Genomic DNA, 121,896 nt, shown 5'->3' on the forward strand with positions numbered 1-121,896 from the left:
TTTTTTTTTCTAAATGTCTGCTGTGAGTTGAACTGTGTCCCCGAGAAAGATACATTGATGTCCTCACCCCAAGCGAGGTGAATCAAACCTCCTGTGGAAATAGTGTCTTTGCAGATGCGAGTTCAGATGAGGCTCTGCGGGGCAGGGGACATCCAGTGTCCATAAGAGAAGAGAGACAGAGACAGGCTCACAGAGACACACATGAGAAGACCAGACACACAAAAGGTCATGTGACAGAGGCCGAGCTTGGAGTGATGCAGCTGTAAGCCAAGGACCCAAGGCCTGCTGGCCACCATCCAAAGCCGGGAGAGCGGGCGCAGCTCTGCCTACACCTTGATTTTGGACTTCTGGCCTCCAGAACTATGAGGACAGATCTCTGTTGTTTTAAGCCAGGCCATTCGTGATACTTTGTTATGGCAGCCACAGGAAACTAATACAATGTCTTAAATGTTTATATTCCCTAGAGCCAGCACATAGAGGGCATTCTGCATATTGGTTGAATGAATGAACAAAGGAACAGATGAGTGAGGACCAGCACAGAGCTGGGGCAGGCAGTGGGGTGAGTAATGCAGCAGGTGTGTGCCCACTTGCCAGAGGGGGGTGCAGTGGCTCATGTCCCCGAGTATGCACACCCTACCTTTGGCTCTGGAAAAGCCACCACATGGGGAATATGTCCTAGCCATCCAGGAACTCCGTTTTCCCAAGAAAGCAGAAACCAGGACTTCTTGTGAAAGCTCCCAAGTTCTTAAATGTTGACTCACAGAAAAAAATAAGTGGATGAATGAATGGATACGGCACCTCTGGTGGCATCTGCAGTGTCCAACTCAGCCCTGGGCAGGACGCACAGTGACTGACTGATGGAAACCAGTGGCAAAGGGGACTCGTCTTCCGCCCTGGGATCCGGCCTCCTCTCAGACGTATCTAAAAGAGCATCAGAGCCACTGAGATCCCACTAAAGGAAAAGCAGCCAACTTTCTGGAACCCGGACATGCCAAGGAGGATGATTAGGCTCTGCGCAGTGGGAAAAGCCCTAAAGCTGACGGCAGGATGCTTGACCTCAACCCCGAGATAAACCCTCTCTCTGAGTTTCAGTTTTCCCATCCACGAGAGGAGGGGGACAATACGCACAGGTGTGTCACTTCCCTGAGGTTAGGATGCCAACGAGAGAAGGCGCGTGACAGGCCTTTGGCCCAGTGCAGCGTCGTCAGGACCAGTGTTGTAATTCTGAGGTACGCGGCCAGTATAATGCAGCGTGTCCGGTCATCAGGCCCGTAACCTCAGTCAGGCCTGGGTCCGGCCACTGCGACGCGGTCACTGGGCCATCTATTTTCTTCGTCTTTACTTATTTTCATTCACGGACAGACTGCCTGAATTAGGACACCTGGAATATCTCAAAAGCAAGCTCCGGAAACGGTGGTGAGGGGAAGAGGCAGCTAGGTTCCAAAGTCACGCAGTCCCCTGGCTTTAGGGCAAAGTGCGGTCCCAGGAATCTATTAGAAACCTCACCTCAGGGCTCCACACAGACCTTGAGTCACCTCTGCGGAGGCAATCGGTGTTCCCATGAGCCCTCCAGGGTTCCGCCAGTCACCCTCACCTGAGAACCGCCGGCTGGGGAAATCAGGCCGCGCACAGATAGGCAGGATAGGCGTCCCCAAAGAGATACAGAGCCCAGAACGTAGCCGTAGATACTTGTACTGGAAAGCTCTACCTTGATGGCAAGTCTGCCCGAAGTGGCCGCTGACTCGGCTGAGGACACAGCCGTGCTTCCTGCTGGTGCTGCTCTCGTGCTCCATTACAGCCACGGTCCGTCGGGGCTCAGTGAGCTCAGGGGCTGGTATGTGGACACCTTCTGGGCGGATAAAATGTGCCAGATTCACAGCTAAAAGAGGACAATGTGTGGCAGAGTTTGGGAACACGTTAAGACGCTCTCTCACAAAGGTTTGCAAATGGCTGTCAGGATTCGGAGCGAGAGTCCCCGCGTCTTGCCATCCCTCAGCCTCTGCCAGCCTTGTGTGCACCGCGTGTGCCCAGGGCAGCGCACGGCATGAGGAAGGTCCTGTCGTGCCGGGTGGGGGCCAATTCAGCAGCCACACGCCCAGCTTCCCCGAAGGAAGGACTTGAGGCCAACCAGGAGCAGCACTGGGTCTCTGTCCTGTTCTGGGGTGTGGCTTCCATGTGACTAGATGTGACTGACCCATCCAAGAGCCAGGCATGCCCTCCAAGTCATCCACATTTCTCCATCATCTACTGACTCAAAACCATTTTGCACTTTTTTCTCTTTTCCCAGTAATGACGTGAGACAGACTCTGGTGGGAGTTACCTACTCAGGAGGAGGGAGATGCCACGTCATTCTCCAGTGACACCTTGCCTGCATGCTTCCTCTCTTCCTCAGGCACACCTCTGCTTCCTGTCTCTTTCCCCTCCAAAACTGAAGCACCCCCGCCCATCCTCTGCCAAAGTTCAGATTCCTTTGTTCTCCTCAAGGACAGGTCCTCTGCCTGCCAGTTGTTTAGCCTAATGGGAAGGCGGTCAAGTAAACAGATAACTACAATAAAGTGCCAGCAACGCTAGTGCTAGCGGTGTGTGTGGGGGAGGGGTCGTCACAAAGGCAGGGAGACATCCTGTCCAGAGGCTCAGAGATGCCACGGGGAGGGGCGTGCCGGGGAGGGGCGTGCCTTCATTAGGTGTCCCCCAAGCAGATATTGGCCTCCGCTTGTTTACATGTGGCCTCCCTAGGCAGGCCCTGTGCTGTAGTTGGGGCCTGGATCCTCGCTGCCCAGCAGTTCAGAAATGCTTACTACTATGGGGGCATTAGATCATCATAGTTTGGGACACTAGCCCTTAACAGCCGACGCCCTTTGCCACCTCTATACACACCTGATAGCCTTCAGTTCCCTTCCAGCAGCTTTGAATTCTCCACGCACATCAGCTGTGACAGGCTAATGCTAGAAGAAAATCAATGCTCAGCCCTACAGCTCATCCCCTAGTAGGGGAGACAGGAACTTCAGTGTGTATAGTCACTTAAAAACACACTGAGGTTAGAGAAAGCTGAGAGAGGGATGGCAAAGACGGAGGCCAGCTGGCCAACCGGAAGGCCCATCACAGAGGCACAAGGTTCTCCATCCACACAGGCTTGATCGTGCGAAGGGGGTTAATTTATGCTAAACACTCACAGACACCAATACCTACACAACTGTAAGGCCTTTTCAGCAGCTATTCGTGTCTACCATCCAGGGCATGCACTGAAATGCATAATTCAGGGGTCATTTGACAAGGATATCACAAGCACCAAGTGCCCATTATTTAGTGAACTGTGAGCACCTGATTGAGAGAAATAACAGCCAAACGAGACAGAGATCCAGAAATGGGAAACAATTGTGCAATGAGCTTGGCTTCAAACAAGCTAGAGTTCAAACACTGTCCACTATTTATTAGACAGGTGACTCTGGGAAAATTACTTAAGCTTCCTGAGTCTCTTTCCTCATCTGTAAAGTGGGTATAACAACACTCCCTCATGTGATCGTTAAAGAATTATATGAGGTTACATATGGAAATTGCCTAGTTTTATGTTTATGTTTATGTTTGCTTACCTGGAGACTCTGTGTTACATGACGGCAAGGGAACTGACTTTGAGATCATACAGCCCCAGGTCAAACCGTTTACTAGGGATATGATCTTGGGCAAGTTGCTTAATTTTTTCCATTAAGCCTGTTTGCTCATATGTTAAAAGAGGTTAAAAATTCCTCCTAGGGGCTAAGAAGTAAATAAGATAATATATTCAAGGGACTTAGTAAATTCCTAGGTTATTTGAAGCATTCAACAAATGGTATAGTTAGGATTAATTTTAAAAAGTTGTCCGCGATTAGATACAAATGAGTGGTAATGTCAACGGAAGAATATCCAAACCTGTACAGAATTTTTATGAAGTTTATTTGAGCCAAAACTAACATTGGTTTCTGGGAAGAAGATCTCAAATGCTTCAGAAAATGGTTTCACAGTTTCTTTCATGCATTTGAAATTGAGGGAACGTAAGGCAGATTACCCGAAGGTAGAAAGCTAGCAGGGATTGGATCACAAGGATAGTTAACAAGATTCTCAGCTCTTTTAAGGGTGGTTATGCTCATTTCAAAGGTATGTGAACCTAGATGCACAAAAACAATGGAAGGGCTTGCTTCAGACAAAGATGAACCTTTTACTAAAGAAGTTATATGCATGGGGTGAGACTTCACCCATCATGACCTGACCTTTTAGGAAATGATCAGATCGCCTAGTGAGGTTACTTTCCCTAGAACCACATTTTCATCCACAGTACACATACTAAAAGTTAGTTAAAATCAGTACAAAGTTTTTAAATGAAATTAAATATGGGGCCATTAAACATACCAAGAAATTAATTGGTTTGTATTTATTTAAAAACTCTTCTGAGGAAGCAGGGTTCTTACCTCAGACTAGTTTCATGACCATATTTTCCAACAAAGTTTCTAAAATAGTGTCATTTGCACACAGTCATGCAAAAACTCAGTTTCGATACTGCTAAGTCATGCTCCACCACTAACCAGAGCAGCGTTTCTGGGATTTTACCGTTGTAGTTCGCCTGATGGGAACCCTGGTACCCATAAAGCATTGTACACTCAGCTTAACAATTATACATGGGTATATACACAGTGTGATTTTAACAAAGCCAATGCACTCAAGAACACAAACCACTTCTATCCCACCCGATTCATCCTCTCCACCAACAGTCAATTTTTTAAGTTTAAAAAGCTTATAAAACGTTAAGAGTAATCTTGAACATTAATAAAAAATCAACAAATCTTTCAAGTCTAACCTCCTTTGCAAACTCCACTTGATCTACAAGGCAGTTTCTTATTCACCTCGTCCTGTCCTCAGCAGCATTGCTATTTCACCCAGACCTGGGGAAACACACTACGCCTGAGACGCTCAGCCGTCACAGGACAGCAGGTCAGAACCAACAGCTCCATCATTTGGCTCTTGTTCTTTTACAGTCAAGTATGTTCTCAGATTTCAGGGTGGACTGTGAATTTTTACAGTCATAAGTGAAACTTTTACAGAAAATGTTTCAGAAAGAGTGGTGGTTTCTGTAATCACCTCAACAGAACTAAAATGAGAGGCTCTAAGAGCACTCATTCTCAAGTTAATACATTAGAACCTCAGTAGGGGTATTTGCTTTGGTTTACGCTTTTCCCAACAAGAAATCTCATTTATAAGCTGAGAGGGAGAGGTGATTTACGAACGGTCACCCCCTGTGTGTATTTTGAGCACAGTGAAAGTAAAGCAGACTGTCCCCTCTCCAAGGTGCGCTCTCGGGTCCTGAAAACGGGGGATGGGAGCGACCAGCCAAGGTAGGTGTGCAGGGCGGGTGTAGGGGCGGAAGCTGGGCGGGCGACGGGGCCTCACGACGACCCCATAATGGTGACTAGGCGAGTCACGGTGCCGAGGCCACGCAGACCCGAGCTTCGGAGGATAAAAGGCATGAAAGCCCCGGGCCCTTCCTCCAATCGCCAACCTGTGCCCAGGCCTAGGGAGTGTGGGGAAAAAACTTCCCCAAGACCCGACAATACGCGTCCCCGGGGGACGGAAGGACACAAGCGAGGCCGAGAACCCACGGCGGGAACTCAAACGGGAACGCGGCCGGGCCGAGGCCGCGGGGGAGGGGAGCCAGCCGCCATCTTGCCCCTGGGCGCCCAAACCGACAGCGCGCGGCCCCGCGGCCGAATCCCCGCACCCCTCGGCGCCGCGGCGCGCCTGCTCTCGCGATACCGCGGAGGCCTCTGGGAAAGGCGGGGGAGGGGAGGCAGGTGAAGGGAGCCGGGAGCCGGGAGCCGGAGCTGGGGCCGGGCTGAGGCGGCGAGCGGAGCCTCAGGAAGGAGGGGCGGGCCAAGGCGCGATTGACGCAGCATGCAGGCCAATGACGAGCGAGCTCGGGCGGGCTTCTGGCCAATGGGCTGTGCCGCTTGGCGCTGGGGGCGGGCACTGAGGCCGAGGGTAGCTTGAGCGCGGCGGCGGCGTTGTTCAGTCAGAGCGAGAACATTCCAGAGGTGAGTCCGGTGGAGAGGTGGCGGCCCCGCGCCCCCTCCCCAGTCCTCCCCGCCCCCTCGACCCCCGCGGGCCGCTGGTTGGCGGGGAAGGCGCCCCGACGCCCGCGGCTCACGGCGCCGTCTCTCCGCGCCAGGTCGCCAGGCCCCGGGCGCTGAAGGGTGTGGACCCCGGACGTCGCTGGGACAGCCCCTCCCCGCTGCTCGGCGGCGCCTGCCCGGCCGCTGCTCGCTGCGCTCCTCCGCCGCCTCCGCCGCCCTTCCTCGGACTCGGGTTCACACGCGCCACACTTCATCCCAGTCCCGGGCGAGCAGCGTTGGGTTTATGTCTTTATTTGACGAAAACGGTGAGTCCGCGGGCGGGCGGCGCGGGCCGGCGGGGAGATGGCGGCCGCACAAGATGGCGGCGCGCCGCGTGACCCGGCGCGTGTGGCGCAGTTCGGGCGGGCGGGCGGCGGGGCCCGGCGGCGCCCCCTCCGCTCCCCTCCCCTCCCCTCGCGGCCCCCGCCCCGGCCCCCGCCCCGCGCGCGCGCGCCGCGCGGCCCCGCGTCGGCTGAGTCAGGCCCGGCTGCTGCATTTGTGAGTCATCGCGCGGGGCGGGGCGGGGGCGGCCCGGGCCGGCGCCCCTCGGCCGGTTCTGATCCCCCCGCCGCCGAGCCGGGGCGGCCGCCGCCCGGCCCACCTGCCGCCCGGGAGGAGCCTCGCCATGTCGCGCCGCGCAGGTGGTTCCGCGGGCAGCGCCCCGCAGCCGCGAACGAAACGCCCGGTGGCCATGGGGACGGGAGCGAAGGTTAACCGTGTGTTTGCATAGAGCGGGCGAGCGAGTGGAGGTCGAGGTCGCCGCCTTCCCTCCGCTCGGCGCACGCTCGCTCCGCCGCGCTTCCCGTGGCCTGCGAAAGTGTTTCTTTGAAGTAAGCCTTGGCTGCCGAAGGGACAAGTCGGCTGTCAAGAACCGTGCCACAGCTTTCCGTCTTAAAACGACGGCTCGTACGGGGCGGGGGGGGGAGTGTATTGCAACTTTTTTGCCAATACAAGCGCGGTTTGGGGGTAGGAGAGAGGTTTCTGTTCGTTTTCCATCAGTCGTTAAAATAAGCCCATTCCTGAGAAGTACTGTTGAAATGCCGGCTGTTTGGTTTTGTAGAAACCCAGAGCAGTTGGTAGTTTTTAGTCTGGCATTTCCTTAACCAGAGTCAGGTCTTAATCGAAATGAGGCCTGTTACGTTGCTACAGGTGTCCTGTGTTAGGAAAATATTTGTTGTTTCGTTCGGAGTAGGATGCTGTCTATCATAGGAAAATTTGGCATAACTAATGGGAACGTGTTGCCGGGGGGTGTTTTTCTCTCTTTCAGAGCTGTTGCGCAGCCATTGGTACCTGTATTGGGGAAACATAGCATACAAGCAAGAAGCTTACAGCCTCAGTGGCGAAAATTTTTTCATGTCAGAGACCGAGAACTCTTGCAGTCGTTTATGTCATCCCTTCTTCTCCAGACAGAAGATACCAAAAAGTTGCAATCAAAGATCTCTTCATTTTATTGATAAAGCCACTAATAAGCCAAAATGTCTGTCAACGTCAACCGCAGCGTGTCAGACCAGTTCTATCGCTACAAGATGCCCCGTCTGATTGCCAAGGTACACGTCAGTAGAAAGTCCTAAACTTTTACTATAGATGATTGTTTTAAAGATTGCTTTTTCTGGGTAGACAGTGCAAATTAAATTTTTTACTTTCTTTAGGTTGAGGGCAAAGGAAATGGAATCAAGACAGTTATAGTCAACATGGTTGACGTTGCAAAGGCGCTTAATCGGCCTCCAACGTGTAAGTAATGTCTCTTGGAGAAGTCTGGAAAGGCATGTTAGTGATAGCAGTCATGACCATTTTGGTTTGAAAATTTTGTCTGAATCGCATGCTTGGCTTAAATAAGGTTAAATGAGACCTTGGATTTAAAACTAGCTTATTAGTCGCTGTTAGTGAAAGAATACCCAGGAAACATCTTCTTAATCCAATAACAAAAACAGGCAGTGTTAAATGTGGTTGACTAGCCAAAGATTAGTTAACTATAATGAATCAAATCTTGTGTTTCCTTCCAAATAGATCCCACCAAATATTTTGGTTGTGAGCTGGGCGCACAGACCCAGTTTGATGTTAAGAATGACCGTTACATTGTCAATGGATCTCATGAGGCGAATAAGCTGCAAGACATGTTGGATGGATTCATTAAAAAATTTGTTCTCTGTCCTGAGTGTGAGAATCCTGAAACAGAATTGGTGAGTGTTTTTGAGTTTTTTGTCAATAGAAGAAACCATATATCTGCTTTTTTGATCGGTTGATAGAACCAAATCATATTTTGAGACAACAGACTTAATTAGAAATAAAATACAAAACCTACAAATTTGGGAGCTGTTCTTATGCTAATTAAATTTAAGTAGATAACTAGGGGGACATTTCTTCTGTACGTTAAGCTTGGTGTTTAGATGTTGTGTAGTGGTTAGATATTTTCACATTTGTTCCTTACAGAATTTTCTTACATTACGGATGACATACTTGTTTGTACTTTTTTGGCAGCATGTCAATCCAAAGAAGCAAACAATAGGTAACTCTTGTAAAGCCTGTGGTTACCGAGGCATGCTTGACACACATCACAAACTCTGCACATTCATTCTCAAGAACCCACCTGGTAAGTCTTCATGGTGAGCTTCTGAGGTCTTAACTATAAAGCAGCTGGGTTTTAGAAATGAAAGTTTCTTTGTTGCCATAAAATTAGAATATAAGGAATGTGTAATTCTTTATAGTGTTTTATTGAAAACAAATATTATGAAATGAATTCTGATGGGATTCCACCAAAGGATCTACTTCTGGAATACTTTTTAAATGGGGCGGGGGTTGGCTCATACCTAAGTGGCTTTATAGAGCATTGCAAGCAACACTCTGTGGCAGATGATCAAAATCGTCTGACACAATTTGAGCTTGCTATAGTAAGAAAGTCAAACCTATTCCGGTGTTCTCTTCTCCATGAGACAAACCGTTATATAGACTTAAACAGCATTCCAGCTGTTGGCTAACGTGCAGTTGAGCTATGCCCTTGTTCAAATTCATGAAGGCTGGGTGAGGAGCATGAATGCCAGTCTCCACTAGCTTCTGAGTCATCACTTCATCTCTCTTACCCAGAATTTAATACGGCTAACATTTTGGGATATTCCATGGTTAGCCAGAGTTTCTTACCTATGAAATAACGGTGAATGGATTCGGTCTGTGAATCGTCTTAGAATTTTAGGTAGCGTACTGTGTTAGAGGGTGGTTTTCTGAGAGGAGTTCAGAAGCAGAGGGGCAGGGTTTTAAATGTTCGTGACAGGCACTTGAGGGTACCAGAAGCCATAGTACTAAACTTTCTTTTTGTTTTCCTGTAGAGAATAGTGACAGTGGTACAGGGAAGAAAGAAAAGGAAAAGAAAAATAGAAAGGGCAAAGACAAGGAAAACGGCTCCGTGTCCAGTAGTGAGACGACACCACCACCACCACCACCACCAAATGAAATCAGTCCTCCACACGCTGTGGTAAGTGCAGAGTCAATGGTGTGGCGGGTGCTGAAAGTGTAAATTTGGTTATGGCGAAGAGAAGTACTGAGAGACTAGCTTCAGTTTAACACAGTGCAACAGTATTTAGGGCTCCGGGTGCTGTTGCTTGGTTGAATTAAGGTGGAACCGAGCTGCTTTTACTAGGAAACGAATTCAATGTGGTAAACTTGACTGGAACTGAAACATTCTAAAATGTCTTTGCTCTTATAAACAGGAAGAAGAAGAGGATGATGATTGGGGGGAGGATACAACTGAGGAAGCTCAAAGGCGCAGAATGGATGAAATCAGTGACCATGCCAAAGTTCTGACACTCAGTGATGATTTGGAAAGGACTGTTGAAGAGCGAGTTAATATCCTCTTCGATTTTGTAAAGGTAAAGAAAATTTTTACTCTTGAGCATTTGAACAGCTCGATCAGTAAAATCAACTTCAACCCAGCCTTAGGCTTTTATTAGTTGTTATTCTAAACTGGGTATTTGGCAAATAACTTTGTCATGCTAGCTTTTGAATATTGAGTTGCAAGGCTAATTTTTACTTTTTCTGTTAATTCAAATATCTTTTGACTGTGGTCCCAGGCATTATCTTTGGTGTCTATCTATTGGCAATCCTAGAACTATCAAATTGGGGGAAAAGGTTGTAAGAACAGAGATCAAGTAGTATCTCTAGAGCAGAAGGTGTCTTCATTTCACTGAGTTGCTTTTTATTTGCAGAAAAAGAAAGAAGAGGGTATTATTGACTCCTCTGACAAAGAAATTGTTGCTGAAGCAGAAAGACTGGATGTAAAAGCCATGGGTCCTCTTGTTTTGACTGAAGTTCTTTTTAATGAGAAGATTAGAGAGCAGATTAAGAAGTACAGGCGCCATTTCTTACGAGTAAGCAAATTATTTCAGATTCATAAATGAGATTACAGCTGTGTGACCTTGGGAATATCACTTTAACCTCACTCCCTCATTTCTCTTGTCACCCTGAAAATGGAGATAATTGACATGCTTTACAAGCATGGGAGTATCTGAAAACTACACATGGTTCATTATAGATAAAGTAACATAGGGATCTTTGTGCATTGACCTTTTTGAACCACTGTTATGGGGCCATAACTGAGGAACAATCCTAAGGCAATGAATATACTTGGATATTAGAATTGTCAACCTAGAACATCTGTAAAAGCTTGTTAATACAAAGATAATCTGTTTGCAGTTTTGTCACAACAACAAAAAAGCTCAACGGTACCTTCTTCATGGTTTAGAGTGTGTGGTAGCAATGCATCAAGCTCAGCTTATCTCCAAGATCCCACATATCTTAAAGGAGATGTATGACGCAGACCTTTTGGAAGAAGAGGTCATCATCAGCTGGTCGGAAAAGGTGGGGAATATATACAAACAGCTTCAAGATAAAAATGTTGAGACAGCTGTTGGAGCTTATCTGCAATAAGTAACTTCGAATACCTATTCTCTTTCTGCATGAAAATGCAGTCCCTGTGCTTGACCGATATAACTTATAGGCGATTCCCACCATGGCAGCTTGTTTTGCTAGTAATAACAGAAGATACTTCTCAGAATCAGATACTCTTGTTGAATACATCTATTCTGTTGAAGATCTCAAGATTAGGATGTAACCCAGTTCCCTCAGCTCAGTATGAGCAGCTAAATATATAAATAACAAGCTATTTTTTTTAAATTACCAAATTAAAAGAAAATTGTACCTAATGTTTTTTAGGCTTCTAAGAAATACGTCTCAAAAGAACTTGCCAAAGAGATTCGTGTCAAAGCAGAACCATTTATAAAGTGGTTGAAGGAAGCAGAGGAGGAATCTTCCGGTGGTGAAGAAGATGATGAAGATGAGAATATTGAGGTGAACCCTGGGGAAAGGGTTAAAATCAGTATTTGTGATGGGTGTTTGAGAACTGTAAAAGGCCAAACTTGGGTAATTGAACCAGTTGATTGATTATAGGCTGTTAATAGAAACAGTAGTGGCATCACAGACCCCACCTCGCCCTGCCCCTCCACCCCCCCCCCGACATAATTCAAAGTAAATATTTGAATTCCCGAAGTAGGGTTTATTTAATGCAGGTCAAGTGTAGAGGTGTCAGTGGTCTGTAAAAACTATCAAAATACTGTTAGACTGTGGAGAGAGCTTTTCTTTTGCCTAAAAACTTTAATGAGTAATAGATGCATCTAGGTAGTTTTTCTGTTTTACCATCGACTTAACATTATAGGCACATGTATGGGGATAAAGGTTAAAACTCAATAAAAAACGTTTCCTTTATTAGGTGGTATATTCGAAGACTGCCAGTGTACCGAAAGTTGAAGCTGTGAAGTCTGACAACAAGGAAGATGACATTGATATTGATGCCATTTAAAGGGGTGGGTACAACCCGGCTTAACAGTGTAATGCTGAGAATCTTTCTGCATCATCAACCAGAAGTGCAACATGTATGTGCAAAAGCTAAAAAGAAATGGCTTAACATCATGCTACACTTTTTACTAAAAATGTATTGCTGTGAGTGGTCTGTAATTAAGCCCAATGAGACATCTAGGGAGTCCATACACATATCAGTGAGCAGATATAGTTTGCTTATTTATAGCATGTTTCTTTTTGAGAAATTAGTGGTGGACACATTTGGATCACATTTATACAGTTATAAAAATAAAGATTTGATTTTGGTCATTCTTCATATTTTTGGCTTTGAATGACTTAAGCTGAAATAATTGGCTCCTTTTAAAAATGTACCATCATTTAACCTGATAGGATTCTTGGGGCCTGTTAGAAGTTGTTAGGTGCTAAGACTGTAAAGTGGTCTTCAGCAGAATGTAAACAAACTTATTTGTAATTACCTTACTCAGCTGTTAAATACAGTACTTTAAGTCTTATCTCTGGTTCCTCAAATTGGCATCTGGTAATGTAAATTCTTACATACCTTGCCAAGGTGAACTAATAATCAAATGGCAGTGCAACACCTTTATCGTACTAAGTAAAAATGACCTGAGTGTCCTATAAATAATTTTAAGAGCAGTTTTTGAAACTTGAATTTTTTTTGTCAGTTTGTGTACACTTGCCCCAAATTGTAGTCTTTGAAGTCATTGTGCATTGCACGTTGGATGAGCCAGGGGAGTTATTACATTAACAAATAAGCATTTTATGTGTATGTAGCTGTTGCTTTGTGCTGAGAGAAAATTCAAGCTTTGGGGTATGATTAAATAGTAAGCTCAATGATTTTATTTGGGGGATGACAAAGGTGCACTTACTCTCTAGCAAAAAAATACCCATAATTTTTCAGCTTTTACGGTTTAAATTATAACTTCAAAATGTTTAGATACATACTGTATATTTTGTTCAGTGTGGTTTTCCCCTGATACTATGCTATGGCTTTTTCTTTAATGCCTTTTACATTTGAACACATAGCTATGCTATTTAGGTTTTGGTTGCTATCTTGCCAAAATAAGTGTTACTATGTCTCAACCGCCCCCCCCCCCCCCAAGATGTTTTATTTGAAAAGCTAAAATTGTACTTTCAGGTCAGGGCCTGTATCTTGGTTTAAAACTTGATGTCTTTTATTTCACGTTGAATATAGCCAGACACTCGAGGTCTATGGTTGATGGCCACTGAATGCAGGTGACGAGGGCCTTAGATTTGGAAGTAACTTCCTCGCAAATTCCTGCCCAATTAATTAGCTGATCTAAACTCCACTTGACATGGGTTCTGACTACACCTGAGAAACCATTTTCAAGATAGAAATTTGCTGCATTTATTTGCTATAAAAAGTCCACTGTGGGAAGCAAGAACCACAGGTTGGTTTCATTTGGAACACAGGCTTACAGCATTCATCTCTCTGCTTTGTGTTTCATCTCACAGATTGCAATGAGACCTCAAAAAATGTGTGCAAAATTTTTCACATTGAAATTATACAAACACTTGATATAATTAAAACCTTGTTAGCTTGATATTTTAAGAAATTAAAATTCAGCAATTTTACTGGAGAGAGGTGAGTTGGCCACCATCTGCCTTTTGATAGATTTTGATGAGAGCAAAGCAAAAGCCACATACCTGGAAGAAATGTGCTTTGTCACACCAAAGAGGTTTTTGCAAATTCACATCTCACCTAGGTTTCAAATTCTTTGCCATAGGCCAGTTTGCTTTCATCATTCGAGAATTTTGTAGGAGATGGATACTGGTGGCCTAAAGCCGACTTGCACTCAATGTACCCAGTATCAAGCTTATAAGGTTGTTATAGAGGTTCAGTTTTTGGTTTTGTTTTTAATGCGAAGAACATGTTCAGGGCTTCTAAACACTAAAGAGAAATTTTTGGCTTAAACTGGTGTTCAGTCTGGTGCCAAACGTCCAATAGAATTCAAATCCACGTAATTTTATTCACAGAGGCTATCCTGATAGAGTAATGTACCTCTTCACTTTGCTCTATTCAACTGTCTTAAAATTTCCTGTTTCGAACAGCTACATTACTTGATTAAAACAATGTTGAAATTAATTTTGTCTCTGCTTTAATGTTTTAAAACTAGCCTAAGTTTTCGTAAGATTTCGGAGTGTTAAAATCTGCCGTTTTTGCAGCTGCTGCTGTGGTTTTGTTGGATGTTCTCTCGTACAGTTGCCGGCCCTACTCAAAAAACATGTTGATTACCACCTTGGGTAGGTGGCTTTCCTGAGGACTTAAGTTTCTGTTGTATAGACTGAGTTGATCACAAACCAAATATATACCTTATCTGATTTGCTGAAGTATTTATGAGAGCTTACTAGGGAATTCACATGCCAAGTTTTACAGGCATACCTCAGATATTGCAGGTGTGGTTTCAGGCCACCATAATAGTCATCATTTTTCTGCTAAAGGATCTTAAGACTTCTAAAAAATAACATTTGTGAACCAAAATAAAAGTATGCCTGTAGTTATACCATGTATGTATATATTGGGAGGGTATAGCATATGTATTTCTAGTGGAGGAAGAGGGAAATAGGGACAATAGCTTTCTAAGCAAGTTTTTTTTTTAAGTAGATGAGTTTACACAAAATACTAGTTTGAGTCCTAAAGGTTTGAGGGGAGAGGGGTATTCTCTAATCCAGCGCTCAGTGGGAGTCAACCCCGCCTCATCCAGTGCCCCAAGCACTAAGTAAAAGACCTGGAGATAACTTCCAAATGAAGGCTTTAGCCGCTGCCCACAACCCCCACCCCCAAGAGCATGGAGACCCCAGAGGGTACTGGTCAGACGAGCCTTCTGTGTTTTCTGTTAACCTGATCTCGTGGTCCTGTGGTTTACTCACCTGGTCTGGCCCCTGTGCCCAACTACTGTGTCCAGCAGCACTGAGGTAAGGTGTGTCTGAAACCAACCCATGTTTTAAGTTTCTGTAATAGTTCTGAAAACAGTTCTCATCTAGGTTGTGAAATCTAATTGCTGTAACTCTACCAATATTTTAATCCAAAAATATCCAAAAATAGTTATTCTGTCTCTGCATTGCCATTTTGATGATTGTCTAAACTCTGGCCTGTTTGGCAACGCCAGCGCCTCAGTGTGCTCTCAGTACTGGCAACAGTCCCGCACTCTGCCATCTCCAACTGTCTTGAAGGTTTTTCCTGAGGAAACAAGTCATTCTTTTGTCCCCAGTATTCCCTCTGCACCTTGATTCCTAAGACTGGAGCGATGAACAGATGAGGGGGTCTTTGTTCCCGGGAGGCTGGGGTCTTGGGCTTTATGTTGCCCTGCAGTAGGGATCTGCTAGCACCAAATCTCTGGTTCTTCGCAGCTGGAAAATGGAACCGTTTGTGTGCTAGGGTATGGGAATACCGGCTGCAGGGAACTTCTGTCCCTGGGAACCTAGACCAGGAGTTGGTGCTGGGATCTCAAAGCAGGCAGCAGTCTGAGCCGCCCCAGTGCCTGCCCTTCGGTTACCCAGTGGGCTCTTGCAAGGGGCGTGGTGTGTTCACTAGGCTTTGGAATGACCTGGCTAGGGGCCTCCCTGTGAAACTGGAAGACGCTTTCTGTGTGTCTAGTGGGAATGGTAAGTAACCCTTGATGCAACATGTGAAGTCCCGATGGAAGCCAAATGCTGCAATCCAAGATGATACCTGGCTGGAGCAGCAAGGGAAAATCGCTGTCTGGAAGAAGGGATGGAAGAGCAGGGGTCACCAGAGTGAGGGGAGCAGTTTTCAGGGTGGTACCGTCGGTTCCTACCTAACAGGCTCTAGGTGGTTAGTGTGGCACCACCCGTTCTACAGTGATGCTCAGGTCAGTGGCTGAGGACAGACCACGGCCCCTCGCTCCTCTAACAGTTGCAAGTAGCACTTGCCACTAGCCAGGTCTGCTCGTTGCCTGTCCTGCAGGTTGAGTTAGCTGAGAAACTCATCACTGCCCCCCATGGAGCAGCCCTGAGCTGATACTGGGGACATTTCATCCCCATCCCAAGGTGTGAGGACTGAGGGTTGCAAGACCAGTGGGCTGGGCTACGTCTGTCCCCGGTGGTTGTAACACAGGAAAAGGATGCTTCCAAAGTGGGGTTGGTGGCACAGGCACTAGGTATCACTAAATGGGGAAACAAGGCCAGAGAATGAGGGCACTGGACTGTAGCCCAAGGTTCTGTGGTACAGCCACACGGGGGCCTGGACCCTGTGGCTTCCGCCTAAGCTAACACTGTACCCCCGTTCTACCACAAAGAACTAATATTTAGAATGATTAGATGGTGGACAGAAATCGTGGGATGGCATCTCTCAAGTTCTCTATCTTGGCCTTGGGTGAAGCTGTAATAGAGGGTCGGAGCCATCTAAACCAACTATCTCCAGACAGACACAGCGGGCAAGGCATCATCTGCTATGCCCCCTGCCAGGTCCTTCGAGCCCCTGGTCTGCACTGGTCTTTTGGTAAGCTTACTCTTGCTCCGACTTTGTCCTTACCCTACAGGAGCTCCCAGACCAGAAGGGTGGAACTCCAGAGGAGGGAGGACATTTTTGGAGACTTGGCGGGCAGCTTCTTAAAGGATAAATACTAATTTTGAGGGGTGAGGGTGGAGTGAAGTGAGCACATAAGGAAACAACAGCTACTCTAGATCGCAGTGGGTGGTGGGGGTGTGGCTGGAGGATGCAGTAGGGCCTCATCTGCAAGGCTGAGGGTCATGGACCAGATGAGCCTTACAAGCTGCAGGAATAAGAATCATTTGTATCCTGCATGGGAGGCTTGGGCACTGGGAACCAAAAAGGAAAGACGGTTCAGCTTAGGACCCGATGAGTTGGAATTGCCTTTGGCATGTGTAGGTGCGGGGGATCCAGGAGGCAGCTGGTTATGAGCGTAGAGCTGGAAGTCCTATTTGGGATCCACCTATGTCTAGGCAACAGCAGTCTACGCTCAGAGTGAGTTTCCATTTCTCCCCCAGACATCTGCAAAGGCAGGGACAAATCTGATTGATACGTATTCCAAGTTGCCAGAACTGGGCTTGCACGCAGGAGGTTCTCAGGAAATCACCAAGTGCCTGGATGGATAATGGGTGTATAGGTCCGTGCATGTGTGGCAGGTGCTTGGGTGAATGAATAGAGTGATGGATGGAAGGACGGAGAATTCAATGGACAGGTGCGTGGGGCCGTTGGGAGGTGAATGAGTGATTTTTAGAGCATGCTTTCTAACAAGTTCGTATTATATAATTCCATATGAAGACCAAGAGAACATGGTTTTCTCCATTTTGTTTCTTTCATGAAGTCATAACTTACCCCTTTACAAGCCAAACTGCCTTTATTTTCTCGGCTCTTTTCCCTGCTGACCCTTCATCCCACACCCTGTGCTCCCACTGAGCCCTTTACCTCCTCCACTTCCCAGTCTCTTATCCGCATGACTGCTTTTCTTTGTCTTGGATGGCGTCCTGGCCAGCCCTGGTTCAGTGTGGAACCTGGACACCCACCAAAACCTGAGAGCCTCCAAACTCGGCCCTCCCCAGGTCAGTTCTACCCAGTTAATAGGGTTAAATTGTGACCAAAAGGAATGGGAAGTTACCAGTAATGGAGTTAAAGGCGTAGTACTTACGACACACGAGGAAAGAGGAAGTAGAAACATCGCCAAACTAAGAAAAGGAAAAGGGGAGAGGAAACCTCAACAGTGAACAACAATGGAGGACTGAGACCAAGTGTGCGCAGGATAAACCCCTGGTTAAAAAAAAAAAAAATGGCGAGATATAAAACAAAGCAAAAAAACTCAGTACGGTGGCTCCTGGAGGAAAAGGGAGGGGGGAGGGGGAGTAGAAAAGGGAAGAGGGTGACGTGTGTGGCGACGTGTGCGTTTGGGTGGTGAACACACCGCGGTGTTCGCATACGTCGAATTGTACACCTGGAACCTGTATAATGAAATTGGTTAATTTCATTAGCCAATGTCACCCCAATAAGTTTAACGTATATTTTTTTGAAGATTAAGAAAACAGGTCGGGTTAAACTAAATACTGCAGACTATTTCAGGCACGTGTTGGACTTCTTGCTTTGAAGGCCCCAACCGCCAAAAAAGCCAATTTGTTTCTGCAAAAATTTACTCAAGTACAATTTTAATGTGTTGCTCCAGTCACCAAAAACGGGGAAATGTCAAAGGTGAGTAGAGAAACGGGAATTTGAACTGGAATAGAGAACCTGCTCAGTGCAAGCAAACATGAAAGGCGAGGGTCCCTGAAGCTGAATGCTCGAGTCAGCACCCAGGTGCAGAGACTAAGCCTTGGACCTTCCATGAGGCGTGGTGGGTGGGGGGAAGGGGGGCGGAGCCTAGGGCTCCCACAGCAAGCTGGGACCTGGGAGTCCGAAGCAGACCTAAGTTGGTGACAGCCCTGGCTCTCAGCAGAGGCAAGCCTCCCTCTCTCCATGTCACCTGCTCATCCAACAGATAAAATTCAACAAAATAGGAATTCACAATAGAAAATTGCCAAACATAAGGACAAACCATTAGAAATGAAAAAAAACAGCTTTAGATTTCCCCTAGCTTCTCAGGTACTCATAAGATACATTAACATATTAAGTACCTCTGTTTTAAGTATAGAAATGAAGTTCTTAAGAGCAATAGAAAGGAATCATAATGTCTAGGTATAGATTAAAATACTTAGAAATTTGGGGTAAAAGAAACAATTGTGACTTCTAGCTAAGGTTGTGAGTTAACCTGAAACAGACCCCAGTTCCTCCCAGAATTACATTAAAACATCAGTAAAGGGGTAGAGCCCAAGAAGATTTGGGGAAGACGGCAAGAGTAAGAAGCACCAGGAATCTGCACAGGCAGAATCTGACTAGACTTTTGGAACTGGAGCCAGAAGGCTTTCGCCTCCCAGGAGAAGACTTGGACGGTAGGTGGCACTTCTGGTTATTCTCAGATTCTAGCACGGTGGTAGCTGCCCATCCTCCAGCCCCAGGGGTGTGGCGAGCCTTCATGCACATGTTCCTGGAGCAACATGCTGAACAGCTTTCAGGAGCCAGTGTGGGCCAAAAAGACCCTGTCCTCCAAAGATCCAGGACCTCATGCTTTCCGCCGATGTCACTGCTTTTGGTAACTAGGTAAAGAGGAGAGAAGCCATGGGCGCAGCCCTTCCCATTGTTGCAAACCCCAACTTCTCAGGCCGAACTGACTAGATATGAAAAGATGGCGCTCTTCCCCTACCCCTTCATTCTCATTTTCACCCTTTGGGAGTCAGACATTAAAGATGACATTCAAAGCAACTGCGTATACCAAGAAAATTAGAAACCGACCGCACACGCCCAGGGAAAGACAGGCTTGGAGAAGACCTTACGTGACACCTCAAGCCGACCCTCAGCACAGAGGCAGCCCATAGAATTCATAACAAAGCAAGCCCTGGGGTGCCGTGTCCAGAGCAGCCCTGGAAAATAAACCTGAGGGGGAACAGTGGGAGAGGAAGAAAAGAATACGAAAGCACGATCAGGAGGTCCACTGCCCACTGATGGCGGGCAACGGCACAGTTTTATTTTTGCAGGCTGCTTTTATACAAGAACATAATAATTGGCATAAGCAATTTTCCTCAGTCATAACAACACTGTTTCTTCTGCTTTTCCGAAGCTATATCTTCTCATGGCCTTCGGCTCCTTTGCCTGCCTGCAGCTATGTTTATACTTTCTTGTTCTCAGGAGTTTCCTGAGGCGAGGTAACCCTTGGTTGCCCTTGCAGGTTGCAAGGACCTTGTCAGCTTACAACCCGCTCTCCACACTGGGGAAGAGGGAGAATCTGATTTCCAGAGTTAATGCATTAGATTCAGTTGTCCAGTGTACAACAACTTAAATCACAAGGCAAACAAAGTAACAGGGAAGTATGGCCTATTCGAGGGAAAAAAAAATGGAAACTTCCTAAAAAAGATCCGGAAGCAGATCTCACAGACGAAGACTTTAAAACAACCATCTTAAAGATGCTCAAAGAACTAACGGAAGATGCAGAGAAAGGAAAAAGATGTCTGAACAAAATGGAAATATGAATAAAGACAAAACCCAAAATGAAAAATTCTGGAGCTAAAAAGTGCAATAACAAATGAACATTTCATCAGAGGTATTCAAAGGCAGAATAATCTGTGAACTTAAAGATACGGAATGAAAATTATTGCGTTTGAAGAATGGAAAGAACCAATTGAAAACTACAAAGGAAAGTGAACAGAGCCTATGTGGTCTGTAGGACACCATAAAAAAGGGCCAACATACACATTGTGGGAGTCCCAAAATGAGAAAGCGGAGGGCAGAGAGAATATTTGAAAAAAACATTGGCCGAAAACCCAAAATAAATGAAAGAGGCTCAACAAACTTCAAGATCAACTCAGACTCATACCAAGACACATGGTAATCAAATTTCTGAAAGACAGGATCTTGAAAGCAAGAGAGAATTGACTCATTACATGCAGAGCTTTTGTGTGCATGTCCAATAATGTCAGCAGATTTCTCTTCAGAAACCTTGGAGGCTGGAAGGCAGTGGATTGATATATTCAAAGTGCTGAAAGAAAACAACTGTCAACCAAGAATGCTGTATTGTCAAAATTGTCCTTCCAAAGTGAGGGAGGGATTAAGACCTTCCCAGATAAACAAAAGCCGAGCTTTGTTACCACTAGACCTGCCCTGCAAGAAATGCTCAAGGGAGTCCTGCAGAGGGAAACGAAGGGACACAGACCGTCACTCAAAGCCATAAGAAGAGATCTCGATCAAGGTAAATACATAGGAGATCGTAAAAGCTCGTAGTAGTTTAATAATGGTTTGTAACTGTTTTTTACACAATTTTACTCTTAAAATTGTGAATTTAAAATTTTTAGCTTATGTTTTGGAGCCCTGTGTACAGATGTAACTTTGTGACATCAACCGCTGACAGGGGTGAGGACAGAGTTGTAAAGGAACAGAGTTTTTGTATGTTAGTGAAGTTAAGCTGATACAAAGTTAAAGTAGAGTGTTTATAACCACAAAAAATAGCTATAGGATGTACGAAAAAGGAGATGAGAAAAGAATTTAAACATTTAAATGTCTAATATTTAAATTTTAAACAAATTGACTAAACAGACAACAGCAACGCAGGGTTCAAAGGACAGAAAACCTATGTGGCATATAAAAAATCACAATAACAGAATTAAGTCCCTCCTTACCAATGATTACTTTAAGTGTAAATGGATTAAACTCTCTCATCAAAAGATTGATCGAATGGATCAAAACACATGATAAACCACATTCTGTCTGCAAGAGACTTCCTTTGAGATCCAAACACAAATGGCTTAAAAGTGAAAGAATGGGAAAATATTTCATGCAAATAGTAACCAATAGAAGTCACACATGGGTGACTATACTAGTATCAGACAAGACAGATATTAAATCAAAAAAGGTTACATGAGACGAGAACATTATATGTTAATAAAAAGTTCAATGCAGCAAGAAGATAATAATACAATTGTAAACATTTACGCATATTAACAGACCGGCAAAATACATGAAGGAAAAACTGATGGAATTGGAAGGAGACATAGGTAGTTCCACAATAGCAGCTGGAGACTTAATTCCTCACTCTCAATAATGGATAGAACAACCAGACAGAAGATGAGGAAAGAGAAGACTTAAACAGTACGATAAATCAACGAGCACTAACAGACATGTACAACATACTCTACCCAATAAGAGCATGCACATTCTCACATGCACATGGGACATTGTCTAGGATAGACCGTATGTTGAGGCACAAATTAAAGCTCAATGTATATATTTTTAAATGCCATACAAAGTATCTTCTCTGACCACCGTGGGATGACGTTAGAAATCAACAGAAATAAAACCAGAAAAAAAAATCGTAGAAATTAAACAAAATCCTCTTACTGGAGCAAAGAAGAAATCCAAGGGAAATAGAAAACACTTAAAGATGAACGAAAACAAAACACAACACACCAAAATTAGGGGACACAACAGAAGCGGTGCTAAGAAGGAAATGTATAGCTTTTTGAGTCAAGAAGTGAACTTTACAGTTTAAGGAACTAGGACAAGAACAAACTAAACCCGAAGTTAGCAAAAATAAATAATAAGGACTAGAGCGGAGATTAGTGAAATAGAGAACAGAAAAATATAGAGAAAAATCAATGAAACCAAAAGCTGTTTCTTTGAAAAGATGAGTAACATTGGCAGCTCTTTTAGCTGGATGGACTAAGAAAAAAGATAAGACTCTAATTACTGAAATCAAGTAAAAACGAGATCATACTGATGCTACAGAAATAAAAAAGGATTATGAGCACTCTGCACAATTGAACACCAACAAACCGGATAACCTAGATGAAACGAATTCCTAGAAACACAAAACCTATGAAGATTAAAAATCACCAAGAAATGCAAAATCTGAACAGGCCTATAACTAGTAAGGTAGTTGAATGAGAAATCAAAAACCACCAGACAATAAAAGCCCTGGACCTGATGGCTTCAATGATGAATTCTACCAAACATTTAAAGAACAAATAAAATTCTTCTCAAGTTTTCCCCAAAAATTGAAAGGGAGGAAAAACTTCCTAACTCAGTCTGGGAGGCCAGCGTAACACATAATCTGGACACCAAAGCCAGAAAAAGACACTGCAAGAAAACGACAGACCAATATCCTTCATGAACGGTGATGCTAAAGTCCCCAGTGAAACGCTAGCAGACCTATCCAGAAGCTTATGAAAAGGATTACACATCATGACAAAGCGAGATTTACTCCTGGAATAAAATGATGGCTCAACGTAAAGAATTTGGTCAATGTAATACACCGAATTAAAGTAAAAACGAGATCATACTGATGCTACAGAAATAAAAAAGGATTATGAGCACTCTGCACAATTGAACACCAACAAACCGGATAACCTAGATGAAACGAATTCCTAGGATAGACCGTATGTTGAGGCACAAATTAAAGATTAAAGACTTAAACAGTACGATAGAATGAAGGAAAAAGCTCCATGATACACCTTGATTAATGAAGAAGAAGCATGTGACACAACAACACTTTTTCATAATGAAAACCTGCAATGACGTAACAATAGAAGGCAACCTCCCCTGCTTAATAAATGCCACATATATGAAAAACCGACAGGAAACAGCGTACTCGATGGCGAAAGACCAAAAGGTTCTTCCCTACGGTCATGAGCAAGGCCAGGATGTCTGCTTTCATCACTTTCGTTCATCATAGTACCGATAGTTTTAGCCAGAGCAATTAAACAAGTAAAAGAAATAAAAACATCTAAAAATTAGGAAGAAGTGAAACTGCTTACATAGGACCTGCGTTTACATGTAGAAAGGCCCTAAAGGTTCCATTAAAAAGAAAAGAAAAGAAAAAAAAAAACTCTTAGAGGTAATAAATGAATTCAGTAAAGCGGCAGGGTCACAAGTCAACACACAAAAATCAGTTGCATTTCTATACATGTTTTGTGCTGGTCTCAGCCTATCAACAACCAGTGCTGTGGCTGGACCGGCCCTCGGAATTAGGATTGCAAGATGCCCTCCAGCAATAACCGTCAGGAAACTTTGAAAAAAGATTTATTGCTTCAAATCCTGGAAATTACGTAGTACATGGGGGCCACATAGCAAGGTTGCAGGTGGAGAGATTGGGTACACAGGCCTGGGGTTCTGCTTTTATTAGGGCTGAGGGTGGGATCTAGGGTTTCTCAGGGTTACTCACTATTGGTGAATTTAAAACATCAGATCCAGAATTTAAAGCATGGGAAGAAGAGAAATAAAACATAGCCCAAATGGTCAGTTACTGAAACCAACTAAGATCTCTAAAACAAAGGAGCCTCAGTGGGGGCAGGTGGCCTAGCCTAGAGAGTGGCCGGCAAGGTGTTTATTTAAGGCAGCCATCTTCGAAATGGATGCCTTGGCAATCACAGCTTAAGTCAGGCACTTGCGTTAGAAAAAAGAAAATCAAATTTCAGGGCTTACGCTACAATGCACTAATAACAATCTGAAAAGGAGAAAAGGAACACAATTCTATTTACAATAGCATCGCAAAGAATAAAATACTTAGGAATTAACCACAGAGATGAAAGGCTTGTACAATGAAAACTACAAAATATTGCCGGAAGAAATCAAAGAAGACATAAATGAAAACATATATCACGTTCATGGATTGGAAGACATTATTGTTAAGATGTCAGTGTACTACCCCAAACACTTAAGGTTACTTAGGATCACATCCCAAACTTATAACACTCCAATCTGAATTTATACCATCTTCACTTCAAGAGTACACTCTGCTCCTCTCCAGCTTTGTTACCAGCCCTTTCAGTTATTGCTGTCAGAAATGACATTTTTATGTATCGTGTGTCCAGAAACACAGGCTAATAATAATTTTTTATTCATTAGACTTTTAAATCATATAGAAAATGTAAAGTAGAGTTACAACCCAAAATTCCAAAAACACTAGCTTTTATAATTATCTGTATATTTACCTTTACAGGAGATCTTTATTTTTTTCATACAGCTTCAAGTTACTGTCTAGTTTCCTTTTATTTCATCCTGAAAGCATCCCTTTTTGCATTTCTCGTAGGACTGGTTTAACAGTCATGAACACCCAGGTTTTGTTTACCTAGGAGTGTCTTCATTTCTCCCTTATTTTTGAAGGACATTCTCCCCCGATGTAGAATTATTGATTGACAGGATTTTTTTTTTTTTTCCTTTCAGAACTTTGACCGTATCAACCCACTACCTTCTTCTCGCCTTCAAGGTTCCTGATGAGAAGTTACTGATAATCTTACTGGGGACCAAAAAGAAAGAAAGAAAGAAAAAAGTTCCTGTATGTGATAAGGCACTTTCCTCTCGTTGCTGTCAAGATTCTCTTTGTTTTTGTGTTTTGAAATTTCGATTAAAATGTGTCTTAAGAGCCTTCCTGAGTTTTTCCATTCATGTCTTGGTCACCAAAGGTGGGAAGTCTTCAGCCATGTTCCTTCGATCTCTTTGCCCCTTTCCTCTCTTTTCCTTCTGGGACACCCGCAATGCATATGTTGGTCTCTTAGGCTCCGTTCATATCTCTTCAACCATTTTCTTTCTGTTCCTGACTTAATTTCCATCGTCCTATCTTCAAGTTTGCCGATTCTTTCTTCTGCCTGCTCAAATTTACTTTTGAATCCCTCAAGGGAATTCTTCGTTTCAGTTATTGTATTTTTCAGATCCTGAATTTCCTTTTAGTCCCTTTTTATGCTTTCTATCTCTTTGTTGGTGTTTCCATTTTATTCAAATATCATTTCTTGACTCTGTCCATGTCTTCTTTTAGCTTTTTGAATATGTTTAAGACAGTCGTTTTAAAGTCTTTTCTAGTACACCATGTGCTCGCTCTTCGATGAAGTTTCTGTCAACTCACTTCTTCCTTTGAATGAGCCAGACTTTCCTGTATCTTTCTAAATGCCTTGTGATTTATTTTGTTGTTGAAAACTGGATATTTGAGTTTTATATGTTGTAACTCTGGAAATCAGATTCTCTCTTCCCCCAGGGTTTTCTTTCCTTTTAAAAATTTTGTTGTTGCTGTAGGGTGTCTCCATGCTGGGAATCATCGAGGGGTAAACTTAAGGTCTTTTCTGAGGCTGTCTTTTCATGGGCATGTGCAGGAGCTTTCTAACCCCCAGTATATGTGGTTGCTTTTGAATATCTTCATCCTGAACTGTCCAGCTCCCAAAAGGGGAAAAGGGAAAAGTGAAGGGTCAAAATATAACAACAACAAAAAAACAGTCTCTGGAAGCCACTTCGGGTCAGGGGGTGGGTGCGCAGTGATGATGGCTGGCCTTTACGTCCTCGGGTCTGTGACCAGAAGTGGCGATCAGCAAACAGTACACAGACACCTGATACTTGGAGAACAAGGTCCTTATTACCTACCCAACTCCCATGAACCACTGCAGGGACTGCTTTCTGCCACAGGGATGAGGGGCCCGGGGAGTGGGGTACGCTCTACCATGCTAGGAGATGGAATTGACTGGAATTAACCGGGGCTTACCATCTAAGCCTCCCCTGGAAACGCGAAGCCTCCAATAGACTCCGGAGTTCCAACGTAGTTACATTAGCACATTTTGCCCTCACAATTGCCGTCTGGATGGGAGAACAGATTCCCGAAGCCTCCTACTTCATCATCTTCCCTGATGTCACTGCTCTACAAAGAACTCATACAACTCAGTAATAAAAAGACAGATCGCCCCATTAAAATTTGGGCAAAGGATCTGTACAGACATTTTTTTCCAAAGAAAATATACAAGTGGCTGATAAGCCTATGAAAAGATGCTCGAGATGACCATTAGCCATCGGGAAAATTCACATCAAAACCGCAAAGAGATACAACTGCTTATCCTGCATAATCTTGAGTGGATCCTAAATGCAATCATGTGTACTCTTCTAAGGAAGAGGCAAGGAATTTTTGAAAGAGAGAGACACACACAGAGGAAGGACGTGTAAAGACAGAAGCAGAGATTAGAATGATGCAGTCACCGGCCGACAGGCACCAGAGGCTGGAAGAGACCAGGAACACAGTCACCACGAGAACCTTTTCGAGAGGAAGCCCAGCCCTGCTGACACCTTGATTTCAGACCTCTGGCCTCCGGAACCGTGAGAAAATTAATTTCTGTTGTTTTAAACCATCCAATTTGTGGGACTTTGTTATGGCAGCCCCAGGACACGAATACAGATGACCATAAAATGCGTGGATAATGACATACGTCAGCGAGGACACGGAGGTATGGAACCCTCGTGCATGTCCACCGATGGTGGGCACGTGACTTTGGAAAACAGGCTTGCGATTCCTCAGAGGACTAGTGTAGTGTAGAGTTACCATCCGCTCGAGCAATTTCACCCCCTAGGAATGTACTTGAGAGAAATGAAAACATATGTCTATATTGCAGCAGTGTTGTTTGTAACAGTCAAAAAGTGGCTGTCTATCGGCTGGTGAACGGATCAATAAAACAGTGTATACAGACAATGGATCATTATTTTGTGCTGTCCTGTGCTATTTCTTGGTGTCTTACAGGAATTCCTTGTATATTCAAGATACAAATCTTTTGTTATTATGTACACGAAAGTATCTTCTCCAAATTTGTAACACGTCTTTTCCCTGTATCTTTAATGTAGTTAATGGGGATTTAAGTTGTATTTTCCTGGTGCCTGACAAAGCTAAGCATCTTTACATTATGTTTACTGGCTATTTGCCAGCCTATTTGTGAAGTACTTTTTCAAGTATCTTGCCTCTTTTTCTACTGTGTTATTTGGCTTTTCCTTTAGATTTATAGACGTTCTTTCTATATTCTGTATATGAACCTTCGTCAGTTACATGCACTGCAAATATCCAGGATATTTGCTTGCTTTTCTTTGTTTACTCTTTGAATGATGTCTTTTGGTGAAAGAAGTTCTTACTTTTACTGTAATCAAATTTACCAATCTTTTCCTTTAGGGTTTTTCTTTTACCAATTTAATACATTTTCCCTACCCAAAATATATTCCTTATGTTCTGTAAGCTTTATATTTTGTCTTTCATATTTCAATCTACAATTAATTTTTGTCTATGGTATGAAGTAGGGAGCAAGTCTCTTTCTGTTTTCCAATGGGATTATCCAATCATTCAGGACCATTTATTTAAGAGACTTTTCCCCCTACTGCTCTGCAGTGTTCCTTTTGTTGTAAATCAGGTATCCATGCACGTGTGGGTCTGCTTCTGAGTTTTCTTTGCTATATTTCTTTGCATTAATTTCTCCTCTTTATTATTTCCTTTCTTCTACCTTCTTTGGGTAGTTTACTCTTCCTTTTCAAGCTTCTTGAAGTGCTTGCTTAGGTCAGGGATTTTCCGCCTTTCTTCTTGTCGGAAAGAGCTTGTATAAACTTGAAATGTTTTTTGACGTTCTGGTAGAACCCACTTGTAAAGTGTTTCGATTCCTTTAAGAGTTAGAGCTATTCATTTTCTATTTCTTCTTGTGTAGTTATGTTATAGTTTTCTAGAATTTAATCGGTTATGTATATGCTTTCAAAATTAGTGACACAAACTTGTTGATAGTATTCCCTTACCTTTTACGTCTCTGCAACATCTGTAGTCATATCTTCCTTTATATTTTTTAAGCTTTACTCATGTTTTCTCGCCTGTATTCTTAGCTAGCTGGCTAGAGTTTTGCCTTTTTTAACTAGTTTTTCACAATAACTACTTGGCTTTGTTGATCTCATTTTATCTTTGTTCTCTATTTCATTCATTTCATTCATTTCATTTTGTTTTTTTTACTTTCTTTGGGTATACTGTGTTCGAACTACATGCTATTAACACATAGCTCATTAATTTTTAGCCTTTCTTTTCTCTTATTTAAACATATAAGACTATAACTCCGTCTCTAAATACCGCTTTCATTGAATCCCACAAGTTTTGATGTGTAAAATGTTCATTATCATTCAGTTCTACATTTTTCTTTGGCCTATAAATTCTCCGTGTATGTGTTGTTGTGTATAGGTGTCTGTTCTTAGGGCGTTTCGGGAAGTGGGGGGTTTTGTTGTTCACATGCTCTTTTGTCCACCTTAGGTCTAGAGCTGGTTTTAACAGAAACTCTCTGGGCTTCTCTGGCTGCAGCGACCAGCCCCTGCTTATTACATTTGAGTGCATTAATTATTCAGCCGAGCTTAGACACATTACACACTCCGAGTCATCCACGCTCCTGCCCTCTTTGTGAAAGGAGGCTTTGAGACCGGCAGCCCCACGGGGAGGGCGTGTAGGTGGGACTCAGAGCTGACTCAGAAGGCCAGCCCTAGACAGCTCATGTCTGTGGTCACAACTGTTGGAGCAGAATCTCGTTCTGACAGCTGGTGGACTCCCTGCCGCCTCGCCGTGCCCAGCTCTGTGTGAGCTCAGGGATGTATGGAGATGAAAGGCTAGACATTTGAGGGTTTTGCTCTTTCGGTTCTGCCCTTGTGTTTGACCTGGAATTATACTGGCAGCAAATATCTCCATATGCAGTCGTGATAACGGCTTTCCCAGCTGACGTGTGCTGGGGAATATGATAAACCATCTGAATCATTGTGATCGGCATATGTGGAAACGGAAATGCTGGGAGCCGGAAGGGTCTTGGGCAAGGCCACTCGGCCAGCCAGGGCAGGGTGGGGTGCCGGCGTCCCACGTGGATCCATAGCGAGGGACACTGACTTTAGGTAAAATTAATCCATCACCAGCAAGTGAAAGATTATCCTTCTTTCTTTCGAAACCCCCAAAATAGCCAATATAAATTGCCCACCTGTGTTAGCCACACTTTCTTGGTCATCTTATCACTTCAAGTTGGTGACTCCGGAGAAGTTGTTTAGTCCCACCCACCAAGCCCCAGTGTAGGAGGCTGAGTAATGGCCCCTAAGATACCAGATCCTGGTCCCTGGGACCTGTGAGTGTTACCTTCCGTGGTGAAGGTCTTGCAGATGTCATTGCGTTAAGGATCGTAGAATGGGGAGGTCATCCTGGATGACCGAGAGGGCCCCAAATGCCATCACAAGTGTCCTCATAAGGGAAAGGCAGAGGGAAGTTAGACAGACACCCAGACAGAAGAGGAGATGGTGCCGTGGCTAGAGATTGACGTGGTGCGTCCACGGCGACGCAGGGAACTCTGGCAGCCCAGCCTGGAAGAGGCCAGGGGCAGACCCTCCCGGAGGCGCGCCCCCCCCCCCCACCTCGGCCCTGCCCCCACCTCGATTTTGGTCTTCTGGCCACCAGACTGAGAATAAACTCACGTTGTTTTAGGCCACACAGTCCGTGATCATTCCTCACGGGGCCACAGGAAACTGATATGGGGAGACTAGGGAGAAAGCAGGTGTGTGGCATTCTCCCTGGGGGTGCCGCGCGCCGTCCTGGGGATGCCGCGCGCCGTCCAGCGGGAAACCGCGGAACCCTCAGCCTTCCGCCACCTCCGCCCCCTGCTGTGGATGCGGGCTGCTGGGCTTGCCGCACCTGGACCCCGCTGGTGCCCCTTCCCCCAACCAGAACGAGCCTTCGAAGCAGTGTCAAGAGGTGCAGGTGCCTCTCCGGCACCCCGGTCCCCGAAGGCAGGTCCCCAGCCGTCAGCTTCCTCCTCGCGGGCTGAGGGGTTAACCATATGAACGAACTCTAAGGCTCCTGCCAGCGCTGAAGATAAATCAGTCACCTCAAGGTTCCCCCTGTTTTAGACTGTAAGAAAGGCTGTGGTTTGTGGGGTTTGTGGCAGAGTGGGTCTGTAGGGAGGGAGAGGGTGCCCAGGACGAAGGGGCAGAGTGATCTGTCCAATGTCACCCAGCATTCAGAGTCCCAGTCAGGATTCACATCCAGGGTTCGGATTCCTAAGCCCTTCCCTCTGTACCATGACTGTCATCTCCGGGAACTTTGGATACAGTTCAAAACCGTGGGCTTTCTCAGCCCGGAGCGGAGCGGCGGGGTGGGGGGAGCGGGGGAGGGCCTGCTACGGAGAGCTACACGGTCAGGATCCAGCGGTGACTCTCATCAGGAGGCTGTGCACACATCCATCCATATCCAAGCCTATAACCTCCCGCAGATCAGAGAACGGGACATTCCAATGGCCTGGGGCCATTAGTGCAGGGGCGAATGGCCCCATTCTATCTTCTTATCCTCCGAGGCCGTCAACCTGACAAAAGGCTGTGAATCCTTGAGAAAAGCTGACTTTTCCAGAATAGCGTGTTTAGGAAGGCCGGGAAGTCTGTGATCCATCTCAGAAGTGGCCCAGGCACAACTCTCCTGAAAGGGTGCAATACTGTGGCAGGCAGGGGGCGGAAACTCGCTGACACACCTGTGCTGAGTTTCTCACCGGGCCATCCGCCGAGCTAAGCTCAAGAGGCCGCAATGCCCTTTGCTCACCCAGAACGAAAGGGACCGGTCGCCTGCAGACATTTGGGGGGCAGAGCACAGCTTTGGAGTCCGATCCTGGCAATGTTGGGATAATTACTGGCTCTGCCCAGCCGCAGTCGCAGCCTCCCTGCTCTGACACACGGGGACAGACATGGGGACGGCACTCGCAGGGCTGCTGGACAGTGAGTGGTCTTAGCCCAGGCGCCTGGTGCAGTCAGAGCCAGGTACACAGCTGGAGCTCAGTAAATGTACCATGCCGTCAGGCAGTGAGCATCGAGGATGCTGGGAGTGGGGGCGAGCAGAGTCATCACGCTCTTCTCAGTCCCTGTGGCTTCGTTCATTTTCAGTGTGCAGCTCTCTGTCTGCTATTAATTGCATAGTGTGTGCATGTTTGCATGCACGTGCACGCACGCACACACGCACACTGAGGAGTGGCTCCTGGGTCCCAGTAGTTCCCACATGCTCTGGGCGGGGCAGTGTGCTTGTGTTTGCGGTACGGTGGCCAGGCCAATGCAGGCCTTTCCACCCATGTCTGAACTAGACGCGATGCAAAGAGCACAGGCCCGGGGTGCAAGGATCTGACGCTCTATTTCATGGCCTCAGTTAGGGCTGCAAGTAACAGACAACCCTAACTAGAGTGGCTTAAACAAATGGTGCTTATTTTGCTTGCATGAGAAGAAGTCTGGAGTAGGACAGTCCCAGGATGCGTGTAGGTGTGCAAGAGTCTTTCATTCTGGTGCTAGGGCGAGTGCCAAACACACCTCCCCAAGTGCTGGCCCAAGCTGTGGAGCAAGGCATGGGGCTGGGGCTGGGGTGGGGGCTCAGGGCCCCATTCTGCCTCTGGTGCTACCTGGCTGTGCTACTTCAGACAACCAGTTCACTTCTTTAAGGCTCAGTTTCTCTTCCATCCTACAGCAGCAAGGATAGGACAAGATTATCTTTAGCTTCTGACGTCTCGTGATGGCCTTCCTTCCTGACGTGAAAGTTTGAGTGCTACCTCTCTACATACACAGCTTGGTATATTTATGTGTGTCTTTTCAGTTTCAGGGGTCTGAGCTAGAACCAACTATAACATGAAAATCGGGACATGAAAAAGGGCAGAATGCAGCGTTCCAGGAACGACTTCCAGGTCTTGCTGTTCCATCCCTTCCAGATCGTAGACCCATAGCTGGACCCAATTCATAGCCACAGAGGCTCCTTTGAACAGAACGATGCTTTATTTTTTTCTCCCCACCCCCTCCTTTTCCTCCTCTTCTTTTTCTGCATGTAATGGGTACACCTTTCCTTCCAAACCTAGCTCTTTATAGCACCATGATGTCATTTAACATAAGGGCGATGAACAGTTCAAAGAGTTTCTTTAATTCTAATCTTTTGAAAACCAGAAGCATCTTGAGCGAAGTAGTGTCAGTTTAATTTCCTATCTTTGGGGACTCACTGACTCGTTATTTAATGTGTGGCTTGGGTTAGAAAGCATCTAGGTGGAAAACTCATTCCCCAGTACTTCTGCCCAAGGCTAAAACCTGTTGACGGGTCCTTCGGGGGTATTCCCAGCTGACCTAGTTGACATTCCTGTCATCAGGATGCAGAAACGAGTGCCATGTTGTGTCCAAACCCGACCGGGATCCTGCCTACCCTCCAGGCTCACCTCTCACTCTTGTTCTTTTGACATTTACCGAGCCCGCCATGCTGTTTCTCATCTCACTGACCCTGCCTAGGCCTTCTCATCTCTTTGCCTGCCTTTCCATCCCTCCTCACCGGGCTAACTCTGCTCACACCCTTAGACCCAGCATAGACACCCCTCTTCAGGGAGCGTCCCTGACCCAACCCAATGTGGCCTAAATGTCCCTGCTGGGGACAATCTTGTACTCATCCATATTCCAGTTCAATTGTATGACGCACACATTAAACTAATGAGAAGTCAACCATTTCTGCTTGGCCAAAGAGGAAGAAAGAGGATAACATCTTAAACAGGGCTGCCCTCGGCCTGCTAAACGCTTGCCAGAGAGGGTGATCTGGAAGCCCCACTCCCATCATAGCCCTTGTGTGTTTCTGTGTTGGGAGCATGTCCTCTCTGGGGATGATTCTGGTGTTTAAAGGCATGTATGCTTCACAGAGCAGGAAATGGCCCCCACACAGCAAGATGGTTCACATGCTGGAGGACAAAAGAGAAAAACATAAAAACAGGGAAATAAAAGCAAGACATAGTCGCTAAAAGGGCTTATCCGTCAGGGAACTTTTATGATATGGGTTCAAATTCCAGCTCCTCAGTTAACCAACTTGGTTACTTTGTTCAAGTCACTGTAACCTGTTTAGACTTCAGATGGCTTAGACCCTGAGGCTTAGATGAGGTAACAAATGTAAGTCTACACAAGGTAGACTCTCAATAACAGTTCCTGTTACTCCAACCCATACAGATCTCTTTTCTCAGAACCTGCGCCAGTGGATTCCATCCTATCCACCGCCGGCCAGACTCTGGGCAGGACCACGGGACACATGCAGAGGAGAGCGGACAAGGCTGGCTTCCAGAGGAGGTAGCATTTCCAGTGTCCCAGCCTGCAAGCGTCCACTGAGTTCAGTCCCAGACCGGGACCCAGGGATGCTTCCAGCCCTCCAGCAGCTACACGCTTGTGTAGTATAACCCCACTGGAGGCATTTAGGGAACTGGTACCTGGGGGCTACTAGGGCTTTGCTCTCCGCCCGTTCCCACCTCCCGCCGCCAAACCCCTTATAGCATTTTTCCGTCGGCATGGTATTTAGCTGGGTCCCGGTCCATCTCCATCCTGACCGCGAACTCCTCGCGCGCAGGACGCGCCTGCTGCCATGCGGATGCCGAGCCCAATCCGGCTGCCCAGAGCCAGAGGCAGGAAGGATGATTCAGTACTCGCCTGCCCGATCACCGTTAATGATGCTGGAGCCCGACACCTCCCCGCATCCCCGGCACTGTAATTGCGACCGTGACTCGATTCGCTGCAGCGGGGTCCGGGGCACGCGATCTCAGCTTTGGCACAGAGCAGGCAGGCGCTCGATCAACACCGTAAATGCCGACCCCGCAGTGGGGTCAGGCCGCCGCCCGGGCCGGTTCGCCTGCGTGCCCCGGACGCCGGGAACCCGCCGCAGCCGCCGCCCGCCGGGACCTTGCAGCAGTTCCCGGCCTTGGGCACCGCCCCCCCGGCCTCGGATAGGACCGAGTCGCTCCTAGCAACAGCGGCCGGGCCGGCGGCCTCGGCCGCGCTGATTGGCCGAACCCCGGGAGGCGCGGTGCCGTCACTTCCGGCATCCGGAGGCAGCAGAGGAAGCCGACGGGCGGCCATCTTGGGTCCGTGAGGTTCGGGGGTGCCGGGAGCGGCGTCGGCGGCCGGCAGGCAGAGGCTGAGGCGGAGAGCGGGCCGCAGGGAGGAGAGCAGTCGGGCGCAGGCGCCGCCTCCGCAGCCCCCTCCATGGTCGGCGCCCGCAGCCCGCCGCGGCCTGTCTTGCGCTCCCCCTCCTGCACATCCTCCTCCGCCTTCTCGTCAGGGGCCGCCGGCGGCGCTGTGTGGAGGCTCCGGCGCTGAGATCCGCGGCGCGACGGGCGGGGGCGGGGGCGGAGGAGGAGGCGAGGGGGCCCCGGCCCGCGGGGCGCCCTGAGGCGCGGGGACGCCGGCGGGCCGACCTGCACCCGCCGCCGGCCCGGCCCCGCCACCGCCGCCCGCGGGGCGCCTCGGCGCGGCCGCCGGGGCCGGGGGAGCATGAGCCCCGGGGCCCGCCGGGGGACGGCCCGGGCCCGGCCCGGGATCTAGACGGCCGTGGGGGAGGGGCGCCGCCGCTCCGGAACCGCCGGGCGCTCGAGGACGCGGCCGCCGGCCCCGGGGCCGCGCCGTTTCGTTTCGCCCTTGCGTCGTGCAGAGTGAAGTGAAGTAAAATGTCCACGAGGACCCCTTTGCCAACGGTGAATGAACGAGACACTGAGAACGTAAGTCCCCCCGGAGCACGGCGGCGGCCTTGCAGTCGGGGGCCGCGGCCCCGGAGCGCCGGGGGGTGGCGCGGGGCGGCCGGGCGCGAAGTGCGTTCGTGGTCGCGCCGGGGTCTTGCTTCCTAACGAGCCTGTCGTCGTCGCCGCCTCTCGGGTCAGGGCCTCGGGGGCCGGGTCGCCGCGCGGCGGGGCTCCGCGGGGCTCGGCGCGTGTTTCGACCAAACTCCCGTAGAATTGGGCAGGCGGCTCTTGCGAGGCTGTCAGCTTCAAAACACGTCCGTGGTGCCGCTTAAAAGCCCCGGGTCGGGTCGAGTGGACTGTCCTCTTCGCCTCGCTCTTTAAAATTGTCTGGAACTAAGTTTAGTGACAGTCACTAAAACTAAATGGCCGCTGACGTCTTCCTGTGGCCCCCTTAGAAGGAACTCGAGAGCTTGGCCGACGGGAAGTCCGCAGAGGGGCCGCTCCGTCTCGCTCCGCTTCTGCCCCGGCCGGCTGGGTCGGGCAGGGTGGAGAGGAAGGTGTAGACGACGGTCGCCCTGCCACCCCAGGCCCAGCCGAGGGAATCCCGCTCTGGGCCTAGCCTTCTTCCTTCCTACGGGGAGGTTGGCGTAGACAAACTCTCGGGCCCCTTCCAGCACTCACATCCTCTGCTTCTATAAAAGGATCCTTTGAATTTGTTCACGGAAACCCTTTTAAAAGGCCAGGAGCAGCATTTTTCGGGAATGACCACTGGCAGTGGAGGTTACACTGGAAAAATGTTGAGTCTGCCCAAGTGCTTTCTGAGTTCTTTAGCACTGGGTTCAGAACTGTTCCAACCTAGTAGTGTTATCTTCTGCAAAACATCTAGAAAATAACTTGTAGGGAAACTTCACTGGCTTTTCATTGTAAGTGTTATGAGGTAATTCCTGGCAAGAAAACGCCATCACTTAGGAAAAGATTCCTTGCTCTGCCTGTTTCCATGATTTCAATAACGTCCTGAGACATCGTGAGCCAGTGGTATCAAATGCCTTCATTTTAATCTTCAAAATTCCACTTGATTGCTGAGTAGCTTTCGGTTTATTTACTCTGTTTGTGTAAACCTTGGTCTAAAGCATATCCCTGTGGTGTATTAATGTACAGTATTTAATGCTATCTAACCTGGTAAGTAAGGAGTACAGTGGCATACATTTCTTTACCTGAGATGGATTAGAAAATTATATAAAGAGTGAGTAATAGAAAATTGTAGACTAAGTGAGTCAGTGAATTCATTTTCTCATGGACCTTTTGAACCTGTTTCTGACTTGATCAACCTGTTCTCTGAGTACCCTGAGTGGAACAAGCAAAAAGATGAGTTGATTATCTTTGATCATTGACTTTCACTAAGAGAAGCAAAATGAACCAGAGCAGGAGCTCCATACTTTGTAAATAAACTGGTCAAAAAACAGCATAGCAGATTTGTGATAATGAAGGATTTACACCCAGTGGGTCTTTACCTTGTTTTCTGCGGAATTTAATTATGTTGTAATCTTCGCGGGTTGTTAGAAATTACCAACTTTATCCTTTTTTTTTTTCCAGTTACAGCCAACATTCAATATTATATCAGGTATACAGAGCAGTGGCCAGACATTCATGTAATTTATGAAGAGATCACCCTGACAAGCCCAGTACCCACCACCCGGCATCACACGTAGCCACTACAAGATTGACCACATTACCCATGCTGCACCCCACATCCTCTTGAATATTTTATACTGACTTTATCTTTTAAAGATAATGTAGGGTATGGAATGTACCTTTATTCTCATGGAATGTATTTAAAATTGAATTTTTGACAGTGTTACAGTCAGAGGTTTGTAGCACCTCATGCATTAATTTATCATTCCCTGTTCCATTTTTAACTCAGGTATTGGCACATTCTGGAAGTAGTTGGGTGTCTTTTACGGTACAGTGCCCTTGTGTCAATGTTACACGTCTGGCATATACCATGTTATTTGTCTACCATTACCTAACTGCTAAGTATTAGACTTCCTGCTAATTGAGTGGTGAGGGTACAAGAATGAATGGGAGCTCTCAGTCTGTTGAGCAGCTCCTCTGCTAGAGTCAGATTTATTAAGAGACCATTCAGTCTTTTTATGTGTACAGTTTGATGAATTTTGACAAATGTGTTGTCATGTAACCACCATCACAGTAACGATATAGAACCTTTCCATTGCCTATAAAGGTCCTTTGTGGCCCTTTGCCGTCCGCCCTTCATTTCCCCAGCCTCTGGCAATCATTAATCTGTTATTTGTCCATATAGTTTTACCTTTTCTAGAATGTTATATATAATGGAGTCAAAGAATATATAATTGTGTCTGGAATCTTTCAGTCAGCATAATGCTTTCGAAGTTGATTCATGTTTGTGTGTGTCAGTAGTTTATTTCTTTTTATTGCTGAGTAGTTCATTGTTTGGATGTACCACAGTTTTTAAAAATCCGTTCACTAGATAGACATTTTGGTTATTATGACTTGAACAGCTTTGTTTTTATATTTTTATAAAAAAAGGCTTTCCATTTTGCTTACCTAAGGAATCTTATTTAAAAATTTTAAATTAAATTTAAACCCTGCCCCCGGTACTCAACAGCTCAATGGCCAGTCTTAATTGCATTGTTCTCTCCCCAAGAAACAAATTCAACATCTTATCATTTTCTCTCTAAAGCTTTAGAAGAGATAAAACTTTTTTTAAAAAAAAGGTAATCATAATCCTTTTATCATTATTTCTTAATATTAAATATCTATGTTCAAATTTCCTCAGTTGTCTACTTTTTAAACATTTATTCAAATTAGAATCCATCTAGGGTCCATCTATTATAGCTGGCCAATATGTGAGATAAGAGGGGTTTTAAAGTCAAGAAAAAGTTTTCATTTTAGTTTGTTCTCAGTCGACTTGTACAGAGCCACAGACAAATCCTGGATGTACACTTGTAAAATTAGAAATGTATTTTTCACTTAAGTTTAAAAGTGTATGACAGTTTGTAATCCTGGGTTATTTGCCGAAGTATAGGAAGCCCCAGGGCTTTGCAATTAACAGCTCTTGGTGTGTGGGCATCAAGTACCTGTTTATTACTAGTTAATGCAAACTAGTCCTCAGAATTTATCTCTGCAAAATAGATAAACTGATGTGTAATTGTCCAGCCAGCCATTGGTTATAGGAGACTATTACTATTATTAGCCTGTTTAAATTTGAGTACTTACTATGTGTATGACACGGTGCCATAGAGCCGTGGTCCCCAACCTTTTTGGCCTCAGGGACTGGTGCTTCTGTGAGAATCTAATGCCTAATGATCTGAGGTGGAGCTGAGGTCGTGATGCCAGCGCTGGGGAGCAGCTGCAGATACAGGTGAAACTCCGCTTGCTTACCTATCACTCACCTCCTGCTTGCGATCCAATTTCTAATAGGTCATGCATTGATACCGGTCCTCGGCGATGATTGCTGGACCCTCCCTCCCACACACACACACACCTCACCACCATCTTGATTCTACCGTTTGGGCCCCGGAATTCTCATTTCTGACAAGTTCAGGCGGGTGTAGATGCTGCAGGTCCAGGGACCACACTTTCAGAATCCCTGCCTCAGATTTCAGTGAAGGCTTGCCAGTGAAACTATATTCCTTTAGATCGTACTGTGATTATGGAATAAAGATATCCATAGTCAAATATCCATAGTCAGTAAAATTTTCATGTTCCACGAGCATTTATTGATCACTTACTGTGCATCAGGCAATAGTACTAAGTACTTTAGATAATATTTCATTTAAAATATGTAATATGATTTCATTTAATCTGTTAAAACTATATTGAATCCAAGCTGTTTGGGCCTTAAAAAAAAGTCGATCTCTGAATTAATTTTTTTTATTGGGTCAAAGTATTTGGGAAAACATCTTATCGATTTCAGTTTGAGGGTCATTTTCATTTCTTCTGTATATAAATTAGGGGAAGGTAGAAATTTGTCCTGAGTAGAATATTAGTCATTTGACATTTTATGTAGCACGATTATTTACATCGTAATTACTTATAAAAGGCGTATACAGTTTAATAAAAATTAATGGTACCTGTTATCTTTAATTTTAAAGAGGGTTTTGTATTCTAGATATAGTCAAAATTTATCCCTGGGATTTATTCTCAAACTGAAAGTAAGAGTCAGGGAATACAGATCTTTCTGATCAGCACTGGGAGGACTAAAACAGAAATTCACTTGTCTCACTACTGTTTTAAAATTTCATATTAAACCTGAAGGAGAAAACATCTCATCCCTGGGGCTCTCCCAGCTTTAATGTTGACTCACAAGAATTTAAAGAATGTGCTTGGAGTTGATCTGTCTGCCAGCAGTAATAAGGGGCTTGTGCTGACCCATGTGCACCTACCTATGTAGTAATTGGAGGGCGTTGGAGGAAAAAGACTTTTGGGGGGTAGGTCCACCTTTGTCTTCCAGCTAGAGTTCTTTAGCACTGCACTGTAGCCACCTGAGCTGTGCAGCCATATTTGGTCTTATGTAATCTTCTGTAGACTAGATAAGGCATTATTTCTGTGGGTCATGTGGAATTTTGGCATTTGTAGTTGAAGCTTGAACAAAAGCTATTTTGTTTGTATTTCTTGCTAATAGTTAGGTAGCCACTTTTGTGTGGAGGTTAAATATTGTGGAGTTTGTATTATGGACATCTTACTTGAAAATTTGTATTGGTAGAATTTAATATGAAATTTGAATAAGCTGAACTCAAAGGTTTTTATCCCAGAATTTTGTGTAACCCTATTCTTTAGGGAGTCAGTATCTTTATGATATCATTGACTGCAATAGTGGATTCTAGAATGAGAATCCTCAAGCAGAGTAGATCTAGAATCATTTCCTAATTCAGCCCTCTACTGTTCTTTATCCAGAGGGATAATTTAAACTGGGCAAGCAGTTTTTGTCGTTGAGGCATTTGAGGTGTTTCGACGACTTTCTGTTCCTATACTGTCTCCACCTTTCTTTGTCCGCCTTCCCTTGCCTGCCCCCTGCCTAGCCTCGGCCTGCCTTGGTGTGCCCACAGGCTTGTATTAGCTTTACTGGTGAAGGAGCTGATGTTTTCTTTTCTTAAAAGGAGGTCATCATCTAGATTTAAAAGATATTCAATGATAAACAACCTTCCACATGCAATGGTAATGTATTCTGATTTTTTTTCCATTTCATTAGTTCAGGTTCTTCACAGGTTGTTTCCTGCTTATTGTATAGTTCTACTTAACTTTTGCTATGAAACAAACCACTCTACATCTTAGTGTAAAACAACAGCTGTTTCGTTGTGCTTCCAGATCCAGACGCGGATGGCTTATCTCTGTTCCACCGAGGGACTTCAGTTTGGGCTCTTGAAAGGCTAAGGGGTTGTTGAATAGCTGGGCCGAAAGATCCACATCCTAGACTGTTTCTTCATTCATATCTGACACCTTGGCAGGTGTGGTTAGAAGGCTGGGCGCAGCTGGGACTCCTGGCCAAAGTGCCTGCGTGGGCCTCTCTAGCACGGAGGCCGCTGTCTGTGTGAGTGGATGTCTTCCGGGTGGCTCAGTGTTTCAGCAGCCAAGGTGGAAGCTGCCTGCCTCAGAAATCACATAATACCATTTCTGCCATTTTCTCTTGGTTAAAGAGGTCACAGGCAGGCACCCAGATTCAAGCAGAAGGGACTTGGGCCGTACCTCCCTCATAATAGGAGGTGTGTCAAAGGCTTTGGGGTCATGTTTTCAAACCACTTTATAATCTGACCTAGCATTTTATTTGTGACCTTGGACAAATTATTTACCTTCTTCGTGCCCCAGGTGAATAGGATTGGCAATAGTGATGACCCCGTAGGACCGTATGAGGATAAGGCCTCCATGCTCTGGCCTCCCTTGGCGCTTTGTCCTCACCTCCTACCTCTCCTCACTCAGTGCACTCATAGAGCCAGGCGTCGGCTTGTCGTGTGTCGAACACACTGGGGACATTCCATTCTCAGGGCCTTGGCATCAGGTCGTTTCTCTGAACACTTTTCTTCCTGATATCCACAGGTATCTCGTATCTCACCTTCTCTTTTCAAACCTCAGTGAGGCTTACTCCGACCACCCACAGCCCTCCCAGTCACACTTACCATGATCTAGCTTTTCTTTTTTTCCAGTGCATTTATTACCTTCGAACATACTGTATCATTTACATATTTATGTTGATTGTGTTCTGTCAGTTTCCTCTGGTATACTGAAAGCTCTATGTGAGCAGGAATATTTGTTTTGTTTACTGATACTATTTAAAATACCTGGAACATACTAGTCATTTATTACAGGTGACCAGTAAATAAATATTAGTTGAATTAGTGATTCAATAAGATAATATGGGTAACACATTTAGAACAGTGCTTGACACATAATAAAACTTAAATGGTAGCTTATCACTTACTGTTATTATTAATGGTCTGTTTACTGGTTTCGTCTCTGTTCCTGTGTACTCAGCCTCTCCCCTCTGTAGTTCATTACAATGAGATCACCTTCTTTCTCCCTTTCTTAGAGGGAGGCTTGATGGAGTCTGGACTTGGAAGTGAGAGGTAAAGATGGGAGCCTAAGACTGGTGGAGAGAGAGGAGGTAAAGATGGGAGCCTAAGACTGGTGGAGAGAGAGATTCTTCTTCTTTTTTTTTTTTATGCCAGCAGCACCTGGTCTTCCTAGGTGGTCTCCCATCAAAGTACTAACCAGGCCCGACCCTGCTTAGCTCCCGAGATCAGACATCGGGCTTGTTCAGGGTGGCACGGCCATAGACCATGGACCGTTGCTTCTCTGGGATATGAACCCAGGACCTTCTGTGTGTAAAGCGGACGTGCTAACTGCTGCACTGTGGAACCACGTCCAAGGGAGAGATTCTGAAGACATTTCTGAGCTAGAATGGGCAAGAAGTAAAGCAAAAAAAAAAAAAAAGCGTTCAGCAACCAATGTAAAAAGAGAGATTGGGGTCTGGAGTTACAGGCTTGCATTTGAAACCAGTCATCAGATAGAGGTAACAACCAAGGGCAAGTTAATTCACTCATCTGTGCCTCATATTTCTAAAATTTTAAATTTTTAAAAAATTGAGTTGTAACTGATGTGTAACATTTTATTACAGTTGACTTTTGAACAACATGGGTTTGAACTGTGCGGTTCCACTTATATGTGGTTTTTTTTCCCAATAAATACTGTAAATGCATTTTCTCTTATGATTTTCTTAACATTTTCTTTAGCTTATTTATTGTAAGACTATAGTATATAATACGTATAACATATAAATATGTATTACTTTACTGTTTATGTTATTGGGAAGGCTTCCAGTCAGTTGTAGGTATTAGTAAAGTGTTTTGGAAGTTGAGAGTTACACCGATTTCTCACTGTGGAGGTGGGGGCAGTGGCGGGGGCAGGTGCTCCTAACACCCTGTTGTTCAGGGGTCAACTATAGCTTCAGGTGCACAACGTTATGATTCGATGTTTGTATATATTGTGAAATGATCACCACAGTAAGTCTAGATAATAGGTAACATCCATCACCACACATAGTTAGAATTTATTTTCTTATGTGAGAATTTCAAGATTTCTCATAGCCACTTTCAAATATACAGTACAGTATCATTAACTATAGTCCCATTTATCAAAAGGGATTAACACCATCTACTCAGGGTTGTTGTGATTAAAGGAAATAACACCTATAAAGTACTCAGGCCACTTCACATGATGGGAGTTCTGTCCGTGTCAATTTCCTCGTAATACAGCATTTGTAGTAATATTCTAAAAATCTGGGTACCCTGTAAAGGCTTTAGTACTCTAAGTACTTGATCCACTTTCCTAGCTTTGTTATTTCTAACTCACCTGCGTGAACTACTCCAGCCAGGCAGTTCTGCTGGGCCGTTTGTTCCAACCCAGCAGTGTCACAGCTGCCGGGTGCCAGGTCCTGTGTACTGAGAATACAGAGGTGAGTTGGTTCTTGCCCACAAAGGAGCTTATAGTCAAGTGCTGTAGTGTAGGAACTAACTGAGCTAAGGCTTGAGGATGGAGGGGGATCAAGGCAGAGGGGCAGCCTAGTCAAGAGTGTTAAGACGTTGTCAGCAGTCATGATGTTAAGGAACGAAAGCCATTTTCCCCCAGTGTTAGTGGCACATGCAGTGAGAGGGTTGTGAGAGATGGAACTGTCTAGATCTGCAGGTTCAGGGCGGTCTTCCCCCATCGCCCGAGCTTCCGTAGCTTTTCTTGTGCTAGCTGCTTGAAGTGACCGTCATCTCCCATTAGAGCTCCACTGCTTACCCTTCAGAGACGCTGTCCCTTCATCCCTAGGATGCCCTTTTTTCTTCATCTCACCCAAACGTGGTCATTTCTCTGAGTGCTCAGGGCTGTTATTCAGCACAGTAGCTACCAGCCACATATGATGGCTAGTGAGGACTTGAAATGTGTTAGTCTGAATGAAGATTTTCTGTAAGTATAAAATTTATACCAGATTTCAAAGATAATATGAAAAAAGAATGTAGAATGTTAATCTTTTTATAATATGTGTTGAAATAACTTGGGAATATATTAGGGTAAATAAAATATTATTAAAATTTATTCCATTTCTTTTTAGTTTTTAGTTTTTTTTTTTTTTTTATTGTTGCTACTAGAAAATTGAAAATTACATGTGTAGTTCACAGTGTATCTGTCGGACAGCACTGAGGGCGTTTACTCAAGATTTCCTCACGGGCCGAGATCGCCCTTTGTTTCAGTTATTCTTCCCCGTCATTGCTCCCCAGCTAGGCTATGAGCTACTTCGAGGTCTGGCACCTTACTTTTCTGTTTTTAATCTCCTTGTAGTACCTGGCACTTAATAGGTGCTTAGAAAACAGTTGACCGATCAAAAGCTACCGAGTCAGTTTTCTGTAGCCACAATTTGTTCATTGTAGTTCTGAGGATTAGAGAAGTAAATTATTTTTCAGTATATTTTATTGTTATCATTCACTTACTATACCAATAAAATATTTTATTAAAAGTGAAACCAATTTGACTAAATTTATGAATATGAATAGTAATAGTGGTAGTTTCCCTTTCCTGTGGTTCATATTTTCAGAAACTTTTTTGTAAACTCAGGTGCAAAAAGTCATGTAATCTTTGGTCAATATGAGGCCATTCTCTTGTTTTATTTATTCCTGTTAATTCCCATATGTATTTCCCTTATCGCCCCAAGAGATTATTATTCTGACATGTTTAATCTGTTGTCCTGTGTGCATCTGTATGTCTATATGCTTGGTACTTTGTGTCAATATTGCGTCTTTCTTGTCTACTTTGTTGCTTCTGACTGCTGCATTATCGCCGTGGGGGGCATCCATCCATCACACTTAATCTCTGCTCGTCAGGAGTGGACATTCAGGTTGCCCCCAACTCCCTGCTGCCACAGAAATGCTACAGTGAATATCTTCATGCATGTCCCTTATGGAGCTGTGTAAGAGTTTGGGGGAAATGTGTAGCTAGGAATGGAATTGCTGGGTCACGGGAAGTACCAGATGGTGCCAGGTTGCTCTTCTGGATGGCTCCCTCAGCCCACACTCCCACCAGCAGTGCCCATGGTTCCTGCCAACATTTAGCATTATCCATTTTTAATTTTTTTTTTTATGCCTATAGCACCTGGTTTTCCTAGGTGGTCTCCCATCCGACCCTGCTTAGCTTCTGAGATCAGATGGGCTCAGGCCTGTTCAGGGTGGCATGGTTGTAGACTATCCAGCTTTCTAAATTTGCTAGCTTAATAAGTGTAAGTGTGATACCTCATTGTTAACTTGATCTAGCTACATAATACATGTCAGCAGCAACATAACATTTTTATTTTTATTTTTTTGAATATTTTCGATCAGCGATTGGTTAAACCCAAAAATAGAAGACTGACCGAGCCAGCTGTATACTATAATAAAAGTTATGTGATGTGCTGTTTCTCTCTCTCTCTCTCTCAATCTCACTCTCACTCTCTCACTCACTCTCTCTCTCAGTATCTTATGGCACTGTACAGGCAACAGGCTGACCTCAGAGAATACTGCAGCTTCCATCCAGACCACCATAATAAAGCACATACGGCAATAGAGCAAATCACACACATTTTTTGGTTTCCCAGTGCACATAAAAGTTACGTTTACATGGCACTGTAGTCTTTTAAGTGTGCCTTAATTAAAAAATACTTTATTGCTAAAAATTGTTAACCATCATCTTAGCCTTCAGTAAGTTGTAATCTTTTTGTTGATGGAGGGTCTTGCCTCAGCGTCGATGGCTGCTGACTGATCAGAGTGGTAGCCGCTGAAGGTCGGGGTGGTTGTGGCAATTTCTTAAAATTGAGATGAAGTTCAACACATTGACTGACTGACTCTTCAAATGATTCCTCTGCAGCAATGCAGTGCTGTTTGATAGCGTTTTACCCACAGTAGAATTTCTTTCAGAATTGGAGTCAGCCCTCTCACACCCTGCCACTGCTTTATCAACTAAATTTATGTAGTATTCTAAATCTTTTGTTGTCATTTCAACAGTCTTCACAGCATCTCCACCAGGAGTAGATTCCATCTGAAGAGACCACTTTCTTATCCATAAGAAGCTCCCTACCCGTTAATGTTTCACCATGAGATGACAGCCGTCCAGCACATCTCCATGCTCTAATTCTGATTCTCTTGATATTTCCGCCACGTCTGTAGTTCCTCCACTAAAGTCTTGAACCTCTCAGAGTCATCCATGACAGTTGGAATCAACTTCTTTTAGACTCCTGGTAATGTTGATATTTCGACCCGTTCCCGTGAGTCATGAATGTTCTTAATGACATCTAACATGGTGGAGCCTTTCCAGCAGCTTTGTAGTTTGCTTTGCCCAGATCCATCACAGGAATCAATATCTGGCAGCTTTAGCCTTCCGAGATGTATTTTTTAAATAGTAACAATAATAACAAACTAAAAATTACTCCTTGATCCATGGGCTGCAGATTGGATGTTGTGTTTGCAGGCATGAAAACAACATTAATCTCACATCCATCTCCGTCAGAGCTCTTGGGTGACCAGGTGGGTGTCAGTGAGCAGTAATATTTTGAAAGGGTTCTTTTTTCTGAGCAGGAGGTCTCAAAGGGCTTAAAATATTCAGTAAACTATGTCGTAAACAGATGCGCTGTCATCCACCTTTGTTCTTTCATTTATAGAGCACAGGCCCTAGGATTTTTGGAATGGTAAGTGAGCATTGTCTTCGTCGTAAAGTCACCAGCTGCTCGAACTCCTAACAAGAGAGTCAGCCTGTCCTTTGAAGCTTTGAAGTCAGGCACTGACTTCTCTCTAGCTGTGAAATTCGAGATGGCATCCTCTTCCCATAGAAGGCTGCTTCATCTACATTGAAAATCCGTTGTTTGGAGTAGCTCCTTTTTAAATGATCTCGGCAATGACTTGACACAGCTTCTGCATCAGCCCTTGCTGCTTCACTTTGCACTTTTGTGTTATGGAGATGGCTCATTCCTTCAACTTTCTTCTGCAGCCTCCTCACCTCTCAGCCTTCATCGAATTGAAGAGAGTTAGGAACTTGCTCTGGATTGGGTTTGGCGTCAAGGGATGTTGGGCTGGTTCGATCTTTTATCCAGACCGGTGAAACTTCTCCTGTCAGCAGTAAAGCTGTTTCACTTTCTGACCGTTTGTGTGTTCACAGGGATGAGAGTTGCGTGAACTCGAGCACCGTGATCTGCAGCGGTCGGTCCGATAACGGAGACAGCTGCTAACAAGGCCGGTAGCGCAGACAGGGTGGATGCGCTGGACAAAGGGAGGATTCACATTCGGGCAGAGTGAGGCGGGGGTGGCACAGGGTTTCATCATGCTACTCGGAATGCTGCACAATTTAAAGCTTAGGAATGATTTCTGGAATTTTTCATATAGTATTTTTGGGCCATGGGTAACTGAAACCTGCAGAGAGTGAAACCATGGATGAGAGGGGATATATTAAGAATGGTCATTTTAAATTAAATTTTGTGGTAGGTTACTGCTGGTGTAGAGGAATGTTATAGGTCGATCTTACACCTTGCCAAACACTCTTGTGAGTTCCAATGGTATTTCTGATTCCGTTGGTTTGTAGGTAGATCATATCATCTACAAATAATGACATTTTTATCTCTTTCCTTTTGATTGTTATATCTTAAAACTTTCTCTTTCCTTGAAGGCCACCAGTATTATGTTAAATAATGATAGTGAAAATAGCTTCATCTTGTTTCTGATCTTCAGTGATTCTAAAGTTTCTCCACTCAACATATTTACTGAAGATTTTTGTCTATGATTTTAATCAAATTAAGGAAGTTCTGTTCCTAGTTTGCTAACAGTTTTAAAATCACAGTTGTTCAATCTGAAATATTTTTTCTTCAGTGAATGAAATAATTGCCCAGCTGCTTTCAAAAGTGAAAACTGATTTATGAATATCTCTAAATTACAAAACACTTGGAAAATAGCCTTTTATTGTCACAATTAGGCTGTATAGATTTTTTTTTTTTCACATTTGAAGAAACCTGCCCATTATGTAAGGGGGTGGCTGGTTATTTTAAGGATTCGGAAGGATGTGTGGGTTACACGTCTTGTATTTGTTTTATGGAAGGGACCAAGCTCTGTTCAGGCAGAGTTGAAACAGTGTCTAGTTGTTGTAAACTTTTAAACTTGATTTCTTAAGTAAGTTTTTTAAATTTCAAGTTGGTGCTTTACCAGGTAGATATAAGGGCAAACCTGGAACCATAGTATGGAGAGAGAGACAGAGAGACAGACAGAGAGACAGACAGACAGACACACAGACACACAGACACACACACACACACACACACACACACACACACACGGTGGGGGCGGGGGAAGGGGCTGTGTGTGTGTGTGTGTGTGTGTGTGTGTGTGTTGCTAAGGTAGGTTCTCATTTGTGCCTTCTAGTTATGTGATAATTATCTTCTTTATATATGGACAAAAATTTAAAAACTAACACGTGTAACATAAAAGGGAGTGTATTCCTCATTCCCTTTCTTATTGCTTCTTACATTAGTGTTGCTGTGGCCATGGCCCCTGTAACAGTGCTTTGGCTGACAGTAACAAAACCTAACAGATGGCTTAACCAAATCGGGGTTTGTTTTTCTCACAAAAGAAATCTAGGCAGCTTCTAGTTTTGGTTCAGCAGTTCAATAATATTGGACCCGGTGATTTTTAAAAATATTTATATCTTTTCTCTAATTTTTAAGACATTATGGCTATAGGATAGTTTATACCGCTTCAGCTATTATGGTTGCGTTCAAGGCAGGAGAGAGGAGGAAGAGGGTGTTACTAGTGTATCTGTCTCCCTTTATGAGAACAAAAAGTTTTCCCAGAGCCCCCCTGTAGACTTTGACTAAGGAAAACTGGCCAGAACTAAGCCATATGCTACCTCTCACTGCGGGGAAGTTTGAGAAAACAGGAATTTAGCTGGCTATGTTGCCTCCCCGAACACATTCAGCTTCTCTTGGAATAAAGACGGAAGGAATGAATATTGCGTAGATAAATACAGTGTTTGTTTAATTCCCTAATAATAATATTACCAGGCAGCCTAAGTGTTTTGCATTAAAGAGAGGTTTTAGTTTGAAAGTGAATGCTTTATGAATTTGTTAATCGCCTGGTTTTGGCTCGATTCTGCCTAGTTTTCAGTAGTAGCGCACATATTTTAGTTTTCCTGCTGAATGACGTGGTATCAGCTCAGTTCCGTGGGAGGGAGAAGGAGCAGCACTCATTTAATCTAAGACGTAAATTCAACAGCTCTTGAGTACCTGCTGTGTGCTTAGTGCTGCCACAAAATGCTGTGAACTGACTATGGAAGAACGATGTAACTTTTTTTTGGTCCTGTTTGGCTTCTTAGAAAAAAATTCCATGCATGAAATAATTGACTAATAAGTAATTATTTGTTAAAATGTTTAGTATTTGTATTGAATGCTGTGATATATTAATAGGAAACTAACTTTAGGGCCACCAGTGGTACATGGGAAAGAATGAAGGCCAAATAGAAGCAAAAGGCAATTTAATTTGGTTCTGTTTTGAGAGACGTTTTAAAGTTAAACATGTTAGATTTTTAAATTTAAGGACTTTGTGTAAGGAAATACCAAACTAAATATACTAAGTTTAATCCTGTTGGAATTTAATAAACAGATATTTTAATCTGTTGTGTGAATTTATAATTTAATGAGGATATACAGGTTTCTTTCTGCTTTGTATCGTGATTGTTTATTTTCACGTGTATGTGTTATGTTAGGTGGGGGTATGCTGTGGTAATATACGTGACCAAAATCTTAGTGATTTAACATGGTTAAGAAAAAAAAAACCTTGTTCACGCAAACTCTGCCTGAGGGCTCATTGCCTCCACTGATCTTGTCTCAGCCAATTTGGTCCTGTGGCCCTCTCTGACTTTGGACAGTGAGTGGTCAGGATTCAGGAGAGCAGAAGACAGGGCTGGAGTTCAGCACTGGCAGTTAAGTGCTTCAGTATGGGAATGACATGTCACTTTCACTTGTATCTATCTCATTGGCCAAAGTTAGTCACATTGCTGTTCCTATCCTCTAGTGAGGGGAATGAGTTCCTACAAGGCAGTATGATCTTCCAGGAGCTCAGAAGCCCAGGAGCCAATCTGGTGGCTAATAGTATTGTCAGCAAGGTAGCTTAATAGAGATAGATACACACAGACTACCTTGGGAGCCCAAAGGAAAAGATAGTGATTCTGCTGGGATGCAGGAAGTCACGGAAGTCTTCATAAAGATGGTGACAGATGATCCAAACATAAGGGAATGAATAAGGTTTTCTTAGGTTTGAAGAGAAGAAAGAGCTCTCAAACCGAGGGAACCAGGATCATGCTGGAGAGTAGTGGACGATACAGCACGAGGGGAGGAATGGATTAGGTCAGAGAGGGCCTCTAGTCCACTTAACACTCATCCAGCAACGATGTATTGCACAGCTACTACCTGCCAGACACTGTTCCAAGTTCTGAGACTATCTGGTAATGAACAAAACAGGCAGAAATCCTCATCCTGCTGAAGGTTACACAGGAACGATGTAGTGCTAAGGAGTTTTTTTTATAAGTAGATTGGGGAGTAAGCAATGGTGCGAACTCTGGATGTCCATGAAGCTGGAGATTCTTTCAATATTTCCATCTTACATGAAACAGAAGACAGTCGATTTACACAAAAGTTCATATTTTTTCTATTCAACTGCCTCACCCTTGAAGACATAATACATGAAAAGCTGAATTTATAAAACATGTAAATTAGAAAATGTATGTTTACATTACAAAAGCGTTTTTTAACCAGAATTTTGGATAGTAGTATAATTTTGATGACCATATTTTTATTGCATAAACATAAAACTACCTGACACATACCTCGTGGGGATAGGGACTTTGTTTTATGCACTGCTGTCTTTCTAGCACCCAAAACAGTGCCTATTTATATAAAATCTATCATATATTGTCACTCGTAAATATTTGAATGAATGAATAGAAGGAATTGGAAAGATAGAAAAATTTCTCATAATTTAAACCACCTGAGCACTACAGTGATTTGTATTTTGATATCACTTAGTCATTCTAATATTTATTAAATATCAGTTATGTGCCAACTACTGTTCTAAGATCTAAGGAACAATAAATTACTGTCCTGTTTTCATTAAACTTAAATCTAGTTTGAAAATAAACATGGTCACTCAAGTTCTTTTAAAACCACACTCCAGCTGATCTACAAAATTTGCGTTACAGCAGCACATGTCTTGGGTTCAGTAAAGTATATATTTTGTGTAAAGCCTTAGTGTCATAATTTAGTTGTCACTTTATTTCTTTGATCAAAAGGACCTCATTTATAAATAGGCTATTTTCCCTAAATTCTAATTTGGAAATTGTTATAAGAACAATGTTACAATTTGCTTAGGTTTGTGACTAGTTTGTAAAATCCTGTTTTACTTAAAGTATACGTTTACAATAAAAACAGAAAAGCATTGTTTGTAATGCAGTATTTACAAGATAATTGAAGAGAATCTATCTGAAAACTTGGTCCATCAAGGGAAAATAGAATTTGAGAAAGTAGGTGGAGATTAACATGGCAATTTGGAAGGACATCTTTGGTGGCCATCAGGGGTTGCTGGCACAGATTTTTAAGCTTTCAGTTTAAAATGCTTGTTTTTCCTTTTCACTTCATATAAATATATTGCAAAGTAATTTCTTAATGCTTACCAGCTAGGATCAGGCTTGTTTTGCCCAATAGAGAAAGAGCACTAGAAGGAAGGGACATTTTACTGGACAGGAAGTTAGAAAAGAGAATAATGAAGAGGGCTGAAAGTATGAGAGAGAGAAGGCTTCCCCGAGCGGGAGTTAGCTGCCTTGAAAGGTAGGCAGTGGGGTGTGGCATTCATGGGGCTCGTGTAGGGAAAGAGGAAGCACTAGGCAACTGGGTACCTGGACATACGGAATTGTACAGGCGTTTGTAACTCTCGTACTGTTATATTTAACATGGTTAGAGGCACCTATGATTTATTTTATCTTTATGGAGCATAATGAGTATGTTATTCATCTATTCAACAAATATTTGTCAAGGGCCACACAGTCTGGTGGTTATTTTGAACGCATTGTTTTAAATTGTTAGCAGCATAGTGTAGAAAAAATTGAGAATCCAGATTCTGGATTTCTCGCTAGTGATGTGGCCATGCGTAAATCACAGAAGCGTGTTCATCTGGTGATGGCGATGTTCGCTGTTCCTGTTTCACGGGGTGCGGTGCATCTAATAGCAGACGGGAAGGTCGAGTTCTTCATGACCGCAAGGCAGTCCCGTCGCGCCTGTTTTACGTTGCAGTCACGTATAGACAGCCTCTCTTTCTGATCACCAGTTGAACTTCAACATCTGACTTTTTTCTTCTCAGCATTCTTATTTTCCTTATTAATTTATACTATGTGGGCGAATTCCTTCAAAGTGCTAGATGCATTAGGTTTAAAATTACAGCATTAATGTTTTGTTTCTTCAACTAGAGGCTCTTAAAACTTGGTAGGTACCGTGTGTTCTCTCATTTTCTTACGTTTGTTCTATGTTGCATTGTAGCACACGTCACATGGAGATGGGCGGCAAGAAGTGACCTCTCGTTCCGGGCGCTCTGGGGCTCGGTGTAGAAACTCCATAGCTTCCTGTGCGGACGAACAGCCTCACATCGGAAACTACAGACTGTTGAAAACAATCGGCAAAGGGAATTTTGCAAAAGTGAAATTGGCAAGACACATCCTTACAGGCAGAGAGGTAACTAGAAATTATGCTTAATTTCTATTAATGACACTTGCTCTGTTCCATGTGAGAGAAAGAGGAAGAGAATGTATACATTTAGACTTCTTTCTAAACTAATTAAACCTTTTTTTTTTAAGAACAAGAAATTTAGTAATCCTCTGGGAGTTGTTTGACTTTTCCATTTCTTTAAATGTTGTAAATGTATTGAGTGAATAATCTTTGCCTTTAAAAATGGTAGTGTTTTGTTCTTTTTTAGTAGCAAATATCTGTCACCATAATAAAAATTGTTTTAAAATTCATGTATGAGCTTATGGTACTTGCAAATCAATAGCGCTGTCTTTTTACCCTCGAGAAATTTTTCATCTTCCCAAATACTTTTCTTGTAGCTTATGTTTAATAGGTTCTTATGGAGGAAGGCACATGTTTTCCTGGTTTTTGTGTTCCTGGCTTTCTGCTCAACCACAGTGCATATTTATCAAAAATACTTCCATCAGACCTGTCAAATTAATTCCCCCCTCACGTGTGCCTGTGCAGTACAGAACTCACTTTGCTTCTTCCACGTAGCTTCTTGCATTTAGGTCTTAGTACCTGTTCCTCTGCCTGAAATACTTTTCCACCCTTTTGCGTTGGGATCATTTCCTCTGGAAAGTGGTCGTTGACAGCCTCCCTTTCCCCAGGCATGGGACTCATGTTAAAATTCCTGATATTTCCCTAGGTAGCTCGTTTGACAGTCGTTGGAATGCGTGTGTACCTGCCCGCCTCCTCTAGTCTGCACCTTAGGTACTGAGTGTTCTTGAATGAATCTCATCACACTTTTGAAGGAGGCTTTTTAAAGGAACGCTTTCCCAGTGCTGGAGCCGCCTGACACGTGCACCGAGGCGGTGTTTCAGGTGTGCGTGGTGCCGATGCCTGCAGCCCAGCACACCTGGGGCAGGCATCGCTGCCAGCGAGCCGCCTTCGTGTGCTGCTGTGTGCCCACGCCAGTCTCCTTTTCTGTGTGTGCTGGAACCTGAAGGTTGGGAAGCACTGGTCAACGCCAGGTTGGAATCTTAAGTAAAGGCTATAACTACAAATTCGTCTCTTCAAGTCAGCTTTAGTGACCGGTCTCTGTTAGGATTTCTTGTTGCGATGCCTGGACTGCTTTTTGGGTAGAGCTTTTCTTTTTGTCATTAATCAGAGCTTTTCGAAATAAAGAACAAAACCTCTGAGTTTGGTGTCCACCACCCTGGCGGTTGCTCCGCCCGTCTCCTCATATGGGCGGAGATGGTGAGTGAGAGTGGGGGGAACGGGCGGACCCTCTCCCCTTTCACTTAACTTAATGGATGGAGTCTGGCCCACTGTGTAGACAAGTCTTAGTAGGTTTTTTCTCCAGAAATGCATCAATCTGACAAGATAGTGGCTAAATTTATTTTTTTTCAGGGTTTTTTTTTTTAATTGAGCAAAACCATTTTATTCCTTTTTTCTCTATTGTAGATATTACCGGGAATAATACAAAATGTAAATATAGAAATTTATTATGTGGAAAGTAAAAGTTCCTTGAAATGCCTCTCCTCAAAAAAGATCTTCAGCAGTTTGATTCCCAGTTTTTTATAGACATTAACTTCTTGTTTATTTTAACAAAAAGAGAGTCATGGGGCATAGTGGCAATTTTTCTTAGCAGTGTACCTGACCATGTCTGGATCTTAGAGCTCATAGATCTGACGTATTCTGTTTAATGAACATTAAACTGTGGTGCCACAGTTTATCCCCTGTTGGGCATTGGGTGGGTTCTGATTTTTTGATATTACAAACATCTGCAGTGAACATTCTTTAACATAACTCTCTCTGTGTTCTTGTTAAGAGTGTTTTTATAGAATAGATCCCTAGCAGTGGGAATCCTGGGTCAAAGGGGATGGATATTTTATTTAACATTGCAATAGGTACTTTTAAATTAGTTTTGAGAAGATGTTATATTACTTTTATTAACCTACCGCAACGAATAAGGGTGTCCATTTTTCTACACGGTTGCTAGCACCGTGTGGATTACGTTCATCTGTCTGATGGACAAAAAATTGTATTTTAAAAAAGCTCTCTTTTTCCTGATAACTACTTAGATTGATGATATTTTCATATATTTTTGTCATTCTTTTTAAAATAATTTCCTGTTTCTATATATCATTTATCCATTTGCCTTTTTCTTTTACACCTTAGTGATTTAAGCCCTTGATGTGTTTCAGACATCATTGTGATTTGTCTGGGTTTCATGTCTTGTTAAGAAAGGTTTATTTTGTCCCAAAATTTTAAAAACTTTTCTGTATTCCCTTCAGATACTCCTATGGCTCACATTTGGATTTTTAATTCATTTGGTGCATATTTGGGGGATTAATATGAGGTGTAGGGATCTAACATTTTTTATGTGGATAACTGCTTGTCCCAAGATCAGCAGTTCTTTCTTCCTGATTGAAGATAACTGTTTTATCACTTGTTAAATTCTCATGTGTCCTTTTGTTTCTCTGATTTATTCATTTAGTCTTGGGCCTATACTGTGGTGGTGTTATCACTGTAGCTTTTGATTGTACATTTTGATTCTTTGAAGTCGGGCGACTCGTTGCTGATTATTCTTATTTTTCAAAAATTTCATAGCTCATTTTGCTATTTATGCTGCCAGGTGAATTTTAGGATCAAGTTTCCATGTTATAAAAACAGTCTTACTGGAATTTTGATTAGAATTAATTGAATTTATAAACTTATTTTGGAGAAGATTTCTATTTTAATGATATTGAATTTTCTGGGATTATGAAATGTGTCTCAGTTTTGTTTTCAGGGTTTGCAATTTTCTTCACCTGGGTTTTGCATAATTCTTAAGCTCATTCCAAGGTATTTTATTTCTATTGCAGTGTGAATGAGATGTTTTTCCTTAGCTGTTGTGAACATACGGGAAGTATGTAACATCTGTATAGCATCTTGTATCTGAGCACCTTTTAACCTCACTCATTTTTGACACCATTTTAGATTAAGCAAATTTGTATTATTTTTCTTAAGTATATATTTTTTCTTTTGATGTACAAGTCTATGAATTTTAACACATTTATAGATTCCCGTTACCACCACCGTAATCAGGATAGAGAAGTCTCATTCCTTCAGAAACTCCCCGTGGTCCCTTTATGGTGGGCTCTTCCCCAGCACGACTTCCCCCAGCCACCTGTCTGTTCTTCCTCACAGTTTCGTTTCTCACCTGTATAGCTAGTTTGTTCCTTTTTATTGCTGAGCAGTATTTCATTATAATGGCAGGACCACAGTTTGTATCACCTCTCCCACTGAAGGACATTTGCGTTGTTTCCGGTGTTTGGCAATTATGAATAGAACTGATAAGCATTCCTGTCCAGGTTTTTATGTGAACATAAATTTAATTTCTCTGGGATAGTTAACCCAGGAGTGGAATTGCTTTGTCACATGGTAAAAAACTAAGTGAATTTTGGTTAGAAAGGTGGTTTTATTATAGGTTTATTACAGTATCATGGTTCCAAAAGATAGAAACTTAAAATTTCTAGTCTGTTCATTGTATTTTTACCAGTTGGCACTGTTCTCAGCCCAGTAAAAGCTGAGGTCTTTGTTTCGGTCAGCATTCTCTTGACTTTTGATGAGAGTGTGTCTTGCCTATTGAGGTAACTAAGACCACCACCGGAGATGCAGGAGGTAGTATTGGTGATTTGAAGACTTAATTCATTATGAGTCTGTATAAAATAAAGAGTTACATATTATGTTAAGAGACAGTTTCAACTGCTATGCTTGGGGATAAGAATAGAGATGTAATAGAATGACATCTTGGAAAAGCTCCCTGGAAGAAGAGTGGGAATAATCTCTGTAGTGCACTTATGTGAAAAGGGTGTTGTGAACATAAAAGATACTCAAGAAAATTAATGCATTTGTCAGAAGAATGGCATTTTTACTGAACAGACAGGTTAATGAACTGTAATAACCAAGGTTTTATACTGTGAACATCTAGAGAACAGTTTCTAATCAGGTCTTTAAATACAATGATTGTGATATAAATTCACTTTAGGGGACACCTCTCTTTCTAGGACGATTCTTAATTTTTAGATCACGAACCAGTTAGAAGTAGCCACCAAAATCTTACTTTATATATTTAAGAGCACCAGTCATAAAAATTCATGTATCTGATTTAGCTCTTTTGGTGAAAATGCTACCCACTATCTTTATTGTCACGGAAGCATCCATTTCACATTTATTATGGATTTGGGGGTGTCGGTTTCATCTGCCATCTTGATTTTGGACAACTTTTCACAGCTGCAGGTTATTTGGGCTTCTGCTGTATAGTCTGTTTCTGTATTTCAAGCCAAAGGTTTTCTTCCACGTTCATTTTTCCTCCCCACTTATTTTCATTGCTTCTCGGGGATCGCTCCTCACATGGGGAACTCACTTGTAGCTGTCGTTTGTTGCTTAGTTGAGGCTATTTTTTGTTATCTTAAATTATTTCTTCAAAGTAATAGCGTATAGCTTCTTAAAAAGTCAAGTAGTACCAAAAAGCCTCTAACTACAGTCAAAACACTTTTCCCAGGACCATTACTCAGAGGCTCCCACTTTCAGTTGTTTAAGTGCTTCTGATCCTCTTGGTTATATCCAGATTTATAATTTTAGACATCACCGACTTCCTCCTGATAGAAGATGAAGACATAGCTTTGTCATGTAGCTCACTTCCGCATCTACTTTCCTTTACTCAGCCTTTCTATCGCAATAATATATTTGGTTCCAAAACTTAATTAAACTGTAAATATTGTTCAGTATTAGACCGCAATCATTTATTTTCTCGTATAATTTTTTTTGTCTAGAATTAACAGTTGCCTCTTTTTTTAAAAAATTTTTTTTAAAAAATTTTATTTCCTCATGATCCTGTCTGTTTACTGCTCATTGTCCCAGGTGGCCCAGTGTAGCTGTCAGACGTCTTTCAGTACCATGTTCAGGTCAAGAGGGAAGGGCTGGGTGAAGATGAGAGACAGCAAGACAGCTTTTTCAGGGCGCACAGATAACTAGGGAGATGTCAGGCCAAGAAGTTTTTTAAAGATGGGCAAAATACCAGCAGGGGAGGTCTGTCTGCTAATGGGAATGACGTAACGGGAAAAGCGGGGTCATGGGAGAGGTGGGAGTGGGTGGGGGTGGGTGGTGGAGGCATGGCCTCGGAGAAAGGAGAAAGGCGGAGGTTACCGGAATAGGTGCAGGAGCAGGGGCTCTCTGGTGGGAGCTTGTAGAAATTTTGTTCTCGCTGCAGCTGTTTTTTTCAGTAAAATGGAAAGCAAGATCATCAGCTATGAGTGTGATGATTGAGGGTGCTGGTCAGTTGCCCCACGTAACTTCATGGTGGCTGGGAGGAAAGGTGGCTTTTGTACTGGGACCTTCCACGTGTGCAGCCCAGAGTTATTTTCTCTGGCCAGTGACATTTTTTCCTGGATTGTACCCTTCTTTGAGCACTGCTACATGTACCTCTGATTTTTATCTCCCAGAAATTATTTAAAGTCACTTGTCCACTGATGGCACCTCTCCCATGCTCTCTGCCCTTCTTTGTCGTTCTGTCTTTATTCTTTTAATTGGGCTAACAGGTGGGAGAAGAGAGAAATGCATGTGATCAGTATGCCATCTTTAACTTAATATCCTCGTTATGGTTATGAAAAAACTTTTACATAGTTTTTTTTTGTTATATTACTGTACAGTTTAAAGAGTCAAGGCTTGTTTAAAAAATAGTGTCCCTTGAAATCCACCCATTTTCTAATCTCCCAAGACAGCCAATTTTAGTCTTTTAAACTGATTCTTTAGGTTTTATTTTTATATCTTTAATAACATACTTTTATTCCTATTTTTCAGTTTTAGGCATCAATTTTATCATTATTTTTTTTTAAAGTCATTGACTTTTTAAAAAATTAACTTCATTGAAATATAACATATTCAGAAAAAATGCCCATATCATAAATGTACAGCTTGATGAGTTATCACAGAGTAACTGAATTTGCATAACTGTGACCCAGGGCAAAAATATACTGCGACTCTGAACTCCAGAAGCCTCCCTTCTGTGAGCTTCTGATCATTTCACTGTTCTTTCTCCCTGAGATAACCACTCTCCTGAGTTCTAACACCAGAGATTTTTTTTCTTAATGTAATGCTAATGGAATTATACAGTAGGGTTCACGTCCTTGTACACCAGAGAGCGTGCTTTCCCTCCGTGCCATGTAAGGACGTAGAGAGAAGCAGGCCATCTGCAAGCCAGGAGGGGAGGCCTCACCAGGAACTCACCGTGCTGGCTCTCTGATCTTGGACTTCCAGCCTCCCAAACTGAGAAACTAGATTTCCACTGTTTAAGCTACCTGGTCTATGGTATTTTTTGTTACGGCCGCCTAGGCTGAGTCATATGCCATTCTTGCGGGCTACTGTGTCCTAAAGGACTGGACCTTGTCTGCTCTTTTAGTGGCGGTGGAGGGTTTAACACCTGTCAGGAGCAGGGTGCTGGGCTCTTTTGACCAGTAGTGAATAGACAGGAGATGGACGATAAGGATTTTGCTCCCGTGGGTGTCGCTGCGGCTTCGTCGGGACTTTCTCATGTATGAGCTGTCTTTATCCCTGTTTTGTAATTTTCCACTTTGCTTCTGGCAGCAGGATGAAGAAATGGAATTTCCCAGAACTTTTACACAAGTGATCCGGAAACTCCTCTTTCCTCACCTAGTGAACTCCCTTTTGCTGCGCGCACCTCCCCCCCACAACAAACAAACAAACAAACAAACTCCACAACTTTCAGAATGCACGGGTGATCTTCTTGCTAGCCTCCATCTTTTCAAGGCAGTGATACCCCACAGTTGCCTCCTCTTATGGTGACCTCAAGCTCTGAGCTGTCCTCCAGGCTCTAGTGCTGGGCCAGGGTTATTTTGGGTGTTGAGTCATCCCAGCAGGGAGCTGGAAGGAAGAGGGGATTAGGAGCTTCCTCTGCAGGCTTCAGTGCCACACACGTGTACACACGTCACATTAGAAGAGACAGTGTTTCACTCTGAGGACACTTGGCTTTTGATAAAATGACTCTTTGGTTTGATTTAGCCAAATGCAACATATTTGAGCTCTGGCTTTTGCTGTAGATACTATTTGAATAGCACTACTTGAAAACGAAAATGTATAAGATCAGAATCAGGATAAAATCTTTAGAATAGAAGGTGACTGTCGAACAGAACTAGAAGAAAAAAACCAGTGATCAGGAGTCCCGTCATGTGAATAGAAACCAGGACTCAGGATCAGGGGGAAGAGAACTGGCAAGGCGGCATGTTTGATGGACTTGGCCATGAGGAGGAGGAAGAAAAGGGAATGGTGGCCAGAGAGGAACAGCATATCTAAGAGGTTACTTTGGAAATTGGGAGGTCCAAGTATAACACATAAAATTATTTTCGAAAGTAAAGTTTGAAGAACATTCATTCGTTCAGTTTTGAAATAACGTAACTTTTAAATCATATTGATATCTGTTAAACACCAGAAACTATTTCTTTACTGGTTTATCTCCATCTCTAACGTATATGTGCAGTTACCCATATGAGTGATCCAAGTCTTCAGACAGCTCAGCAAGCAGTCTGAATGCTGCTGGTGCCCGGTAGGCTGCCAGGTCTGTACCAGGGTGTCTGAAGATGCCTCCCCAGGCAAGATATGCACAGGGCGGTGTTGTTTGCATATTACAGCAGCCGATATTTCCTTTTGCTTTATTTGCTATACTTTCCATCAAGATAATTGTATTTTTTACATATAGAATTAGAATTCTGACTTAGCTTTTTTCAGGCATACACATTGATTAACTCTCCACTCCTCCACTTCGGGTTTTTCCCTCCCCCAGGCAGGGGCCAGGGATGGTGACCCCCTCCCCGCAGACTCAGTGCCTTCCTGCAGCATTTCCCTTCCCCTCAGAGCCCTGGAGGCTATAGGGTCATAGGAAGTCATCAAGTAGCTTAGGTTGTGGAAGCTTTAGACTAAGTCAAGCATTTTTTCCCCAAGTATTAATATGAATAGTGGAGCAGTTCTCAAAGTAGGCACGGGGGTTTTGGAGGTTTTCTCAGACCGTTCGTTAGTGGGGAGTCTGTAAAGTCAAAACTATTTTTGTATACTATTAAGACCTTATTTTCTTTTTTCCATTGTTTCTCACGAGTATAAAGTAGAATTTGCAGAGGCTACATGATGAATGATATCACAACAGATTGAATACAAAAGGACGTAAGAGAAGTTCATTAAAATGTTATTTATATTAGTGTGGGCTTATTTATTTTTTAATTTTTTGTTGTAAAATACACATAATAAAATTTACCACCTTAACCCTTTTTCAGCGTATGTTTCAGTGGTATTAAAGACATTCATAATATTGTACAGTCATCACCACCTCCGTCATCTCTAGTACTCTTCCCACCGTGTAAAACTGACACTCTGGCCCCATTAAACTAACTCCCCATCTCCCCTCTCCCCAGCCCCAGGCAACCACCACTCCATTTTCTGCCTCTATGATTTCGAATAGGTGTCTCATATGAGTGGAATCATATAGTATTTGTCTTTTTGTGACAGGCTTATTTCACTTAGTATAATGTCCTCAAGGTCCATCCATGTTGTAGCGTTTGCCAGAATTTTCTTCCTTTTTAAGTCTGAATAATACTCTGTTGTGTGGGTAATTGCACATCACACATCCATTCATCCCTTCATGGATACTCGGGTGGCTTCCATGTCTTAGCTGCTGTGAATAACGGTGCTGTGGACATGGGTGTGTGAATATCTGTTTTAAGTCCCCGCTTTCAATTCTTCTGGGTACATACTCAGAAATGGAATTGCTGGATCATCTGGTAATTCTTGTTTTAATTTTTTGAGGAACTTTGTACTGTTTTCTACAGCAGCGGTGCCATTTTGCATTCCTACCAACAGTGCCCAAGGCTTCCATTTTCTCCACATCTTCACTGGGGCTCATTCTTTCTATCTACCTATGTATGTATCTGTGACAGTTGCCATCCTGATGTGTGAAGTCGTATTTCGTAGTTTTGATTTGTGTCTCCTCAATGATGAGTGATGTCGAGCATCTTTTCAGAGTGCTTACTGACCATCTGTGTATCTTCTTTGGAGAAATGTCTCTTCAAGCCCTGTGCGTATTTTTGAATTAGTATTTTTGTAGTTGAGTTTTAGTTCTCCATATACTCTGGATATCAGTCCCTTGTTAGATATATGACTTGGAAATATTTTCTTCCCCTCCGTGGTTCGCCCTTTTCGATACTGTCTTTTGATGTACCGAATTAAAATTTTCAAGAGGTCCAGTCTGTCCGTTTTTTCTTCCATCGCCTCTGCCTTCGGTGTCACATCCAGATGATCATTGCCAGGTCTGTTGTCATGAAGCTTTTGCCCTGTTTTCTTCTAAGAGTTTGGTAGTTTTAGGTGTTAAGTTTAGGTCATTGATCCACTTTCCAACTTTATTCTTCTGCATGTGGTCATCCAGTTTTCCCAGCACAAGTGATCCGGACTTGTTGACTTACTTTGAAATGAATTGTTCAGCACTTTTTTCACACTAACTCAGTTTTCATTTATAGCATGGTGCATATCAATAGATTTAATCCACATTCGGGTTCTTCAGTAGTAATCTTTAAGAGTGGAAAGGGGAAGAAAAAGTTCGAGAACTATTGTCATAAAGACTCTCCGAGTAAGAGGGGTCGAATATGTGGTGACAGGAAGAACTCTGACTCTGGGCGGCGAACACGCAGTGCAGGACATGCGTGCCTCACTGCCGAGTGGTGCGCTCGAAACTTACAGGACTCCACTAACCAGTGTCACCATCATAAAAAAATAAAAATATGTAAAAATTGAAAAAGAGGGTAATTTATGGAAAGGGCTCGGCCCAGTGCCTCGTATATAGTAAGGAGTCAATAACAAAATTATTATTACCAGAAAAAGAAAAAGAATCTGCAAGTACTTTCCCCGGACTTTGGCTACCGGCACTCTCAGCGGTGCCGCTCACTGCGTCTGTTCTGAAGGGCGCACAGGAAGCAGCCTCACCGCTATGGGGCGCGATCGTTTGTTCTGGACCTTGGACGCAAAGCCGCGTTGCTCATGTTCCCCGGTTCATGGCAAAGCCTTACTCTTCACTTATGTGCCCTTCTGTCCTCCCTCGTCAGCCCCATCCCCCCAATCTGCATATTCATAGTTCCTAGAAATCACTTTATGCAAGAAATGACAAACTGACCAGGTAAGGATGCTGACGTAGGTCCACTTAGTAAACAGCAGTAAAACTGATTTTATTTTTATTTTTTAAGATAAGTGCATGTAACTGGAAACTGTAGCTCCTTCTGTATCTTCCTTCTGTATCTTTCTTCTCTTTTTATGGAACACTATGAATTTGCTTGTCGTTCTCATGCAGGGCCCGTGCTGCTCTGTATTGTTCCAGTTTTAGTGTGTGCGCTCCCGGAGCGAGCACTCTTGGTATTTTAATGGCTTGTTTTTAGATCGACCGGGGTGTACACACCCCTTTGGTCCTGTTTGTTGCCTCTGCACAGATGGCAGGGTTTCATTCTTTTTTATTGCCGAATAATATTCTGTTGTGTTCATTGTACACACACACACATCTTCGTTGTCCATTCATCTATAGGTGGACAGACACACAGGTTGCTTCCATATCTCGGCTATTGTAAATAATGCTGCAGTGAACATAGGGGCGCATAGATCTTTTCTATCTTTTTTTATAATAAAATGTTTTTAAAGTTTTCAGATTCGGCAGCACTCTGTTTGCTCATATATTTGCTCAAGTTCCCCATTCTGGGCAAGACCCTGTAAACCCGCGACAGTGTAGTTCCTGCCCTTGTTTCCCAGAGTCAGATAAAACTAAAGTGACTCGATTCGTGTTATTGCCATATTTTTTAGACGTATTTTAACTATATAATCTTTTGATTTTTTATGTTTTGGTTTGTGTGAGATTTTTTTCCCCCTATTTTTAGAGGGGGAAAATGTTACAATAGTACCCTTATATGTATGACTCCCCTCTTTTTGATTATAAAATAACTACCAAATTCTTAAAATCCAGAAATACTTATTAATTTATCTTTTCTAGGTTGCCATAAAAATAATTGACAAAACTCAGTTGAATCCAACAAGTCTTCAAAAGGTAAGATTGGTCCAGTATCCAGTATTTTTAAAATGATTTTCAGTGCTAATTGTCATCCAGTTTGCCCCTTAAATACCTCTATACTACTTGTATTATGTTTAGTACAATAAAGCTTTATATTCCTCAAAAGAATGAAACTTAAATGTATTATTGTATAAATGGTGGTAGTATAGTATTTTCAGAAGGTAATGCTTTTTAAATGTTCTTAACAGCAAACCGAAGGCTATGCTTTTAAATTGACTATTCTAAATATTGACTAGAATAGAGTTTTTAAAAATAAGGCAGAACAACATTTTCATTTAATTAGTCATATGCAGTTATACACCATGTGCTTAATATTGAAACCTTTAAAGTCAGCACTTTGGCTTTATTAAACTGTCACACTAGGTCTAATTAAGGAGTGATGATTAATTCATATAAAAGGAAAACATAAAAGTAAAAATGCTGACGAAAAACATTTTGTAAAACACTGTTGACATTTATGTCATCTAAAGCCAGGGGTCCCCAACCCCTGGGTCACTGACTAGTACCAGTTCTGGTCTGTGGCCTGTTAGTAACTGGGCCACACAGCAGGAGGTGAGCGGAGGGCGAGTGAGCGAAGCTTCGTCTGTATTTGCAGCCGCTCCCCAGCGCGGGCATCACCGCCTCAGCTCATCAGGCATTAGTTTCTCGTAGGAGCACCGGTCCCTGGTGCTACAAAGGTTAGGGACCATCGATACAGTAGGTCAGAAGTTCTTAACCCTGGTGCATGTTAGAATCACCTGGGCCTCTTTTCAGAGTTCTGCTGACTGGCGCACAGGAGAGAGTTAATTGCTCAGGTAGGGCCTAGGCATAGGTATTTCACTGGTGCATCTGTGAGAGATTCATGATCATAATAAGATCCTTCTAGATTTTTTTTTAGTTTTGAAAAGCCTTTTTATGTGCTTCGTTTGATTTCTAGATTTGGTAGTCTTGGCTCTGCCACTTAGTCGTATGTCTAATATGACTTTGAGAAAATCCTTTTCTAGACTTCGGGTTTCTCATCTTTAAAATGAAGATAATTTCATCTTCTCAGGATGGATGTATTAGTGAAATAATGCATATAAAAGCTTTGTAAACTGTAAAGCATGCATATGTAAGATATATAAGTGTAATGCCCTATGTACATTCCTAATGAATTCTTCATTTATGCCATCATAATTTTGAAGACCTGTTTGTATGCGTAATGTGGGGAGGGAGGGAGGCTATCTTGTACTAGAAATGTTATTTTAACAAGTGGTTCTGAAGGGCATTGTGGGCATTAAGGGTTTTCAGGGTGGCTCTGGAACAGATCCAAAAATTCCGGTCCTTATGTTTGAAGATGAAATTTTATCCATTTTCTTAAACTTCCATTTTTTCATATATCTAAGGACTTAGTACTAATAAATAACTTAGGGATCATTAAAATTTGGTGCTCAGAACTGCAATTAGTCTATAAAGTAGATTACTGAGGGTTCTAGTGTTGTATTCTAATGATGTTACAGTCTTCCACTATGCAAGTGTACTTGCAGATAACTGAAATTCTAGCAGTTTTCTAGGAAGAATTTAATTATAATATTGTCTTGAGCTGGTTGTAGGTTTTCCTTTCTTGCTTCCTCTTTTTCATCATTTTTGGTCCTAGTTTTAATTGCCACTATTCTTTTTTTATTATCAGTTTAGTACATGGTAGGTAGTCTGGTTAGCCTGATAGCGTGATTATGCAGATTTGCATCAGCATTCATTTTGGCATATAATCTAATAGGTAAGACTCTGAGGTTGTTCTTGGTGTAGTTCAAGTATGAACCATCCACAAAACCTTATATTAAAGACAGATATGTCCAAGTTAAATAACTTGATAAGAGTAATGTTTTCAGTTTATAGGGCATTGTTTTAAATCGTGTATATAAGTTCACATTCTTATAAGTTAGAAGCATTCTATATGTATTTCAAATTCTCTTTCACTGAGTTCATTTTCTGTGGATCAGTAGCAGCGGGGCGGAGCAGACCTGGCATCTCTGGCCTTAGTGGCTGCAGGCCCTGCCGCCCTTTCCCTGTGCCGATCCTGGTTGTATCACACCTGCATCAAGAATAGCCGTCTTTAAATCATGGTTTTAAGCCCTGGAGTTTGGAGTGTGCCTTAGAAGCTAACATTCACTTTAAGGAACATTCTGCCCTCGACAATATGTAATTTTTTCTGTACCGCCACTACCACAAAATGTGGCCTGGCTCATTCAGTCAAATGTTTGAACACAGGTTGTAAAACAATGTCAGTTTCAAAGTGTTCACAGTATTCAGGTTTGCGCATTGAATCATGTACATTTACTTAATGCATATAAGGAAACCTAATTTGGCTGCATATTTCCAAACTGATGTTACTCTCACAGATAGATTCTTCATTTTTCCTTATTTTTTCAGCCATTGCGTTAATAAATGTTAATCTAGTAAAAGATATATTTTTCTCTATTGAGAATCTTCTGTTCATAAATGTCTTTTAGTTCAGCCTCTAAAGGACTCTGTAATGTTATATACCTGTAATGGTTCTGAGAACAGCGGGAATAATAAAAATGTTAATCTCCTTCCTGGTTTAGCGAGTCATTCGGCTTTGCTGTGGTTTTTATGCAGGTTAGTCTTGCTGGGTCTCATTCTATTAAACCTGAGGCTGTCATTAAGTGAGCCATGGCTCATTTTCCGCAAATGTGTTTACCTGTAAAAAAAATACTGAATTGTATTAAGACGTGCAAGCACACCAAGCATGACCCATCTTAAATTGTCAACTTCCTTCATTAGCCTTGGAGCACAGTAGTGGTTAGAAACACAGTGAGGTCAGGCTGCGTGGGTTCAAATCCACGCTTCAGCCCAGCCGAGCTGTGCGACATCACTTAACCTCCCTGGGTCAGTTTTTCCATTTGTAAAATGGGAATAACAACAGTCCCTCATAGGGCTGCAGTGAGAATTAAATAAGTTAACATTCAAAACCCCTTGGAGGGGGTGAAAACAGTACCTGGCACATGGTAAAAACTAAGTGTTTGCCATTGTGTGTCCTGCCGAAAATTAGTTTTCGTTTGCTTGGTTTTTGGGAGTGAGAGATGTTTTTTGTTTGTTTACAATTTTCCCCTCAAAGGAAATAAGTAAAGCTTAAGAACGAAATGGGATGTTCTGGCGAGGTGGGCCGTTGGCTGCTTCGGGTAACAGCCGACATTTGAGCGTTTAGTCTCCGCTGAGCACTGTCCCGTGTGTGTCACCCTGTAAACTCCTTGTATTCCTTCGCTCAGCTGCTGTAACAAAATGCCAAGGCCGACTGGCTGAAAGGACAGATGTTTATTTCAGTGTCGTAGAGTCTGGGAAGCCCAAGGTCAGGGCGCCGGCGTGGTCGGGTCTGGTGAGAGCTCCCTTTCGGTCGCTCTGTCTCACTGTGCCTGGGGTGGGGGAGTGCAGACTTGTGAGGGCACCAAGCCCACCAGGAGGACCTACCCTCATGACCTCATCTAAACCCACTCAGTTCCCGAGCGCCCGTCTCCACGTACTACCACGTCATGGGTTAGGGCTTCGTGGTAGCAATTTCGAGGGAACACAATTCATTCTTAGCATTCATTTAATCTTTACAACTTCATGCGATTATAAAGTTCTTTTGTTCAGGAAGGAGAGGCCAGGGAGATAAAATAACCTGCCCAAAGTCGCCTTGCTAATAAGCGATGGCTGCTCAGGCAGTTGGTCTGTGATAGGCATAGTTAGCACTGAGTCAGACGTTAATGGACTCCAAATGGAACATGTTCACCACAGTCCAGATGGTAGAGCACTTGCGCTAAGCATCGCCCTGGGGTCACTGTGGTGTGTGTTAGTTACACAGAACCTCATTAGCGGTAGATACTAGAGCCCATGCCCCCGTGTTCTCACACATGCAGGTGTTAAACTTTCACATTAGCCGTCGGATGGGCACCTTCTTTCTCTGTTGGGTGAGCATTATCACCATGTTGGTTTTCCAGTGAGGAGTCAGACAGAGAAGGTGATGTGGTCAGGCTCTTCAGCTAGTGATTGATGGAGCAAAGATAGAAATGTTGGTCTGACTCTGTAATCTGGGCTCTCTCCATCCCATTGTGCCACCTTATTATAATTAGTTAAATTTCCCTAATTCAAGGTTTATAAACACTTGGATGAGGGAGCTAAGCTGAGGCTCTCTTTTATAGTAGCTATAAAGAAGTTGGTTAATAGATTTGTTTGGAATAATATTTTAAGTACTTAAATACTTGAAAGTACTTGTACCCCTCTTCCCCTTCCATAAGCATGTTTTTATGCAGGCTTATTTATTTTTGCACTTATTCATTTAACAAACACTTGTTATTAAACACCTGCTGTATGCCAGGCCCTGTTCTAAGCACTGCGTATACAGCATCGAACCTGGTGAAGCTCTTGCTTTTACAGAGTTGACATGTGAATGGGGTTCCCAGACCCAGTTCCAATGCTGGAGGGAAGCTTCTCCACACCAACAGCCGATGCTCTGCCTCCAGCAGGGTGTCAAGAATTCAGCCCAGTTCTGGGCACTGTCTACCCGAGATAGAATCAAATTGCACAGGTAAATAAAAGGTTCAGCCCCACAGGACTGCCCTCCACTTCAGATGCCAGGTTGTTACCTGTGCTTTTGACCAGCCAGCTACAAATTGTAGGTTTGATCAACCCCCTTCTCAGGTTTGATTAATTTCCTAGAACGGGTCACAGAACTGAAGAAAACCCGTTTACTCATTCGATTACTGTTTTATTGCAAAGGATATTAAAAGATACGAATCAGTAGCCAGATGGAGAGATACATAGGGCAGGGTCCTGAATAAAGGGAGTTCTGTCCTTATGAAGCTTGGGGCCTGCCGGGTGACACGTGGAAGCGATCTGGTTCTCCAGCCTGGAAGCTGTCCCACAGAGGACCAAGGCGCTGTCCTCCTGGATTTTTATGGAGGCTTCATTATGCAGTCGTGATTGCCCAAGTCACTGGCCATTGACAGTTGAACTCAGCTTCTAGCCACTCTTTCCTCCCTGGAGTTGAGATGGGGCTGAAAATTACAAGCTTTTAATCTTGGGTTTGGTTCACCTAGCGACCAGCCCCCTTCCTTGAGTGGGGTCCCAGAGTCATTCATTAACACAATAAAAGACACCTTTATCACTCTCAACACTTAGTAAATTCCAAGGATTTGGGGAGCTCTGTGCCAGGAACAGGGCTAAGATCAAATACGTATTTCTTATTATAAATCACAGGATCACAACACCCCAGTGGGGGAGCAAGAGTAGTAAACAGACGTACAATATAACATGTCAGTGCAGTGGAGGAAAATAAAGCAAGACGTATTAACCAGTTTTCTCAGTTTCTGTGTCTTAGTGATCTGGCACCTGAGGCCTTGCTGAACTGGGAGAGACCACCCCTCCCAGAGCCAGCCTATACCTCAAAATAACAAACCACTCCCCCTCGTTCGCGGGGTTCTTATGAAAGCCAGCCAGTTCGGAGCTCAGACTCTGAACAGACTCCAAACTGCCCCCTGGATCTGGCTCCAGAGTTCAGGAGCTGATGTTCCTCTGTCCTAATCACCCCAGGGCCAGGTACCCCCAGAGCCTGCAGAACCATTCAGACAGCCAGTCCTCAGCCTGCTTGTCCTCCCCGGGCCTGGCTCTCCCCGTGGATAAAGACTCCCTGCGCTCTCTCCCTTGCTCCTTCTGCCTCCTGACCCCTTGGTGCTTCCTTCCTCTGTGGCCCTGCAGGGTGCCGTCTGCCCTCTCTCGGGAACTGTGAGTAACAGCCCTGTTGGTAGCAGTCCTCTCCTGATCTCTTGGCTCACCATACCTGAGTAACAGTAAAACCTACATTTTAAAACACAGGGTGAGGAGGTGGTGTTGGAAGGAACATGTAGATTTCAAATGAAAAATAAGGGTGTTCTCTTAGTAATTCATTTAAGAAATATCCTTGTCCTCCTGAACCCAGCACCGTAATGTCTCTCTCTAAAGAGGTTTGGAATAAACTAGGCCTATGGTTTTGGACAATTCCTGAGGCTGGCCCAAGAGGCTGAGTACTCTGGCGAAGGGACCAAGATGACCCAAAACAGCTGGCTGTGTTCGTAGTAGATTTAACTTCTATAGCTCCATGTGGCAAAATGAACAAAATAGAGAACAGTGGAGTCAGATGCTAGTGCAAACTAAAAGCATGAAACCTGTCTGATAGCCAGAGCGGCTGACGCTGGAACGGGCTGGCACGGGGCCCCCGCGCCTCCGTCTCCGGGGCTTCTCGGGGTCAGTCTTCTCGTGGCAGAAACTTAACGGTCACTACACTCTGACAGTCAGTGTAAACAGTACTCTCTTTTTCTTAAATTGGAACCCCTTAATTAAAAACAAGAAATGTGTAGCACGTAATAAAATAATTGATTTTCTAATTGTGTATCCGTAGGAGCACGCTAGTTAGCCAGTTTCACACACATCTGGGAATGGAGGCACGCATGCTCCTGGGCCATCTTGTCGAGTGTCAGATGCTCTAGTTATTAGACAGGTTTAATTCTTTTATTTGCATTAGCATCTGACTTCTAGAAACTTCTACAACACTTCTCTATTTTGTTCTATATTTTGCCACATGGAGCTAGATATAGGGGTTAAATCTAGGACAAACGTAGCCAGCCAGCTGTTTTGAGTCGGCTTGGTCCCTTTTCCAGAGTAAATACTCAGCCTCTTGAGCCAGCCCAAGGAATTATCCAAAGCATAGGGCTAGTTTATTCCATATTATACCTATGATATTAGGTTTGGAATAAACTAGGCCTATGTCATTGCGTGTGTGTGTGTGTGTGTGTGTGTATTTTACCTGAATTTGATTCCTGCTAACAGTCTGTTGGTTTTCTGCCATAATTCCAATCTGTTGGGGTATTTTTGAATAATGAATCTTTATATTAGCTGCTACTTCTAGTTCGATGGTATATAAAGGGTGAATTCATCCAATTAAAATATCCAACAAGGGCTTTTAATGGAGACTCTATCCTTTAGTTGATCTGCTAACTCAGTGGTAAAGCATTTTTTGAGCGTGATTCAAGCACTCTTAAATCCAGAATTTTAGTAAGAGAGAAAGGGAAAGCCCTGTGTTTTAAACCATTAAGGAAAATTACTGAATGGAAAAAAGAATGAACATTAAATCAAAGTATATGCTAAATATGTAGTTGGTTGCTGAATGATTATTGAAGCATCATTGACTATAAATTCCTTTTATCAAGGTCTTTCGTGGGGAAATCCTACTTACACTCACCGTCTTTTTAAAGCTGGTGTTCGTTTCGGAGGCACTGTTAGTGCGTAGAGCTCTGTAATAGTCTTGGCCTTTTTTAGTGTCTCAGGGAATCTTAGTTGTGGGACAAATCAGGAAACTATAATTTGAAGGCAGAGAGAACCAGTTCATGCTTTTCATGTGGTCTGTGATGTAATTACTTTTACTGTTATCACCTCTGGGTTATTTGGGGCCCTAGTGCTTCAGCTTCCTGAAACCAGTCATTTTCAACCCTTGCTGTGCATCACATTAGAATCGTCTGTGGAGTTAAAAACAAAAAAAAAAAGTTTCCTTCAAAATTCTCCCTACTCCCATTCCCCACCCCAGAGGTCGTGGCTGCATGGCTCCAGGTTGAGGCTGAGGGATCCCCAGTGCGCAGCCCAGTTGAGAACGGTTCCCAGGCTTTCTTTGGTTCCCCTCAAAGTTCGTAATTTTACTTCCTTCCCAAAAGGTACCCATTTGGCTGCTGCTCCTTCCCCCAGCGTTTGAGTCTTAGTGACTGCTGCCCCTGCCCAATACTTCCTCCCCTGCTCCTCTGGGAACGCCTCTTCCCCACTCGCTCGACCTCTGTCCTTCCCCTTCCCCATCAGCCGAAGCACAGGTCATTTGGGGAGTCTTCCATTGGACAACTCTGTTCATCTTTTCTTTTCTTTTAATACTTTCCTATTTTTGTATTGACTTGAAGCCAACTAACAGTTCAGGCCGTTAACAAAAGTTGTTATCAGAGCCCTGACTGTTATTTACAACCTTTACAACCCATCATCTGCATTCAGGTCAGTGTAATGGAAACAGGGCGTGGTAAACGAAATCTAGTACAAATCCTTCTTTATTGTACATATTTAAAGCATTGAGCCTAAAAATGTATGTCTGTTTCTTTATTGTTAGATTTCAAAAGCAGTGATAGAAATAGAAGAAAATTCAGCTTCATCGTTGCTGAGTTATGAGGAACTTTTGGTTTTTAATCGTACCAGTGATTCATTATGCTATTTTAGAAAAGTCTCTAAGGAACCAAGTATTTAAATGAGTTAAAATTTAGAGCGTAGGATGGACTCATTCGCAGAAATCAAAATTATACACACACACACACACACACACAGAGACAATGGAATATTATTTGGTCATAAAAAGAAGGAAATTCTGCTATTTGCCATAACAGAGATGGACCTTAAGGGCATTATTCTGTTAAATAAGTCAGAGAAACACAAATACTGTAAGATCTCCGTTATATGTGGGGTCTTAAAAGAACAAAGCTATAGAAGCAGAGTTGGTTGCCAAGGGTAAGGGAATGGGAAAAATGGACAGGTGATGGTCAAAGGGTGCAGTTGTGAGATGGGGACGTTCAGGCGATCTGAGGCACAGTACGGTCACAGTAGCTAAGAACACTGTACTATGTACTTGAAAGTAGATCTTAAATGTTCTCACTATAACAACAACAAAACGGTAATTATATGAGGTAAAGGATGTGTTAACGAACCTTATTGTGGCAAAGGTCACATATATTTGAATGAAATTATCACCTAGTAAACCTTAAACTTATACAATATTATATGTCAGTTACATCTCATTAAAGCTGGGGGGCGGTGCGGTCTCTGAGAGAAAATGATTCTAACCTAGAAATCTTTACCCAGCCAAACTGTCAATTGAATGTGAAGATAGAATCAAAACATCCCGAGTTATCCAAGGTTTTAAAATTAACCATCACCTGCCCTTGCTCAGGAGCTGTTGGCGGGGTGTATGTCACCACAGGAGAGCATTCCAAGAAAGAGAAAAAAGCGTAGGGTCCAGAACAGAAAATCCAGCGCGGTGGGCCTTGAGAACAGGACAGAGGCCTCCAGAATATGCGTCTCTACGGGGGAAAGAAAAGATTACTTGACTATTTGAAAGTTTTTAGGAGGAGGTTTACACTTCTGTCAGAGATTAAAGGTGAATTAGGAAAATGAGAGATGCTTAGAAAATTTAACTGAACAGAATAACTGAGGCAATTATTAGCTCCAAGGAAATAAAGAACGTTAAAAAATGAATGGAAATACATTTCTATTGTGGCTGTAAATATTTATATGATGTGAACTGAGTGATTTAGCAAAATCAGTTGTCATAAACAACCGATTAGGAGGAAGGAGGCAAGGGATGTGGGGGGCGGGACAGGACGGGAGAGCCACACCTTCGCTGCCCGTGTTAGGAAGTCAGGAGTGAGTGTGGGGGCGGGGCTGCCGGGTGCTGTGTAGAAGTCAGGCAAGCGCTTGCTGGTGTGAACAAGCTCAAGGGTGGAGAGAGAGATTCTGCATTACGTAGTTCGACTTGTAAAACTGCATGTTTGTATGACTTCTGTAAATAAAAATTAAAAACAATATTTAGCCAAAGTGTGATAGGACCTCATGAAGAGGATGGGAAGGGGAGGGAGGCATGGGTGTGTTTTGGAAGGGCTTAGGAAAGCTAAATCAAGGCAGCGTCCAAAGTGGAAAGTCAAGGAAGCAGTGTATTTTGGCTTTTTAAAAATACGTAACTAAACAGTAGGTGAAATAGCAAAAAACGTTGAAAGAATGGCTTCTGCAAAGTCAGCAAGGAAGAAGGGGGCAGAGTGAATTTGGGTAAGTACCCAACATTATCTGCTGTGGCAGACAAAAGTATTACTTCCTTGCACAGTTAACCTTTGAACAACATGGGTTTGAATTGCACGGATCCACTTCCCCGTGATTTTTTTCAATAAATACCTGTACAGTTTTTGAACTGCATTTGGGAGTCTACAGGTGTGGAGGGCCAACTGTATGCACTGATCTTCACCATGCTATATGGGAGACTTGAGCATCCTCAGATTTTTGTATCTATGGAGGTCCTGGAACCAATGACTCACATAACTGAGATACCACCAAGTTTTGGGAGAGTCAAAAGTTAAACATGGTTTTTTGACTGCATAGGGGGTTGGCACCCCTAACCCCCACATTCAGGGGTCAACTGTATGTAAAAAGGTGGTGTAAATAGATAAGGAACAGGAGTACATAGCCTAGTACAAAATACTCAGAAGATGCACGTAGGCAGTTAATAGCACAGATGGTCGGTATTCAAGTAAAAATGTTCAGCATCCCTAAAGGTACCAATTTTTCACCAGCTCTGCAAAAAACTGATACTACATATTGACAAGAGTGTAGAGGAACAGGAAATCTCATAATTCTGACAATAGTGTAAATTATAATTTTAGAAAGTAATATAGCACTAACGTTTTAAAGGCATGTATGCCCTCTGCCCTCCCCCCCCATGCAGAGTGTGGGAGTCTCCACTGCCAACACATCTGCGCGGCTGCGTGTGCGGGGTGATCGCCGCGATGCTGTAGGAGCACAGACGCAGCGGCAGCCCGCGTGGGGGCCGTGACCGTGCATCCGCATCCGCGCGCCGGCTCCCCGTGGCTGCAGGCAGCACTTTGGCGGGGCAGGCATTGCTTTTGGCTAGTGTCCAACAGATGGCCTTCAGTAATGCTGTTAATGACCTGTTTCCCTCTCATTTGTTAACTTCCCTGTTCTCATCTTTATTCTAATGTTAAGGTGGTTCTGAGAATGATTAGAGTCTCTTTAATCTGCCTTAAATTTTGCCTCACTGCGCAGGCTCTCGTATTCGCTTGACTTTTTTTCTTTGTTCATTCTCCACTCTTTTTCTTAAAATTCACATTAATTGGGGGAGGAGAGGTACAGTTACGTAATTCAAAGGTCAAAGGACAGTAAAAAAGTAATGAAGGAAAAGTCTTCATCTAACCCTTGACTTTCTCCGTACAGGTCCCTATCACTGTGACAAACAGTGGCATCAGTTTCTCTTGGTAATTCCGAGATACTTTGTGTGTCGAGAAGCAAAGACATATATCTTTCCTTTTTACTGCAGTGCATTTTTTTGACAATTCCTTCTCCACGAACTCTGGGCTTTTCTAGCCTCTCTCCCTGGGTTTTCTAAGAAAGTCTTTGATTTGTTCCTCATTCAGCAAGGTGCTGGGATGGGTGCGGTGATACAGGGACAGAGTGTCCCATGCGGTGAAGCTGATTAGCTGGCATCTCACCTTCCCTCTTTCCTTCATGAAGCACCAGGGATGCTCAGGATCTGGGAATAGACTTCTGGCCCCATGTGTAGGTCCGTGGTGGGCATTAGACTCCAGGGTCTCGGTTCCCTTCTCTCTCTGCCTGTTCCGAGTCTCTAGTGTGGACTCTTCTCTCTTTGTTCCTTGATGGTTCTGCCTTTTCCTTCTACACAGTTAGGTGGTGTCATTTTCTTCCAAGGATGCCATCTCTATGCCAATAATCTCTAGCCCAGAATTTATATATCTCTAGCCCAGATTTCTGTCCTGAGCTTCAGATCCAAATACCAAGTACAAGCTGTGCTTTCACTATCCTCACTTAATTGTCCCTCATGGGATGTCCAAAACCAAACTCAGCCTGCCCTGCCTTTCAGCTCGTCAAGTCTTCTCTGTCTCAAGAGTGACACCTGTCTTCACAAACATGGTTGTCAACTTCAACTCAGTCTCCTTCCCTTTTCCCCTGCATATTTCTGTCTCCTTCTCTGCATCCAGGATTGCTAATATTGATTCATTAATCTTGGATTTATAGTACAGCTATTTCCTATTAAAGAAGAGGGGACATTATATTCCCTTCCATGATTTCTAACACATAAGTTGTCATTCGTTCATTCTGTCACTCAACTGCCATGAAAAGCACAGGCTCTCAACGTCCTGGCCTGTTCCTTTTGTCTCATACCTATACATTTGGAGAAGGGAGTCTGAAGACTCGTCATGGCGATTTAGATCACACTTTAACGCCCGCAACTCCCTGCACCCCTGTGCTTTCTCGTACGTGCTCTTTTTATTTATATATTGCTTAGTAGAATTGTCTTCCCAAAGATGAGTCCTGTACGTGCCAAGTCCTGGCTATTAGGACATTTTGGTACACCCCAGTATGTGAAGTTGGGTGTCCTTGGTATTCTGATCACCAGGATTCTGAGTCTTTCCTCCAAAGACGTTTGCGCTCCTGCGTACCCGTCTCTGGAGGACAGGAAGGTGGGAAAGTGTGTGTCTCTTCAGTCTCAGCAAGGAGGGGTTCTTTCACTTTGTACATTTCTGTGTTACTTCATTTTATTTTTTACAGCTAGTAAGATTGATAGGGAATACAGAAAAATAAGTTGAATTAAGGTAGTATAAATAGGTGAATTTCTCTTATTTAAATATCTCTTTATAATAACAAAATGTTATAAAACTATGTTGTAAATCCTAGCAGGGACTTTTCTTAAAGTCCATGTTTCCTTTTCAATAGATTGTTTCTATCTAAAATGTTAACTGTCTTAAGCCATCAGGTTCATAGTTGATGTGAATATATGAAATCATTGGCATTTTTATCACTTAAGTACAAATTGTCAGCTCTTTAAAAAGCCAGCCCACCTGTTGGTATGGAGTTTCCTGTGTCAGCAGCTTGTTTTCAGTTATTTTACTCGTAGATTTCAGCGGTGACTGGCTGTCTGGAATCGTGGGATGTGTGTGGACTTCGGAGTGAGACAACTCAGACTGGGGTCCCGGCTCTGGCACCTGCTAGCCGGGGGTCCTTGGACAAGCCGCTTAACTCTCTCAGTCCTCCTTCCCTATGCGTTGGAGGCGATCAGAGTCACCCGACAGAGCTGGGACGATGTGAATGAAGCATCTAGCTTTGTGCTGCAGATACAGCAGACACTTGAAAACTGTTAGCTTCTCGTTTCCTCTCTACCCCCTCAGTTGGTATAGAGTCTGTCAACTCGTTTTTCCCTGACGCACAATTCCGATAGAGGTAAATACGTAAAGCTCTTTGGGTGATACCCGGACACTGTCCTCCTCGGGGCTCTGGCCGCTCTTCCTGCCTGCAGAATTAAGCTCGTCCTGCTCATCCCTCCACCTTTCCTGTGTTTTCACAGCGCGTCCCTGGTGTGACCTGGCTGTGACCCAGGAGTTCTCAGGCTTTCCGACGTGTATCAGTTATCTACTGCTCTCCAACAAGTTACTCCAAAACTTAGCAACTTAAAACCTCGCGTTATCGCACCGGTTTTGAGTCACGGGTTTGGGAGTGCCTTGGCTGGTTGCTTCCGCTCAGGTTCTCTCTAGCGGTTTGGGTAAGCCGCAGCCGCAGGCATCCGGGCGTTTGGTTGGGGCTTCCAGAGGGGCCCTTCAGCTGGCTGCTGTCAAGAGATGGCAGCTCCTCCCCAGCCGTGGGCACGAGTCTGGAGTGCCTGCCGCTACCCTCACCACACGCGGGCACGGGGAGCCAGAGCGCCTGTCCCTGAGCCGGCCGGTCCCCGGGCCCCCACCAGTGCTTCCGCCTTACTCCGTTCCTGAAGCAAGTCACCCAGTGCCCCCTGCGCTCAGAGGGACAGAGAGTAAGGTGTGCCTTTTGAGGGGAGCGTTGTCAAGGACTTTGTGGACATTTAAAGACCATCTCACCTGACGTGCTTGTTGAAAAGTGGGGTTCTCCAGGCCCCCTTCACACCTCGTCGCAGGGCGGGCCCTGCACCGTGGTGCTCCCAGTGCGGAAGGCCTGGAGTCCACGCTTGGCAATGCCCCGGGTCACTGGTCTTTCTTAAGTAGTTCCACTTGGTCACACCTCCGCCTTCGCTCACACACAGCCCGTTTGCACCTGTCGACATCCTTTTCTAGGGCCTGCACGAGTCCAGTTACCTGCATGGCGCCCACTGCCCCAGACAGACGTGCCCCCCCCCATAGTCGGTCTCTGTCTTGCTCCTTGGTTCTAATTACTTCGTTTCAGCGCCGCACGGCTAATAGGAACTTTTGAAATGATTGCTTTCGTGTGGCCTGCTCTCCGGCCGGCAGAGCTGTGACAGCTCTGTCGCGAGCCTTCTGCCGCTCACGGTGGACAAGCAGCGGGGCGTGAGAACGCCGAGGCGCGGCCCCGCAGGCGCTCGTGAGACAGGCGCGTTCCTGCGCTGTGCTCGGGTTCGAGTGTGCAGTAGCGAGGGGGCCAGACGTGTTCCCGGTGGATGAGGAGGTGACAGTAACCAGGTACACAGGAGTGGCTCATCTCATCACGACTTGAAAGACGCTCTAGGGAAGGCGTGCCCAGCGGCGCTGCGGCGCAGATCGAAGGCGGCGTCCTGGCTGAGGCGCTCGGAGCAGCCGCCTGCGCCGGTGGGGTGGCAGGGTGGCGGGGTGGCACGGAGGCACGGAGAAGGGACACTGCGGAGGTGCGAGCGTGTCCTGATGCCCGCCGGCTGGAGGAGGGGCTGGCGCTGAGGTCGGAGGATGGGCGCAGGCGGCCGGGGCGGGGATTCCAGGGGCAGCGTCCCAGCTGTGCTGGCGTGGTGGCCGGCTCGGAGCGCTTCTGACCTCGACGTCGCAGAAACCACGGGGGACTCGTTACGGACGCGGCGGGCAGGTTGGAAAGCAGGGTTCCCGCGTTCGCTGACGAAAGGACTCAGGCCTGGATGCTTGCCCGGGCGGCCGTCTTGTCATCTCGGCGTGCAACGTGGTGGCAGGCACGGCACAGCAGGAGGCACGAATGTGGTGACGGAAGTGCCCCTGCGTCAGCGTGGTCCAGCCCGCCGGACGGAGCGCTGTTCGTCCGAGGCCGTGTGTCAGCTCTGCGCTCAGGCCGGCGTCGCGCACGTCCGCGCCCATCTCGGTGCCCGCTGCCGCTTCCGTGCGCGGGGCCGGGGCCGGCGAGATCCCGTGACTCCTCACCGGCGCCCGCCGGCCGCTGGGGGGCCGGGTGCTGGCCACATGCCCCCCGGAAAGGCAGCAGGGCCTCGGAAGGTCTCATCCTCTCTCTTTCTGGTTTCCGTTTCTTTGCAGGAGGGTTGGGTGAAATGCCGTCGTCGTCTGAGATCTCCCAGTAGCCCAGGCCGTGATGCCGAGACCGCCTCCGCGATCACGCGTTCGCGTGTGGCGGCAGAGTGGCGTCTCCGTGGCCTGTGTCGGGGCTGGGCAGCTTCGCTGGGCCGGCCTGGGCAGTGTTTCCTGTGGGCTCCCCTGGCTGGGTTCGCCTCTGTGGCCACAGTCAGGTGGCGAGTTGGCAGGGGCTGCATTCGCTCAGGGCGTGGGTCTCTCTCTACATACAGTCTTTCTTCCTCAGGGAGGCTGGACCGGCTACTTCATACCGTGGCGACATTATTCCAAGAGAGCACGCCCTGAAGCACAAGTCTTTTGTCCAGCCTCCGCTCACTTCAAATGTGATAGTGTCCCTTTGGCCAAAGCAGGTCGCACAGCCAGTACCAGACGTGAGGCAGGCCTAGTTGGGGCCGTTAAGATGACTGTCTCTCGCAGCCGCCATGCTACATGAGGATTTCCTGCAGTGGTTTTGCTCAGCCCCTTCTCACAGAATTACTTGGAGTTATCAATCTCATTCATTCGGGATGTAGTTCATTGGGACTGTATAAATTTTGATTTGCAGAATTAGAACCCCTGCGTAGATACTCAGACTAAGTTTAATCACATACTGTTCTTGCCTAAATCTAATTTTATGTGTTCAAGATAGCAAAATATAATTGAGATTGTGGTAACATTCTCCTCTGAGACCTCTGCCTTTTCACAAGATAAAACTAAAACACTTGGTATCAGGGTGTAAAGCTACTTCGCAGTTCCCCTGGACTTTCATGTTGGTCTTAGATGTGGACTACTGAACGTTATTGATGTACAGTCATCTAAGAGAAAGTTTAAACTTGTATTGCAACAGTGGAATATAACATGTAATAACCAGTTTCGGGGGACATTGTGTTTGTTTTTTAGCTCTTCAGAGAAGTAAGAATAATGAAGATTTTAAATCATCCAAACATAGGTACTTTCTGCTTTCTTAAATACTTTTGGGTCTAAACGCATTCTTGAAAGTATGTCACAAAGCTAAGCATACATACCAGGAGTGACAGGAGATTCCCTCCCTCCTCCCAGCCTAGGTACACTTTTAATAAAATGTATATACAAATCGTTGATTGTTCGCATTCACTCTTTGAAATTACTAAAGGCAGGTTAAAAGCTTAAGTATTTAAACATTTGAATTTAAAGCTTGAATGCAGGTTATAATCAGATTATCTGATTTTTTTTATCAGAAAATATAATTGTATTTAATTCATAAATAGAGAAGAATTATATCAGGTCAGAGTTAAGATTTTCAGATATATAACACCTTTTGCTGTAGCTGTGTTTCTAAGGAAATATTTATACACTGAATCATATTTTAAAAGATACAGGATACTTGTTATCCACTGGAATTTTTATATGAACGGCTTTATACAGCACAGATTTGTTCGTGGCCTCTGCACACAGCTCTGTGCTAGGTGTGATGAGGTGGGCTTAAAGCCGAGGAAGGGCCATGGCTCTGCCCTCAATTGGGAGACCAGGATGAAAGTATGCAAATCACCTAATCCTGACCCTATTACTTAGATACCCCAATGAAAACTTTTGATCCCGCATATCATAATAGAGCTTTTTACAATAATATAATTGCTTTATTTACACAGCGAAGGCTCCTGCAATCGAAAAATATTATTTCAAGAGTGAAATAGCTCTTAAGACAGCCAGTTGTATCAGTTTACTATCAGAATTGTTTCAGGAACTGGAGGGGTGACATTTGATCTTTAGGATATCCTTTCAAGAATTCTTCAGGCACAAGAAGAGTAGAATAAAATGGAACCACAGGAGAGAGAAAGCTTATACCCTATTTCATCAAATCTAAACCGCCATTATGTAAAAGGCGTTATTGTTTTACAAACTACTAAGAAAAACAATGCTTCCAAGCCATTATCTAATTACCAGTGATATTAGTAAAATGTAAGAAAATGTTCACCTTAGAAGCAATAAAATATGGTATCTTCGAGGAAAAAAAAAAAGGAATATAATAGTGGGAATAAAACTTTCTTTTCATTTCAACTTTTTTGGTTTAGCTAGCCAACTCTGGATTTCAGATTCCAAATTTTTACCCCAAAACATGTAATCACTACTGCCTAAAACTACCTAACGTAAACATTTATTTTTTAATTACTTAAGTTGTACCCTAATTGGAGTTCTCTCTACTTAAGTGACATATCTTTGATTATAGATTTAAATGTGTAAAACTTTAAATTTCTATGAGATTAAAATAGTTTCCCCAGGAAAGCCATTATTTATATTGGGATTTTTTAAAGGTTTTATTTATATTTTGATGATTTACCAAGATACATGTTTTAAATTTCTTTCAATGATTTTTCTTGACAGCCTGAACATATCATCTTAGAATATCATCTTAGAAATATGATAGTTTTACTCATCAGTTCAACAAACATATTAAATGTTATGTTAAGCACTTTATTTGGTCTAATGCTCTACATTAAAGCATCAGAAAGTGGCCTGAAATGTAAGGGACTAGCATTCCCCACCCCCACCCCCTTTGTGGTAAATCAGAAATATGTATTACCAAAATAAAGTAGATAGGCAAAATAGTGATTTTATAGCTTTAGAAATTTTCTTCAGTTTCATTTAAAAATGTATATATTTCTGATAGAAATATTCTATCTGTAACAGGGACTGATAGAGCAAAGTCACACTGACCCATTGGCAATAATTATTTTAAAAGTTCTTTTCAATTAATCGTAATATAATCCCTTCTACTTCTTGTCATCTCTGGCTTCGGAATAGTAACAAAGGAACCTTGTTTTCGGAGAATGGTGATAAGCTTCCCAAGCAACAAAATCTAGAGTGGAATTAACATATATCCTTAAGCCAGAATGACAAGTGAATGGACTTGCACTTGTAGGAGTGGAGGAGATCTGAGCACTTCCTGCAGATTGAGAAATAAAAATGCTTTTCCCGAGGTGCAGAGGAAGGCCGCCAGCCACTGGTGACCTCGTATGTAGGCCAGTGACAGGGGAAGTGAGCGTAGATGCACTTCACCAGGCTGCTGAGCGTGCAGTGGGGCAGCATCGTTTGAGCACCCAAAATTGTCTATTATTTTAGAATCCCGTGCTCTTATAAGTCTTTTTTGCTGCTGTTGTAATATACGATAAATTTCCTGAAAGCAGTGCTCAGAGGGCAAGCTTTTAAAATCTTTACTAGGAAAAAAGTGTTTTTTTGTAGTTACGGTTTATATGTATATGCATAAAAACATTTTTTCTTTTTCTCCTGTGTCCTATCTCCTCCCCCAGTGAAGTTATTTGAAGTCATTGAAACTGACAAAACACTCTACCTAATCATGGAGTACGCAAGCGGAGGTAAGAAATTCATCTGTGTTGCTCCTCCCTCTCCTCCCCTTTTGAAGAGGACGACACAGCCATGCTGCCCAGACGGGTGATGCTTAAGGCGTCGTGAGCATCCAGACTCGTAACACACTCGGGTGGGAGTCAGAAAAGCCACCTGGTACCAGCTCTGGAGTTGCTGTTAAGTGTTTCACCATTAGCATTTTTTATTAATAATATCCAAATATTTGGATTTTTTTATTGCTGTAAAATACCCATAACATAAAATTTACCATTTTAACCATTTCAGGTGCATAGTTCTGTAGCATTAAAAATACATTCACATTGTTGTGTAACCATTACTGTTGCCATCCAACTCCAGAACGTTTTCATTTTCCCAAACTGAAACTGTCCCCATTAAACAGTAACTTTCCCCCCCTCTTTCCAGCTCCTGACACTTAACCATTCACCATTCTTCTTTTTCTCTCTGAATTTGACTACTCTAGTATCTTTCGTGGGTAGAATCATTCAGTATTTGCCATTTTGGGACTGCCTATTTCACTTAGCATAATGTCCTCAAGGGTCACCCATGTTGTAGCATGTGACAGGATTTCCTTCCTTTTTAAGGCTGAATAATATTCCATTGTGTATGTGTGTATATATAGACACATATATATTACATATGTATACACCACATTTTGTTTATTCCAAATACTTGGATTTTTAAACATACCAGTGCATTGGCCTGTTCACAGTAAATGTGTACCATGTGTTGGATTGTGTTTTCTTACCAGATTTGCTATTGCTGGCGGCCATCTTCCCCAAGGCCAGGAATGGTGGTCACAGTGCATGTGGTTAGATTTTTCCTAAAGATTAAGGACTGGTGGTTATTTGCCTGCCAGGTTTTTTAAATGCAGACATTTTTCTGAAATGGATGTATGTAGCAGTTGTCTTTAACAAAGATTTTTATTTTAGGGTTGGGCTTGGGGTGGGCTTGTAGTGTTTGGACCAGGTGTGAGTTTCGCCGTCTACAGAGGTCAGAAGCTTTCCCGCTCCTCTTTTCCTCTTCCCTGCCTCTAGCACAGTGCCTGGAACATAGCAGATTCTCAACAAATGGGAATTGAGCTGAATTTATGAAATTATAAACTACTCGAGACATTCTCTTTAACTCTACAGTATAGCTAAAATTGTTTTTGTTATAGTAGCGTTTTATTTATCATTAGCACTTTAATCCAGGTTGCAGAAGCTGAAGACAAAAAGTTGAATCACAGCCTCATCCTAATGAGGTAACCACTAAGTAAAAGGTCGTAAGCCTGTTGTGAGCAAAATAAGTCGTAGTAGGCACACCCCTGACACTACTTTTCCATACTCCTAATTCATTATCAGTTGTGCGTTTTCTGTTGTAAATTGTGATTTGAGAATTTGGTTGGGATTTCCACAAGTGGGGAACCAAAAATCCGTATGGAATTCTAATACTTCCTGTTCCTCTCATGGAGAGTGATGTTCATAACCTTTCATTGTGTAGCCTCTGCAGTGCACCGTGCTTTCTCTTAGCTGACCTCTTTTGATCTTCACAATGACCCCATCATGGGGCCAGGCAGTGAGTGATGGGCTTTTCCCACCGGGAAAATAGAGGCCAGGAAGTCTCCCTGTGGTCACTCTGCGTGACCGGGGGCCCCGGCCTTCCGACACCGTGTAGCCACTCCTGATTTTGTTAGTCGGTCATGGCTTTCTGTTCCCATGTATTTAGGTACCAGGGTCATGGAGATTGCTCTTCCATAGGGGCAAGACAAAAACAGCTGAGACGCATCCAGTTTTAGTAGAAAGGGGATGAGCTTTGGGAAAGACAGGGGTGGGGACATTCCAGCCCATGCCCCTCGTTGACAATGTGGCCTGATAAGTCTCACGTTTCAGTTGCTCAGAGGACATGCCAACACGGTCCTCCTTCCAGGTAGCCACGTTACTCGGTGGCGGTTTACGAAAGCACTGTCGGTCTCCAGGACATCACTTTTATTGTTAACATGTTTGCCATTTTGAACAACAAATATTTCACTACATTGACTACCTCCTCCTCCCCAGCCTGATGCTTTTCAGGTTGGTGGAATCATAGAATCTCAGAAATCAGCCGGCACAACTACTTAATTTTTACAGATGAAGCTAAAGCCCTGAGGAGTGTCCTTTGCCAACAGTGTCATCTCTAGTGGCAGAACTTAAACTAGAACCAAGGGCCTTTTGAACTGTCCTGTCCAGTGTCCTTCCGTCAACGACATGGACCCTGACCTGGGTGTGCAGAGCCACTGTTTGCTCTTTTATTCCCTTTTTAATAAATAGCCTTTAGCGTTTCAGTTCAGCTGCTTAATCTGAGTGCTAATACATTTTTAAGAAGGAAAAAAATCTGGATAAATTCCTGATTACTTAGTAGTTGTGTGACTTGATGGTTCCAAAATCTCAAGAGGTTTAAATTATATTTGAATTCATAAAATATTTTAAAATTATATTGACAGATTTGGACTTTATCTGTGTTACTCTACAACTAGTGGGTTTTGTCCATTATTTTTTTAAAGTCAAAACTATTTTCTACATGATATGCACACATCTTTAGTTTCTACTTTTTAACCACTTGTTTTGACGTTATATACTTTTCTGCAAATAGGTCATTTGCTTAGAAATGGCTGACGTTTTACTGAGCTGACATCTTTCATAATTCATCATCATTAAGCGAATTGTGTACTGCAAATTGCCAACATGCGATGCCTTTTAAAAGTGCATTATGCAGTCAAGTGATAACTTGAAATATATTTATGCCCATTCATTATATAAAAATTTATTCAGAGTTAGAGCTAAAAGTCTAAAAGTCAGAGATACTAATCTATAGTTCAGATTGACTTTTTCCTCAAAAATATTTGACATGTTCTGAAACAACTTTTTTAAAGTATCAAAATATTTTAGTTGAATATTGTCACTAAGCTGGTGGTTGAAGTAGACATGATTCTTTCTCGAACACGTTGTACCTAATGGGCTAAATTAGTACTCTTTTCTGTTGATTTTAGAGGCCTTGTTTCTTTATTCCAAATTGATAAGCCGTTGGCAATACCGATGCAGTCCCTGAAGCGTCACCCTTTTTTCCTGAGAAATTAACGCCCTGTGAACTACCACGTAGATGTCCACCAGCACGTTCCATTGGCTTTACCTTCACACTGTGTCCCGGATCCTCGTCGCCACTGTCGTTTCCCACCCGAAGTCCGGCGCCCTCACTGTTGCCTTGGTTACTGCACCACTCCCAGCTGGCCTCCCGGTCCCTTCCCCAACCCTCATCTCTCTAACAGCCAGAGCGACCCCTGTAGAGTCAGCCATTGCGGACCGTCTGCCTCTCCTCCCACGCAGAGCTGTGCCCGGTCCTTACCCGCCTGCAAACCTCTTCATGACCTCATGCCCGCCATGGCTGTCCTGGCTCAGTCTCCCTTCCTCTTTGCTCGCAGGAATCAGCAAAGTACCTGTGTGCGCGCGCGCGCACACACACACACACACACACACACACACCCACACACCCCGCGTCTTTCCCCCACCTTGCTCTGCAGTACTTCTTGTCATGTGACATGCTGTACATTCGTTTGTTCATTCTCTGTCTCCCCCGCTAGACAGTAAACTCCATGCAGAAAGGGACCTGCCTTTGTTCACTGCTGTTTCCCCAGAGCCTAGGACAGGGCCTGGCAGTCAGCAGGCACTCAGTAAATATTTGTTGAATCAATGAATTTGTTCAGGAGATGCGTTTTTTTGGTCATCCTACAGTGAAGACAGCCTCTTGTAACACAAATAGCTTATCCATTTTAACTTTCAGTGTACCTTGCCAGGTTTTTATTAAAGCATATTAAAAACACAATCTTTAAAAATTGTATAATTTAAACATGAGAATTTAATTTCGAGGCTTTTCTCTAGCTAAGAGATTTTTGTCGATGAACTTTGCCCATAGTTAAACTTAAAAATGGCTTAATTTAAATTTCACATATTTCTGTTTATCTTCATATTTATATTTAAAAATAAAAATTAGAGCATTGCTCAAGGTGAAACATTGTCAATTTGTGGAAACTTAATGCTCAGAAGTAGGATTTCTGCTTACTTTTATTTCTCTCAATTATAGGTGAAGTGTTTGACTATTTGGTTGCACATGGAAGAATGAAGGAAAAAGAAGCAAGAGCTAAATTTAGACAGGTATGAGTTAACGATCCTTTAGTTTATTAATTTAATAAAGTTATCGTTCTTAAACTCTGAAGCAAACAAGTGTTTGCCTCTGTAAACAGTTATGAGACCGCTTGGATGAGGCGGGGTTGGCCATTCAGTTCAACAAAAATTTATTGAGTCCCTTTCATGCCTAAGGCACTGTGCTAGAGGCAGCGATGGGTTCTGTTTCTAACTATGTAATTGGGTTTTAGTCTCACTCTTACCCTTAGTTCTTGAAAGTGAGCCTTAAACTAGAGACTTTTCTTAACACCTATCATTGCACTAATTAAAACCATTTCTGAGCTTTTAGCAAGAGAGTCACAATCCCAAAATTCATTACTGGTTTCGTCTTACATAAACCAAAACCAAACAGAACTTAATAATAATTACTATTTATTATCTGCCAGACATTGGGATGAGTACTTTGCCTACATCAGTGTAAATCTTGCGACAGCCTCGTGAGTTAAGGAGCGTTATGCCCATTTGCTAAAAATAAGGAAACTGAAACACTGGCAGGTTAAATAATTTGCCCAAAATTCGATGATGCCCGGCAAGTAGCAGACCTGCCATCAATCCCAGGTCCCATGACTCCAAAACTCATATTAGTTAGACTAGGAATCAGCAAACCATTTCTGTAAATTGCCAGATAGTAAATATTTTAGGGTTTGTGGGCTGTGCAATCCATGTTGCAACTGTTGAACTCTGCTGTTGTATAGAAGCAGCTGTAGACAGCATGGAAGTGAATGTGCTCACACTGTTGCGTTCCAGTAACACTTCACAGGAACAAGCGGTGGGCCGGCTCTCACTGCGCTCCATCGTTTGCCCAGCCCTGATTTAGATGACAGGGAGGAGCGGGTACTTGATTACTTTCAGATTAACTCTGTTCTCCCGTAGTTACAAGCTCTTCGTTTAAATGGCAGTACAGCCTCATTTGTCTCAAAACTTTAAAATTTTTGTTTTATTTACTTGTAAGGCTGTCAAGGTAGAGTTATAGACAGGAATCTTAAAGGTTTCACAATATTTGGAAAGGCAGTTTTAGCTGATTTTCAAGATTTCTCTTAACATTTTCCTTTCTTGATTTGTTTAATGTTTATAATTAAGGACGCATTTACAAGTTACCTAACTTGCGCTACTTTTAAATTTAATTCTGTAAAAATACTAATGGCACTTTGAATTAAAACCTATTAAATATCAAAGTTGAAACTAACTTTGGATCTTATTTAACTTCTGATCTTCAGTTTTTCTAGCTATGAAAAGAAGTGATACTCAGTGAATTCTGAAGTTCATTTTAGTTCCATTATCGTTTTATTCTGTGGTCATGGCAGGAAACTCAAATTTTCTTTATTACAAAATGAGTCTTTTTGACCCTTTTCATAACTGTACTCTTAATTTTTATAAATCAGCCACCTAAAAACTAAGATTTCTTTTTGCCTCATAAAACTTAAAATTCCTTCCAGCTCAGGTAAACCCGTCTGACTTGCAGACATTACTGTGAATGTGTTTTATTGCTGGGGAGAAGCCTGATGCCAGCCAGCAGCCGTGAGCCCGGACCCTGCCCCGGGAGGCATTAGCACTTACGGCCGCAAGGCCGCTCTCCGTCCACCTCCACCCACCCTCTGGGGTCCCGCTTGTCGGAGGGACTCGGGCTTTTCTAACCTAGATCTTGAGGCAGGTACTCAGATTTTTGTCATAAATTTCCTGCAGGAATCCTGAAGCCTTCATTTGAGTAACCTCAACTGGTCCAGGAGAGGTCGCTTGTGCTTCTGCATTTAACGGCCTGATTTACAGCGCTTGCAGCTGACGTAACCCTTTCTCCTGGCCGCAACGTGTCCTGAGGACAGTTCATTTAGACCCAAAAGGGCCAAGTGTGGTATCGGTGTCTTTGCTTTTATCTGTTCCTAATTGCTATGCTTTCCAAAAGTATAAGTTGTCCTTACTTGGCCTAAATAAAGTTTTCCTATTTACAACAAAGCGGAAGGCGTGCCACGTACAGAGTACACTATGCACAAGCTGCTTTCTGTCAGAAATCGGCCCGTCTTTCCATATTCATCAGCAGATGGCTTCACCTCCCGCTTCCTTCACGATTCCCGTCCTAGTTACTGCTTATGCTATTTTCATTTTTTGGCTGAGCTCTCGTTCTTTTCGAAGAAAGAGAACAGAGTCCCGCCTCCGTCTTCTTTCCTCACCTCGGTCCTGGGGCGCCGGCCCTGCTGCTACCTCCGTCCTGCCGTGTGACTGGGGATGGGTCGACTTCCGTTCATATTCGAACCTGGGAACGGCAGCTTCCCGGCCTTCTGTAGAAAGAACTGCTTCTGTCTTAAAAGCAGAACGCAAAAAAAAGCAATAATGTAAAGTTAAGTGTTTTCAGGTTTTGGTGCCATTACGTCAGCTTTGAGCTGTTTGGAGGTAGAAGAGGAATTCTTGGATCTCTTTGAGAAGACATAGGAAATTGTCAACTCCGATTCAAAAGCAGAATTTGAAAATACCTCTGAGAAAATTCTCCATTGGGGGGAGTGGGGGGAGAGGGACAATTGGATCAGGCAGAAGATAAAAGTTACCAATGTCTTGGGCAATAAACCTCTTTGTTTTGGGAAAACAGAGCTATTTCATGTTTCCAGTTTTCATGCTGACAGAATAGGAACAGCATTTCCCAAGTAGCAGATGCTCTCAAACCCGTATTTTGGCATCAAGATTTTCATACCTTTGGGTTATTATGAGTAGGTCCGATGAAGTCGCTTAGCGAAGCCCTGATTTTGGCATCATCCCACCCTAACCCCAGCCATGCTTCTCTGTGCTGCTTGTGCTGAACCAAAATATCAATGTATAGAACAGTCCCAGAGTTTTGTTTGTTTGTTTGTTTTCTTTTTGTTAGAACCAGAAGGAATGTTTATTAGGAAAGGGGTTACACTCCACAGTGTTCTCCTTTCAGAGGGAGAGCGTGAGAGAGCCCAAGAGAGACGAGGACAGTGAGAGGGACAGTGAGAGGGACACAGCCCGAGTTTTTAGGTCTAGTGCAGGTTAGTGCGTGTGGCCTACAATTAAAAATGGATGATTTGGAGAAATAGGCAGTATTTTCATTATAACCTTAGTTTTGTGTATATATAATCATGGATGTAAACATACGTGCACAGTACCAAAGAAAGGACTAGAAGCAAATAGACCAAAAATAACAGATGTTACCTGCATAAACTTTTCTACAATTTCTAAAATTTAAGGAGACTTGAAAGATTACTAGTAAGTGTGAAGATTGAGCAGAACAGTGGTTTAGCAGTGCTGGCCGCAGAGCCAGTGAGAAGGTGACCGAAAGCATGCCACTTGCTGAGAGTGGGCGGGACCCGACCGATGGAGTACCGCGCAGCACTCACACTTTCGTTTTCAGGAAGAGGAAGCTGATCTTCAGGGAGGTGAAGTAACGGTTGCTGTCCTTGAACCCACAGCAGCTACAAGGAAGCGAGCACTGTAGGGAGCAGACCGTCTGGGAAGGAAAGGGATTGGCAGGAGAAGCAGCCTGGGGTAGCACCTGGCCCCGGGCAGTCCATAACTGCCAGTCTGGGTCTGAGTTGGCCACGTGGACATAGAGAGCTTGCAGCAGAGCCATCCATCCGATCCTGGTCCCAGGGGCAGCCAGGGGCCTCCAGATCAGGTGGTTTGTTAGGCCCTGGCACCACGCTCACAAATAATGGGGTGTCGAGGGTAGGGCCCCCGAAGAGACTTTCCAATTAACCTGCAGAGAACAGGAAGAATACCCCCACCCATCTCTTTTTGCCCTCACCCCTGAGCTTCTCCAAATCGAGAATCAGAGCAGAAGAAAAGATTTAAAGATCCACAGCGTGCTCGCCTGAGTGCTCGCTGAGCGTTTGGCACGTGTGAGCAGTAATGGATATTCATCTCAGTTCTGCGTCCGCCCCAGGGATGGCCTTTAACGTTGCGTCTCTCCTTCCCAGATCGTGTCTGCGGTCCAGTACTGCCACCAGAAGCGGATCGTTCACAGAGACCTCAAGGTGAGTCCCCGCGCCCTCGCTGGTGCGTGCTCGGGGTGCGCTCAGTTTCCCGGCACCAGCACAAGTGAGGCGTAGATTAGACCGTGTTACTAAGTGAGCCAAGATAACTCCTGTGACAGTTGAATCTTTTTAATCAAATTCTAGTCAAGAGCATTAAAGATAAAGGAAAATGAGGTTTATTAAAAGTATTTTACATTTCAGTTAAAGCAGTTCATAGTTGGTCTCTGGAGAAAACTCATCACACCAGCAAACAGCCGGGAGCCTCAGAAATGCACGTTCTCACCTGGTCAGCATTCTGTGCTCTTCCCCTCCACCGCTGCCCTCCCTCTAGGCACAGGAGGTTTCCTGTTTGACAGAGAAGATAAAATGCCAGGACAAAGCTGGCACAGCTGCACCTGCACCCACCTTCACCCCTCAGAGCTTTCCTCCTGTTACAGGGCAGCTAGGCGCCCCCGGCCCCTTCCGCTCTGGGTCCTGTCCCCTTCCGGGGGCCGCCATGCTGACTGGCGCCTCCTGTCGCCCGTCTCTTCACTCACCTTCAGCTGGGTCTCGCCAGCAGCATTTATAAAAGCGTGCTTTCACCGGAGACCCCGCCCCACTCCCCTTCCACATTCGCCCTTTTCTCCTCTTCACCTTCACAGCCGTGTTTCTCTAAACACGATCTCGATTTCTGGATCCTGTCGAACTTGGCGCTCACCTCTCTCTCCTCATGTAATTGTCATCGACCTGCTGGTTCCTCTGCGCACCCACCCACTCCACAGCCTTCCTTCCCTGCAGCCAGAGCTGTCTTCTCGTTCCCGCTGGCGAAAGGACACCTTTCTCTAAGCACCCCTCAGGCACCCTGGGGTCAGCAGCGTTCCTTCCTGAACTTGAGCATTCATTTCTCATCCTGGCGACTGATGTCCCTCAGGCGCCTCGCTCTCCTCTGCTCCGCCATGCACTCGGTCCCCAGGTCCTTTGGGACTTACCTCTGGACCATGCTCACTTCTGTCCACGTCACACGCTGTCTTGGCTCACACCACCAGTGCCTCGAACACCAGCTTCTCGCCTGCCTTTCCTCCTCCCAGGTTGCCTCTTCCGCCCATGTTTTCCACACCACGAGCAGAATGGCCTTTTCCAAACACAGACACGGTCGGTCCCCTGCTTGAACAACCCACCCTTCAGCGGCTTCCCATTGCCCTTCGGTCGGACACCTCAGCTTCCTGGCTCCAAGTTACTCTGCTGACCCTTTGTGCTTCTGCCGTGGCTGCGTCCCCAGCCATCTCTCTGCTGTGTCTTTCCTACACAGTCTTTCAGCGTCTTGAGCAAAAAAGGTCCCCTGTCACCTTCTGGGTTTTCAGACTGTTCTGTCTGAAGCATCTCTCACCAACACACCCAGTGCTAGCAACTCAACCTTGAGGCCGCAGCTTTTGAGTTCACCCCCTCTTGGAAACCTTCGTCAGCCCCGCCCCTCCTGTCACAGCACTTGCGTCACAGAGCACAGCTGCCCGTTTTTCTGCCTCTCACCTTCTCAACCACGAGCTTCCTGCGGGCAAGACCCTGTCAGTCTTGTTCATCATTGTGTGGTATGTCCCGGCACTGACGTACGCCTGGCATGGGGTTGCCACGTGCTGTATATTTGTCGAAGTGAATAAACGTGGTCGTGATCTGTATCTGGAATGAGGTTTAGGAGTCTCCCTCCCCAGCAACAGCCACTTCACAGTTAGCAGTTTTACGAAATATGTCTGTCCACCTAAAGCAAGTATTCATTTTTTTTAAAGCTCCTTCTTATTCTTAATTTAAAAAGCTGTTTAAAAGTTTTTTTAATCATGGGGCATTTATTGTTTAAATTATTGGTAGAACTAATCTATACTTTGTGTCCGTTATTGGATGTTAATGTTAAAAATTAGCAATTCTGATTTAGCTCCATCCTTTTCTGGAAAGAATGCTTTCTCGTTTTATTTATTAGGATGGATTAACTTTATATCATTACAAAAAAACTTATGAAATGCTTAATTTTATCATAGTTATAATTAATTAATTTCGGTTAATTATTATAATTAATTTTGGTTAAATTTCATTTTTGTCTTGATGTTTTCCCTCTAGGCTGAAAATCTATTGTTAGATGCTGATATGAACATTAAAATAGCTGACTTTGGTTTTAGCAATGAATTTACTGTTGGCAGTAAACTGGACACATTTTGTGGCAGTCCCCCATATGCGGCCCCAGAGCTCTTCCAGGGCAAGAAATATGACGGGCCGGAAGTGGACGTGTGGAGCCTCGGCGTCATTCTGTACACTCTAGTCAGCGGGTCACTCCCCTTTGATGGACAGAACCTTAAGGTAAAAGAAACAGTGGCATCCAAGTTCTTTAGAAAGCTAAAAGGGTTTCTAAAAGGATGAGCGTTGGTATTTTAATGTTGGATCAGTATGCCCTCCGGGGCTTCTTTTCTCACTGCAGAGCTGACTTACTAGTTTTCTTTCTTTCTTCCTCCCCAAAGGAACTGAGAGAGAGAGTATTAAGAGGGAAATACAGGATCCCCTTCTACATGTCCACAGACTGTGAAAACCTTCTCAAACGTTTCCTGGTGCTAAATCCAATCAAACGAGGCACGCTAGAGGTAATCTCATAAGTGGAGATAAGTGACCATTTTAGAGAGTTTTTCAAGTATGTCTAAAACTTTGCTTGGCTTATATGACATCAAAAACTATCGTGAAGCTTTTAAAGCAGGAATTAAGACAGAAAAACATTTTTTGAACAATAATCGATGAAATTTGAAAGTAAGTTCTAAACATTGTGATTATCAGAGCATTTTATTTTCTGCTACTAATGAGTTGTTCACCTTTCAGCAAATCATGAAAGACAGGTGGATTAATGCCGGGCATGAGGAAGATGAACTGAAGCCATTCGTTGAACCAGAGCTGGACATCTCCGACCAGAAAAGAATAGGTACTTGCTCTGCCTGCATGCTTGTGTGTGTACAGGTAGCATGTTTCTGTTTCGACTCAAATATGCCTAAAATGGAAATAATGGGAAGTTAAGCCTAAGTTATAGGAATCAGCCTCTGTTCTGTTGTGTTTAGGGACTTATCTGCAGTTTCCTATAATAGCACTGAGTAACTCAGAAATAAGCCAGCTACCCATGTATGTTAGAAAACTTGTGATCTTTTGGGTCAAATAAAGGAAATTGTTTTACCCTATAACAATGATTTCTTACCCAAACAAATCATATAAACTATATTTCCTTCTTTTAGATATTATGGTGGGAATGGGATATTCACAAGAAGAAATTCAGGAATCTCTTAGTAAAATGAAATACGATGAAATCACAGCTACATACTTGTTGTTGGGGAGAAAATCTTCAGAGGTAAGAGTAATTAGAGAATAATTAGAGAAGACAACTAAAAATGTCTTGTCTGTAAATTATCAGTTTATATAAACTCTTATTTTATATATTTTTTAATACGTGTAACATTTGGTATATCATTTTTTAATTTACCCACAAATGACAAGTTTAACTCTTAGGACCATTATGAGCTACTATTTTAACTTCAAATAAAAACCTCAATGGTGGATATTGTCACACACTTGGCTTTCAGAAGATAACTTACAGCCACTAATAGTTTAGCAATGATATAAAGTATCAGCTGAAGTAAATAGAACATTTTAAATTATTTGACAAAGGCTAGAAAGAAAGTCATAAATTTGTATCCTTTCGTGAGTTTTTCAAGCAGTCAGGAAAAAGCACTTTGCCTGAAATTAGGGTTATCATTTTTGTGTATGTGTGGGTTTTTTTGGCGGGGGGCGGGGGGTATCATTTTCGTACACTGTGATTCTTCTTGTCCCTAAATAGGCTGTTTATGAGAGGTTTGTGTAATGAGAGTTTAGTTTCCTAATAAACCATTTGGGTTCATGTTGTGGTTTGCTCTGTTCTTCTCATTTTCTTAGCTGGATGCTAGCGACTCCAGTTCTAGCAGCAATCTTTCACTCGCTAAGGTTAGGCCAAGCAGCGACCTCAACAACAGTACTGGCCAGTCTCCTCACCACAAAGTGCAGAGAAGTGTTTCTTCAAGCCAGAAGCAGAGGCGGTACAGCGACCATGGTAAGTTTGAGGCCATTCCAGTATGTTCTCTCGGTGTCACCCCCGCATGAGAGGCCGCTGGCGCTGCTTGGGGCCTGTTGGGCTGCGGCGGGCTTGCTTTCCCTTCTTGGCATTTCAGCCGTCCGGCAGGTGCTGACCTGGTTCTCTCAGGGCCGGCTCTCCTTGGTGCGGCTTTTGCCAGGTGAGGCCTAGCTGGGTGAAAGCTTACCAGCCAGCCCCCTGAGACCCACTTCTTCACGCTCTTGTTCCGTTCATCCCCTTCTCGTCGCTGCTTTGGGCTTGCTTTCTAGAGCAGCAGTGTCTAGTAGAACGTCCTGCAGTGCTGAAAACGTTCTGTGTCTCTGCCCTTCAGCAGGGCAGCCGCGAGCCACGCGTGGCTGCCAAGCGCTTGAGCTGCGGGAACCATTCGCAGTATTGTTAAGTTAAGCTTACACAGCCGCGTGTGGCCATTCGCTGCCACGCTGAACAGCGCGGCCCCGAAGAACACGCAGTACCCAGTTTTTCCTTACCTGGTTTAAATGTCGGTTTGACCTGCATCATTCTCAACCCCACTCTGGTAGGTGTGTGTCTAAACACTGTCACTCTTAACATTTTTACCATGAAAGTGAATGTTTATGAGGACTAGGACCCGGAAAGGTACGCCTGCCAAACCTGCCCGTGTTTCTGCCTTCGGCGCAGTCCGAGCGTTGGAATCCAGAGACTGGCGTGTGCACTTAGTCACCTGTGACTGAGTGTCCACGCCGTAGATTTTCCCTTTGATTCCAGTGTGCAGGGTTCAGGAAACAGATCTCTGTGAGCTGGTCTTCACTTTTGAAAACACCCTCATGTGGACCCTCCGTTTACCACCTGGCCAGCTCATCGCCCCTCCGGACGCAGCCGCCTCCGCTCCCCGGCCCGCAGGGCCGGCGCCAGCCTGCACGGGCATTCTCGCACGCCCGGCTTTGGTTTGTGCCGGCAGTGACAGCGCTCTGCTCGGTTTCCGTGTCTCTTTCTGCTGAAGCAGCACATGGTGCTGGTGCTGCCCGTAAACCACCTACATGTCTGCTGTTCGAGGTGTGACTGACCCCAGACCCGTCCCGGCACCGGGACTTGTGCTTTTGCCTCTAGACTGGGTGTTGACCTGGGTCTCTGTCCTCTTTTGCATTCGTGTTAGTTGGTAACAGGAGGGTTTTCAGTGCTTGTGGACTGCAGGGCAGTTGGGAGAATGCCCACACATTGGTCTAAACCATCAATTTAAAGGGAGCGATTCCTAAATCCTGGAGGAAAGCTGGTATTGGCGTTTTCTCACATCTCTAATGACTATCTTAATCAATTAATTTTGTCGTAACTCCATAGATTCCATCTGGATCAGTAATGCCTTTTTTCTACAGCTCAGAAAATTTGAGAGTTAAAAGAGCTTTAGACATGCTGTCATACACTCACCAAAAGCCCATTTTATCAGTAAGGAAATCGGCCAAGAGAGCTCAGAGTCTCCTGAGGTTACAGAGACGCGGGAACACCTGGCACAGAACCCAGGACTCCTGGTCCTTGGTCCCTGGTCCCGTGACTCTGTCCACCCACTGGCCTTCCAGTATTCTAGGCTTCAGGAAACAGATCTCTTTTTATAATCATCCTTCCTTTTTGGAGCCTCTAATATTCAAAAGAAGCTCACAAAAGAATATTTCCAGAAATCCATGTATATTGGAAGTTAGTGACCCATTTCCACTTTTTTTTGTTCTTCGTGGGGAAGAAGATACAGTGGTCAGCAAAGGAAGGATTTGATTATGCCTCTGGCACGGTTCCTTTAAGTGCTGAAAATGGGATAGGTTCCAAAAACAGCGTCTGGTAAAGCGCATCCGCTTGACAATACCAAGTGAAGGCAGATGAGCCGATAGCCTGAGCAGCGTCTAGCTTGTCCTTCCACTTCTCCTCCTCTCTCTCCTCACTCCCTTTCTTCACAGACTAATGATTTATATGTACCGGCCTCTGCAAAAATCACACTTCATCTGTGGTTCTTAATGTGGGACCCGTGTGTATATATTTGGTTTGCTAGCATGAGTGATCTTTATCACATTTTCGAGGGGTTCTTTGTTTTGTTTTTCTTAAACAAGAATCGCTCATTTATTAATAAATGGGACTGGGACAGTTTGGTAGTTATGGGGAAAAAATTAATTTGCATCCATTTTTCACATCTCATACAAAGGCAGATTCCAGTTGGAAGGAAGCTGTAAATATAAAAAATAAAGCCACAGAAATAGTAAAAGAAAACATGAGATAATTTATAACTTGGACTAGAAAAGGCTTTTCTAATGATGGCCCAAACACTGAAAGCCACGAAAGAAAAGATTTGACAAAATCGATGACATAAAAATCACGATTTTGTGATACAGCCTCCCTGCGGACACTGCTCAGCAATGAAAAGGAACCAGCTACTGATACACATGACAACACAGATGACTCTCAAGGGAATTATGCTGAGTGGGGAAAAAGCCTCAGAAGGTGACAGAGTTGATTCCATTCGTGTGACGTCCTTGAACTAGCAGAATTGCAGAGGTGGAGAAAGGATTAGCGGGTGCGAGGGTTCAGGGCGGCGGTGGGGTGGACAAGAGGTGGCTGTGGCTGTGGCTGTGAAGGGGTGGCCCACGAGGTCCTGGCGGTGGAGCGGCTCTGTATCTCCATTGGTGGCAGGCACATGAACCTGCACCTGTGCTCACGGTGTGCGGCGCTCAGCACACAGACACAGGCGACACGGGAGACTGGGCCACGGGGCGTGTGAGGTCAAGGGGTGCTCCCGTGTCCGTTTCCACTCACAGTCTCAAATTTTAAAAAACTTTGTCTTTTGTAAATAGAAATAAAAGTTTCAGAGCAAATCAACAGTGACACTGAAAGTTCAGGATGTCATTGGCTGCCTCAGGCTGTTGAGAAGAAAGATGAGTGTTCAGGGTAATATCACCCCGCACTTGGTTGAGTCTTCGTTTTATGGCCACACTGAGAGCTTAGTTCTCCCGTAAATAAAACCAAAGCCTCGTTTACTTTTAATTCAGTTCCGTGGAGATAATACTGTTTAGATTTTTATCCAAGAAGCAGCTTTTCTGCGCTCCACCCCACCATTTTTTTTAATAGACCTAAAATACAGTCTCTTTACTGAAGAACAGACAGTGAGCACGTGGTCCATCACCACTGGACATCGTATATAATGAAGTCGCGAGTTCTCTTATTCTTTTCTAGCATTCTTTGAGCCCTGAGTCTCTTGCGCTGCTGTCAGAGTCTGCGGGTGGTGTGTCATAGGACCCAAGTTGATTGTCCTCCCAGGGTCTCCTATCTAGGTGGGCTGTGACCAGAGACCTTTGCCCACTCTGTCCCTGTTGCTTATCTGAGGAACGTGCTTCCTCTGCTTATACCACCTTGTACCAGCTGCCTACTCAAGAGTCCTGTTTCCCTAGAAGACTGGGTGCTTTAAAAAAGATCCAAGATAAAACTGCTAAAGACATGGCCCATAAATTTGTACTGTTCTGTTCCAGAAGGCCAAGGCATCTCTTGCACAAAAAAAGTTGTGATTCACTTGGATGGACCAGGGGAAGCAGTTCGTTCTGCATGGTGTGTGCGCGTCAAGTTGGTTGGGTTAGTTCTCCACACAGTTTCTGTCCCTGAGGGACAGCTGTACAGGCTCATTACTAATAACTTCTAAGATCCTTAGGTAGAAAGTTAGAGACTAACGAGTGAAATTTCAAAATCGAATTTATTACGTAGGGAAATCACACACAGATGGGAAACCTCTTAGAGGGTTTTACTGTCTTACATTTCCTTAGATAAAGAGCAGTCTCAGGTCATCTTAAAAATGTTTACTTTCGCAATAAAATGTGAAGTGTATTGTGACCTTTAAAAAGGGAACTCTGTGTTTCAGCTGGGCCAGCTGTTCCTTCGGTCGTGGCGTATCCGAAAAGGAGTCAGACCAGCACCGCAGATGGCGACCTCAAGGAAGACGGCATCCCCGCCCGCAAGGCCGGCGGCAGCGCCGTTGGAGGGAAGGGAATTGCTCCAGCCAGCCCCATGCTTGGGAACGCGAGCAATCCCAACAAGGCGGGCATTCCCGAACGCGAGAAGAGCTCCACTGTCCCGAGCGTAAGTGACCTCGCACTCCAGTGCGTCCCTGGGGTTGCGGGGTGGTGGCGCTCTCGACATTTTTTTTTGCTCCTGCGTTCTTGTCGGCCAGAATAACTCCCCCACTAGGCCACCGTGTGGCCACCAGCTGCCGCGTCCAAGCTGTTCTCGTCGAGCCCCTCCTACTAAGTGGGCACGAGACCGTCCAGGACAGGCCCCTTCAGGTCATTCCACAGACACTTGCTGCGCTCCAGGTCATGTTGGGCTGAGCGATGGAAAGAGCTCGTGGTCTAACAGGAAAGAAAGGAAACCAAATGATGACAGTGTGGACAGGTGACCACACCGAGCACTGAGTGGTCTGACTGCCCATGAGCCAGGGATGTGCTGTCACCCCACGTTTTCAAAGGTTTCTGTTGACAACTTTGTACCCTCATCATGTGCCAGAAACCATGCCAAGTGCTTTTCCATGTATGTATTAGCTAAATTTTAAAATGAAGAAAAGTTAGTAATTGTCTAATATTACACTGCTGACCTGAATCCACTTTTTAATCCCTACCTTTAAAATACCCCCCGTAAGCAGTGTTTGTTTAATTAGATTCTATTCAGCTTCAGAAACTTTTCCGTTAATTGAAATGTGTTCTCTCTGACTTGACATAGTGATTAGTATTCCTAGCCCTCCTAAGGTGAGACTCTGCAGAGTATGAACAATTTTAGGAATTCTGTAACCACCTTGTTCCCTACAAAGGTAACAGTGACACAGCCCTCCCTCCACCCCAAAGAAACCCTCGCGTGAGGAGCCCAGCGGAGGTCCCTCTGCCTGTTGGGAGTTGTCCGTGCCAGGGCCACGTCTTCTGCTCCATCCTCTGAGCTCGGGCTTTATCAGAGTAAACCTGCGTAAAGAGGCTTTTATTTTGGCTTCCTAACTCTAAAAAATCAGATCATCATTTAGAGCCCTGCAATTTAAACTCAGCCTCCAGCTTTTGTTGACAGTTTCTTGGGAAGGAAAAGACCTGTTCTCTGCCTTCACAGCTCTACTCATCTGTGCACTGCCCTTGCGAAAACATATTTCGAGCAGGATCAGTCACCCAGACTTGGTCATTTAGAAAGGAGAAAAGGAACGCTGTTGGAGTTTTCTCCCATCAGCCTTGGGCATTTTGCAATGCACCGTCTGTTCATGGCTGCTTTTCTCTTTGTTTCGAAATTGTTCTTATCTGATAAAATTCCTTGGTTGTGACTTTGTTCCTTGCTTCCTAATTTTGAAAGTATTAGCTTTTTAAAAATTCATGTAAAATTCATGACATATAATTAGCCATTTTGGCACGTACTATTCAGTGGCATCGACCATCAGCTCTCTGGTTCCACACTGTTCAGCACCCATAAAGTCGTCACTCTCCGGTCCGCCTCCCCAGCCCCTGGCACCCACTGATGGGCTTTCTCTCCGGGTGGGTTTGCCCGTTCTGGATGTTTATCTGTCAGACAGTACACAGCCTTTTTGACTGGCTGCTTCCACTCGGCATCACGTTTCCAGAGTTCATCCGAGTCGCAGCAAGTGCCAGTACTTCATTCCTTGTTATTTGCCACAGGGCCGCTTCTCCACTGACGAATGTTTAGGTTGTTTTAGTTATCACGGGTAGTGTTGCTGTGACATTTGTGTACCAGCTTCTGTGTGGACTCAGTTTTCATTTCCCTCGGAATGAAATTGCAGAGTCATATGGTGATTCTATATTTAACCTTCGGTGGCGCTGCCAAACAGTTTTCCACAGCGGCCGCCCCATTCTGTGTTCCCACCGTACAGGAGAGCCCCTGTCTGTCCACATCCTTGCCATTGTTTGTTTTGCATTTTTTAATTTGGCTGTGCAGATGGGTGTGAAGTGGTACCTCGTTGTGGTTTTGATTTACATTTCCTTAGAGACTAGTGCTGTTCAGTATCTTGTGGTGTGCTTGTGGCTGGGCGTGTGCCTTTTTTGGGGACATACCTACTCAGGTCCTTTGCTCATTTTTAAATTGGGTGGTTTGTCATTTTGTGGTTGAATTACAAGGATTCTGTATGTGGTCTGGATAGTAAGCTCTTCCCACATCTATGATTTGAAAATGTTTTCTTCTGTAGGTTCTCTCTTCACATTCTTGAGAATATCCTTTGATACAGAAAATTTCTAATTTTAATGAATTTCAGTTTATCAAATATTTTTTTGTTTTGTGTACTTTCATGGTGAGGCACATCTATAAATCTTTTATCAAATTTAGGGCCATGCATATTTACCCATATTTTCCTAATAGTTTTATGTTTACATCTTTTTTATTTGTATATTTTCTTTATAGTTGTAATACTTTTTATTTTTTACTTTGAAGGCATTAACTTTTAAAATAGCGGATCTCTCTACTTTAAATAATTCACGAGTTATCACTTCATGATTATCACAGCCACAGCCATTCTTCGTTCCGAGTGCCGAGAGAGGGGAACCTGGCAGCTTCCACCGCCTTTGCTGACCCGTTGGCCAGCACCGTTGATATTTTAGTGTGGGTTTGTTTAAAGACCGAATATTTACGTTTATTTAGGTGAGTTTTTTTTTCATTGTACTGTACTTACTAAATACTCTTTTTTTTTTTTTTCCAATAGAGTAATACAGCATCTGGTGGAATGACACGGCGAAATACTTATGTTTGCAGCGAAAGAGCTACAGCTGATAGACACTCAGTAATTCCGAATGGCAGAGAAAACAGGTATGACATTCTGCCTGTTTACAAGGAAGTTTGTTTTTCCCCAGAGAAATGGAAGCACGTTATTTACTTCTTGGTTTTTATAATGAAATTTCAAATAATACTGGTAAATATTCTGTAATGGTAAGTTAAATCTAAGGGTGAATTTTTAGCCAGACCCTCAAGTTCCAAATTCCTCTCATAATGCAGAGCCGGTCCTGCTGGCGGCCGCGTGTGATGATGGAAGGGGCGAAGTTAAACGGGGCTTTCCCCGAGGAGACCAGTGTCAGCTGATGGTCTGGTCATAGACTAGTGGACAGGGAAGTCGGGTGTGTTGCACACATCAGTAACTTACTTGGACAGAGGTGGAAGGAGGGAGGCTAGGGACCTGTGGCAGAGAGCCAGGTTTCTGGAGGACGTGGGTCGCAGAGTTGGGTGGCGAGCCGTCAGCAGTCCGCCCAGAGGACCGGCGGACGAGTGGTCACGTCATCTACCCCTTGGGGGAGATGCACTCGGAATCCCAGAGCCTGCAGCAGTCTTAGTCTGGTGGAGGGGCAAGCATACATAGGCTGAGTGATTTAAAATACGAACAAGGTCATGTCACTAAGGAGAGAGTCGTATTGTGCAAATAGCTTTCTTGGGGTTATAAAATAATAAACAAGTAGAGTCAGAAGAGTAGGATAAAGTGGAATTAAGTGGGACCAGGAACCCTGGGTACCTAATTTGTGGGGAGAGAGAAAAGAGAAGTTGTTGGATTACTGGAGCACTTAGGAATATTCCACATAGAACTCATTTCCCAGGCCGGCATGGGGTTTCCTGCTTTCCTTCTGCAAGAGTTGTGTATAAACCAAATCCAGAGTGGTGAGAGAAAGTCAGAGTGAACAGACAGGGTTCTGGAGTAGAAATCCAGAAAATGAATTTACGTCATCTGTCACTGTTCCGTGACTCCTCAACTTGAACGTTGTTTGGTCATGTCTCATTCCCATTCTCGCATCAAAATTGGTTCTCTCTTTTTTTCTGACATTTACTTTCTGAAACTATATTGTAAGGTTTCTGTTTTCTGTAGCTCTCGTTAGTCAAATGAATGTTTCGATCACTAAGTTCCGTGACAGCCTGAGCAAGGGCCCTTCTTTCCTCCTTCACCCTTAGGACCAGAGTCCAGTATTTATCATTTTCTCTTCTGCAGACTACTCTAGCTTGAATTGATATGAAGGTAAAAGCTTGTTATGTGAGATTATGTTGATTATTTAGTGAAGTTTTAGGAATATTTACATTCCAGTATTTTCTTTTCTAATTCCTATGTATGTGCTTGTTTTATCTTTATCTTTTTCATCATGATTAAAAGCTGTTAATGACCTGTATAGCACCTGGGCCAGATAGCTTACAAGTAATGATTCATACACTCATTTAAAACTAAACTCTCCTCTGGTAAATTTTCTTTTATTAGAGTTACATTCTCAAATCTATCAAGTTTCTTCCAGTTCAAAGTGATATAATGAAAGATAGCAGTAGATTTAATTTAACAGGCATTTCTAACATGTTACGGATTTTAGTCTATAAAACGAGGAAAATGTTGTTTAATGACCCTTCCCCTTTTTACAAATTCTTGTAAATTGTTGAACTATTCTGCGAGATTCCTTTTGAACTTTAGAAGGTACAGTTCGGGTATGGTCAGACTTTTTAAGAGGCGGTTAGGACCAAGATCTGCCCCACTGTGCCTGTGCGCGTGCATGTTCTCCTGATTTCCCTTTCCTACGGTTACTCAGTGCACTCATCAGAAATCGTTGTAAGACTTCTCACATTCCTTTGGAGTCCTTGCCTGTCTGTGTTCTGTCGGCAGATACCGTCCGCATTGGGACCGGCTCCTCTTTATCCTGACCCGGGCCTCATTGCTTCTGTCGGTATCAGTCGTTTAAACACTATGCTTTGCTTTTGGGAATGTTGTCTTTGTCTTTAACGAAACAGAGCCTCAGTGCCAAACCACACAACACGGGGCCCATAACTTTAATACTATCTGGATTTCCATTTTCTGCCTTACAAATTAATTGAAAATGGATTTCAGTAATGTGGAAAATGATCAGAGGTTTGAGTGCCGACTCTGTGGTCACATTTTTTACTTTCGATTAAGGCGCTGAATGTGACAACTTTCTCACCCTTAAAATAGATGCTTCAGTCGTAAATTAGATGCACGTAGCCTCCCCTGTGCACAGAGGACTTCTTCGGCAGGCCGTCGCTTTTTCCTCTCCCATGTGCACAGCTTATTCCCTGACCGAACTACTAGCGAGCTACAGGATGCCCGGATCTGTGCTCCCTTCCGAAAGAAGGGCGTTCATTTCCATTCTTAGCCTTGAATATGTTGGACTTTTTTCTGATAAATGTGTTTTTACAAAATTTCAACACAAGAATCATTATGGCTAATAAAAACTGTATGAAACTTTAAACCAAAGTCTATACATGTCTTAAACAAGCTCATCAGTTGTCTTCAACATTCTATCGCGAACATGGGACGATATTTTCAGGCCGCACCAAATGTATTTCTCTTGCCACAGGCAATATAATTGATTTTTAATAAGTAGTTTTTTGTTTTAAAATTAATGTTATTTATTGATTCTTCTTAGTACTATCTTTCTGTTTTATGAGCATTAAAGCTAGTCATTGGTGTGGGGGTCGGGGCAGTGCAGCAAGGTGCAGCGAGTTGTTGCGTTGGCATGAGGAGTATTCTAAGTAAGGCTTGTTTGAGACTAGGCGTGCTGGAGTCCAGCCTGCTTTCTGCTGTGATCCCCCTGATGTGATTATTCTGCCTTCTTCAGATATTGGTCTCTGAAAAAGGACCAGTACCAGCATTGACTCACAGTATAAACTAGGCGTGAGAAGGCGTTAATTACGTCTTCAGTTGTATGATCCTGTAAAAGTCAGGTGTGTTCATAGTCCTAAACCACTTAACACAGACATAGCGCTCAGCAGATACTGTCTTTTGTTATTGATGCTAAACTGTTCAGATATAAATGTGAACAGTTTTCTTAGTTTATTGACTATACTTCACCTGTCAACTTAATGTTGTTAATGAACCCATATAACATGGACACTCTGTCCTGCCTTTTCACATGCTTTTAGTATCTATAGGAGACTATTTAAAATGTATTCATTTGAGGACATAACCCCCCCCCCAAAGAATTAGTGTGATGTCATTCATTATAACAAAGCACAGCATAACCTTTTCAAAGAAATTTTAGGTATTTGCTATCACAGGTAAATCTTTTTAATTGTCAAGTGGCTGTATTACTTTACCCATTTATTCACTTGTCTTGCATCAGGGCACAAGGACTGAGCAGAGAAGATTGATCACAGTTACCACATGTATCTTTTGGATTATCTTTTTAAGTCTCTTTTTGCCCAATCACTGATACGCTTTGAATCAGCATCCAAATATTTCATATCAGAATGTTCCGATGTGGGATAGGTGGCCTATCAAACAAATTGAAAATACCTGTTCATTAGTAACCATGAGAGGATTAGAGTTTTTCAAAAGGTTTTCTAAGGATAATCAGACATAACTACAAAGCAGCCAGGAAGAATGATAGGAACTTCATACAACTTGGATTTTAAGGAACACATTGCTATTTTTTATTAAGTTAAGGTTTAAAACATGGTTCTTCTTAGACCCAGAGCTACTGAAAGCGTAGTGCAGCTGCTCCCGTTTCTGTACATTGTCAGGGGCCGGTGATGGACCGGAGCCATCACTTTTAACACTTCAGGGTGGGGGGTGCTGTCCAGCTTTCACAGCAGCCGGCGTGATGCGTTCTTAGAACACGCAGCCCATTGTCATGTTGGGGTTTTCTGTTGTAAATGGAATTGTTGTGAGTTTGATTGTACAAACTTGAAATTCAGCAAACATTTACGGAGTTTACTGTTTCCTAAATCAAGGTGCTAGGCCTACTGTAGAAGTAAAAAAAACACATCTGTTTTGTTACCTGCTTTTTGGAACTCATGGTGCAACGTGGATTATCTTCCTAAAGAAATAATTCATTTAGTCACCTGTAAGATTACTATGTCAAAAATTTAATAGTTTATAACTAAAATATCAATTTACACCCCTTTTTGGGAAAGTTTTCCAACTTTAAGGCAGGCATGTTTCGCTGCAGAGGTTCTGTCCAAAGTCGCCGTGTTTGTACACTTTGTAGAGCTTGTTGCCCACACTGTCCAGTGAGCGGCGTGCCTCGTGGGCACAGAGCAAGCACCTTCTTGTTCGGTACGCCGACTAAAAGCCCTTGACTTTTCCAGAGCCTTTGAGACCATTTATATTCTTCAGAGAAGAAGCCAAACAGCTCCTTCCCCTGCTTTTCTTAATGTATCCATCGATCCCAGCCCCTGTTTTGGACAAGAGAATGCCAGCAGCTGGCAGGGGATGAAGCGTGTTGACCCTTGCTCTGCCCCGAATAGGTCATAGAGCATACGAGTTGCATTTGCCTGTACCTTCTTAAAAACAAAATTTTATGTATATGTACATTTATATGTATGTAGTGGGAACAACCAAGCGTTTCTTCAAATAATTGAATCAATTAGGATTTGCCGTGTGACAGGTGACAGAAGGCCAGTCCAACAAACTGAAATTAAGCAGGGCACCTGTGCACTCCCACAGCCAGGAACAGCCGCGAGAGTCAGGTGTCCCAGGTCCCTTCTTAGGCCCAGTGGCGTCAGGGTTGCCACTTTACCTCTCTCTGCTCACACAGAAGCCCTGGAGGCGTCTCTCGCATCCCTGCTGGTCTGGCTCTGACCCTGTCACTGGGCAGCGTGCTGGGAAAGCTTGGGGTGACGCCAGGAATCCTAGGCTCCAGGAGCCTGCTCCTGCCAGAGCAGGGTTGAGATGGCGTGGCCACAAGGGGAGAGTGGGTGCTGAGGGGCACACCCAGGAAGTTGTGTCCTTGTATCTTCACAAGGCACTGGTTTCCAGTTTTTCCGTGACTGTGGTAGAGCCACTCTTCCAAGTTGGAGGACAGGATTCTCGAAAATACAGGGATTTTCCGAAGACCCTCCTCCCTCGTGTCAGGGCTGTCACAGTTCCAGTGAGGCACGTTGTGCACTTCCCTCCTCCGTTAGAGCACTGCCTGAGCACCCATGTCGCCTGAGGCTTTCTGCTGACACTGGGGACCCCATGCTATGTAACAGAGGGCTGTGTAACAGGCACAGAGATGGCTTCTGCAAGAGTTCTCTGACCTGATGTGTGACCAAGGGGCCACATGTCTTCAGAAGGGCCAGAGTGTCGAGTTCCAGGAGCTTAACAGCAGACGGTAAAGCCTGGAGAGATGGTGTGGCCGTGGGTGCCTGAGGATGCGACCCAGGTTCCAGGGGTAGAGTTGGGTCTTTATCCTGAAGACCCAGTGTGCTTCCGAAAGGTTACGAGTGCCGAGGGGCTGTATTTCAGGAAGCTCAGAGCTGTGCGGTGGACAGACAAGGAGGTCTGCGGGCAAGGCCAGGAGGCCCGTGCAGACAGGTGCGGGCGGCCGGGCCTGCGCCAGGGCCGAGGCGCCGCAGTGGGGCTCTGGGAGGAGATGTGGAGAGGGCAGGCTGGCTGAAGCGCTTCAGGAAGGTGGCACGAACAAGGTGTCACAGTTGCTCTGGACGTGGGACATGAGAGAAAGACACCGTGGTCTCTTAGTTCAGGCTTCGAACAGATTTCTGCAGAAAGCTGCTGAGAAGGTAGAGCCGGAATTCTAAGTCCTGGTTGTTCTTAAGGGAAGGACGGTGTCGCATGGGCAGGCTAAGGACGTGACCGAGCTGGGTTCAGGAGCAGAGAGGTGGTTTTGTTCCGTAGCTTCGGCCAGGGGAAGCTGCAGACCTGAGCCACTTCCGTCGTCTCTTTCTCCAGAAATGGTTCATTTTCTCGTTAGTTTTCCCACCTTGAAAAAAGGGGCTCCGTTGACCCCTTGGGAATTCTGTTTTCTTATAAAGAAGTGAATGTCCTTGGAGTAGGAAGACTCTCAGCCCTATTGAATAACGTAGGTCACTTTGATAGTAACAGCCAGTCACTGTGCCTAGAATATCACTAGGCCGTCTGAAATCGTCACCACACTTTGGGAACAGGTCAGGAGCAGTGTGTCCTTGTGTCCTGCCTAGTGACTTCACTGCAGTTTGGATGGAGACATCTCTTAGGATGGGCTCTCTTTTATATGTTCTCAGAGGACGTTGTTCCTCTCACACAAATATTCAAACAGGTAAGGTGTTTCCTTTTCTTTAAAGTTAATGAACTTTAAAAAATACTATTTGAAAACAGGTTAGCAGTTGTTCCGGAATGTAAAAGGTTTTGTCGCGTGGCGGAAACGAGACGCTTTGGGGAGGGCGGTATGCGCGTTAAGCAGCAGGCCGCTCTTTCTGACACTCGTCCGCTGCGTCTGCCTGAGCCCACCGCCCAGCCCGCCGGGCCCGTTCGCTCACGCAGCGCGCCCTCCCCCCGTTTGTGCCCCGCGTCCCGCCTGTGTGTCGGCCTCCGGGCACCCCGGGGTGCCGCAGGAAGCACCTCCGCGGCTGCCGAGGAAAGCGCACGGCCCTGCGGGGCCGCCGTGCGCGCCGCCGCTTGGCTTCACGCTGTGGGTTTCGGAGTCCGAGACTTTGTTGCAGTTGTCCGAAAAGCATCCTTCCCGTGTGTGGTTCTAGCGACCTGCACCCTGTCTCGTGGTGTCCCGGTTGTCGTGTGCGTCTTCACGCCTTTGCGCACTGCAGAGGGTAAGAGATCCCCCCGCCCCCCTGCCCCGGCTGCGTACAGTGTTCGCGCCGTCCACGTGCTTCCGAAACCCGCCAGCCGCCTGCGCTCCAGTTTCTCCCGCGTGGCCTTTGTCGCGTGTGTACTGGCAGGTTCTCTGCACATAAGCAATTTGAGAGGGAAGCGAAGCAAAAGCTGAGTTAGCCTTTCTTTCTCCTCGAATTTCCCTGCGTTAATCTTGTCCTTGAAAACATGTCTGTAGCAGTCCGTCTGATGCCCTTTCCCACTCAGCTCACCTTTTCCTCCCAAGCGCTGTGAAACACCCCTTCAACCCCGATTATTAAGGCGGAATTGCTCCACTGTATGTCAGAGGTATATGGTGACTGTAAAGTTTCACGTGCCGCGTTTGCCGCAAAGCCAGGACGTTGTGAGTGAAGACGTAAGAATCTGTGTTTCTGCTCTCGCAGCTCCGTGCCCGACCAGAGAACCCCAGTTGCTTCCACACACAGTATTAGCAGTGCGACCACCCCGGACCGAATCCGCTTCCCAAGGGGCACTGCCAGTCGTAGCACTTTCCACGGCCAGCCCCGGGAGCGGCGGACTGCCACGTATAACGGCCCGCCCGCCTCGCCCAGCCTGTCCCACGAAGCCACGCCGTTGTCGCAGACTCGAAGCCGAGGCTCCACTAATCTCTTCAGTAAATTAACCTCAAAACTCACAAGGAGGTAAGTGCCAAGTGGTGCTGGTTGTCGGGAGCAAAAGAAGTGTCCTCTCTGTGACGCCACTACCTGGCTGCTCTTTATTTTGTCTTTAGCTCATGTTTTTCTGGTTTCTGCATCTAACTTTATACTTTAAAACCTTTAGGAGAGAAACGACAGAGTTCAGAGTCTTCACAACTGCGAAAGTTCTCCAGCACTTGGGAGGTTCTGGTGGTTCTTGAACTACTGCTCTGTGGGTCACCCGTCTGCCGCATAGATGTGCTGCGGCTGAGCCGAGCCTGGGTCGTGGGCGGGGCTGGCGCTCCATGAGCGGTCACTGCGGGCACGGCGGACGGGGCGGTCACTGCGCGCGGAGGGGAGGCACTTTCCCTCTCGCCGCGTTTCACCGCCCGCAGGGGCACTAAGTGTCCGTGGGGTCTGAGTCTTGGACTCGCTTCTGTCGGTCCCCATGAGTTATAGCGAGAACCAGGGAACTTCCTCAAATGGCGTAGTGTGGCGATAAAACACCTGGCGTATTCTCCGAAAGACACTACTACCTGGTTGCGTATAAAAAGCTTCCCCTGCGTCCCGTGGGCTGTCACTGGGGCCTCAGGAACGCTGGGTCTCTGTGGGCCCTCGGGGCGCTTTAACTTCGTTCCCATAATTTAGCTGGAGGTGTTGAAAGCAGCATTGGCTGCTGCAAGAAGAAAAAGAAAAGGGAGCCCCTTTGCCCTGTAAGCGAGGGGTCAGGGGCACCTTTGGCAGGACCACACCTGGGAAGCCTGAGCGCCCGGGGCCTCAGAGGAACCCTCTGCAGTGACGCCTCACTGAGGCCGAGTGTGTCCCCGGCCTCCCACTCGTCTGCCTGCTGCAGACCCTCGTGTTTATCTCCTGTGTCCCACTTGTACGCAGCGGTGGCGTGCCTCAGAGTCTGCAGCGGCCGGTGGCATCCTGTTTCTCGGCGCCCCCGACCCATTAGCCCTCTCCCTGTCTCATGCCATCTGCGTTACTTGGCCTGTGAGCTAAGTACCACTTCCCAGCAACGGTACTTGAGGTTAGTCATGTAAAAAAACTTAGATGAGTCGCATTAAACTGCCTTTCGCCAGATAACCCGTTCTTGTCCGGAAGTTGAATGCCAGATTAGGGAGGACATCTGATAACTGTGAGCTCTGACTCGAGGGCAGAGCAACCAGAATGTTCCAGGCTGCCCTGTCTTCTTCTCAGCCCCTTTGCTGAGACATCTCATTCCAGTCTGGACAGAAGAGCAAAATGGGCCTACCCAGCCTGGGGGTTCAATCCAGGAAGAGTCTGGCCACCCCTAGAATAATTCATTCCTTCTTCCAAGGTCGTCCCATGGCCTATCCCAAGTCTCTGCATCCCCCAGCTCCTTCTTCAGGGACTAGACTGAAATGGAATTTGCCTCTGAAACTTGGGTGGTAGAAGATGGGGCCAGGTATCCCAGGCATTATTCACTTGGCTGTTTGCCCGCCTAACCCTGCTAAATAGCAACGAGCGTTTGCCCTTTGAGCCTCAAGCACAGAGGGGACGTGCAGCCCTCAGGTCTGGCTAAGCTCTGGTTACAGCACGGGCAGCTTTGTGACCTCGCACTTGGTCTAAAATTGGCTCACCATTAAAATCCTTAAATTTATTTGTCTTCTTTTTGCTCTTGTTTTCGCCATCTTAATACTATCATTGATAAAAATATCAGCTACCATTTATCGAATGCTTGCTGTGTGCCAAGATGAGCAGATGTCTATGGAACTGTAGACTCGGCTTACACATAGAAACGTGTGTGCACACCACACATTGTCCCCTTGACGCTCATGTAATCTCCGCAGTCGGCCCTGTGGGGAGCGACTATCCCGGTTTCATAGAAGAAACTGGAGATCAGGCTCGGGGAGATGGAGGCACATGTCGCGACGCCAGAAAAGGCCCGAGGCCGCTGCGTCGCGCCCCCACAGAACACTGTGAAGGTGCGTCGCAGGCAGCTGGTTTGCTGGTTAAATTTATTTCGTGTATTTGAATTGAAATTGGGGACTGAGGTTTCTTGTTAAAAAGAATTCTAGGGGGTCACCACACTTCCCATTTTCCAGGCAGTTCCCACCCCCGGGTTTCTCGTCGTCCGAGTTTGCGAGCCAGGTCCGTGGTCCTTGCTGCTGTCCTTAGGTGTCGCCAGTTCGTTCTTGAGAACAGCCCGTCTTTACTGCTGTCGGTGTCAGCTGCTTGTTCTCGCCTGACAGCAGTCACTAGAATCACCCTGCTAGGCCTTGGAAGGCTCGGGTGTTCGCACCTAGAATCTACAGAGGAGACCTGCCTTGACTCAGTGGGAAGAGAGCTGGCACCAGAGAGCCTGCCCTCGCTCCCAGCCCTGCCCTGGGTGTGGGAGAGCTGTGGGCTCTGTGACTTCGGGGCCCTGTAGTCGGAGGGAGCGAGGCGAAGGCCTTAGTCTTACAGCTCTTTGTACATCAGGGGATTCGTGGGAGGAAACTGGTAAGAAAAGCAGCCTTGTGGTGTTTGACCAGTATCTCTGACACTTCTTTGGTGGAAAATTTGGAAATGAAAATGTATTTTAAAGACCTTGTAATCATTTTTTAGCTAAAATAATATTTGGGATAATACTGCCTTATATTTATGGGGTGCTTAGTTATTTACAAAATATTTTCAATGGATGATCTTCTCTACTGTGTATAACCTCGCTGTGTACCACTTTCGATCGATAACGAAGTGGCCGGCGGTCACCTACAGTAGTTAGAAACTTAAAACGGTCAGTATCTAGAGCAATGACAAAGTTATCCCATATTTGAAAAAAATCTAAGGATGCATTAATTTAGTAGGTCGGCAAATACATATGCATGCCTCCTGTGTCCACAGAACTGGGTTTTAGGAATAGTTCGACAGACCCAGCCCGTGCCTGCCCGGAAAAGCTCTCTGATGACCTGATCGTTCCCGTTTGGTGCATAATTTGAAATTTCTTTTGTCACGTTCCGTTCAGCATCTTCTTAATTGTTTTTAACAAGCTGAGCCACTTCTTTTAAATATACTTCCTTCACCTTATTACATGAAACATAAAATTGAAACCCCCACTGTTACCATTTAATTTTCATTTATTCCGATATCTAAAACTAGAAAGTCTACTTCATTTTAAGCCCCAATAGCTAATTTTTTTCTTTAAAAGTGATTTATATCCTACCACTGTAACAGTCTGTTAGTGTTCAAATCATCTTCCTGAAGTAATGATTCTTTTAATGTTTAAACATTTTATAATGAAATTTTTAATGTTTCTTTATAAGGTAAGATTTTTATTCATAGGATAGTCTGAAGAAAATTGAAAAATGTTTTATAAGTAGTTCATTGCAAATGACTTGTCATTTCTTTAACACAAGATGTTGACTTTTACTATCTTAAAGACTGTCTATCTGAAGAGCCTTAAGCAAATTCTGTTATAGTTAACGTTGATGTTTACTGCTAAATCTCTGCTTACAAGTACAGATTTTTAAATATTTCTAATTAAAAGATCACATACTCAATTATCTGTAATTTACTTTTTCAACAAATGTCACTGTTTCACTGTTGGACACAAGAGCCTTTTTATTTGTTTTCTTTCTTAATTGACTAGACTTTCTGTTTCATTTGTGCAAGTCATTTTTGTTAATTTCCTTTTTTTTTTTTTTTTTGGCTTAATTTCTTTTAGAAACATGTCATTCAGGTTTATCAAAAGGTAGGATTTATATATACACATTTTTTTTCAATCCTCATCCCAAAATGGCTCCTGCAATTAACATCAGGTTTGGCTTTCTAGCCTTTTTTTTTTTTTTTCTTAAAACTAAACCTTCTGCTGAGAACTAAATACTTATTTCTTGGAAGGAAACTGTGGAAAGAAATAGATTAACTCTGTCAGACATTTTTGAAGGGACTGTGGCACCCATGTAACAAGAAGCCTGAGCATGCTCTGTGCATTTTCTTTCTTTGGTAGAATTATTAGCATCCAAATAATTCTGTCTTAATACTAATAACACTTAGCATGCTTCTGTTTGAAGAATGAGACATGCAGTAACATGAATGTACTTTTAATGATAGCCTCAAGCATGCAAAAAAGGTAAGTAGTAACGGTGCTAGTCTTCATTTTTTATTTCGCTGAGGGTTGAATTAGCAGAAGGCTTTAAAAATGACAGGGAAAGTAGCTCATATTCTGAAACTGGAAATAAGCATAAAACCAAACTTTACAGCCTCATTTTGTTTGCTTTTTTGAGAAAGTAAGATGTGGGCAGCTGCATAGCAGAAATGTTTTAATATTTTCAGAGTTGAAGAGTAAATAGTATTTGATCTAAAAGCCACTGTTCAACCACTGAAGAAAGCATGTCTCATCGTTTCTACTTAAAGCATTATAGTAAATGCTATTCCTTCTAGGTGACCATTTTTGATGATATCAAGAGACAAAAATGTTGCCCACTGTCTTGGAATGCACACAAATGAGGCAGAAAATGCCACTGAGGCCACACTGCCTGTGCCTCTCAGCTCGCTGGAAGGCCCGGCTCCAGTGTCTTAACGCTCATGAAACCAGTGGGGTCACTGATGCCTTGTTAACACGAGTTCTTCATCAGAAACTGGGGAGACTGCTTTCTTCCTGAGGGAAATTTCATCCGTGATTGTTTTTTAATGGATATTCCCAGCGGCCAGATTTTTTCTTTGGACAGGAAATTTTGTGATTGCATGTCAAATTCAACTGATAACTCCATTTCCCTTTAATTGGGGCCCAGCGACTGAAGAAGGTCAGAACTGCCGCCGCGAAGGCCGCGGTGTGCCAGGCAGGCCTCGTGGACTCACGGGGGACAGCAGTCACTGGCCGGGTCACAGCTGCGAGTCTGAGAGTCATCCCGAGCTGTGCCGATGACCCAAAAGTGCTGTGGGTTGTTTGTTTTATGATGTTCGTGTTTGTGCGGGGCCGTGTACTGGTGTGTAAGATCTCTCTTCTCTCTCCCACTTGTCTGTGCTCTGCCTTCTGCTCGTTGAGGCTTCCAACTGAATATGAGAGGAACGGGAGATATGAGGGCTCAAGGTGAGGGAAATCATTTTTAATACGTTTTCTAGGTGTTTGCCTCACTTCTGTGGCGGGGCGGCGCTGTGCACTCAGGTTTGCCTGGTGCGGCCGCCGCTGGCGGGAAGCTGAGCAGCGCTGCCCTCGCCCTGGGCCCGCGGGCTGCGCTGCGCCCTGGTGGCCACATGAGGGCGCCGCGCGGCCGGCTGGTGAAAGTGTCTGCTCCCGTCCCGCTCTTAACCTTGGGTGGTGTGGGCGGTACAGTCCTGGCCCTCCCACCTGGGCCCTGACCACCTGCAGTGAGGTCTGGGGGTTGGTAGGAGCGCTCTGGGCACCTTATAGTGGCTCTCAGCATAGTTCTAGTCTCAAGGAACGAAAGAGTAGTGAGTAGAATTTCACATATAGAATTAGATTTTTAAAAAAAGGTTAGTAGAGCATTTTGCTTTTAAATTTTGTGTAGCGCTCATTGCCCGGATCGGAGGGCGTGGGGAGTCACCACAGAGGCTCAGCGCTTTTCATAGTTGGAGACGCCTGTCTCTCGTGCCCTTCCAGTTCCTTGTTAACCTGTTGGCTCTGAGCCGATCGATGACTTTTCCGAAAGCAAACCTGAAGTGGCCCCACTGCCCGACCGACCGTGTCCCTGTGAGGCCCAGTGTGGCCTCCGCAGCCCCAGTCCCCCTGGGGCCTGCACGTTCCAGGCTCAAGAGACTCGAGCCTGAGCTTGTGTCCATCTGTAGGAGGAACAGCCTCTGGTTTGGTGGGGACAGGGGACACTGGGCCTGCCCACAGAGTGCTCGGGAGCACCAGCGGCTGTCATGTGCCTCCAGTCCCGGCCCGCTCGTACGTGCTCACACCGGCCCCAGACACGTCCCGGCCTTTGCTGATGCTCTTCCCAGTGGGCCCAGGGTCTCCCCCCGCCTCCGCGGAACTCCCGGGCTCTCCAGATGCCACCCACACCTGGAAATGGCTTCCTCCTCATCCCGCCCCGCCTTCCCCCCCCCCGCCCCCACCCCTGCTCTCAGGCCTCCCGAGGTGAGCTCCACCGCTCCCCCGTGACCCTATGGTCCCGCGACCCTCTGGCAGACTGTCCGGGCCTGTCCCATCACTGCTGTTCCCGTGTGGCAGTCTCCCCTCCTCCAACCCCAACCTCGTGTGAGAGCTTTTGCCCATGTTTCTAGCTATTCTAGCGTGCAACAGAATTTTATACATAGGAAGTTTTGGAGAGTATGAACCTTGTCGCATAGTGGGTTGGTAACAGGGAGAGCTGTGTGCTTAGTAAAACCCACACACCCCCCTCAGCTCTGATGAATTTGCCACAGGATGAGTGTGTTTCAGGTTCTGTACGGGGCCTTTTTAATGCACAGCAGTGGTAGGTATCCACAGCCCTAATTAAAGCCTCCAGGCACAGGAGAATGTAAATAACGGTTTGTGGCACCCATGATTAAGTGTCTGGGAACAGTAAGTAGATGCCTGTCCTGAGTTCCCAGAGGTCCATGCCTGGGGCCGCCGCTGTGACACCACCTCGTGGGTGTGGGGACCACAGCTTATGCTTTGTGAATCTGTATAGTTTACATCCAGAAGGGTCCTTTGGGTGCTCAGCAGCAAGTAAGCCTTAGCATTTTATTTTTGTTTCATTGCAAGATAATGTCATTTAAGATTCTTTTTAACTGAGACTAGAAGTTTAAATTGACAGAAGGAAAAATGGGGGGGACTACTGCAGACCTGTCTAGCCCCACCCCCAGCTGTGCGCCCAGCGCCCCAGGCGGGTCACAGGGGAAGCAGTTTTCAGCCATGTTGAGTCTGTCCCAGTTAAGGCACCCGGAGGTTGTGAGGAGTTGGGTGGAGAGGGCCTTATGGCCCCCAGCTGCCTGCACTGGGCCCGAGGCGGAGAGCTGGGCACTGGGAGGTGCTTGGCCCTCTCTCTACTTTGCCCAATTTCCAAGGATGGTGTTTAGCAATCCTTATTTCTTAAATTAATAAGTACATGGCTGGTGGGATTTTATAGCCAGGTCGATTTTCTGCATGTGTGGCTTGTGATTCGGGGGAGGCAGCGGAGGAGTAAAAGGGTGAGCACTTCTTCGACAGGGAAGGTAATCACGGGGAACCACGCAGGAAAGACGTGGAGGTCGGTCGCGAGCTGGCTAGAGTAGGACAGACTGGCTTTCTCGTGCAGTTAAAAATAAACTTGCCACTGTGCATTTCAGTCGCAACGTGTCTGCCGAGCAAAAGGATGAAAACAAAGAGGCCAAGCCCCGTTCCCTGCGCTTCACCTGGAGCATGAAGACCACCAGCGCCATGGACCCCGGGGACATGATGCGGGAAATCCGCAAAGTGCTGGACGCCAACAACTGCGACTACGAGCAGAGAGAGCGCTTCCTGCTCTTCTGCGTCCACGGCGACGGGCGCGCAGAGAACCTCGTGCAGTGGGAGATGGAGGTGTGCAAGCTGCCCAGACTGTCTCTGAACGGGGTCCGGTTTAAGCGGATATCGGGGACATCCATAGCTTTCAAAAATATTGCTTCCAAAATTGCCAACGAGCTAAAGCTGTAACCAGTAATTAAGGTGTAAATTAAGTAGCAGTTTTCCTGAACACTGATGGGAATGTATAGAATAATATTTAGGCAATAACGTCTGCATCTTCTAAATCATGATATTAAACTACAAGGACGAGAGCGCGCCTGGGAGCGAAAGCTGGCCTTTTTTCTACGAATGCACTACATTAAAGATGTGTGACACGTGTGCCCGCTGTCTTATTTCCATCGCCCTGGGAGTCAGCGTGTGCCACCCAGCCGTCTGCGCCTCCCGTCCGCGTGGGCGTGAGCGGTGCACACGCGCGCATCTCCTTGCCCCGGCAGCCAGAGTTGTCACGAGTCCCTCTGCGGGAGATCATTTGGTGCTAAAACGCTAGACTTGCCAAGCAGGAAAATGCTGAATTACTACTAAGAATTAACCTTAAGACTAGTTGATAACAGTTACAGGTTTACAGTTCATGCCTGTGGTTTTGTGTTTGTTGTTTTGTGTTTTTTAGTGCAAAAGGTTTAAATTTATAGTTGTGAACATTGCTTGTGTGTGTTTTTCTAAGTAGATTCACAAGATAATTAAAAATTCACTTTTTCTGAGTAAAATCTCGCATTGTCTCCTAGTACTGTATTTAAGACTCAGATTAAGGCAGTGACTAAAAGTATGTATTTTTGCCTTCACCACCAAGCTGAACGAACCCCCCTGGAAAGTGTGTGAAGGCCTGGGCCACTTGTCCGCAGCCTGGATCCTGACATTTCGTGATTACTAACATCTTTGTTCCCCAAAGGCAGCAAAGAGAGAAGACAACCCTCCTGGTGACCAGAGAAGGAAGGGGACCGGGAGTGGCTGGCAGCCTGAGCCCCGGTGCCCTGTGCGGAGAGACACAGGTCTTGACGGTTCTGGCTTTGTGCCCGTGAAGTATGTAATTTCGCACTTTCATGACCCGAATTCAGTACCTGAATCTGACGTATGGCTTTTTCCCAGCACCACGCGGCTGACTGGGGACGGTGAACTCGTCGGTCAGTTTGCTGCTTCTCTCGCACAGGGGAGTTACCACGTGGACTGCTGTGCTGTCTGGGCTCTGGGTTTGTTGGTCAAAGCAAGAAAGTCAGGACGGTCGCTCAGTCACAGATGCTTACGTCTGCCATGGGCACATCCGTGCGCAGAACAAAGACCGGAGTCACTTAGCGTATGTTCTGCTGGGACAGCAGTGAGCGGCAGTGGTAAGTCAGGTGCCGAGGACATTACAAGGCGGTAAATGGCACAGAAAGCTCCGCGGCGTGGGGCGAGGTGTCCAGGGGGTTCCGGGCCCGGCAGGCGCCGTGTTCGGTGGGGTGGCGGGCTGCCGGAGCAGAGCGGGTGGGAGGTGCGGTCAGGTGCCAAGCAGGCCTCGGGCGCCGCTGCACACGCGCGTCTTCCTCTGAGGTGAGAGCGCTGCTGGGGACTAGGACCGGACAGCGGCATGGCCTCGGGCGCTCAGAGGACAGCCCCAGCCGCGGCGCTGTGAGCTCGTCCGGCGAGCCGGGAGGAGCCAGCATGGTCCGGAGGCGGCCGGCAGTAATCGGCAGGACAGGCGGGCGCGGTGCGACGGTGCCGGGGTCCTGGCTGTGTTTTGAAGTGGGAGTCGACTGCATTTGCTCTCGGGTGGATATGGGGAGTGAGAGAAGGCCAGGGCAACGCTGATGTCTGGCCTGAGAGGCAGAGAGGATGGGCAGGTCGGTGTGCACAGCAGGTGGACCTGGGGAGCCCCTGCGGGCAGCTGGTTCCTGGTTAAAGCTGGGAGACAGGTTCCCCAGAGGAGAGGGGAGGCCTGGGAGCCGAGCCAGGGCCGGGAGCGATGGCAGGTGAGTGCCCTGTGACCTAACATTAGAGCGCATGATTTTCACCTGACTGGAACTTTCAAACTTTGTATGTTCGGTCGGTCGGTCGATCGATCCGTCAATCCGTCGGTCCCCTCCCCTCCCTCGCGCTGCAGGCGCTTCACCCCCCAGACCCGGGCCCCTCAGCACAGGGTTGGGAGCAGAGCTCGCCCACCGCACCTGGTTCCTCTGCAGGTCGCCCTGTGGAAGTTGGCAGTGGCGACCCGGAGTGGCGGCAAGCACAGATGTGGCCGCACCCTAGCCCCTTCTTGTCTTTCCACTCAGGACTCTTTCCAGACGGTTTGCCTTGTTTACGTTGTATGCCGGAAGTTAAAGCCGTTTAGTTTTGCACGTGTGCTGGTGAAATGGCCACTCTCTGTGCAGACAGAAAGGTTTGTGCAATTGTCAAGAGCATCGGGCCCGCCGAGGGCGGCCTCGCTCCACGGAGCTGCTGCCTGTCCAGCCGATGTCCATGCCCTGCCGTCGGCTCAGCCGGGTGCAGACCTGGGCACAGCCTCGAGCGAGCGCTGTGGGTGGAGTTTGCATTTTAGCACATCACTGGCCCAGTGGGAAGCGGGTGTGTGTCTGTGAGACCGAGTCGCACCCGCAGAAGCCCTCCGGGCTGGTCGTATTTAAAGGCTGTTACCGATTGGCGTTGGTTTGACTTTAAGTGGCAGCAGAGGTGGTGCTGCCTTACCGAGGTTAAACCGATCTCTCACCCGTTACCGAGGGGCCCACGTCCCTCCTTTAGACGCTACGCTCTCAGGGTGGGGTGTTTTTATTCTGCATGTAGCAAATTTTGAAAAGGAGTATTCTAGAGAACCTGAAAATCTCTTGAGAAGCGAAGACCGGGCCACGTTTTGTCCTCACCCACTGCCCTGGAGTCCCGCTGAGGCGGCGTGAGGTGCCACTGCGTTCATTTACCCGCCCAGCAGAACGTTGTCCCGCCCCCGGAGGGAAGGTGGCCTTCCAGCTCTGCTGACATCCCTCTCATCATATCAGGCGAACCTGAGGAACCAAGACGGTGAGCCCGGCTCCGAGGTCATCCTTCCGTTTCTGAACGCGAAGACCCTGCGGAGAGCGGAAGGCGCGTGACTGACCTTTAGAAAGACGCACGGCTGCGGTCGTCTGCCCGCACAGGTTTCCCGAGAAGCCTAGAGAACGATGCTGTTTTGCAGAAAAATCTCCCATGTGCATCCTGCACGCCTTCCCGTCGCTATGGAGACCATCCCCGGAATGCCCTGTCCTGGCAGCCCTGCTCAGTGAGTGATGAGCGGTGACCTTGGGCTCCTCGAGCGGCCGCCACTGCCGTGAACAGCACCAGGGAGCCACGGGGACATGGAGGTGGGTCTGTGAGGCGCATCGGGCAGTCCAGCTCAGAGGGGCCTCTGAAATGTGGTCAGGAGTGAGGAGGGCTGGGAAAGCAGGGCCTAGAGCTTTCCTTTTGGGCCTTGTTTTGTGTATTTGCCATGAGGTTCTTCAGTGGAGGAGAAGTGGTTGCTCTTGAAGGGAGCAGTGGGAAGGGACAGACACTTCCTGACAGTGCATAAGTGAGTCCAGGGTGACTGTCCCTGAGTAGAACCCCGGTGTCCTCGCCAGTCAGGAGGACGAGAGTCCAGCAGCTTTGTAAAGGGGTATTCGGTTTGCCACTTCGGGAGCCTAGAACCCGGGCAGAGATGACACTTCCTCAAAGTCACTGCTCGCCATGTGGTGTGGCAGTGTGGCGGCCAGGCCATGGGTGAGATTCAGGATGGTAAGTGTCCCAGCGGCATCGTGATCCTCTGAGGTCACGAAAGGCTCGGGCGAGGCCCTGGGCCTCGGGTCCGCAGGAAGGGGAACCGCACGAGGAGGAGAAGCGCTCGGAGGGACGAGCCGAGGTCAGGGCCGTGGAGAACAGGCCAGGGCCGGGGCGGGAGGCCCGCCTGCCTTTGCGTCTGGGCCAGGCCCTCGAGGAGGAAGCCAGCTTGTGTGGGTGGCTCTCGGGAGCAGAGTGGACGCGAGCAGGAAAGGTCCACTGAGCAGTGTGCCCGGCCACGTGGCACTGCCCAGCCTGCCCCACGGGCCACGCCGCGGCCTCTGTGGCCACAAAGCACATTTCGTTCCCAAGCAGGACCCCTTGGGGTCCACTCCAGCAGCATGTCCAAACCCTGCCTGAAGGTGGTGTAGGTGTGCGGCCTTGTGGTCGAGGCGTGTCCCCTTGACCCAGGCAGCCTGCTTTCCGGGCCACAGCGTCGTGACCCCAGGTTTTCTCTAGAAAGTCAGCGTGGCAGGGTCCCCCAGATGGCAGGTACAGAGCAGGGCACCCTGCAGATGGGTGAACAGGGGCAGGTCTTTTTGAACAAGGACGCGGCCAGCCCTCTGCTCCCCGCTGCCGGCTGGCCTAGGGCACGAAGTCCAGGACCAGCGGACTCCGCGGCCCTCCCAGCAGAGGCTCCAGGAGGAAAGTCCCGCCGTCTCCAAGGTGCAGGGTGCGGGCCTCGGAGCCTGTTATTAGGACAGCTGACAGGCCCGTGCCCCCACCGTCCCGGCCCCGAGCCTCTGCCAGGTCCCCAGGTCCCCAGAGGACGGGAGCAGCAGGAGCCCGGGGTAAGACGCAGGCAGGAGGCGGTGCGCCCTCCCTGCCTGCCAGATTCTGCTCCCGTCTGCTCCTGACCGGGGCCCGCCCTGCCCGTCACGTCAAAAATTGCACCCAGCTCTCCCCACTGGCCCGGCTCTGCGCCCTCTGCCCGCTGCTTCCGTGGCATCGGCAGGCGCCATCATTTACGAACGTTCCGTCGCACGTCCACCCCCCTCCCTTGCTCTTACTAGAGCGTGAGCCCCATGCGGCACGGGTCTTTGTCTTTTTCACCTGCACCCCAAGTACCTCGAGGAGTGCCCAGCACACAGCGCAGTGTCCACGCGGCAGCAGTGACGGTCGTGCTGGGCGGGGGATCCCTAGGAAGCGCGAGGCGGCGTGGCGGCTTCCGCCGGTGCCGTTCCCGCCGGGCCTCGCGGGGGCCGCGGGGGCCACGAGGGCGGCCTGTGTTCACGGAGCTGCCCGTCCAGCCGACGCCCTCGGGTGCAGGCCACGCGGGGCCTCGGTGCGTGCTGTGGGAGGACGGGCGGGCCCTGCCTCAGGTGGCATTCGCCGTCAGGTGTGAACACACCTGGCACCTCCGTCCGCGTCCCACAGCGCAGTCGCGCAGCCAGTGCGGCGTTTGGATTGCAGCCTGGAGAACGAACAGCCCCGGCGCTCAGTCAGGGCAGAGCCGTGGGCAGCGGCGTGGCCGTGGCCGCTGCGCGCTGTGTCGCGGGCAGCAAACCAGAGGCGAGACCTGCTTTGTGGGCCTGCTCGCACCTCCCCCCCGAGCTCGGGAAGCTGGTCCCCGGAGGGGTCGCCGCAGGGCCGAGGCCGGACTCCACCGACTAAGAGGACCTGGGTCCTAGGATGCAGGCAGGGAGGTGGGGTCACACTGTGCACTTCTGTCGCTGTTGGCTGTGGTTCCAATCCTCTGTTGATCTGTTTTTGCTGTTGTTTGTGTGGTCGGGCTGATGGGTTACAAATTCTGAGGTTCTCACGTCTTTTTCCAGCTCCCTGGACATTCATTCCAGTGGTTTCTAGCAGTGGTGAAACATCTTACTCGGGGGGGTGATGAGGACGGGCCCATGTGGGGGTGTCCGTGAGAAAAGAGACAGCTGATCTGCCGAGGCTCTCCCCGCAGTGCCTTTTGTACTTCCTGCTCGCTCGCTCTCCACCCCGCCCACTGAACCCACCTCCACGTGTTATTTTAAGCCAGCATTCCAGGATTCAGCCCCCAGGCGGGGGGGGGGGGGTGCGGGGAAGCTGCTCAGCAGGAGCCTCCCGGCCTCTGCCCGGCACCCCCAGTGCCGGGGTGCTCACACACGCGCAGCGCAGGGAGCTGGGGAACAGTGCTGGCTGGGGCAGCTTCCTGCCGCCCCGGGCGTCCCCTGCTCTTGGGAGCTTTCACTGGTCAGCACTCAGGGACTCGAAGATGAAAATGGTGTTCCCTCCCTGAATTCTGCTTCTCCAAGTGAAACCACTCGGTCCTTTTCAGGCGCTTCAGGACAAGACGTGAAGAATTTTAATCACTGTTCATATGTTCATTCGTTGACATGCACATTTTGGGCAGGTTAGGGCGAGGCAGCAATTCCGGGAGGGCGCTGAGCTGTGGGGATCCAGAAATAAAGCAGGTGAAACCCATGTCTTCCAGAAGCTCATCCTCACAGGGAGAAGGATACGGACACCGTCCCGAAACCTGGTATGGCCAGTGCTGGCAAAGGAACGCCGGGGCTCGAGGCCAAGCAGGAAGCCAGTCCGGGTCGGGGAGGCGGGTACAGGTGACAGGTACAGCCGGAAGCACCCCCAGGTCTGCTCAGCAAAACA

At 45.3% G+C, this 121,896-nt stretch overlaps 2 protein-coding genes, 1 non-coding gene and 1 pseudogene across 10 annotated transcripts; 3 read left to right on the forward strand and 1 right to left on the reverse strand.

Annotated features, from left to right (window-relative positions):
- The first annotated feature begins 5,876 nt into the window (after positions 1-5,876).
- On the forward strand, positions 5,877-14,106 carry EIF5 (eukaryotic translation initiation factor 5). Of its 2 annotated transcripts, XM_016121466.2 has the most exons (12): positions 5,877-6,059; positions 6,194-6,403; positions 7,405-7,684; positions 7,787-7,868; positions 8,145-8,317; positions 8,616-8,727; positions 9,458-9,603; positions 9,839-9,997; positions 10,334-10,495; positions 10,821-10,985; positions 11,340-11,474; positions 11,893-14,106. In XM_016121466.2, exons 3-12 carry the CDS (start codon positions 7,613-7,615, stop codon positions 11,980-11,982), a joined length of 1,296 nt encoding a protein of 431 aa, XP_015976952.2. In that variant the 5' UTR covers positions 5,877-6,059; positions 6,194-6,403; positions 7,405-7,612; the 3' UTR covers positions 11,983-14,106. The 2 variants fall into 2 exon arrangements, with proteins under 2 accessions (XP_015976952.2, XP_036095318.1); XM_036239425.1 differs by lacking the exon at positions 6,194-6,403.
- Positions 8,969-9,094, forward strand: LOC118601150. Its single transcript, XR_004950236.1, has one exon. It is a non-coding gene; the product is annotated as a small nucleolar RNA SNORA28 (small nucleolar RNA).
- Positions 14,107-34,189: 20,083 nt separating the features above from the next.
- Positions 34,190-116,262, forward strand: MARK3 (microtubule affinity regulating kinase 3). 7 transcript variants are annotated; one of them, XM_016121427.2, is made up of 18 exons: positions 34,190-34,832; positions 51,895-52,086; positions 63,155-63,208; positions 79,210-79,258; positions 81,597-81,662; positions 85,765-85,835; positions 89,789-89,845; positions 91,931-92,167; positions 92,326-92,445; positions 92,675-92,774; positions 93,079-93,191; positions 93,773-93,926; positions 97,810-98,027; positions 100,624-100,727; positions 107,868-108,125; positions 111,790-111,816; positions 113,110-113,154; positions 115,338-116,262. In XM_016121427.2, the coding sequence occupies exons 1-18, from the start codon at positions 34,782-34,784 to the stop codon at positions 115,681-115,683; spliced, it is 2,262 nt and encodes a 753-aa protein (XP_015976913.1). In that variant the 5' UTR covers positions 34,190-34,781; the 3' UTR covers positions 115,684-116,262. The 7 variants fall into 7 exon arrangements, with proteins under 7 accessions (XP_015976913.1, XP_015976914.1, XP_015976915.1 ...); XM_016121428.2 differs by lacking the exon at positions 111,790-111,816; XM_036218169.1 differs by lacking the exon at positions 113,110-113,154 and having other exon boundaries at positions 34,602-34,832.
- Positions 41,486-41,601, reverse strand: LOC118600803 (annotated as a pseudogene).
- Positions 116,263-121,896: the final 5,634 nt, after the last annotated feature.

Source organism: Rousettus aegyptiacus, unplaced genomic scaffold (genome assembly GCF_014176215.1).
Source record: "Rousettus aegyptiacus isolate mRouAeg1 unplaced genomic scaffold, mRouAeg1.p scaffold_m13_p_3, whole genome shotgun sequence".
In the NCBI taxonomy this organism is placed as follows: Eukaryota; Metazoa; Chordata; class Mammalia; order Chiroptera; family Pteropodidae; genus Rousettus; species Rousettus aegyptiacus.

Excerpts from the sequence above, each read along its gene's own strand:
- EIF5 (XM_016121466.2), top strand. The coding sequence starts at position 7,613 with ATGTCTGTCAACGTCAACCGCAGCGTGTCAGACCAGTTCTATCGCTAC. Across the intron at positions 10,496-10,820 it reads ACAGGCGCCATTTCTTACGA|TTTTGTCACAACAACAAAAA; the intron begins GTAAGCAAATTA and ends ATCTGTTTGCAG. Across the intron at positions 10,986-11,339 it reads TCATCAGCTGGTCGGAAAAG|GCTTCTAAGAAATACGTCTC; the intron begins GTGGGGAATATA and ends AATGTTTTTTAG.
- MARK3 (XM_016121427.2), top strand. The coding sequence starts at position 34,782 with ATGTCCACGAGGACCCCTTTGCCAACGGTGAATGAACGAGACACTGAG. Across the intron at positions 63,209-79,209 it reads ATCCAACAAGTCTTCAAAAG|CTCTTCAGAGAAGTAAGAAT; the intron begins GTAAGATTGGTC and ends TTTGTTTTTTAG. Across the intron at positions 89,846-91,930 it reads TCGTTCACAGAGACCTCAAG|GCTGAAAATCTATTGTTAGA; the intron begins GTGAGTCCCCGC and ends TTTTCCCTCTAG.